The 144179-nt window shown below is 49.3% G+C and overlaps 1 long non-coding RNA gene across 2 annotated transcripts; it reads left to right on the top strand.

Annotated features, from left to right (window-relative positions):
* The first annotated feature begins 51954 nt into the window (after window positions 1–51954).
* On the top strand, window positions 51955–114433 carry LOC140411735 (uncharacterized). 2 transcript variants are annotated; one of them, XR_011940977.1, is made up of 3 exons: window positions 51955–52082; window positions 53475–53553; window positions 114163–114433. It is a non-coding gene; the product is annotated as an uncharacterized lncRNA (long non-coding RNA). The 2 variants fall into 2 exon arrangements; XR_011940976.1 differs by lacking the exon at window positions 51955–52082 and adding an exon at window positions 52885–52968.
* Window positions 114434–144179: the final 29746 nt, after the last annotated feature.

The following is a 144179-nucleotide window of genomic DNA, read 5'->3' as shown; positions in this document are numbered from 1 at the left end:
GCGATAGAAGCTCTGGCGATGGCACTGAGGACTTCTGGGGGATAGAGGGGAATTAAACGGGGGGGGGGGGGAGGAATATAGGGTGTCGCTTTATGAATTTGAACTGCTCCTGTATGTCACAGATCCGGTCTCCTCTATAGACAAGACTATGTGACTGCTGAATGGCTTTGGCTCCCTTTCAGGATGTAAGATAATTCTGGGGAAAAGTTAGTACTTTCCGGTTAATCCCCCCAGGGAGGGAAGTCAATCTGGGGGTATTACCCTTCCGCTGGCCCAGAGGTAGCTTCCAGTATCAAGGGTATCCAAGTGACATATCAGCACTAACCAACTTTCTCATGTATTAATGGGGCAGCCAACGTGGAGAACGTGTTGGGGTGGTACAGACAGTCGAACACCATGTGCGGGAAGATGGAGGCAAGATCATGCAAAGGGTCGAGCCTCTGGGCCCTAGCAATGGGACCGCTCCCACTCTCTCCAATGAGATATACCTCAAACCTGTTCCGTGGTTCCTCCGATGAAGACACACACAGAACACAGATGTGTTCAACCAGAACGATCATTTATTGTTAAACATGTGGAAAGATAATGAGCAGATCCATGTACAAACAAAGTTGCTCAAGTCTCTAGGGAGCTACTCTAAGTGCGACTGTCCTACTATCCATACTATCACCAACTGCCACACAATGCATGTCTGGTGCCACCCACTGGCAGGAGGTCATACCTGTGATTAATTACATTGATAAACGGCTTTATACATTTGTACAGTTATATACAGATATGCATGTACGCATATCACCACAAAACCCAGTGGTGATCTCCACCTTGAAGATATGGAGGCAGCTCAGACAGCATAACAATCTGAGTGCCATTTCATTACTGGCTCCTATAAATTTTTTTTTTTTTTTTTTTTAACAATACAGCGCAGTACAGGCCCTTCGGCCCACGATGTTGCACCGAAACAAAAGCCATCTAACCTACACTATGCCATTATCATCCATATGTTTATCCAATAAACTTTTAAATGCCCTCAATGTTGGCGAGTTCACTACTGTAGCAGGTAGGGCATTCCACGGCCTCACTACTCTTTGCGTAAAGAACCTACCTCTGACCTCTGTCCTATATCTATTACCCCTCAGTTTAATGGTAACCATTTGTTTCCGCCATTGGGTTTGGATTCAACTTTTAAGGCGTGGGAAGGGAAGGGGACTAGAGTGCATTAGAGACCCATTTATAGATGGACGATTCGCCAGTTGGGAGGAGTTTGCGGCATAATTCCAACTGTCAGGGTCACACCTATTTCGCTATTTTCAATTGTGCGACTTAGTCTGTGGAGCTTGCCCTGCATTTCCCTTAGCACCATAGCCTTCCCTGTTGGACAAAATCTTACAGTTAGCATGAATTGGGGTGGGGGGGAGAGTATATCAAACATCTGTGACGGACTATCTCATTGGAATCTTAGTCACTTGATTGGGTGAAGGTGAAGTGGGAGGAGGAGTTGGGTCCCATCTTAGTTGAGGATGTGTGGAACTATACTTTGAAGGGTAAATTGACCTCATCCTGCACACGGCTCAGCCTCATCCAACTCAAAGTGATTCATAGAGCTCCTGTAACCAAAAGTTCTTTGATGGAGTGGAGGACAGAGCGGTGTTTTCGTGCAACTGCCAACCATATGCACATGTTTTGGTCTTGTCCAAAGATGGTGAGCTTTTGGGTCTCCTTCTTTAACACCATGTCAGCTATTCTTAACATTGACATGGAGCCTTGTCCATTGGTGGTCATTTTCGAGGTGTCGGACTCACCGGGGCTGCGAACCAGGGTGAGGACGGATGCTTTCGTCTTCACTACACTGATAGACCGAAGGCGAGTTCTGCTGGGGTGGAAAGCGTGCGCTCTGTCTCGTGCCTCGGCCTAGTTGGGTGACCTGATGGACATTTTATATCTGGAAAATGTCAAGTACACCGTCAGGGGATCGATCGAGGGATTCTACCTGAGGTGGCAGCCATTTATCTCTCACTTCAAAGAGTTAATTACTATCAGCTGTTAGGGGGGGAGGGTAGGGTTTATGGGTGGGGTCAGGGGGGATTTGGATGTAGCTCTTGTTGGGCATTTTTCTAAATCTCTAATTTTTTGTGTTGTTATTGTTTTACTATGTTCAAATAATTTTCGCAGTTGTGTTGTTGTTCAGTTCAGGTTTGTTAAATATGGAACCTTCAATAAAATATTATTAAAAAAAATACTTAGGTGGTTGTCTTTGACTGGCGTAGATGCTCTGGGCCGAAGGGCCTTTTCTGTGCTGTAGACCTCTATGACTCTCTGAACACCAAGTGTTAAACGCTAAGGGGGGATTACATAACTAGGATTGCATTCACTGAAATTTGAAAGGAGTTATTTGATCAAAATTTCCAATCTTTTAAAGGGAACAGATAGAGGGTGGGATTCTCCGTTTCTGAGGCGAAGGGCTGAATTCTCCAATTTTGCGGCTATGTCTGGAGGAAACGTCTGCTCTTACAACCAAAACGTTGACGCCACCCCCACACTGATGCTCCGCTAGCAGCCGCAGGCTTTACCTGCAGATACGGACGCAGATTTGGCGGCTCTGTGGCCATGCATGGGCATGGCGGCGGTCTGTGGCGACCGTACTGTACAACATGGCGCATGGACCCGGTCTGCCAGATAGTGCCCCCCTGTAACCCCCCTCACCATCCCTGTACCACCACCCACCAGTCCCTCCAGACCCCGCTGAAGTCCCCCCTGCCAGCGGAACTGCTCCCCACGCCCCCCACCCCCGACTGTGCGGCGCTGGACAGAGTCCACAACTGCCACGTGAGGTTCGCGAAAGTTGAGAGGACACGTGTCCCACGCCGTCGGGAAGTCGGTCCATCGGGTGATTTCCTGAGTACTCCTTGAGTTCGCCATTTTTGAGGGGGGTGGAGCATCTGAAAAACAGCACCCCCCCCCAATTTCGGCGTAAAAACGGATTCTCTGGCCGATCACCGAATTCTATTTTGGCGTCGCCAATAGGAGAATCCTGCCCTAAGTGTTGGCGCCAAGGCAGAATGCCCGCACACACCATCCACACAGTATGACACTGGTTGTTCTGGAGCGTGCTCATACAGCTGATGGGTCGCCCTTGAGGGGACCCCGATACGACCCATGGCACTAAGTTCACAGTGGGCTGCTGCATGGCTGCCTTGCCGGCTGCGGCAATGGTGTTCCGCGGCCAGCAGCACAACTGTCAGCAAACTATGGCGATGTTGGACACCTTCTGTACTCCCTTCTCTCCATCAGCAGCTGCCATGCCGATTTTTAAAAGCAGAAGTGAACCTCGCCGTCGGGAACTCGGCCCATCGCAGGCAGAGAACCGCGGAGGCCCCGGAGAATACCTGGTCGGAGCCGCTAATGATATGCAAACGGTGTCTACTATATCTGCGTTCCAGAACGCATTGTTGCCGCTGTCGAGGTGGTGAAGCATTGCAAATAGGCATCAAATCGGCACCTGCTGTGATTTCGGCATTGGAGCCGATTCTTTGCCCAATCGCTGTTCCTGATTTGGTGTCGGCTGACGGAGAATCCCGCTCCGGGCAAATAGGGAGAAGCTACTTCTGCTAGTTGTGAAATCTAGGACTGGGACAAAAATAGAGACAAATCTTTCAGAGGTGAAATTATAAAACACTTCTACACACAAAGAAATTTGGAACTTTCTTCTGCCAAGGAGCAATTGATGTTTGATCAATTGTTAATTGAAAATCTGAGATAGATAGATTTTTGTTAATCAAAGGGATATGAAGGAAAGCCCATATATAGAGTGAGGTCACACATCTGATTGAATGCCAGAAGAGGCGAGAGAGGTTAAATGGCCTATTCCTGCTCTTATGCTGCCCTTTACTGCGGAAAGTGAAAGTTACCTTCCATCAATTTATGACATTTCTTGAGCGCTCCGACATTTGATCCTGTTAATATTATAGTGGAAGATTGGGAGAACACCAATGGCATTTCAGGACCCCGTTGCTCTCATTGGAACATGGGCGGCACGGTACACAGTGGTTAGCGTTGTGGCTTCACAGCGCCAGGGTCCCAGGTTCGATTTCCAGCTTGGGTCGCTGTCACTGTGCGGAGTCTGCACGTTCTCCCCGTGTCTGCGTGGGTTTCCTCCGAGTGCTCCGGTTTCCTCCCACAAGTCCTGAAAGACGTGCTGTTAGGTAATTTGGACATTCTGAATTCTCCCTCTGTGTACCTGAACAGGCGCTGGAATGTGGCGACATGGGGCTTTTCACAGTAACCTCATTGCAGTGTTAATGTAAGTCTACTTGTGACAATAAAGATTAATAAATAATAATAATAAAATAACTGGTCGGTTGAATTTCAGACATCCTTCTTATTTCATCGTTGTGAAGCACATTATTCACTGAGGCAGACAAGGCTGCAAGTGCATTGTGACACACCCTGTCCTCTCTCCTACTTAGAACATAGAACATACAGTGCAGAAGAAGACCATTCAGCCCATCGCGTCTGCACCGACCCACTTAAGCCCTCACTTCCACCCTATCCCCTTAACCCAATACCCCTGTTTTGGTCACTAAGGGCAATTTAGCATGGCCAATGCACGTTTTTGGACTGTGGGAGGAAACCGGAGCACCCGGAGGAAACCCACACAGACACAGGGAGAATGTGCAGACTCCGCACAGATAGTGACCCAGCGGGGAATCGAACCTGGAACCCTGGCACTTTGAAGCCACAGTGCTATCCACTTGTGCTACCGAGCTGCCCAAGATATTGTTGGTATGCTGCATTGCGAGGTTTTGCCTCTCATTGAGGCTTCTCAATTACAGTAAAAAGTCCAATTAGCATTTTTTTTTAAAAAAGGAAAGCTGATGTTACAGGTGGGACTCCAACGTTATCAAAATCACACCGATTAACACTATTGATTGATCGGAGGTGTCGTTGTGGAATTTTCTGTTTTGAGTTTTCAGCATTTTTGCTTCTTGCCCTCATTTTAGTGAAACTCTTTTGAAGACAGTCCTGGCAGTCACTTAACTAGACCTAACATTTAAAGTGCCACATGAGCTTTCTGCACATTTGAGTGTTGACTTTTAATAAGGAATCCATTGGTTGTCAGTAGTTTAAAATAGGCTGCCACATCTGTGGTTAAAGAGTGCGCATAACTGTTTGTGTAAGAGGCCCGAGCTGGGATAACAACAAAAAGCAAGGTTGAGGCCAAGCAACATTGGCTCAAAAATGCACATTGTAGCCATTCCCATTTATTCCTTTTGAAATGTTAAGTGCCTCTAAGAGCGCACATATTAGTCTCTTGAATAGTAAGTTACTTATTCTCGGGTCATCTGCAAAGACTTGGCTAAAAAACAACTTCCGACTTTAAGATGATGACAATCTCCACACCCTGCAAGGATTGGGAGTTAAATGTTGAATTTGCTGCCTTGATTCCGAAGTGCGATTGATTATTTACACCAAAAGTCACAATATTCCTGCCAAGGTCTGCTCCGTTCGTGAGAGGGAGGGCAGAGTTGTCGCAATGACCAGATGAAGAACACTCTTCGAGCCACGTCCTGGAACTGTTCCTAACCTGTTTTAATGGAGCTGACCTGCAGCTGCTCTGGCCCTTGCTGCTCTCACAGGTGTACTGACAGAGTGTCATCATTACTGACGGTAAAGGCCTCGGCCTGGGGGGGGGGGGGGGGGGCGGGGGGGGGGGGGGGGGGGGGTACCTTCAGTAGAGCAGAAACAAATGCACTGAAGTCAAAAACACTGGAGCAAAATTGTGAGAGGTGGACAATGGGGCAACTGGTCTCATTTATCTGGGTATAGCTGCACACCTCTGCTATTTATAAATCCACAACTTGATCTCTTTCTTTTCAAAGAACATAGAATCCCTACAGTGCAGAAGGAGGCCATTCGGCCGATCGAGTCTGCACCAACCCTCTGAAAGAGAATGTGTAAGCCCAATTCCCCATTGACGTAACCCCATCTGGGGGCAATTTAGCCTGGCCAATCCACCTAACCTGCACATCTTTGGACTGTGGGAGGAAACCGGAGCACCCGGAGGAAATCCACGCAAACGTGGGGAGAATGTCACCCAAGACCAGATTTGAAGCTGCGTCCCGGGCGCTGTGAGGCAGCAGTGCTAACCACTGTGCCACCCGTGCCGCCGTTATATTTATAACAGAAACAGGTTTGCAGTCAACTTTTGTAGTATTCAGACATTTTGAGTTGATTAGGGCCGGCTCATACTGTTAGACTGAAGAATAACTGTTTGCCCTGAGTTCACTGAAATCTCCTAAATCTGGGGCGGAATTCTCCGGAAACGGCGCGATGTCCGCCGACTGGTGCCCAAAACGGCGCAAATCAGACGGGCATTGCGCCGCCCCAAAGGTGCGGAATGCTCCGCATCTTTGGGGGCCGAGCCCCAACATTGAGGGGCTAGGTCGGCGCCGGACGGATTTCCGCCCCGCCAGCTGGCGGAAACGGCCTTTGGTTCCCCGCCAGCTGGCGCGGAAATGACATCTCCGGGCGGCGCATGCGCGGGAGCGTCAGCGGCCGCTGACAGCATTCCCACGCATGCGCAGTGGAGGGAGTCTCTTCTGCCTCCGCCATGGTGGAGACCGTGGCGGAGGCGGAAGGGAAAGAGTGCCCCCACGGCACAGGCCCGGTCGCGGATCGGTGGGCCCCGATCGCGGGCCAGGCCACCATGGGGGCACCCCCCAGGACCCCAGAGCCGCCCGCGCCGCCTTGTCCCGCCGATAAGGAAGGTGGTTTAATTTACGCCGGCGGGACAGGCATTTTAGCGGCGGGACTTTGGCCCATCCGGGCCGGAGAATCGAGCGGGGGGGCCCGCCAATCGGCGTGGCGCGATTCCCGCCCCCGCCGAATCTCTGGTGCCTGAGACTTCGGCAACCGGCGGGGGCGGGATTCACGCCAGCCCCCGGCGATTCTCCGACCCGGCGGGGGGTCGGAGAATCTCGCCCCTGATGTCCCCCATATCCTATTTAGATTTACTCTGAAGTATTTTCCTGTATTTACCTTTTCTCTATTGACATCTGCTTTGGAAGTAAGTCCTCAGCTCAACTCAGGCTTTTGCCTGCAACTTTGAAGTGAAGCAGGAGAGATCTACTTAAATCAAAAGAAAAGGGAACATCTCTACTAAGTATTGACTTCAAACAGAGTGCTACCCTATTTCTGAAGGGTACTTTGCGATACAATAAAATTACCAGATGTACTGGTGCAGCAGTCACAGCTGGAGGAAACCTACGGGCAACTTCACTTCATAAGAATGGTAAGAGACAAGACAAGCAGATCCAATTACACAAGATTGAAACTTCTCCTCAAAAGGTGCCTTGGAAATAAATCTTTAATTAATGGGAATAAAATGTTGCAAACAGATCATTGACAATATTCCACAAAGCCAATTGTCATCGAAAGACACCCCACAGGAAAACACTAGGCCTAATCCCAATAATATTTTCTGTTATAAATCATCAGACCCAGACATTACCAACTGTGCAAACAAATGATCCAGTTTGCTCACAGCCCATTAACCTTTTCACTGACATAGTCATAAACTGTGGCTTGAATGAAATATTTACAGGGATAGCAAATAACTACACCGAAATACATTGAGGGTTTCCTGTACCTCTCTTTGCCTCCCACACACTTATTTGTCTGTTGATTTTCATGTATCTTTGGCGCATTTTGAACAGAGTGCTCTTAAACTGATTGAACATAATTATTTAAAATTACAAATAAAAGCAGATACGATTATTTCAGTCTGGATTTTAGACATGACCAGACAATGGGCCAGTTATTGAGTACTTAGTAGAAGCTGCTGCACATATTAGACTCAGTATTTCACTAAGCCCTCAGTCTTCTGCCGAAAGGCTTCTGATTTAATGGACTCAAGACCATTCTCTTGTGAACTTCCCCCTCAGACATAAAGCAATTACCTTTGAACAATGACCTGTGGTTTGAAGTTGTGACACATTCAAAGAATACTTCATTGGAAGCCAGTGCTGGTGTTTTGTGTTACTTTCTTTAATGGACATCACAAAGTTCCAATGCTTTTGTGACTGTGAAAAACAGGATGATGACATTAAAAGTTCCAGAAACGGAAGACTGTTGTTAGGAATTGATGCGCGATCAATTACACTCAAGACGAAGTGATTTCATAACTGAAGGCTTTAATCTACCAGAACTTGTTCCCCAGCAGCTTCGGTACAGAAAGTGAAGGCTGCTGGGACGGCACCGTTTGTTATACTCCGCCTGTCAGGGCGGAGCTACGTAACAACAGCCAATGGTAAACTCCTGGGTTTAACCAATGGTCATCAGCCTCTTAGGTACCGCAATACCTGGTACTACCACATTCACCCCCTGTTAAAAAAGAGTCCGGTGGGGGTGATGGCCAGTGGTAACAGTCGCCTTTAACATGGTATGATCAAGTATGGAGGTTCCGTGCTGTCGAGGTTATTCACAAAGTGTTCGTTCCCAGTTAAAGTCACAGCGATGCAATCAGTCGATCGGGTGGCATGGTTGACCTTCTGGAGCGTCTGGGCTTCGGTGGTGATTCTGGTAGGGGTCCCGGTGGTTGCGACTCCGGGAGCATGGTTTCTGTCTCCCTGGCAGCTTCGTCACCCCTAGGCGGCGCTGTTGGGGCAAACGGTTGACATGGCGGGGGCGCCTGTAGGGGGCATCGGTGGGTGGGCGTGCCTAGGCAGGAGCGGCGGGAGTACTGACCCTCCAGTGAGGTGCTGTGGGGGGGGGGGGGTGGGGGTGGGGGTAATGGTTCGGGTGCGCGTGGGGTTCCGGCGGGCGCCAGGTCCCGAAGGGAGACTGTATCTTGCCGGCCGTCAGGGAACGCCACATAGGCGTACTGGGGGTTAGCGTGCAGCAGGCGTTCAAAGGGACAGGAAGCCTTTATCAGGTGCGCCCTCTCTGGCCGGTAGAAGTGCGGTTTGCATTCCGCGCAGATTGGCAGTCCCTGGTGACTGTCCTGACCTCCTCGATGGAGTAGGGCAGATTTCGGTACTTGATGAAGTAGAAGAAACGAGTGACCCCCGGGTGGCAGAGGTCCTCATGGAGGGCTCGGAGGCGGTCCACTTGTGCAGTGGCACAAGTGCCGCGGGACAGGGCATCAGGAGGCTCGTTTAGCTTCCCCGGACGGTACAAGATCTCGTAGTTGAAGGTGGAGAGTTCTATCCTCCACCGCAAGATCTTGTTGTTTTTTATCTTGCCCCGCTGTGCATTATCGAACATGAAGGCAACCGACCGTTGGTCCGTGAGGAGAGTGAATCTCCTGGCGGCCAGGTAATGCCTCCAATGTTTCACAGCTTCTACTATGGCTTGTGCCTCTTTTTCGACCGAGGAATGGCGAATTTCGGAAGCATGGAGGGTACGGGAGAAGAAAGCCACAGGCCTGCCCGCTTGGTTGAGGGTGGCCGCCAGAGCTACGTCGGACGCATCGCTCTCGACCTGGAAAGGGAGGGACTCATCGATGGCGCGCATCGTGGGCTTTGCAATGTCTGCTTTGATGTGGCTGAAGGCCTGGCGGGCCTCCGTCGACAGGGGGAAGGTTGTGGACTGGATTAGGGGTCGGGCTTTGTCTGCGTAGTTGGGGACCCACTGTGCGTAATAACTGAAAAACCCGAGGCAGCGCTTTAGGGCCTTGGGGCAGTGAGGGAGGGGGAACTCCATAAGGGGGCGCATGCGGTCAGGGTCGGGGCCTATAACTCAATTTCGCACTACGTAGCCTAGAATGGCTAGATGGTCGGTGCTAAACACGCATTTATCCTTATTGTATGTCAGGTTAAGGATTTTCGCGGTCTGGAGAAATTTGCGGAGGTTGGTGTCGTGGTCCTGCTGGTCATGGTCGCAGATGGTGACGTTATCCAGATATGGGAATGTTGCGCGTAAGCCGTACCGGTCAACCATTCGGTCCATCTCTCACTGGAAGACCGAGACCTCATTAGTGACACCAAAGGGAAATCTTAAAAATTGATAGAGCCGCCCATCTGCTTCGAAGGCAGTGTACTTGCGGTCACTATTACGGAGGGGTAGCTGGTGGTAGGCGGACTTGAGATCCACCGTGGCGAAGACCTTGTATTGTGCAATCCTGTTTAACAGGTCGGCTATACGGAGGAGAGGGTATGCGTCCAGCTGCGTAAACCTGTTGATGGTCTGGCTGTAGTCAATGACCATCCTATGTTTCTCCCCGGTCTTTACCACCGCTACTTGAGCCCTCCAGGGGCTGTTGCTCGCTTCGATGACCCCTTCCCTCAGCAGCCTTTGGACCTCGGACCTGATGAATGTCCTGTCCTGGGCACTGTACCGCCTGCCCTTGCTGGCGACAGGTTTGCAATCCGGGGTGAGGTTCGCAAACAGGGAAGGCGGGTCGACCTTAAAGGTTGCGAGGCCGCAGACAGTAAGGGGAGGTATAGACCTGCCGAATTTAATGGTCAGGCTTTGCAAATTGCATTGGAAGTCCAGCCCCAGGAGTGTAGCCGCACAGAGGTGCGGCAGGACATACAGGCGGAAATTGTCGAATTTCCTGCCTTGGACAGTGAGGTTCGCTAGGCAGAACCCCTTTATCTCCACCGAGTGTGACCCGGAGGCCAGGGAGATCCGTTGGTTTACGGGATGGGTGACAAGAGAACAGCGCCTTACCGTGTCGGGGTGAACAAAGCTTTCCGTGCTCCCAGAGTCAATCAGGCAAGACGTCTCGAGGCCGTTGATGAAGACCGTCGTTGTAGCTGTTGCGAATGTCCGGGGTCGACTTTGGTCCAGTGCCTCCGAGGCCAGATGAAGCAGTTGCGAGTTCTGATCGGGCAGCGTGTAGTCGGCCGTGCTGGGGGCCTGGGGCCCCATCCAAGATGGCGTCACCCATGGGTCGCACATGGTGTCCGGGGATGACCAAGATGGCGGCGGGGATGGACAAAATGGCGGCGCCCACCCGTCCAGCGTGGTGTCCGGGGGGCAAGATGGCCACGCCCATGGGTCGCACGTGGCCCTGGGATAGGGGGGTGGTGGTGAGCGCTGGCCGGGCGGGGCCTGAAGGAGGGGCTGCCGCGGCTGTCCGGAGTCGCTGGAGACCGTGGCCACGGTGCGGGCCTGGCAGACCCCCACAAAGTGGCCCTTCTTGCCGCACCCTTTGCAGGCGGCGGTGCGGGCCGGGCAGCGCGGGCGGGGATGATTCGCCTGCCCACAGAAGAAACAGCGGGGCCCGGTGGCGTTAGCGGGCCGTCTCATAGCGCAGGCCGGCGGGGTCAGGGGGAAGGTCTGTGGGGCTGCCGCTGCGGGGTGCCATGCAGCCCATGGGCCGCCACGCGGTCGGGCGCATAGGACTGCGCGTTTTTGTAGGCAACGTCCATGGACCCTGCCAGGGCCCGTGCCTCTCTAAGTCCCAGGGTATCCTTTTCTAGGAGTCTTCAGCGGATATCCGAGGAGCTCATACCTGCTACGAAGGCATCCCTGATTAAAAGTTCCGTGTGCTCGCTCCCCGAAACTTGCGGGCAGCCACAGGTTTGGCCCAGCACTAGTAGCGCCCGGTAGAAATCTTCCAACGATTCCCCGGGGCTTTGCCGTCTAGTTGCAAGCAGGTGACGTGCGTAGACCTGATTTACAGGGCGAATATAATGTCCTTTTAGCAGTTCGATCGCGGCATCATAGTCCTCCGCCTCCTCGATAAGGGGGTAGACCCCAGGGCTGACCCTTGAGCGCAGGAGGTGCATTTTCTGTCCTTCTGAGGGGGTGCCTCCGGCCGTCTCGAGGTAGCCCTTAAAGCACGCCAGCCAGTGTTTAAATATTGCAGCCGAGTTCTCCGCATGGGGGCTGAGTTGAAGGCACTCGGGTTTGATTCGGAGATCCATCCTTCCAGCTTAAGTCTAGTAGATTAAATTGATGCACGATCAATTACACTCAAGACGAAGTGATTTCATAACTGAAGGCTTTAATCTACTAGAACTTGTTCCCCAGCAGCTTCGGTACAGAAAGTGAAGGCTGCTGGGACAGCACCGTTTCTTTTACTCCGCCAATCAGGGCGAAGCTACGTAACAACAGCCAATGGTAAACTCCTGGGTTTAACCAAGGGTCATCAGCCTCTTAGGTACCGCAATACCTGGTACTACCACAGGATTAAATTAGCCAAGTGAATGCAACGCAGACGCTTTGACAACTGGCGGCTGGTTTTGGTCTTTATTGGGTTGCCAATCATTAGTTATTTTTAAATTGTTCTGGTTTTTATTCAGAGAAGTGCGGAGGAAAGGCGGAATGTCAGGAAACTACCACAATTCTTTTTCCGATATAAATGTTTACTCTCAATTTTCATGATAGCAAGTGTGCAAACGCAACAAAATTGATTTTAATTCTTTAATTGGAAGTAGGCATCGCTGGCTAGGCCAGAATTTATTGACATCCCCCATTGCTATTGAGAAGCTGCTTCCTGGACCATTGCGGTCCATGTGATGTAGTGACACACACACTGCCTAATGATATTGAATGCTCAGTAGATCTTGACTTTTCCAAAGTCTGTAATCTGGAGCAGTTTCCTTCATGACCCCTCTGGGTGACCTCTACAGCCTTCTGCTGTAACTCTTCACAAAAAAAAATATTTCTTCGCCCCTCTCTCTCTAAGCTCCACCAACCCCCTCAAACAAAGGTTCTCCCCCGAGGTGTCACAGCCTTCAGCCAATCTGTATAATTTGTTTATAAGAGTGTCAACCAGTTCTCCAGGTTGCTGGGCATGTTTATCAAATTTTGTTCGCTCTAAAATTTTGTTGCTTATTAGATTAAAATATGTATTGAACAATTTTAGAATTCATCAAATTTATCTGAGGATTTGTTTATTCCTTGCCCCGCAATAATATCATTGGCTATCAGACCTATTGAATAATGTAGTGTATTCACTTGTTCAGCTTTTGCATTTTATCTAATCTTTAAGCCATCATGCAGCTGGAGAATATTTCCTGTGAAAGTCCCTCTTTTGTGTTGGATCTGTCTTGATTGCTCTGGTATTTGTGATTTATTGCCCATGATTGCTTTAAAATTCAGGTGAGTGCAGCTTTAAATGTTGTGCATGTTTTAAAAATGGTGCCCCAGTCACCATTCTTTTCAAACAGTCTTCCCAAGCTTGTCACATTTCGACGGGCTGGTGGTCACAACCTCTTTGTCTTTAGTTTTGTAAGAAGTCTTACAACACCAGGTTAAAGTCCAACAGGTTTGTTTCAAACACTAGCTTTCGGAGCACTGCTCCTTCACCTGAGGAAGGAGCCGTGCTTCGAAAGCTAGTGATTCGAAACAAACCTGTTGGACTTTAACCTGGTGTTGTAAGACTTCTTCCTGTGCTCACCCCAGTCCAACGCCGGCATCTCCACATCTTTAGTTTTGTGCAGCGATTTACTCAAATCAATTATCCTGGGCCTACCCTGTGATATTGGAAGATTTTCATGCATTTTAAGGTCGATTTCTGGATTCAGCTGAGGTTTTCAAACCTTCTACTTCTTATTTTCTCACAATGAGCTCGGCTGCCCCGGGATTTGGCATTGATCCTGAACCTGGGCTGGTTCTGAGTTCAGTATGGTTGAACATTAAGGGGGGCATTTTCTTCCCCTGTTTTCGGTAGGAGGAAAAGCTGGTGGGGCCAAGAATCCAATGGGAGTCACAAAACAGGATTTACACCAACAGGATTGTCCAATGAGACATTCTCCACATCCCCCATGATGTAATGGGGTTCCCGCTAAGAAAGGTCAGGAACTCCATTTGCAGACATGTAAATATCATTTAGTGGGCCTCCCCCTTGCATCATCCTTGCATCATCCACCACCCCCCACCCCCCTCCCTGTGCCTGTTGGGAGATCAAAGAGACAATGCTGGAAAATCTCAGCAGATCTGGCAGCATCTATAGGGAGAGAAAAGAGCTAACATTTCAAGTCCAGATGACCCTTTGTCAAAGCCTGTTGTTGGGAGATCTTCTGTTGGGGGAGCTCAGGGTTGTGTGGTTTCCTGCGGGCTGGGTTGGGCTACACACCGCTTTGTCCACCTGAGCTGATGCACAGTCAGAAAATGAGAAAAATTCTGCCCTACATCTTTAATCATAACACAATGTATACATACATGCAGCTATGAGTTATGAGTTAATTCCATGCTTGCTTCTACACAGGTCTCTGGCTAGTCTACATCTGAATCTAGTCTCCGGTCATGGGTCTCTATACATCACACTGTAGGTGGTACTACTGCCCAATCCCACATTAACTCTTGCTATGCCAGATACCCAAACACTACAAATTCCACTTCAGTTATAAAGGTGGTTCAGTGTAAAGATTATTATAATCATGCTGTCGAGATAATATAAGATTCATGCAACTTGAATCCTAATAAATGACTGGGACACACAAATGTCACTGTGCAAACATATGAGTGTGTGGTGTTTAGGCTGGGCTGGGGGAGGGGGGCTTCATCGCTGAGGTTTGCTTTGGTGGTGTTGGAACTTCATTAGTAACCATAACAACTGATAGCTCCATGTGGTTTGTACGTGGGCTTCTGTTTTAAAATTCACATAAATATTAGAGTAAGTGTTTGAGGATTAGATTGGATTAGTGAATGTCTGCAACATGTTCCCTAACAACACTCCCCACATCACACCCCATCCTCAGAATCTCAGAAATCTTAATTCAGGTCTTTTCAACATATATTCAAAATTCACAAGATAATTACAGACAGGGGAGGCCATTCGACCTACTGACTTCACCCATCCTGAAGTACACCACAATGGCCTTGTTGCAGCAATCAATTATTTTTCTAATCTCTGCTAATCCAGCTAGAAGTCCATTCTGTATAGTAATCAGTCTGTGTGTGATGAATTTCCTGATACCTCCTGAATCTATCTTTAATTACCTTGAACTTGAGCCTCCATGTCCCATTTAGATTTACTTTGTAGGATTTGCAGGGTGGGAGGGGTGTGTAATGGTGGTTAATGTTGCTGGGCCAGTAATCGAGAGGCCCAGGTTAATAGTCTGGGCATGTGTTCAAAATCCCATTAAATTCAATTAATATACCTGGAATACGATGACCCACATAACTTTCATTGATTGTTTTTTTTTCTTTTTTTAAATTTAGAGTACCCAATTTATTTTTTCCAATTAAGGGGCAAATTAGTGTGGCCAATCCACCTACCCTAATCTAAATAGGACAGCTTTGGGTTGTGGGGGTGAAACCCACGCAAACACGGAGAGAATATGCAAACTCCACACAAACAGTGACCCAGGGCCGGGATCGAACCTGAGACCTTGGCGCCTTGAGGCAGCAGTGCTAACCACTGCAGCACCGTGCTACCCTAATTATCATTGATTGTTGTTTGGTTTGCTAATGTCCTTCAGGGAAGGGAATCTGCCATAATTAGCTGGTATGGCCTACAAGTGAGTCCAGATCCAAAGCAATGTGATTGACTCTTAACTGCCTCTGATAGGACCTAGCTAGCCATGTAATTCGAGGGCAATTAGGGATGGGCAACAAATGCTGGCCTTGCAACATCCCATGAAAGAAACAAAAAAGGCTGGGCAGGATTCTCCCATTCGGCGACAGAGTGTCCACGCCGTCGGAAACGTCGTCACGTTTTACGACGGCGTGAACGGGCCGCTGGGAGTACCGATTCTGGCCCTTATAGGGGGCCATCACGGCGCTGGAGCGGTTCACGCCTCGCCGCCCCGACGCTGGCCCGGGATTCTCTGCAGAGCTCTGGAAAGGCAGAGTCCCGCCAGCGCCGTCCACGCCTGATTTCAGCCGGCGGGACCTCTGCGCGCAGGGTCGGGGGGCGACCTCTGGGGGGGGGGGGCGACCCCGAGGGCACCAACCCACGCATGCGCGGTGGCCTCCCTCAACGTACCGGCCCCGACGCAACATGGCGCAGGAGTTCAGAGGCCAGCACTTACAAAATAGGCCCAGGGAGCGAGAGGCTGGCCCGCCGATTGGTGGGCCCCGATCGTGGACCAGGCTCCATCGGTGGCCCCCCCGGGGTCGGGCCTCCCCCCCCCCCCCCCCCAGAGGCCACCCCCCCGGCCCTGCGCGCAGAGTTCCCGCCGGCTGAAATCAGGTGTGGACGGCGCCGGCGGGACTCTACCTTTTCAGAGCGGCCGCTCGGCCCACCCGGGCAGGAGAATCGGCGGCCCAGCTGCCTAAAGCTGCCCGCAACCGGTGCCGCGCCAAATGCGCCAGCACCTATGGCGCCGATTCTCCGCTCTGCAGAGAATCCCGTGCCAGCGTCGGGGCGGCGAGGCGCGGCTGCGGGGATTCTCTGGCCCGGCGCGGGGCTGGGAGAATCCCGCCCGCTGTGTTTACTTTTTCAAAATTGATATCATATATACTTGTATTGTTTGAAAACGTCAGATTTTCAATGCTTTTGAATAAGTGAGACATTAAGGATCAGTATCAGTACTTTTCCCGGCACTGATCCCAGAGCTTGAATGCCTTCTCCACCTATCCATGTCTCAATTACTTTTTTATGTTTACGGATGTGGGCGTCACTGGGCAGGCCAGCATTTCTTGTCCATTGCTAATTACCTTGAGAAGGCGATATCATAGAATCATAGAATTTACAGTGCAGAAGGAGGCCATTTGGCCCATCGAGTCTGCACCGGCTCTTGGAAAGAGCACCCTACCCAAGGTCAACACCTCCACCCTATCCCCATAACCCAGTAACCCCACCCAACACTAAGGGCAATTTTGGACACTAAGGGCAATTTATCATGGCCAATCCACCTAACCTGCACATCTTTGGACTGTGGGAGGAAACCGGAGCACCCGGAGGAAACCCACGCACACACGGGGAGGATGTGCAGACGATGTGAGCTGCCTTCTTGAACCACTGCAGTCTCTGCTGTTAGGGAGGGAGTTCCAGAATGTTTTATTTAAAAATTTTTAAAAATAAATTTAGAGTACCCAATTCATTTTTTTCCAATTAAGGGGGCAATTTAGTGTGTTCAATCCACCTACCTTGCACATCCTTGGGTTGTGGGGGTGAAACCCACGCAAACACGGGGAGAATGTGCAAACTCCACACGGACAGTGACCCAGAGTCGGGATTGAACCTGGGACCTCGGCGCCGTGAGACTGCAGTGCTACCACTGCGCCACCGCGCTGCCCGGAGTTCCAGAATTTTGACCAAGCAACAGTGATGGAACGATTATATATTTCGAAGTCAGGATGCTGAGTGATTTGGAGGGGAACTTACAGGTGGTGATGTTCCATGGTATCTTCTGCGCTTGTCCTTCTAGAAGGTAACGGTACTGGATTTTGAAGGTTCTGTCTAAGGAGCCTTGGTATATTCATGCTCTGCATCTTGTAGATGGTACAAACTGCTGCCACTGTGAGTCGGTGGTGGAGGGAGTGAATGTTTGTAGATGGGATGTCAATCAAGCTGGCTACTTTGTCCTGGATGGTGTTGAATTTCTTGAGTGCTGTTGGAGGTGCACTCATCCAGGCAAGTGGGGAGCACTCCATCACACTTATGACTTGTGCCCTTTAGATGGCAGACAGGCTTTAGGGAACCAGGAGGTGAGTTACTCACCGCAGGATTCCCAACCTCTGACCTGCTCTGGTAGCCACAGTATTTATATGAATAGTCCAGTCCAATTTCTGATCAATGGTAACCCCCAGGATGTTGATTGTGGGGGATTCAGCCTTGATGTCAAGAGGTGATGATTAGATCCTCTCTTGTAGGAGATGGTAATTTCTTGGCAATTATGTGGTGTGAATGCAATTTGCCACTTGTCAGCCCAAGCCTGGATTTTCTCCAGGTCTTGCTGCATTTGGACATAGACTGCTTCAGTACCTAGGGAATCAGGAATGGTGCTGAACATTACGCAGTCAACAGCAAACATCCCCACTCCTGACCTTATGATGGAAGGAAGGCCATTGATGAAGCAGCTGAAGATGGTTGGGCCGAGGACATTACCTGTGTAACTCCTGCAGTGGGGTCCTGGAACTGAGATGATTGACCTCCAACCACCACAACCATCTTCCTTTGTGCCAGGTATGACTTCAACCAATGGAGAGGTTTCCCTGATTCCCATTGACTCCAGTTAAGCTATGGCGCCTTGATGCTATTCTCCGTCAAATGCTGCCTTGATGTCAAGGGCAGTCACTCTCACGTCAGGAGTTCAGCTTTTTTGTCCATGTTTGAACCAAAGCTGTAATGAGGTCAGGAACTAAGTGACCCGGGCAGAACCTAAACCGAGCATCCATGAGCAGGGTATTGCTGAATAAGACAAACAGGAGGAAGATCATCGTCCAATGTTGGGGGTTTACTACAGAAGGTATAGAAGTCTGCAGACCCGCACATCCAGACATAGCAACAGCTTCTTCCCGACAGCTATAAGACTCCTCGACGACTCCCCATCAGACTGATCTGTTCCCTGTAAGAACACTATTCACGATGCCCTATGAAATGAAATGAAAATCGCTTATTGTCACAAGTAGGCTTCAAAATAAGTTACTGTGAAAAGCCCCTAGACGCCACATTCCAGTACCTATTCGGGGAGGCTGGTACGGGAATTGAACCATGCTGCTGGGCTGCCTTGGTCTGTTTTAAAAGCCAGCGATTTAGCCGTGTGCTCAACCAGCCCCTATGCTGCTCTTACTCATGTATTTGCTTTGTTTGGCCCCTTGCAGCTCCTGTTAGACCGCTTGACAGCTCTGGAGCTGCAAATGGACTCACTTTGGAGCATCCACGATGCTGAGGAAATCGTGGATAGCACGTTTAGCGAGTTGGTCACACCGCAGATAAAGAGTACTGGGATAAGAAATGGGTGACCACCAGACAGAGGAAGAGTAGGAAGGCAGTGCAGGTATTCCCTAAGGTCATTTCCCTCCAAAACAGGTATACCATTTTGGATACTGTTGGGGGAAATGGCTTACCAGGGGAATGCAGCAATAGCCAGGTTCATGGCACTGTGGCTGGCTCTGCTACACAGGAGGGCAGAAAAAAGACTGGTAGAGCTATAGTGATAGGGCATTCGATTGTGAGAGGAGTAGACAGGCGTTTCTGCATACGCAAACGGGACTCCAGGAAGGTATGTTGCCTCCTGGGTGCAAGGGTCCTGGATGTCTCAGAGCGGCTGCAGGACATTCTAAAGGGTGAAGGTGAACCGCCAGCTGTCGTAATGCATATAGACACCAACGATATAGGTAAAAAACAGGATGAGGTCCAACATGCTGAATCTAGGGAGTTAGGAGATAAACTAAAAAGTAGGATCTCAAAGATCGTAATCTTGGGATTGCTACCAGTGCCATGTGCTAGTCAGAGTAGGAATGACAGGATAGACAGGATGAATGCGTGACTTGGGAGATGTTGCAGGAGTGAAGAATTCAGATTTTTGGGGCATTGGAACCGGTTCTGGGAGTAGGGAGACCATTGCAAATTGGACGGTCTACACCTGGGCAGGACTGGAACCAATGTCTTAAGGGGGTTGTTTGCTAGCGCTGTTGGGAGGATTTAAACTAATGTGGCAGGGGGGGGGTGGGAACCAATGCAGGAAGTCAGAGGCTAGTAAAGATGGGACAGAAACAAAAGCTAGTAAGGAGAAATGTGGAAGGCAGAGAAACAGATTGAACTACTTAGTATGGCAGGGCTGGGAACCAGAGCAGTAGGTCAGCAGGAGAAAAAACTGAGGGAGAGCTACAGACTAAGGCCAGTAAGATTAAGAGGAAGAGCAGGCAGGGAGTGGTTGTTCAATGCAACGGTGCTGATGGGCTGAAGTTCATTAGTTTCAATGTGAGTATTTCAGGTAAGACAGATGAACTTAGAGCTTGGATTAGTACATAGAATTATGATATTGTTGCTATTACAGAAACTTGGTTGAAAGAGGGACAGGATTGGCAACTAAACATTCCAGGATTTAGATGCTTCAGGCAGGATAGAGGGGGATGCAAAAGGGGTGGGAGAGTTGCGTTATTGGTTAAGGGGAATATCACAGCTGTTCTGAGGGAGAACATCTTGGAGGGTTCAGGCAGCGATGCAATCTGGGTAGAGCTCAGGAATAGAAAGGGTGCTGTCACAATGTTGGGGGTTTACTACAGACTTCCAGCAGAGGGCAGTAGAGCAGAGCTGCTGATTGGCTGTTGCAAGGGAAATTTGCATACCTCCGTTGTGGTCAACCTAACTTGAAGGTGTACCTGAGCTAGAGACCCTAGCTGTTCGAGTGAAGACAAGCATCCAGCAGAGGGCAGTAGAGCAGAGCTGTTGCAAGGGAAATTTGCATACCTCCGTTGTGGTCACCCTAACTTGAAGGTGGTTTGTGATGGAGCTGTTGTCAAGTGACATTTAAACCCGAAACACTTCTTCAGTGTTTCCCTCCCTACCCCCTCATCTAACAAAAAAAACCCGCTGTAAAGATCAAGAGGAAGGCTTGAGGCCAGGTAGAAGTAGAAAGAAGTTGAACCGTGACGCCACAGCCTGCAGGTAAGGGATTGGCTGGTGACTGGTAAGTAGTTTTTCTTTTATTTTTCCTCAGGTGTTATCGTGCAGGGTGCAGAGGTTGCTGAGTGAGTGCTTGCTGAGAAGCCATGATGTGGAGATGCCAGCGTTGGACTGGGGTGAGCACAGTACGAAGTCTTACAACACCAGGTTAAAGTCCAACAGGTTTGTTTCGATGTCACTAGCTTTCGGAGCGCTGCTCCTTCCTCAGGTGTCAAGGCTACTAACGACACCGCAAACTGCCGGCTCAAAGTGGAGAGGATCATGGCTACTTGCTGAGAAGGGGAGTGAATAACAGGTAAGCTCTTTCTTTGTTTTTCTTTTTTTTATCTCGAGGGGATGGCAGGGAAGGTAGTGCAATGTTCCTCCTGCAGAATGTTTGAGGTGAGGGACACCGACAGTGTCCCTGCTGATTTCATCTGTGGGAAGTGCACCCATCTCCAGCTCCTCAGAAACCACGTTAGGGAACTGGAGCTGGAGCTAGATGAACTTTGGATCATTCGGGAGGCAGAGGTGGTCATAGATAGGAGCTTCAGGGATGTAGTTACTCCGAAGAATTAAGATAGATGGGTGACGGTGAGAGGGGCTGAGAGGAAGCAGTCAGTACAGGGATCCCCTGTGGTAGTTCCCCTTAGTAACAAGTATACCGCTTTGGATACTGTTGGGGGGGGACTTACCAGGGGTAAGCCATGGGGTGCAGGTCTCTGGCACAGAGTCTGCCCCTGTTGCTCAGAAGAGAAGAGGGGAGAGAAGTAGAGCATTAGTCATTGGAGACTCCATAGTTAGGGGGATAAATAGGAGATTCTGTGGGAACGAGAGAGACTCGCAGTTGGTGTGTTGCCTCCCAGGTGCCAGGGTGCGTGATGTCTCGGATCGTGCTTTCGGGATCCTTAAGGGGGAGGGGGAGCAGCCCCAAGTCGTGGTCCACATAGGTACCAATGACATAGGTAGGAAAAGGGATAGGGATGTAAGGCAGGAATTCAGGGAGCTAGGGTGGAAACTTAGATTTAGGACAAACAGAGTTATTATCTCTGGGTTGTTACCCATGCCACGTGATAGGGAGATGAGGAATAGGGAAAGAGAGGCGTTGAACGCGTGGCTACAGGGATGGTGCAGGAGGGAGGGTTTCAGATTTCTGGATAATTGGGGCTCATTCTGGGGCCGGTGGGACCTCTACAAATGGGATGGTCTACACCTGGACCAGAGGGGTACCAATATCCTGGGGGGGAAATTTGCTAATGCGCTTCAGGAGGGTTTAAACTAGTTCAGCAGGGGCTTGGGATCCTGAATTGTAGCTCCAGTATACAGGAGGTTGAGAGTAGTGAGGTCATGAGTAAGGTTTTAAAGTTGCAGGAGTGTACCGGCAGGCAGGAAGGTGGTTTAAAGTGTGTCCTCTTCAATGCCAGGAGCATCCGGAATAAGGTGGGTGAACGTGCGGCATGGGTTGGTACCTGGGACTTCGATGTTGTGGCCATTTCGGAGACATGGATAGAGCAGGGACAGGAATGGTTGTTGCAGGTGCCGGGGTTTAGATATTTCAGTAAGCTCAGGGAAGGTGATAAAAGAGGGGGAGGGGTGGCATTGTTAGTCAAGGACAGTATTACGGTTGCAGAAAGGACGTTTGATAAGGACTCGTCGATTGAGGTAGTATGGGGTTAGAAACAGGAAAGGAGAGATCACCCTGTTAGGGGTTTTCTATTGGCCTCCGAAAAGTTCCAGAGATGTGGAGGAAAGGATTGCAAAGATGATTCTGGATAGGAGCGAAAGCAACAGGGTAGTTGTTATGGGGGACTTTAACTTTTCAAATATTGACTGGAAACGCTATAGTTTGGGTACTTTAGATGGGTCCGTTTTTGTCCAATGTGTGCAGGAGGGTTTCCTGACACAGTATGTAGATAGGCCAAAGAGAGGCGAGGCCGTATTGGATTTGGTACTGGGTAATGAACCAGGACAGGTGTTAGATTTGGAGGTAGGTGAGCACTTTGGTGATAGTGACCACAATTCGATTACGTTTACTTTAGTGATGGTAAGGGATAGGTATATACCGCAGGGCAAGAGTTATATCTGGGGGAAAGGCAATTATGATGCGATGAGGCAAGACTTAGGATGCATCAGATGGAGAAGAAAACTGCAGGGGATGGGCACAATGGAAATGTGGAGCTTGTTCAAGGAACATCTACTGCGAGTCCTTGATAAGTATGTACCTGTCAGGCAGGGAGGACGTGGTCGGGCAAGGGAACCGTGGTTTACTAAGGCAGTCGAAACACCTGTCAAGAGGAAGAAGGAGGCTTATGTAAAGATGAGACATGAAGGTTCAGTAAGGGCGCTCGAGGGTTACAAGTTAGCTAGGAAGGACCTAAAGAGAGAGCTACGAAGAGCCAGGAAGGGACATGAGAAGTCTTTGGCAGGTAGGATCAAGGATAACCCTAAAGTTTTCTATAGATATGTCAGGAATAAAAGAATGACTTGGGTAACAGTAGGGCCAGTCAAGGACAGTAGTGGGAAGTTGTGCTTGGATTCCGAGGAGATAGGAGAGGTGCTAAATGAATATTATTCGTCAGTATTCACACAGGAAAAAGACAATGTTGTCAAGGAGAATACTGAGATTCAGGCTACTAGACTAGAAGGGCTTGAGGTTCATAAGGAGGAGGTGTTAACAATTCTGGAAGGGGTGAAAATAGATAAGTCTCCTGGACCGGATGGGATTTATCCTAGGATTCTCTGGGAAGCTAGGGAGGAGTGCTGAGCCTATGGCTTTGATCTTTAAGTCATCTTTGTCAACAGGAATACTGCCAAAAGACTGGAGGATAGCAAATGTTGTCCCCTTGTTCAAGAAGGGGAGTAGAGACAACCTTGGTAACTATAGACCAGTGAGCCTTACTTCTGTTGTGGGCAAAATCTTGGAAAGGTTTATCAGAGGTAGGGTGTATAATCATCTGGAAAGGAATAATTTGATTAGACATAGTCAACACGATTTCGTGAAGGGTAGGTCGTGCCTCACAAACCTTATTGAGTTCTTTGAGAAGGTGACCAAATAGGTGGATGAGGGTAAAGCAGTTGATGTGGTGTATATGGATTTCAGTAAAGCATTTGATAAGGTTCCCCACGGTAGGCTACTGCAGAAAATACGGAAGCATGGGATTCAGGAAGATTTAGGAGTTTGGATCAGAAATTGGCTAGCTGGAAGAAGACAAAGGATGGTGGTTGATGGGAAGTGTTCAGACTGGAGTCCAGTTACTAGTGGTGTACCACAAGGATCTGTTTTGGGGCCACTGCTGTTTGTCATTTTTATAAATGACATGGAGGAGGGCGTAGAAGGATGGGTGAGTAAATTTGCAGATGACACTAAAGTCGGTGGAGTTGTGGACAGTGCGGAAGGATGTTACAAGTTACAGAGGGACATAGATAAACTGCAGCGCTGGGCTGAGAGGTGGCAAATGGAGTTTAATGCAGAAAAGTGTGAGGTGATTCATATTAGAAGGAATAACAGGAAGACAGAGTACTGGGCTAATGGTAAGATTCTTGGCAGTGTGGATGAGCAGAGAGATCTCGGTGTCCATGTACATAGATCCCTGAAAGTTGCCACTCAGGTTGAGAGGGTTGTTAAGAAGGCGTATGGTGTGTTAGGTTTTATTGGTAGAGGGATTGAGTTTCGGAGCCACGAGGTCATGTTGCAGCTGTACAAAGCTCTGGTGCGGCCGCATTTGGAGTATTGCGTGCAATTCTGTTCGCCGCATTATAGGAAGGATGTGGAAGCATTGGAAAGGGTGCAGAGGAGATTTACCAGAATGTTGCCTGGTATGGAGGGAAGATCTTATGAGGAAAGGCGGAGGGACTTGAGGCTGTTTTCGTTAGAGAGAAGAATGTTAAGAGGTGACTTAATTGAGGCATACAAGATGATCAGAGGCTTGGATAGGGTGGACAGTGAGAGCCTTTTTCCTCGGATGGTGATGTCTAGCACGAGGGGACATAGCTTTAAATTGAGGGGAGATAGATATAAGACCGATGTCAGAGGTAAGTTCTTTACTCAGAGAGTAGTAAGGGTGTGGAATGCCCTGCCTGCAACAGTCGTGGACTCGCCAACACTAAGGGTATTCAAATGGTCATTGGATAGACATATGGACGATAAGGGAATAGTGTAGATGGGCTTTTGAGTGGTTTCACAGGTCGGCGCAACATCGAGGGCCGAAGGGCCTGTACTGCGCTGTAATGTTCTATGTTCTATGTTCCTAACAGCCAGCGGGAGATAGAGGAGCAGCTATGCAGACAGATCTTGGAAAGATGCATAAACAATAGGGTTGTTGTGGTGTGCGATTTTAACTTTTGCTATATTGACTGGGCACATTTAGAGGCATGGATGGAGCAGAATTTGTAAGGAGCGTCCAGGAGGGTTTCTTGAAACAATATGTAAATAGCCCAACTCGAGAAGGGGCCATATTAGACCTGGTGCTGGGGAATGAGTCCGGCCAGCTGATCAAAGTTTCAGTGGCCTCATAGCTCCAGGATCCCAGGTTCGATTCTCCGCTGGATCACTGTCTGTGCGGAGTCTGCATGTTCCCCCTGTGTCTGCGTGTGTTTCCTTCGGGTGCTCCGGTTTCCTCCCACAGTCTAAAGATGTGCAGGTCAGGTGGTTTGGCCATGATAAATTGCCCTTAGTGTCCAAAAAAAAAAAGGTTAGGAGGGCTTATTGTGTTACGGGAATAGGGTGGAAGTGAGGGCTTAAGTTGGTCGGTGCCAACCCGATGGGCTGAATGGCCTCCTTCAGCCCTGTATGTTCTATGTTCTAAACTGCTTATGGTCAAGGACAAGAGTGGTCCTCAAGTGAAGGTGTTAGACTGGGGGAAGGCTAATTACAACCGCATTAATCTGGAGAGTGTTGACTGGGCGAGGTTGTTTGAGGGAAAATCAACATCCGGCATGTGGGAGGTCAGTTGATTAGAATTCAGGACCGGCATGTACCTGTGAGGACGAAAGGTAGGGGTGGCAAGTATAGGGAGCCCAGGATAACGAGGGATATTATGAACCTTGTCAAAAAGAAAAAGAAAGCATTCATAAGGTCTAAAAGGCTTAGGACAGATTAAGCCCTTGAAGAATATAAATAAAGTAGGAAGGAACTTAAGGTAGGAGTTAGGAAGGTTGAAAGGGGTCATGAAATGTCATTGGCAAACAGGATTAAAGAAAATCCTAAGGCGTTTTATACATATGTAAAGAGAAAGTGGGTAGCCAGAGAAAGGGTTGGTCTATTCAAGGATATTGGAGGGAATCTATGTATGGAACCAGAGGAAATGGCGAGATACTAAATGAATACTTTGCCTCAGTTTTCACCAAAAAGAAGGACTTGGTGGATGAGGAGTATTGGGTAGAGTGTGTAGATATTCTGAGTCATGTTGATATTAATAAAGAGGAGGTGTTGGGCATCTTAAAAAGCATTAAAGTAGATAAGTCCCCAGGGCGTGATGGGATCTAACCCCAGAATACTGAGGGAGGCAAGGGAGGAAATTGCTGGGGCCTTGACAGTAATCTTTGTATCCTCATTGGCTACAGGTGAAGTACCAGAGGACTGGAGAGTAGCCAATGTTGTTCCATTGTTTAAGAAGGGCAGCAGGGATAATCCAGGAAATTATAGACCGGTGAGCCTTAAGCCAATGGTAAGGAAAAGATTCTTAGAGATAGGATTTACACACTTTTGGAAACAAATGGACTTATGGTTTTGTGAAGGGGAGGTCGTGCCTCACTAATTTGATTGAGTTTTTCAAGGAAGTGACAAAGATAGATGAGGGAAAGGCATTATATGTTGCATACATGGAATTCCGTAAAGCCTTTGACAAGGTACCTCATGGTAGAGTGGTACAAAAGGTGAATTCACATGCGATCAGAGGAGAGCTGGCAAGTTGAATATGAATTGGCTTGGGCACAGAAGACAGAGGATAGCAGTAGAAGGATACTTTTCTGAATGGAACGCTGTAACTGGCAGCGTTCCACAGGGATCAGTTCTGGGACCTCTGCTGTTCGTCGTGTATATAAATGATTTGGAAGAAATTGTGATCTTCACATGTGCCTGTGTTCCACTAACGTTCTCCTGTCACCATGCCACCTGTGGTTGGATGCTAGAATTGGAATCTATATTTACAGGCACTAATATTCATATATAGTTTGTTATTATATTATATACACAGATGATAGTTCACATATCATCACATCCTTCTCTTTTTCAAAATGATTGTTAAATCATTGACATGCACATATAAACTATTTACAGATACATGAATTTTAAATGGGTCAAATTGTATGCATGTAAATTTTAAGTGTCCATCATTTTTAAAAGTCTGTATCAGGCTTGCACTGTTCACAGTTTTAATCGATCAGGCTTCTGAATGATTCTGCTGCTGAACTGCCTTTGTTCCCTGAAGTGGTCTTTTTCCTGTGTTTATTGTCTTGAAATATGTGTTGACATCTCGTTTTCTTTGCTTGATCTTTGAAGAACCATTGACTTTTTGCTTCTTGAAAGACCTGTCGTTGAAGCATGAAGAACTCTTGCTCTTTTCTGTTTTCTCTCTCAATACAGGCTTGGTATCTATATGCGCCTTGATCTATATTTTTCTTGAGCATGAATTGGTCTAGTTGTGAGACCTGACTTGCTAAGGCTGCATGGAGTTTGGTTAGGTTTGCCTGCAACCTCTGTACATCCTCAACTAATTGTATTATCTCACGGTCTTTTGCCGCCAGTTCAACTGCCCGATTAGGTTTCACTGCATCGGTTTTCTCCTGGTTTCTCTTGGTCTTCTTTTGATTAAAGTGCTCCAGATGCAGTTTTGGTTGTTCAAACCTTTCCGCTTGATTCCTCAGCTGTTGTTTCTGATGTTTCCTTTCCTTGGACTGACATTTCTGCCTCGCTTTCAACTTTCTCCCAGTGAAATCACTGTCAGGCTTCCCTGGTTTTCTTTTGAAAGCTTCTGCTGCTTTTCTGTTGAAACCTCTCGCAGGTTTTCTTTTTGGAAATTCTGGTTTGCTGGTTTTCCTTTGAAAATTCTCTTGTACTTGTCGACTTCCGGCATGGAAATTGTGTATTTATCCGTACCTTCTCAGTCCACCATCCGCTCAGTGGAATCTTTTTTGTTCCGTGTCTGTGGAAGACCAGCCAGTTGATCGGATTTATCGTTTGGAGACTGTGCTAAATTTGCATCTGTGGTCGCCTTGTGCGCTAATTGTATACAGTCTGCGCCATCTACTCACTGCACAAGCTGTAATTTCTCATCGCAGCTTTTCCTGTTGTCCTCCGAGGCAAACTGGAAAGTGTTATATAAGTTAATTGCCTGTGGACAGTTACAGTCACCAGTCGGGCTATTTTCCTCTGGTCTGAGGTCTCCTGGAGATCATGGGCCTCCGCGTAAAAAGTAAATTGCTGTTTCAAAGCATCCCAGTTGGCATCTATGTTACCAGTCATGAGGAGTGGGCCGGGTGTCCTGAGTGTCTCCATCTCGCTTCACCTGGTCATCTCGAGTTTCGCAGCCGATCTCTTTCCTGTCGAGTCTCTGATTATCCTTTTCGATTTTTCTTGCTGTAACTAGTTTTTCCTAACTGCACTTGTTTGACACCCACTCTGTGGTACCATGTAATGTTCTCTGTATGCATGGATGGCAATGTCTTTGTAGTTGAAGTGATCAGAGAGCAGACGGCTTTGTTTGAGAACAAAGCTATTTATTAACTAACTAAACACGATAAACGTTTCTACGATGTGAACAATAAGTACAGTTAGATACTATGGCTAAATACAAATAACTATGATTAACTAATGTTAATTACTATTGACTAAGGAGCTACTCGATATGTGACCGGACTCTATACCTGCTATCCACATTCTGGCTCAAACGTGGTTGTGCTCCAGTAACATTCTCCTGTCACCACGCCACCTGTGGTCAGATGCTAGAATTGTAATCTATACATACAGGCACTAATGTTCATGTACAGTTTGGTTATTATGTTATACACAGATGATAGTTCACATATCATCACAGCGTTTTACAAATTGTGTCCCCTGACTAACTACATTTAACTGCATGTGAGCCATGTCTATTGTCTAACTTTCTGATCTTGGTGTTTCTCCAGATTGCACATCAGCAGTGGAGGTTGCCTGCTATTTGCCTTGCCCTCTGTAATGATATGTATAATGTAGCCATGATGTGAAGATGCCGGCATTGGACTGGGGTGAGCACAGTAAGAAGTCTTACAACACCAGGTTAAAGTCCAACAGGTTTGTTTCGATGTCACTAGCTTTCGGAGCGCTGCTCCTTCCTCAGGTGAATGAAGAGGTCTGTTCCAGAAACACATATATAGACAAATTCAAAGATGCCAAACAATGCTTGGAATGCGAGCATTAGCAGGTGATTAAATCTTTACAGATCCAGAGATGGGGTAACCCCAGGTTAAAGAGGTGTGAATTGTACCAAGCCAGGACAGTTGGTAGGATTTCGCAGGCCAGATGGTGGGGGATAAATGTAATGCGACATGAATCCCAGGTCCCGGTTGAGGCCGCACTCATGTGTGCGGAACTTGGCTATAAGTTTCTGCTCGGCGATTCTGCGTTGTCGCGGGTCCTGAAGGCCGCCTTGGAGAACGCTTACCCGGAGATCAGAGGCTGAATGCCCTTGACTGCTGAAGTGTTCCCCGACTGGAAGGGAACATTCCTGCCTGGTGATTGTTACCACCACAATCACCAGGCAGGAATGTTCCCTTCCAGTCGGGGAACACTTCAGCAGTCAAGGGCATTCAGCCTCTGATCTCCGGGTAAGCGTTCTCCAAGGCGGCCTTCAGGACGCGCGACAACGCAGAATCGCCGAACAGAAACTTATAGCCAAGTTCCACACACATGAGTGCGGCCTCAACCGGGACCTGGGATTCATGTTGCATTACATTCATCCCCCACCATCTGGCCTGCGAAATCCTACCAACTGTCCTGGCTTGGTACAATTCACACCTCTTTAGCCTGGGGTTACCCCATCTCTGGATCTGTAAAGATTTAATCACCTGCTAATGGTCGCATTCCAAGCATTGTTTGGCATCTTTGAATTTGTCTATATATGTGTTTCTGGAACAGACCTCTTCATTCACCTGAGGAAGGAGCAGCGCTCCGAAAGCTAGTGACATCGAAACAAACCTGTTGGACTTTAACCTGGTGTTGTAAGACTTCTTAATGTATAATATAAGGAGTGTAAAGGATTAACAAGATGATGTTCATGTATCTCATCACTAGATGGCACCACTGAGTAGTCTTATAAAAGGCTGCATCTCTAAGCATTCTGGGAGAAGGTTAAGGAGAAGGATAGTGAGAGGTTGAGACAGAGTGTTAGTTGTATCAGAAAGATATTATAGAATACTGTAGCATAGATTTAATACTGATGTTTTAATAGCCATTACTTAGCAGAGTGTGCGAACCATTTAAAGTAGTGTGAAATAAACTTGTTTTGTTTTAAATACATAGCTTGATGCTCTTTGTCAGCACTACAGCTTTTAGCTATCTTGGAGAACTATACAAGGAACATCACACCCTCTGCACTGTGATGCCCTCAGCGGAAATCCTGTGGAGGGCCTGGACCTGGATGGGCCCAGCCGACCTTTGGGCATCACAGGTGATGAAGTGTCACCCTGATCTGCCCGCTGCCCAGCAGATGCGCTTGTGTCAGGATGGACGGATTCAGAAGGGCTGAGTGATCCAACACCTCCTTCAGGGAGGCCTCTAGATGGGCCACATTCCTTCCTTCTCCTTCAGGGTGCTTGCCGGCCCCCAGGTTACTCAATGGAATGGGGGCACAGCCAGAGTGAACTCCAGAGGCCTCAACATCATATCGCACTGTCAGTCCTGGAGGCCTGTCCTCGTCTGAACCATAGTGCGATGCCCTTCAGCCATGGTGCTCTGTGACTGGCACATGTCCCTCAGCAAGTGAGCCATGTTCCTCATTGCCTCGGTCATGTTCGTTTATGACTGGTTAAGATAATTCTATGGTCTTGATGCTCTTAGCCATGACTCTTTGTGAATGGGCTAAGCTCTGGAGCGCTGCAGCAATTTCCATCTGCGCCCAGGACATGACCATCTGTTACTGGGCTCTCCCGTCCTGCGCCTCAGCCATGAACAGCACCATGTGACCCAGGCCTGACACATGGCTCTGACCTCTTGCCCCAGACCTTCCACCGCAGACACCTTTCACCACCCTTGGTGCCACACATTGTCAGCACCATCTCCTACCCCAGAAAGTAAGTGGACTCTTCCAATTGTACTTGCAGGCGCTGGAATGATGCTGACACCCCTTCCTGTAAATTCAGGCTCTGAATCTGCCTCTGCATCGGTGATGGGATCATCTTTTCCAGAGGCGCGACATCTGTCCTGGGGGCAGCTGTTCCCTGAGATTCGGCCGCCCTTCAACTAGCCACTCCCTCGGGTGTCCCTGCCTCCACCTAATGTGCTGCAGCATGTGTATGGTGCTCACCAGAGAGTGATTCAGGAACCTGACCGCTAGCATTTCCCACCAAGGTGATTGTCACTGTGCTGGTGGATGATGCTGGTGAAAGAAGTACTGAGGAGTCAGTGTCTATCCCCATGGTCTGCTCTATGATATTCTGAGGGGCTAGAGGGGGGGCTGCTACCATGGATGGTCTGGCCTTGTTTGATGAAGATCCTGGAAGACAAAGGACATGGGGTCAACTCTTGGGAAAGACAGGGCTGTGGGGGAGGAAGGCCTAATTTCAGATAGGATATCTGGATAGAGTTGCATTGGACTCTCACTTCTTCAGTGAATGCCAAACTCCAGTAGCACGAGTGGATAACACTGTGGCTTCACAGCGCCAGGGTCCCAGGTATGATTCTCCGCTGGATCACTGTCTGTGCGGAGTCAGCACGTTCTCCCCATGTCTGCATGGATTTCCTCCGGGTGTTCCGGTTTCCTCCCACTGTCCAAAGACGTGCAGGTTAGGTGGTTTGGCCAGGATAACTTGCCCTTAGTGATCAAAAGGTTAGGCGGGGTTATTGGCTAATTCGATTACGGGGATAAGGTGGAAGTGAGGACTTAAGTGGGTAGGTGCAGACTCGATGGGCCGAATGGCCTCCTTCTGCATTGTATGTTCTATGAATCTACATCAGCCACAGCTCGTTCCTTGGCATCTCCCTCAAGTTCCATGGCCCTTTCTTTAAAGGGGGGGTGGACACCTATGTTGGGCATGCCCCCACCCATCCTCTGCTTTATCCTTGGGGTCAAGTGAGACGCTGGCATGCCAGTTGTATGGGGAGGGTTATAGCTGGTAGCATATGTGGGCAAGGCACTTGGCCAAAGAGGGGGGGATCCTGGAGGGTGGTTTCTGAGCGACATGCTGATAGGTGAAATGTTATTGACATATAAAGGTTTGGGGTAAGATGTCAGGTGTCAAGAATGGGAGTCATTCCAGGGACAGGTGGTTACTCAGATGAGCTGCTCGAAGGAGGACATACATTGTCTTCCTGAATTGCATGCCAGTCCTCTTGGTGAGGCTGCCAGCACTCACTGCCTTTGTCATTCCAACCCAGGCTTTATTCACTGCAGCTGGCTGGTGTCTCTCCCCACCCTGGGGAAGGAGATGTCCCTCCTCTCCTCAACTCCTCTCCTCAACGGTATCCAATATCCTGTGGATATCCACATCAAGGAAGCGTGGACCAGGTGTTTTAGCCATCTTCCTGGTTGGTATGAGTGTCTGGGATGAGTGGAGCGCTTAAAAGCTGCTCCAGCTTGACAAGCTAACAATGGGATTCCCGACTCCAGTGAATGGTTCGCCAGGGGAACTGGGGCTCAGGTGGGATGCACAGGGGCAGCATGCTGGCTAATTTGCATGGATGGAAGAATGCCTCCCCACCGTTCATAGCACCAACGTAAACATTTTCCAATTCTCCTCTGGCGGAATGACTTAGGACTGTTGGGATTCTCTGTTGTGCTGGGGATTTCCCAACGGAGTGGGGCTGCCCACAATGGGAAACCCCATTGGCCGGTTGGTGAGACAGAAAATCCCGCGTGCGTGCCTCATCAGAAATATGGTGCGGGGGTGGCATGTGGCGCAGTGGTTAGCACTGGGACTGCGGTGCTGAGGACCCGGGTCCGAATCCCGGCCCTGGGTCACTGTCCGTGTGGAGTTTGCGCATTCTCCCCATGTCTGCGTGGGTTTCACCCCCACAACCCAAAGATGTGTAGGTTAGGTGGATTGGCCACGCTAAATTGCCCCTTAATTGGAAAAAAAATTATAATAGGGTGCTCTAAATTTATTTTAAAAAGAAATCTGGTGCAGTGGGACGGAGAATCCCGCCCTTCGTCTCTGAAAAGAAGAATCCTATCCTCTGTAACCATGTGCAGCTGTTCCTGTGAGGCAGCATTAAATGCAGCCTATCATTAGATATTATTTCCCAAAGCCACCTTTCCCCAAATCATGTAATATGATGGCTGAGACTACACAACAACAGATGCAAGCCCAGACAAATTTTGGGAATAGAAATTGGGCAATTCATCTCCAATTACCTCCATGGCAATGAAAACTTGGCCGAGGATTACTCAGGCCCTCAATCCCCTTTGATACCCCCCTCTTTTAAGGAATGTACATGGACACTGGTCCAGCCCTTGCTGAAGCAATTCCCGTGAACCGGTATCAACCGCATGAGCCTGTTCCAGCTTCACTATTCTTGGGGGGGAAAAAAGCCTCCTGACATCTAACCCATCTTATACAACACAAAACACTGTTCCCCATTAACCTATAGAGTTGGAACAAATTGTTAGCTTGAACACAATCTATTTCCTTCATCATCAATTGTTAGGGTTTAATTTGAGGTTATGTCTAAAAGTCTGAAGGAATTTAGCTTGTTCGCTCCTGTGACTAAATATATATATTGTTTTGTAAAGAGCGTACTGGTTGCAGAAGGACCCCGTTTCCATGCTGAGGTTACTGACCTCAGCCTGGGCTTTCAGTGAGGGTGCCCTCGCTCCTGGTCCAAGGAGAATAAATATCAACGCTGGCATTCCTGCTCCTGATCACAATCCAGTGACCACCGCAGCAGAGTAAGTGTGACAATAGATCAGGACTGGCCTCAAGAGTCCTGTTAGTGGTCAATTAATTTGCAGAGCAAGGCAATGGGAAAGTTTCTTCAAAGGGCCAGCACAGGCAAAATGGGCTGAATAGCCTGCCACTGCCATGTATAATTTTAAGATTCTATGATTATAATCTTCAATTCAATGTCAATGATCTACACTTACCACGCAGCTCTTTTATCTTTCTTGATAACTAAGACCCTTAAAACTGAATTTCCAAAACCTCAATATCGTGCCACCAGGGTGAAGAGAAGCAAGCTAGACCTTACAAAGTGAGGCCAAACCAACGTCTTGCACAAGTCAAAATAAGCATGCCTTGCTTTATAATTAATTGTCCAATGCATGCTCTCCCACACTCTAGTTATTGCTTCACCTTTAGAAGTCCATGCACTAGAATGCCCAGATCTTTCTTTTTGCATCCTCTTTAATGTTGCTTCCCGAAGGATGTGCGCATATTGAGCATTGACGTGCTCACATACGTAACACTTCACTTTACCAAAGTAACCATCATTCACTCGTCATGAGCCCAACCTCTCAGCACATCAAGATCGACCTGATCTACCTGACGCAGCGGAGCACCTGCCACTTCCTCGCTCAGATCCTAGCATTGTCTGCAAACTCAGCTATGAGTTGTACCTGCACATTCTGAATTGAACACTGGAGGGACTAAATGAGAGTAAAGATTCTGCAGCAATTGAACTCCAAGATCTTCATTCACATTGGTCTGTTGTATGGAAAAAGAATATTCCACATATCTGAAATAAAAGTATCCATTAAATTACCCCCACCCACTTGACTGTTTATCGGAGCTAACAGTGATCTGGTAAATTCATCCTCACAGCAGTGTGCCAAAGCGGATATGATTCCACCTCTCATTCATTTCGGTAGCAAGCAAAACTCCTTTGGATTATATTTCCAGCTGTTCGCAACAGCTGTTTATTGCACATGAACTCCCAAAAGTTCCATTCGTTGAAACAAGCCACAACCTCCTTTCGCTGTGATTTATAGTCTGTGATAAAAGGTGGAAGGATTTAACAGCATACATTTCTTTCTGTAAGTTCTGTAATTTGTGGTTCTGTCCTCCTCCGGACTAACTAATCCAGTTTGATCCAATCATTGGGAAACATGAACTATTGCCTAATCTTGCAAACCTGAGCTGGTGTGTGTGGTGATTTTATTTAATTTGTGTTCTGAAGTTGGTGGGGCCTCACAAACAGCGGCGAGGACAGAAGTCTGTCTTTAATGGAAGTTGAAAGTCCCATTGGAGCCTCTCTGCTTTCTGCACCGGAGTGTGCAGTTACCACATGTTTACATAGCTGGGGTTTCTGACATGACAGATTTAGGAAACCTCTTCAATCCAATTTCGGCATTCATTCTATTAATAAATGTGGGAGGGGGCTGACGTTCAACATCGCACACATACTGGGTGGGGCAGTCGGGCAGACCAATGCCAGCCTGATTCCCAGGCACGTGAGAAGTGTTTACGCCAGGACTGAATTGGTGGACTTCTGCAACAGCAAAATTGGTGCTGCTCCCGGACCCATGCATCAACTGTTAATAGGCTAGCATCGGCGCCACGTGGAATCCGATCGATTCCAATGAAAAACGGTGTATGAATCGCCGGGTTCGGGACTGACAATTGAGAGGCTGACAAGCTGCAGCCACATATAAGCTCTCCACTCCCACACACACGAGCCAACAAGATGGCAGCACGGAGAGCGGCACCCCGTTTACAGATGCGGAGCTGGAAGCCAAGGAGCAGAGGCTGGCTACCCTGTACCCCAGGGTGGGAAGGATGTTGCCACCCACCGCCGTACACCGGGCCTGGGCGCAGGTGGCAGAGGTGGTGAGCGCTGTGGGCCCCACCGCCAGGACCGGACATCAGTGCTAGAAAAACTGCATGACCTCCTCAGGGTGGCCCAGGTGAGTAGGCAGCACTGTGCCCCTGGTACCAACCCCCGTCCCACACACTCAGAACCCCACTCCCCATCCAGAGGGCGACTGAAGCCCCACCCTGCAGCACATGCCAGCACCCATGCCAGCCGCCACCAGCTAACACTGGGCGCTTTCTGTTTCTCCATCCCCCCTTACCCAGGAGAAGGCGGCTCACAACCACTGGGAGAGGGGACAGACTGGAGGGGCACCGCCGGACCTGCGGCCGCTCACTGCAGCAGGGCCACGGCACTGGACCTGGTTGGGGCTGGAGAGAAGGCAGTCGCCAGGGCGGCGGTCGGCATCGGCTGAGCAAGTGAGACCCCGCTGAGTTGTGGTTCCTTATGGCACGTGTGCCACCACCCCACATACCCCCCTCCACCATCCCTCCACTACCACCCCTCCACTACCACCCCCACATACCCCCCTCCACCACCTCCACCCCCCCCCACACCACCCCTCCACTACCACCCCCACATACCCTCCTCCACCACCTCCACCCCCCCACACCACCCCTCCACTACCACGTCCACCCATACCCCCCTCCATTACCACCCCCACATACCCCCCTCCACCCCCCCCACACCACCCCTCCACTACCACCCCCACATACACCCCTCCACCACCTCCACCCCCCCACACCACCCCTCCACTACCACATGTCCACCCATACCCCCCCTGCCACCACCAATCCCACCCCCTTCACCACCACCCACGCGACCGCAAATAACGATCCAATTATGTGTCATGTCTTGCAGGATCTCCTGCCGATGATGCAGGCCCCTATGGTGTCCCCCGCCCCTGCACCAATCACAACCCCAACCCCAAGTCGGGTGGCACGGGTGCACAGTGGTTAGTACTGTTGCTTCGCAGCACCTGGGACCCGTGTTCGATTCCTGGCTTGGGTCACTGTCTGTGCGGAGTCTGCACGTTCTCCGTCTCTGTGTGGGTTTTCTCCGGGCGCTCCGGTTTCCTCCGACAAGTCCCGAAAGACGTGCTGTTAGGTCAATTGGACATCCTGAATTCTCACTCAGTGTACCCGAACAGGCACCGCAGTGTGGAGACTTGGGGATTTTCATAGTAACTTCATTGCAGTGTTAATGTAAGCCTTCTTGTGACACTAATAAAGATTATTATTATTATTATTATTAAGTGGACAGTGCGAGAAAGAGGACACGGACAGTGATGGGAGCCCTCGAGCCGCAGCCCGAGACACCCCAGAGCACCAGTCCAGGGACGACACTGACTTCCCTTCACAGCTGTCTCCAACACCCTCCACCATCCCAGAGACACTCGCCTTTGTTGAGCACGTTAGTGAAGAGGCTCCTGGGACACTATCTGGTGCGTACCACGCACTCTGGTGCGGCCGCATTTAGAGTATTGCGTGCAATTCTGGTCACCGCATTATAGGAAGGATGTGGAAGCATTGGAAAGGGTGCAGAGGAGATTTACCAGAATGTTGCTTGGTTTGGAGGGAAGATCTTATGAGGAAAGGCTGAGGGACTTGAGGCTGTTTTCGTTAGAGAGAAGAATGTTAAGAGGTGACTTAATTGAGGCATACAAGATGATCAGAGGATTGGATAGGGTGGACAGTGAGAGCTTTTTTCCTCGGATGGTGATGTCTAGCATGAGGGGACATAGCTTTAAATTGAGGGGAGATAGATATAAGAGACTTCAGAGGTAGGTTCTTTACTCAGAGAGTAGTAAGGGTGTGGAATGCCCTGCCTGCAACAGTGGTGGACTCGCCAACACTAAGGGTATTCAAATGGTCATTGGATAGACATATGGACGATGAGGGAATAGTGTAAATGGGCTTTAGAGTGGTTTCACAGGTCGGCGCAACATCGAGGGCTGAAGGGCCTGTACTGCGCTGTTATGTTCTATCTATGTGCTGCTGTACAACAGGTGTCGGTAGGATCCGCCGAGGGGACGGATGCTCGGAAGGCAGCCCGACCCCACAAACTAGCTGTCGTCCAGACAGGTCTCAGGCTTCTGGAAAAGGCATTCTCATCGATAGTAGAGATGCAGTCAGCAACCACCCAGCGGCTGCAGGTGCCTTGGGGATGAAGGTATCAGCCAACGCTCAAGATGCGCCCTCCTGTCCAGGGCGCACCTGATGGTCAGAAGGCAGAACAAGGTGGCACCAAGTCACCTGGGACACCCAAGCAGCAGCCAGGTCCTTACAGGCTCGGTTGTCCCAGAAGACGACCGCCAAAGGCGACCCAGGTCGCAGGGCGGGAATCACAGCAGGCCGCCTCCACTCCTGATGTACTGTCTGGGGATCCACCTAGACATAGCATTAGGGCCCATAAGGCCAGAAGAAAGGTAGACACGAAGAGGCAGCTGGATATAGCACTTGGGGAGAATGGGATCAAAGGCTATGGGAAGAAAGCAGACTTAGGCTGTTGAGTTGGATGATCAGCCATGATCGTGATGAATGGCGGAGCAGGCTCGAAGGGCCAAAAGGCCTCCTCCTGCTCCTATCTTCTATGTATCTATGAGACCCACTACAATGTCGCCCATGCCGCGCCCCACCAGAATGGTAGACACTAGTTAGGTTGGCACGGGTGCAGCGCACAATATAGCGAAAGGAACTGGGCATGGACCTGTATATATATATGTTCACCTTTGCACAATAAACACATGTTCACAACATTTCAACCAGCCTCTGTGCTCTGTCAGACGGGTGTGAAGGATGGGCTGGGCTGCCTGCAGAGGGGGTGTTGGAGGTGGGAAGGTGGGGTGTGGGCTGTAGGCTTGGGCCAGGGGCCCCAGTTCAGCCAGTGTCACCACTCCAATGCTTCACCCCCATCCCTCTCCACCCCATACCCCCCCCCCCACCTCCCACCGCCTCCCCTCTCCCCCCACCTCCACCTCCGAAGGGCAATGTGACCATGTGATGGAATGCCCAGCTCGCATGCAGGGATCACTCAGGTGGACGGTGGAAAGTGCTACCGTGGGCAGGAATCAGAAGTTGTCAAATGGTGCAAAGCACCAGAGCTCATCCCGTGGAATCTGGTCACCATCCTCCCTCTCATGGACCAGACCCGCTGTTACTGACAACCCAGGGCCCATTCCCAATAGTGAGGCAGGTGAGAATCACAGAGGGGGTAGCCAGGGGTGTGGGGGTGGGGGGGGGGGGGGGGGGGGTGCAGGGGGGTGTTCATGCGAGGGTGCTGTCAGCTGGGGGTTGGTGTGGGGGTGGGATGGGATGTCCGTGCCCCTGGCCAGCCCCCCCTAAGCGGTGAACCTGGAGGCGATTTGAGCGTCCCGCACGCATCAGACCTGGTGCACACGTGCGGTCTCCTGTGCCTGCCCAGGCCTCAACGACTACCATCCAGTGGCCTTGACATCTATCATTATGAAGTGCTTCGAGAGGTTGGTTATGAGACACATCAACTCCAGACTCCCAGAATGCTTTGATCCACTGCAATTCGCACACCGCCACAACCGATCCACTGCACATTATTTCCCTGGCCCTACACTGGAACATCTCGACAACAAGGACTCCTACGTCAGACTCCTATTCATTGACTACAGCCCCGTCTTCAACACCATAATCCCAGCCAAACTCATATCCAAACTCCAAAACCTAGGACTTGTCTCGTCCCTCTGGAACTGTATCCCGATTTCCTGACCCGTAGACCACAATCAGTAAGGATAATCAACAACATGTCCTCCACGGTAGACGTCAATACTACCCTGCAAAGTTGCGTACTTAGCCCCCTACTATACTCCTTATACACACACACGACCATGTGGCAAAATCCAGCTCCAACTCCATCCACATGTTTGCTGATAACACGACCGTAGTGGGTCGGATCTCAAACAATGATGAGTCAGAGTACAGGGAGGAGATAGAGAACCTGGTAGTGTGGTGTAATGACAACAATCTCTCCAGCAATGTCAGCGAAACTAAGGAGCTGGTCATTGACTTCAGGATGCAAAGTATTTGATTTATTTATTGTCACATGTACCGAAGTACAGTGAAAAGTATCATACACAGCCTTGTCTGCATTAATGGTGCCGAGATGGAGATGGTTGACAGCTTCACATTTCTAGGACAAAAGCAAATTAATGCGGATCTGGGGCGTCATTCTCCGGCCCCCCGCCGGGTCGGAGAATGGCCGTTGGCCGCCGTGAATCCCACCCCCGCCCCGCCGGAGTCTCCGGTACTGGATATTTGGCGGGGGCGGGAATCGCGCCGCGCCGGTTGGCGGGTCCCCCCGCTCAATTCTCCAGCCCGGATGGGCCAAAGTCCCGCCAAGAAATTGCCTGTCCTGCCGGCGTAAATTAAAGTAGGTATTTACCGGCGGGACCAGGCGGCACGGGCGGGCTCCAGGGTCCTTGGGGGGGGCGCAGGGCGATCTGACCCCGGGGGGTGCCCCCACGGTGGCCTGGCCCGCGATTGGGGCCCACCGATCCGCGGGCGGGCCTGTGCCGTGGGGGGCACTCTTTCCCTTCCGCCTCCGCAACGGCCTCCACCATGGCGGAGGCGGAAGTGGCTCTCCTCACTGCGCATGCGCGGGAAACTGTCAGCGGCCGCTGACGCTCCCGCGCATGCGCCGCCCGGAGATGTCATTTCCGCGCCAGCTGGCTGGGCAACAAATGCCATTTACGCCAGCTGGCGGGGCGGAAATCCCTCCGGCGTCGGCCTAGCCCCTCAATGTTGGGGCTCGGCCCCCAAAGATGCGGAGCATTCCGCACCTTTGGGGAGACGTGATGCCCGTCTGATTGGCGCCGTTTTGGGCGCCAGTCGGCGGACATCGCGCCGTTCTGGGAGAATTTCGCCCCTGGAATCTGAAAACAAAAGAGAAAATGCTGGAAAATCTCAGCAATCAAAGCTTTGACAAAGGGTCATCTGGACTCAAAAGATTAGCTCTTTTCTCTCCCTACAGATGCTGCCAGTTCTGGGTGACCGTCACCTTGTCGGCCACTGGGAGTGAATATCTTCCCCCATAGCCCTGCAGTGCCAGGTGAGACATCTCCTGGCAGATATGTTGCACTGTCCCTCTGCTCAGCCAGAGTCTTTGATGGCATGCCTGGTCCGGCAGTTCCACAAATGACAGGCGTTGCCAGTACATACGAGGACTGATGCGGTGCCTCCTACCCATCTCCTCCTCGGCCTATTGGACGGCCGGCTCCCCATCCTCACCGACTGACACCTGTTCCTCTGGGGCAGGCTCCACTGCTGCATAGTCCTCCCCGAGCAGCGCCAGTTCATACAGCTTCAGTGCATCTCCCATAGCGATTAGGATGAAGGCCACCATTCCTTGTTGAATTCCGAGGTCCGGTGTCTGCAGGGGGTGAAAGTCAGACATATTAGCAGGGTGTATATCCCCGTGCCCAACCAGGTCCACCGAGCTACATGGTGGCCTCGGTCTACACTGCAGACCCTGTCTCCACATTTCCCCTCTCCCCCGTCCACATTGCCACACCCACTCCCTGGCATTCTGTCCTCCACACCCCTGGCCTCATTGTTGCCCGGCACCGTGGGGTCTTCTGGCCCTGGGGTCCGTCCCCGCCTGCCAAGGGAACCGGTGGCTACCCTGCCAGCGTACGTTCTGTGGCCCCCAACCAATGCCCTCCTGAAGGGGCTACTGCGGGCATTGGCCTTGGGTGGGCCGCGTGCTGCCCCGCTGGTGGATAGCAGCCGGTTGGGGGGGTAGCTGGGTAGGGTACTGGGGGGGGGGGGGGGTGGATGCACCCATACAACTGGTGGCACTTTGCACAACCACGGGCCATGGTGGGCGGTCAGTGGGGTGCACAGCCATTTGGCTAACCTGCAGGCCACGGCAATGGTGGTCCATGCCTGGACACCTCGGTCCCACGGGGGGGTCACCCCGACACCACGGCCCATCCCCTGGTAACTTGCCGCTGCCTCTGACGGCCCCCCACACCCCGCCCGGGGCCTGGCAGACACACGCCCAGCCAGCCCTGCCAGTGGCAGTACCGGCAGCCCACGGTCGTGCCGCTGCATCTCCTACCGCCTCTCGCACCCTCATCGGTCACGGCACCTATTTTCTGATTTTTAAACCCACAAGTGAAACTTTTGGCGGAGGTGGAGCATCACGGAGGCTCTGGAAAATACCGGGCCAGACCCGATCTTGATAGCGGGCAGTGTACATAGTAGAACACATTGGCCACACCGTCAAGGCAACAGAGCATGGCATTCTAGTGGGCTCCCCTGCCAGCCACGATTTTGGCCTCATGACCGGTCACCGCCCATTCGCCTTTCCCGGTTCCGCCGTTGGCTGATGCAGAATCCCGCCCAAAGTGCTTTAGAGTCCGGGCCTCTGAATTGCAATCATGCAATGGACTCAATTAGTGCTGACTGGCAGCTCACCAATCCGGGTGTGCGATTTGCTACTTTTATTATTTTTTTAAACGTATTTTATTCAAACTTGTATCAAAGTAGGTTAGATAAACACCCCGGGAAACATTATTCCCAACAATCAACTATACAGTTTGTATAGATTTTTCTCCTTTTTCACCCCCCCCTCCGGCTTCTCTGAAACCCCAAATATCGCCACCCAATGGTCCGGGTCCACTCCCTCCTCCACTATCCTGGCTAAGACCGCGAACACCCCCGCCCAGAATCTTCCCAATTTTTCACGCCCCAAAACATGTGCGCATGATTCGCTGGCCCCCGCCCACATCTCTCACATTCACCTGCTACCCCCTGAAAGAACCCACTCATTCACACCCGAGTCATATGCACCCTGTGCACCACCTTAACTGTATCAGGCTCATTCTTGCACAAGAGGAGGTCCCGTTTACACTTCGCAGTGCCTCACTCCATACTCCCCAATTGATCTCCATTCCCAACTCCGCTTCCCATTTCTCTTTCATCTTCACCACCCGCTCGCCTCCCTGCTCCCCCAGCCACTTGTATATATCCCCAGTTCTTCCCTCCCCTTCCACATCTGGAAGCAGCAGTCGCTCCAGCTGGGTGTATCCGGGCAATCTAGGGAACCCCTTCCAGACCTTTCGTGCACAGTCCCTAACCTGTAGATACCTGCACTCATTACCCCTCGGCAGCTCTACACTCTCCCTTAGCTCCTCCAGACTGGCGAACTCTTCCTCCAAATACAAATCCCTCACCTTGAGCAGCCCCACTTCACTCCACCTCCTGTATACACTATCCATCCCCCTCGGCTCAAACCCATGATTCTCGCACAACGGCGTTAGCACCGACATTCCTTCCACCCTAAAATGCCTCCTTAGCTGATTCCATATTTTCACCGTGGACTGCACTACCGGGCTCCCTGAATACCTACTCGGAGCCATTGGCAATGCTGCCATCACCATAGCCTTCAAACTAGACCCCTTACAAGATTCCTCCTCCATCCTAACCCACTCTACCCCTTCTTCCCACCACCGCCGCACCTTGTCCACATTCGCCGCCCAATAATAATGAAGCAAGTTTGGCAACGCCAACCCCTCCTGCTGCGCCTGCCTCTGTAGCAGGGTCCTCCCCACACTCGGCACCTTCCCCGCCCATACAAAGTTAGAGATGACTGTGCCCACTTTCCGAAAACAGGCCTTTGGTATAAAGATTGGGAGAGCCTGAAAGATAAACAAGAACCTCGGCAGAATATTCATTTTCACCACTTGGACCCTCCCCACCAGCGTTAAGTTCAGTGTATCCCACCTCTTAAGATCCTCCCTGGCCTCCTCCACCAGCTTCGGTAAGTTGCACTTATGGGGCCCCGTCCATTCCGTCGCTACCTGAATCCCCAAGTACCTAAACCTATCCCTCGCTACCGTAAATGACATCCCCCCTAAATTAGCCCGCTGTGCCAGCTCATTCACCGGGAATACCTCGCTTTTCCCTACGTTCAGCTTGTATCCCGAGAACCCCCCAAACCTCCCCAACAGGCCCATAATCCTTCCCATACTCTCCAACGGATCTGAAACATACAGCAGGTGGTCATCGGCAGAGAGCGACACCCGATGCTCCCTCTGTCCCCTCATTATCTCCCGCCACTCTGCCGGCTCCCTGAGAGCCATCGCCAATGGCTCTATGGCCTGCGCAAACAGCAGCAACGACAGCGGGCACCCCTGCCTCGTACCCCTGTGTAAGTCAAAGCTTCGTGAGCTCATATCATTCGCCCTCACCCTCGCTCTTGGCGCCACATACAGCAACCGCACCCATGCCACAAATCTCGGCCCAAACCCAAACCTTCCCAAAACTTCGAACAAGTACCGCCACTCCACCCGATCAAATGCTTTCTCCGCGTCCATGGACACCATTACCCCCTGTACCAGAGCTCTCGACGGATTCATCACCACATTCAACAGCCGTCTTATATTACTCGCGAGCTGCCTGCCCTTCACTAAGCCAGTTTGATCTTCTGCAACCACCCCCGGGACACAATCCTCCATCCTCTCCGCCAACAACTTCGCCAATACTTTCACATCCGTGTTCAATAGTGATATGGGTCTATACGACCCACATTCCACCGGATCCTTCCTTTTTGGGGGATTAGTGTGATTACTGCCTGCTTCATCGTCTCCGGCAACTCCCCCTTCTCCAGTGCTTCATTAAACACCCCCAACAGATGTGGTGCCAGGGCCGCTGCAAATTCCTTATACAATTCTGCCCAGGGGCCTTCCCCGACTTCATGCTACTTTTATCTTTAACGACCCGTCGGTCCCATTTCCCACCATTGGCTGTTCGTATTCACTTGCCATTCTTATAATGAAAGAATTGTCTGTGGTTTCAATTCTAAACACGAGCCAACGCTGATCAGGACCTCCACTGAAATTGACAAACTGTACCTCGGGTGAAGTGTAACATTATTTGTGTAACCCTCCACCCTTTCCTACTCTCGATCTATTCCTTTCCTTTCCTTCCTTCTTGCTTCAGTTTCATTGGGGAATTGGGAATTTATAGGAAACAAAAGGAATTTTCCAATAGGGAGAACCAAACAGTATCAAGCGTGACTTTGGAGACCTTGCTCAGTTTCATGGCGTTGCCAATATTACCCATTTCTGGGAAGATTTCTTCATAACTCTCACACTGGGGACAGTCCACAATCCAGCAGATGTCAGCTGCTGCTCAAAGTTTGGAAAATTCTGTTTTTGTTGTGCACTTTCCGTTAGTTCGGCTTGGGCTCAGTGGCGAGCGCACTCGCCTCCTGAGTGACAGAATGCCGCGGGTTCAAGCCGTGCTCCAGAGAATTGAGGAAAGCTGACATTTAGTACAGTACGCAGGGATTCAGAGATGCCGGGTGGGATTCTCCGTCCCGCCGTTCCTGTTTCTGGTGCGTTGCGCTCCTGCCGGCAGCGGGATTCTTCGTCCCGGCAGCTGGCCAATGGGTTTTCCCATTGTGGGCATCCCCACACCGTCGGGAAATCCATGGGTGTGAGTGCGCTGCCGGGGAAATGGAGGATCCCGCTGACAGAGAATCCAGTTTGCCCTTTTTCAGTGAGATATTAAACTGAGGCTCTCTCAAATGGATGACTGAGATCCGGCAGGTCCTCAAATGACAGGTGTTGCCAGTACATACGAGGCCTGATGTGATGCCTCCTTCCCATCTCCTCCTCGGCCTGTTGGGCGCCCGGTTCTCCACCTCACCGGCTGACTCCTGTTCCTCTGGGGCAGGCTCCACTGCTGCAGGGTCCCCCTTGAGCAGCTCCAGCTCATACAGCCTCAGCGCTTCCCCCAGGGCTGCGGCGACTAGGATGAAGGCCCCCATTCCTGGTTCAATTCCGAGGTCCATTGTCTTCAGGGGGTGAAAGTCAGACATTTTGACTGTTGCGTAACCCTGTGCCCAACCAGGTCCATTGGGCTACACGGTGGCCCCGGTCTGCACTGCAGCCATTGCCCCCGCATGTCCCCCTCTCCCCTCTCCACATCTCCAAACCCAGCTCCGGCCATTCCCCTGGCATTCTGTCCTCCGCACACCTGGCACCATGGGGTTCTGCTGCCAGGGGCACAGTGGTTAGCACTACCCTGCCAGCGGTAATCTCTGTGGCCCCCGTACGGTGCCCTCCTACAAGGGCTACTGTGGCATTGCCCTTGGGTGAGCCGTGTGCTGTCCCACCGATGGATGGCAGCTGGTTTGGGGGGGAGTTGGTTAGGGTGGCAGGGATGGGGTGGGGGGGTGGTGGTGGTGCACCCAGACAGCTGGCGTCACTCTGCACAACCACAGGCCATGGTGGGCGGTCAGTGGGAAGCAGGATGTCTTCCGCGGCAATTGCGGTCCCTGCCTGGACCTCTTGGTCCATTGGGGGGGGGGGGGTCACCCCAACACCACCGCCCATCCCCTGGTCACCCCCCCCCATTGCTCCCACCCTCCGCCCTGGACCTGGCAGATGCTCCCCCCACTAGCCAGCCCTGCCAGTGGCAGTACCGGCTGCACACGGTCGTGCCTTTGCACCTCCTACCTCCTCTCGCTAGTGAAACTCGCCCTTGGTAATTCTTGGGATTCTTCGTCCCGGCAGCTGGCCAATGGGTTTTCCCATTGTGGGCATCCCCACACCGTCGGGAAATCCATGGGTGTGAGTGCGCTGCCGGGGAAATGGAGGATCCCGCTGACAAATCCAGTTTGCCCTTTTTCAGTGAGATATTAAACTAAGGCTCTCTCAAATGGATGTCAGCGATCCCACCACGTGATTTGTAGAAGAGTAGCAGGGGTTCTACCCAGTATCACGATCTATTCCTCAATCGACATCAAGAAAACCTGGATGATCTGATAACCGTCTCAATTCTGTTTGTGAAAAGCTGGCTGTTCTGTCATATTAAGTTGCACATTAACTGTCTGATTGTATATCACACCTTGCATCTGTGGAGGGAAATTAACTTTAGCCTCATACTGCAACAAATGGATTGAACTCATCTGAGTACCAAAGTTTCAAAGAACAAAGAACAATACAGCACAGGAACAATCCCTTCAGCCCTCCAAAGTCTGTACTGGTCATGATACCAACCTTGGCCAAAACCCTCAGCACTTCCTTGTGCCGTATCCCTCTATACCCATGTGTTTGTCAAGATGCCTTTTGAATGCCATTAGTGTATCTGCTTCCACAACCTCCCCTGGCAACTCGTTCCAGGCACTCACCACCCTCTATGTAAAAAACCTGCCTCGCACATCTCCTCTAAACTTTTCCCCACAGACATTAAACCTATGCCCCCTGATGACTGACCCCTCCATCCTGGGAAAGAGCACCTGCCCATCCACTTTATCCATACCCCTCATAATCTTGTAGACCTATAGAATTTACAGTGCAGCAGGAGTCCTATCGCCCCATTGAGTTTACACCGGCCTTTGGAAAGAGCACCCTATTTAACACCCTATCCCCGTAACCCAGCAACCCCAGCTAACCTTTTGTTTTTGGGCAATGTATCGTGGCCAATCCACCTAACCTGCACATCTTTGGACTGTGGGAGGAAACCGGAGCACCCGGAGGAAACCCACGCAGACACGGGGAGAATCATAGAATCATAGAATTTACAGTGCAGAAGGAGGCCATTCGGCCCATCGAGTCTGCACCAGCTCTGGGAAAGAGCACCTCACCCAAGGTCAACACCTCCACCCTATCCCCACAACCCAGCAACCCCACCCAACACTAAGGGCAATTTTGGACACTAAGGGCAATTTATCATGGCCAATCCACCTAACCTGCACATCTTTGGACTGTGGGAGGAAACCGGAGCACCCGGAGGAAACCCACGCACACACGGGGAGGATGTGCCGACTCCGCACAGACAGTGACCCAAGCCGGAATTGAACCTGGGGCCCTGGAGCTGTGAAGCAATTGTGCTAACCACTGTGCTACCGTGCTGCCCCTAAGCTATTCACCCTTTTCTCTTTGCTTTCATTCTGTCATGAGAAGCTAATTAAAAACACAAAAGCAAAAACACATTGCTCAGCTGGGTTCAGCCACAGCAAGGATATTTGGCAGCATTTTCCTGGGGTAGATGGGAATGTGTGTGTGAGTCTCTCTCCCCTCCCCCCATCCCTCTCTCACAAACACGCACACAGATGCTTGAGCTACTTTTTTTTAAACGATGTATTGGCTGTCACTTCACAGTGGCTTTTTCGAACACTGATTTAAAGGGATATCATCTCCATGAAAAATGGAAAACATTTTTAAAATTTTTAAAAATTTTTTAAACGTTTTCTCAATTAAGGACCAATTAGTGTGGCCAATCTACCTGCCTGCCCACCTTTGCGTTTGTGGGAGTGAGACTCATGCAGACACGGGGAGAAAGTGCAGACTCCACATGGACAGTGACCTGGGGCCGGGATCGAACCCAGGTCCTCGGCGCCATGAGGCAGCAGTGCTAACCACTGTGCCACCATCGCTGCCCCCCAAAAAAGGATACCTTTAATCTAATTTGGAAGCTGGAAAGCCACAGGGTCAGATGGGATGCAAGTTTTGCACTTGTCTAAGATTACACTCACTGCCTGCAATGCAGACTAAAATTGCAGCGTTGGAAGTGTCAAGTGGACAATATACCCAATACTTTCAGATTCCCAATGGGCATGCTAAATTAAAATTGCCTCCAAAGTGTCTGACAATCATTTTGTTTGGTTTTATAACATTCCAGTGTAATGGAGTGAAGAGAATGGTGCACATATATGTGGGCTTTATTCTAACTTGAGTCCCTTATGTTTTATTGTCGACTATCTTATATTCCTGGTCTCTAATTTTGGGTTCCTCCACATCTAATTTCACCCTTTGTTTCTCACTTACACAATTTGCCCAAGTTATTTAGGTATATTCTGAGTTGCTCTTCTGACAGGGGCAGCACGGTAGCACAGTGGTTAGCACAGTTGTTTCACAGCTCCAGGGCCCCAGATTCGGTTCCCGGCTTGGGTCACTGTCTGTGCGGAGTCTGCACGTTCTCCCCGTGTGTGCGAGGGTTTCCTCCGGGTGCTCTGGTTTCCTCCCACAGTCCAAAGATGTGCAGGTTAGGTGGATTGGCCATGCTAAATTGCCCTGAGTGTCCAAAAAAAGGTTGGTGAGTTACGGGGATGGGATGGGGGCATGGGCTTGGGTAGGGTGCTCTTTCCAAGGGACAGTGCAGACTGGATGGGCCGAATGGCCTCCTTCTGCACTGTAAATTCATCCAGTTTTGTATCAGATTGCAAATCTGACCACTTTGCAGTGAGTTTTTGAATCCGGGTCATTCATGAACGACCATTAATTTTGCCTTTGTTTTATATTTCTGCTTGACCAATTCAGAGTAAAATAATGCGTTATGTTGGACTTCAGAGAACAATTGCTCTTGCAATGATTTGTATTTCTGCTTTGCTCACCAACATCAAGCATTACTGTGGTGTCAGAGAACTTTTTCCCACTCTGCTGGGCCCATTGTCTGCCTGCGAACACCATTGCCTTGAACTCACAAGAATGCAAAAAACACCCACGGAACTTCACAGGACCATTATAAAACAGGAATTCACCACCAAGCCACAAATGGAGATAATGAGGCAGATGACCAAATGCTTAAAATCAAAGTGGCAGACTTTAGCATCTTAAAAGAGAGAAAAAGTGTTAGAAAAATTTAGAATGGGAATTCTAGGGTTTCGGGATTGGCAGATGAAGGCTGCACCATGACCATAGGCTGGTGGTGATTTAACCTGAGGATCACCACACCTCAGGCGAGGGGCAAGGTTGAGAAGACGGGGTGTTCATGAATAACCTCAGCTGGTACGGGAATTGAACCCATGCCGCTGGCCTTGCTCTGCATCATGAACCAGCTGCCTAGCCCACTGAGTTAAACCAGCCCCCGGAGATCATATATTATAATGAGAATATTTTAACGTAATGTATGGAAGTCCTAAGGCTAGACCAGTGGGCTCTGTCCACGTCTGGGGGTTTGGGGAAGTATTTCCTTCCAACCAGTTTGCCCAGCATTTGGGCCACGTATTTCGTAGTGTTCTTGCCCTCGGTTCCCTCTGGTAGTCTCACAATGCAGAGGTTCTGGCGGCGCGATCAATTTTCCTGGTTCTTGACCTTCCTGCTAAGTGTACCTTGCATCGCCACCAACCTTGCCATCTCCGTCTCCAGCGAGGCGATTTGATTGCTCTGGTCGGTCGCTGCTTCGCCAGCTCTGTCGCTTCCTGCATTTCTAGCCACCTTTCCGCTTTTTCTACTGCCGCTTGGAGGATGACCAACGCCTCCGCTACTGCCACTTTCACCGTTGTCATCATTTCCAATTTGATGGCATCCTTGAACTCTTGAAGTTCCTGCGTTAGGAATGCCCTCCATTCGTTCATTTGGAGATAGCCCTGCATATGATCCAGCGGCCCAGCCAACTCAGGTGTGGCTGGGACCTCGTCGCCCGTGTGTTTGCAGCCATCTCGTTCCTTCTTTCCCGGCTCTTACTGCTTATGCCGTCTCTTCAGCCCGAGGGTTTCTAGGACTGAGCATGTCTTCTTCGTCATGGCAGTGTTGGAGGAGGGTGAAGGGTTTTTCCCGGATTTAGCGGACTATTCCGGCTTAAAGGTGACTAATTTGGAGTTTCCAGGAGGAGAGCCACCTTTCGTGCATCCACTCAGCACATCCCCATCACCGGAAGTCCCGCTTTAGTCACATCTGTCATTTATTGTGGCGCTGTGGTGAGTCTGACCACAGTTCATCTGTCAATTCACATGTGCTTGATACTTACCTTGAATATTAAGAGTATAAGATAGTTATTGTAAATTTTTGTTCTGTCTGAATCCATATGTGTTTGTAAAGTGAGAGCAGGGTTGGAGGAATAGTGTATATTTGAATCATTTTCTTGTGTTCGAATTGCGTCTTTTCAACCCTTTTGTCTGCTGCAATAGAGTTCATTTTTCGTGGTTAATGCATGTTTTATTCTTTGCGTTAAAGTTTCATATACAGACTCTTGTGAATTTGTTCAGTGACATTTCTCCATGGTTTCAATAATATGTTATGATCCATCAAGCCAGGTTTCACTCTGGCATCTGCCTTTGGCAGTATTAACATTTACTGGGATTGTAACAAGAGGGAAGGCAGGAAACATCTGAGGGGTTGGGCTAGAAATTTGGGTGGCAGAGCTTTCGAGAGGGGAGAAATGAGAGGAGACAAAGTGACAGAAGCGAGGGGATCCAGGAGGGATAATGAGAAGGGGAAGAAATGGAACAGAATAAAAAGTGGAAACACATATGATGGATTTAGGTCTGGAGCGACAGCCAAACTGAGCAGGTGAGCATCATGAATGTGTGACACAGTGAGCTGCAACTGACGTGAGCAGCAACCTAAGCAATATGTCCCCAATTAACCATAGCTGCGGTTGAAGAAAAGGTAAATCCATAAATTTGGCAGGGAAACGAAAGGAAGAGTGGGAGGTACTTTATGTGCTGTGAAAACCTGAGCAAAGGCCAAATTAGCTGCAAACTATGATGGATAACAAAGGAGCAGAGAAAAATGTTCAACCAATATTGTTTAATTTGTTCTGGAACAGTCTGCTGAGGAAACCTATTAATAAGGAATTGCAGGGACCCATTGAAATGGTTTCTATTGTAGCCCAATTTTCTTTAGCTTAAAAATTGTGTGACTTTTTTCTTTGCTATGAGAGAAAGTCTAGGGTATCAATCAAATGTCTGAACAAACATACATGGATTGTGTGGAGGGGAGAAGCTTTTTGACAGATATTTTGAAAGATACTGTTTGAGTGCATCAATTCCTGACATCTGACTTGGTCATCAAAATATCTATCAATATGTATTACTTTAACTCTAAATTAAATTATAAATTGTTACTGCTTAAATATTTTATTATATTCCAATGAACATTTCATAATTCATGAGGAAAGTTTTATTCTAAAGCTTGCACCTTTTCTTGTAACTGTGATTTTCAACTATGTGGGAGACACTTGCAAATCTTGTCATATGCCTAGAGACCCCCTGGATTAATGTCACAGGTCTGCGGACAGTAGAGAGTGTGAAGGACAATTCTTTTAAATACATCCAGCAGTAATATGTGAAACATTCATTCTGTACCATTATCTATTGTCTTATCTATCTATATAAATACTTGTGTAGCACTATATTAGAAAAATACAGGTACATGTGGAAAAAGGATGAAGTCTTGTGACAAATGTTTTGTTCTGAGCTCCCTGAAGATGAACTGCACAGTTTTGTGGAGCTGACAGCCAAGTGAAATACGGCATTAATTCACATTTAATGATCTGCTTATTAGGTTTGTACCAGACATTGTCTTGGGCAAACTTGAGTCAATTTGATTTTCAATGACTCCAGAAAGTAAAGAATTGGTTCCAAATTTAAAAAAACGTCATCCTTAGATCCAACTTTTTTTCCAGCCTCTTAATGCTTTAATTTATGTTAATGGAACACATCTAATTATCTTTGTGGTCTAATGCCTGTGGATCCCAGACATTTGTTTCCATGGGGATATAGAGGGGCCTCTCAGATTTGCTAGGCAAGTGTTTGCATGGCAGGTTCCAAGGAAGCTCTTCCTGCTATTCTGGGGAAGTGTCTTTCCCCTAGCCTGGGGTTTCAGACCACCTGAATTTAAAATGGATCAAATCCAAATTGCTCCTAATTCTCCAGCGCGTTATTTACATTCACCTCTGTCTCAGAACAGAACAGCAGGAACGCTGGAACGTGAGTCAATGTTGTCCCCAGCCTAATTTAAACCTGTTTCTTTTTGAAACAAACTTCTTGAGGTAGGAGATTTAGCCTGAACAAAGAACAAGGTAACTAATTCAAATCAGCTGTGGTATCAACTCAGCTTCCATCTTTAGTCCCATTTGTGCTACTCGTGCTGAGCCCTTGAGCTGTGAATTATAGCCAGCACTTTATTAAAATCATGTGCCGCTGCTGGAATTAATAAATCACAAGCAGATAACCCCTTAATATCATTACACCATCGTAATTGAACTGAAATATCAAACTAATTTATTGTCTAGGGCATGTTTATAAATCTATACAGGCGCACCCTGTTTTAAGTAGGCTCCAATAGTGCAGTTTTGTTCTTATATAGTTCACATATACTGTTGATTGATTCATTGTGCATACTGTTTACTCGATTATAAAGTAGTGTAAGAGTCATTCTTGCTTATTCCCTGTTTAATCCCTTATTTCCTCTTTTATGTTTGCTGTTACATTTTTGATCCATGGATGTTTGCTGGACCTGTGCCTTTAAGGCAAAGCAGCCTGTACCTTTAATGAAAACAGAAGTATCCCACAGGCTGTGCTGTTTTAGACTGGCTGACAGCCTTGATGATCCGGTTTGATTGATTTGGTTGGTGGCTAAAGAATTGGCACAAAGGGCTGTGCTTTACCTGGTAACGGGTGGCGATTAGATCTTATCCCATTGAAATGGTCCAGAGACTTAAGGAGCTTTCAGTTTTGTTTTGGCAACAGGGAGGTGAGAGTTCCAGCTAAATCCTCTCCATAAGGCCACCGTGAGGGCTGACTCTCTCTCCAGCAAGACTGGGTGACATTCTCTTAGGACTGCAAAGGTTTGAAGTCAAACCATGAGCTAAAAGTAAGGTTTGATGTGAAATAAAGTGTCCATAGAGCAAAATATAGGCCTGGATCTGAACCTTGAGCTGAAGGTCCAGTTTAAATGTCTCTCCAGAAAGCCTGCCGCCTGTAAATGTTGTACTGAATGAATAACCCAGCAAGGAAGACCAATACCAGCTGTAAACCAGACACTTGAATCAACAAGGAAAGCGTGCTAAGGAACCACCATTTGATGCAAAAACTCTTATCTTTTGACCTTCATCCTTATTATCTTAACCCCTCCCCCCCCCACTCTGTGTTTATCTGTTTTATGTGTGTGGGGTGAGGGTTAAAGAGGATAGTAGATTAGCTTGTCGTTATCCAGTTGTGTTTACTGCATATTTCATCATTATTCTTGTTATAAATAAACAGTAATTGAGTTTGCATTTACAAACCTGGTGACTGTAATTATTGGGCAGCCAAGAGCCAAAGACTGTGAGAATTTTTATAAGAATTATTGATTAATTCACTTGTGTTGTGACTCCACAGACTGCTCAAGAAGATGCGCAACTATAAGGATTCGAATGAGTCTTCCATCTCCCAGTAACTCCTTCCCAACTCAGTTATGGTGAGTGTTAATTGTTTTTTTGTTGTGTTATGTTTATTTTTGGCTTATATATGAGGCATTTTTTATGTTTATATTACATCCTGAGGCTGAATAACTTGATTTGGAAAAACGTCTCCTGGTATTACATACATCCAAAGGGGGAATCCTGCTACAGTGTAAGTAGTTTTGATTTAAGTCATTGTTCATAGAATCACTACATTGCAGAAGGAGGCCATTCGGCCGTGCGTCTGTCCCGAACTGCCAAAAGTGCACATACTGAGGTCCACTCTCCATAAACTGTACAGCTTTGGACACTAAGGGGCAATTTAGCATGGCCAATCCACCTAACTGCACATGTTTGGACCATGGGAGGAAACCAGAGCACACAGAGGAATCCCACACAGACACAGGGAGAAAGTGCAAGCTTGACACCATGACGGGAATGTATCTGTACTTGAAATGGGGTATTCCTCTCTAGTCATAGATCTATACATAAATACACAATATATATGTATTCACAAAAATATCTCCTTTGAATTCAGTCCGTGTACAAAGAACAAAGAACAAAGAAAAATACAGCACAGGAACAGGCCCTTCGGCCCTCCAAGCCTGTGCCGACCATGCTACCCGACTAAACTACAATCTTCTACACTTCCTGGGTCCGTATCCCTCTATTCCCATCCTATTCATGTATTTGTCAAGATGCCCCTCAAATGCCACTATCGTCCCTGCTTCCACCACCTCCTCTGGCAGCGAGTTCCAGGCACCCACTACCCTCTGTGTAAAAAACTTGCCTCGTACATCTACTCTAAACCTTGCACCTCGCACCTTAAACCTAGTAATTGACCCCTCTGCCCTGGGGAAAAGCCTCTGACTATCCACTCTGTCTATGCCTCTCATAATTTTGTAGACCTCTATCAGGTCGCCCCTCAACCTCCGTGGTTCCAGTGAGAGCAAACCGAGTTTATTCAACCGCTCCTCATAGCTAATGCCCTCCATACCAGGCAACATTCTGGTAAATCTCTTCTGCACCCTCTCTAAAGCCTCCACATCCTTCTGGTAGTGTGGCGCCCAGAATTGAACACTATACTCCAAGTGTGGCCTAACTAAGGTTCTATTTGGCTGCAACATGACTTGCCAATTCTTATACTCAATGCCCCGGCCAATGAAGGCAAGCATGCCGTATGCCTTCTTGACTACCTTCTCCACCTTTGTTGCCCCTTTCAGTGACCTGTGGAACTGTACACCTAGATCTCTCTGACTTTCAATACTCTTGAGGGTTCTACCATTCACTGTATATTCCCTACCTGCATTAGACCTTCCAAAATGCATTACCTCACATTTGTCCGGATTAAACTCCATCTGCCATCTCTCCACCCAAGTCTCCAAACAATCTAAACCTTGCTGTATCCTCTGACAGTCCTCATCGCTATCCGCAATTCCACCAACCTTTGTGTCGTCTGCAAACTTACTAATCAGACCATTTACATTTTCCTCCAAATCATTTATATATACTGCAAACAGCATAGGTCCCAGCACTGATCCCTGCGGAACACCACTAGTCACAGCCCTCCAATTAGAAAAGCATCCTTCCATTGCTACTCTCTGCCATCTATGACCTAGCCAGTTCTGTATCCACCTTGCCAGCTCACCCCTGATCCCATGTGACTTCACCTTTTGTACTAGTCTACAATGAGGGACCTTGTCAAAGGCCTTACTGAAGTCCATATGGACAACATCCACTGCCCTACCTGCATCAATCATCTTTGTGACCTCTTCGAAAAACTTTATCAAGTTAGTGAGACACGACCTCCCCTTCTACAAAACCATGCTGCCTCTCACTAATACGTCCATTTGCTTCCAAATGGGAGTAGATCCTGTCTCGAAGAATTCTGTCCAGTAATTTCCCGACCACTGAAGTAAGGCTCACCGGCCTGTAGTTCCCTGGATTATTCTTGTTACCCTTCTTAAACAGAGGAACAACATTGGCTATCCTCCAGTCCTCCAGGACATCACCTGAAGACAGTGAGGAGCTAAAGATTCCTGTCAAGGCCTCAGCAATTTCCTCTCTAGCCTCCTTCAGTATTCTGGGGTAGATCCCATCAGGCCCTGGGGACTTATCTACCTTATTATTTTTCTAGACGCCCAACATCTCGTCTTTTTGGATCTCAATGTGACCCAGGCTATCTACACACCCTTCTCCAGACTCAACATCCACCAATTCCTTCTCTTTGGTGAATACTGATGCAAAGTATTCATTTAGTACCTCGCCCATTTCCTCTGGCTCCACACATAGATTCCCTTGCCTATCCTTCAGTGGGCCAACCCTTTCCCTGGCTACCCTCTTGCTTTTTATGTACGTGTAAAAAGCCTTGGGATTTTCCTTAACCCTATTTGCCAATGGCTTTTCGTGACCCCTTCTAGCCCTCCTGACTCCTTGCTTAAGTTCCTTCCTACTTTCCTTATATTCCACACAGGCTTCGTCTGTTCCCAGCCTTTTACCCCTGACAAATGCCTCAAAGAACAACAAAGAACAAAGAACAAAGAAATGTACAGCACAGGAACAGGCCCTTCGGCCCTCCAAGCCCGTGCCGACCATACTGCCCGACTAAACTACAATCTTCTACACTTCCTGGGTCCGTATCCTTCTATTCCCATCCTATTCATATATTTGTCAAGATGCCCCTTAAATGTCCCTGTTGTCCCTGCTTCCACTACCTCCTCCGGTAGCGAGTTCCAGGCACCCACTACCCTCTGCGTAAAAAACTTGCCTCGTACATCTACTCTAAACCTTGCCCCTCTCACCTTAAACCTATGCCCCCTAGTAATTGACCCCTCTACCCTGGGGAAAAGCCTCTGACTATCCACTCTGTCTATGCCCCTCATAATTTTGTATACCTCTATCAGGTCGCCCCTCAACCTCCTTCGTTCCAGAGAGAACAAACCGAGTTTATTCAATCGCTCCTCATAGCTTATGCCCTCCATACCAGGCAACATTCTGGTAAATCTCTTCTGCACCCTCTCTAAAGCCTCCACATCCTTCTGGTAGTGTGGCGACCAGAATTGAACACTATACTCCAAGTGTGGCCTAACTAAGGTTCTATACAGCTGCAACATGACTTGCCAATTCTTATACTCAATGCCCCGGCCAATGAAGGCAAGCATGCCGTATGCCTTCTTGACTACCTTCTCCACCTGTGTTGCCCCTTTCAATGACCTGTGGACCTGTACTCCTAGATCTCTTTGACTTTCAATACTCTTGAGGGTTCTACCATTCACTGTATATTCCCTACCTGCATTAGCCCTTCCAAAATGCATTACCTCACATTTGTCCGGATTAAACTCCATCTGCCATCTCTCCGCCCAAGTCTCCAGACAATCTAAATCCTGCTGTATCCTCAGACAGTCCTCATCGCTATCCGCAATTCCACCAACCTTTGTGTCGTCTGCAAACTTACTAATCAGACCAGTTACATTTTCCTCCAAATCATTTATATATACTACAAAGAGCAAAGGTCCCAGCACTGATCCCTGTGGAACACCACTGGTCACAGCCCTCCAATTAGAAAAGCATCCCTCCATTGCTACCCTCTGCCTTCTATGGCCTAGCCAGTTCTGTATCCACCTTGCCAGTTCACCCCTGATCCCGTGTGACTTCACCTTTTGTACTAGTCTACCATGAGGGACCTTGTCAAAGGCCTTACTGAAGTCCATATAGACAACATCTACTGCCCTACCTGCATCAATCATCTTAGTGACCTCCTCGAAAAACTCTATCAAGTTAGTGAGACACGACCTCCCCTTCACAAAACCGTGCTGCCTCTCACTAATATGTCCATTTGCTTCCAAATGGGAGTAGATCCTGTCTCGAAGAATTCTCTCCAGTAATTTCCCTACCACTGAAGTAAGGCTCACCGGCCTGTAGTTCCCGGGATTATCCTTGCTACCCTTCTTAAACAGAGGAACAACATTGGCTATTCTCCAGTCCTCCGGGACATCCCCTGAAGACAGCGAGGATCCAAAGATTTCTGTCAAGGCCTCAGCAATTTCCTCTCCAGCCTCCTTCAGTATTCTGGGGTAGATCCCATCAGGCCCTGGGGACTTATCTACCTTAATATTTTTTAAGACACCCAACACCTCGTCTTTTTGGATCACAATGTGACCCAGGCTATCTACACCCCCTTCTCCAGACTCAACATCTACCAATTCCTTCTCTTTGGTGAATACTGATGCAAAGTATTCATTTAGTACCTCGCCCATTTCCTCTGGCTCCACACATACATTCCCTTGCCTATCCTTCAGTGGGCCAACCCTTTCCCTGGCTACCCTCTTGCTTTTTATGTACGTGTAAAAAGCCTTGGGATTTTCCTTAACCCTATTTGCCAATGACTTTTCATGACCCCTTCTAGCCCTCCTGACTCCTTGCTTAAGTTCCTTCCTACTTTCCTTATATGCCACACAGGCTTCGTCTGTTCCCAGCCTTTTAGCCCTGACAAATGCCTCCTTTTTCTTTTTGACGAGGCCTACAATATCACTCGTCATCCAAGGTTCCCGAAAATTGCCGTATTTATCTTTCTTCCTCACAGGAACATGCCTGTCCTGTATTCCTTTCAACTGACACTTGAAAGCCTCCCACATGTCAGATGTTGATTTGCCCTCAAACATCCGCCCCCAATCTATGTTCTTCAGTTCCCGCCTAATATTGTCATAATTAGCCTTCCCCCAATTTAGCACATTCATCCTCGGACCACTCTTATCCTTGTCCACCAGTACTTTAAAACTTACTGAATTGTGGTCACTGTTACCGAAATGCTCCCCTACTGAAACATCTACCACCTGGCCGGGCTCATTCCCCAATACCAGGTCCAGTACTGCCCCTTCCCTAGTTGGACTGTTTACATATTGTTTTAAGAAGCCCTCCTGGATGCTCCTTACAAACTCCGCCCCGTCTAAGCCCCTGGCACTAAGTGAGTCCCAGTCAATATTGGGGAAGTTGAAGTCTCCCATCACCACAACCCTGTTGTTTTTACTCTTTTCCAAAATCTGTCTACCTATCTGCTCCTCCATCTCCCGCTGGCTGTTGGGAGGCCTGTAGTATACCCCCAACATTGTGACTGCACCCTTCTTATTCCTGATCTCTACCCATATAGCCTCACTGCCCTCTGAGGTGTCCTCTCGCAGTATAGCTGTGATATTCTCCCGAACAAGTAGCGCAACTCCGCCTCCCCTTTTACATCCCCCTCTATCCCGCCTGAAACATCTAAATCCTGGAACGTTTAGCTGCCAATCCTGCCCTTCCCTCAACCAGGTCTCTGTAATGGCAATAACATCATAGTTCCAAGTAGTAATCCAAGCTCTAAGTTCATCTGCCTTACCCGTAATGCTCCTTGCATTAAAACATATGCACTTCAGGCCACCAGACCCGCTGTGTTCAGCAACTTTTCCCCGTTTGCTCTGCCTCAGAGCCACACTGTCCCTATTCCCTAGTTCTCCCTCAATGCTCTCACCTTCTGACCTATTGCTCCCGTACCCACCCCCCTGCCATACTAGTTTAAACCCTCCCGTGTGACACTAGCAAACCTCGCGGCCAGGATATTTATGCCTCTCCGGTTTAGATGCAACCCGTCCATTTTATACAGGTCACACCTGCCCCGGAAGAGCTCCCAGTGGTCCAGAAAACGGAAACCCTCCCTCCTACACCAGCTGTTTAGCCACGTGTTTGTCTGCTCTATCTTCCTATTTCTAGCCTCACTGGCACGTGGCACAGGGAGTAATCCCGAGATTACAACCCTCGAGGTCCTGTCTTTTAACTTTCTGCCTAGCTCCCTGAACTCCTGCTGCAGGACCTCATGCCCCTTCCTGCCTATGTCGTTAGTACCAATATGTACAACGACCTCTGCCTGTTTGCCCTCCCCCTTCAGGATTCCCTCTACCCGTTCGGAGACATCCTGGACCCTGGCACCAGGGAGGCAACATACCATCCTGGAGTCTCTTTCACGTCCACAGAAGCGCCTATCTGTGCCCCTGACTATAGAGTCCCCTATTACTATTACTCTTCTGCGCTTTGACCCTCCCTTCTGAACATCAGAGCCAGCCGTGGTGCCACTGCTCTGGCTGCTGCTGTTTTCCCCTGATAGGCTATCCCCCCCGACAGTATCCAAAGGGGTATATCTGTTCGAGAGGGGGACAACCACAGGGGATTCCTGCACTGACTGCCTGCCCTTTCTGGTGGTCACCCATTTCTCTGCCTGCACCTTGGGTGTGACCACATTTACATAACTGCGATCGATGACGCTTTCCGCCACCTGCATGCTCCTAAGTGCATCCAATTGCTGCTCCAACCGAACCATGCGGTCTGTGAGGAGCTCCAGTTGGGTGCACTTTCTGCAGATGAAGCCACCCGGGACGCTGGAAGCCTCCCGGACCTGCCACATCTCACAGTCAGAGCACAGCACCCCTCTAACTGACATTGCGTCAATTAATTAAAATTTGTCTCTTTTTTTTTAAATACTTTTTTTTTTAAATTGCAAAGTTACTGTCAACTATCTGTTTCCTAGCACTAGATTTCTAATAGAAATGCGATAGCTAACTATAATACTCTCCGATCTCTGGCTTAGATATCCTCTAAATTATAATTAAGTTATTATGTTTAATTAGTTCCCAAATACTCAAATTTTTTTAAAATTTAGGTTAGAATCCCAACCAGCCACTCAGGTCACAGCTTTTCTGTGATGTCGCTTCAATTTCCCCCCGACCCACACAATTTGAAAAAAGGTATAAAAGTAAAAATCACTTACTTGCCTTCTGAGTGTCTGAGATGTTCTCAGGTTCTCTCGCTGACAGAGACTGCTCCTCCACCACCGATCCTTGACCTGCACAATGCTAATAACATAATAATATAATATGGCACTTACCTTACACCAATGGGTCTTATTATTAGGTTAGAGGAGGAGGGCGGGTGGGAGACACTACACGTGTAGTGTCTCGGGTTTGCTCTCCACCAGAATTTATTGGTTGGGGGGGGGGGGGACTTGCCAGAGGTAGAACTTCCGGTTCCCGCCTTATATAAAAACAAGTAAAACTGAAAAGAAGAACAGACACGGGACCAGGCAAGGCTTTTTAAACTAACTTAAATTCACTACTCACCTCCAAGAAGGCCCCTGCTCACCGCTGCCGCCGAAATCCAAAGGGCTGCTCCTGTAAAGGTAAGGTTTTTAAACTAACTACTCACCTCCCAGAAGGCCCCTGCGCACTGCTGCCGCCGAAATCCAAAGGGCTGCTCCTGTAAAGGTAAGTGGTTTTAAATTCACTACTCACCTCCAAGAAGGCCCCTGCTCACCGCTGCCGCCGAAATCCAAAGGGCTGCTCCTGTAAAGGTAAGAGCTTTTAAACTAACTACTCACCTCCCAGAAGGCCCCTGCGCACCGCTGCCGCCGAAATCCAAAGGGCTGCTCCTGTAAAGGTAAGAGCTTTTAAACTAACTACTCACCTCCCAGAAGGCCCCTGCGCACCGCTGCCGCCGAAATCCAAAGGGCTGCTCCTGTAAAGGTAAGGTTTTTAAACTAACTACTCACCTCCCAGAAGGCCCCTGCGCACTGCTGCCGCCGAAATCCAAAGGGCTGCTCCTGTAAAGGTAAGTGGTTTTAAATTCACTACTCACCTCCAAGAAGGCCCCTGCTCACCGCTGCCGCCGAAATCCAAAGGGCTGCTCCTGTAAAGGTAAGAGCTTTTAAACTAACTACTCACCTCCCAGAAGGCCCCTGCGCACCGCTGCCGCCGAAATCCAAAGGGCTGCTCCTGTAAAGGTAAGTGGTTTTAAATTCACTACTCACCTCCAAGAAGGCCCCTGCGCACTGCTGCCGCCGAAATCCAAAGGGCTGCTCCTGTAAAGGTAAGAGCTTTTAAACTAACTACTCACCTCCCAGAAGGCCCCTGCGCACCGCTGCCGCCGAAATCCAAAGGGCTGCTCCTGTAAAGGTAAGAGCTTTTAAACTAACTACTCACCTCCCAGAAGGCCCCTGCGCACCGCTGCCGCCGAAATCCAAATGGCTGCTCCTGTAAAGGTAAGGTTTTTAAACTAACTACTCACCTCCCAGAAGGCCCCTGCGCACTGCTGCCGCCGAAATCCAAAGGGCTGCTCCTGTAAAGTTAAGTGGTTTTAAATTCACTACTCACCTCCCAGAAGGCCCCTGCTCACCGCTGCCGCCGAAATCCAAAGGGCTGCTCCTGTAAAGGTAAGAGCTTTTAAACTAACTACTCACCTCCCAGAAGGCCCCTGCGCACCGCTGCCGCCGAAATCCAAAGGGCTGCTCCTGTAAAGGTAAGTGGTTTTAAATTCACTACTCACCTCCAAGAAGGCCCCTGCGCACTGCTGCCGCCGAAATCCAAAGGGCTGCTCCTGTAAAGGTAAGAGCTTTTAAACTAACTACTCACCTCCCAGAAGGCCCCTGCGCACCGCTGCCGCCGAAATCCAAAGGGCTGCTCCTGTAAAGGTAAGAGCTTTTAAACTAACTACTCACCTCCCAGAAGGCCCCTGCGCACCGCTGCCGCCGAAATCCAAAGGGCTGCTCCTGTAAAGGTAAGGATTTTAAACTAACTACTCACCTCCCAGAAGGCCCCTGCGCACTGCTGCCGCCGAAATCCAAAGGGCTGCTCCTGTAAAGGTAAGTGGTTTTAAATTCACTACTCACCTCCCAGAAGGCCCCTGCGCACCGCTGCCGCCGAAATCCAAAGGGCTGCTCCTGTAAAGGTAAGTGGTTTTAAATTCACTACTCACCTCCAAGAAGGCCCCTGCGCACTGCTGCCGCCGAAATCCAAAGGGCTGCTCCTGTAAAGGTAAGAGCTTTTAAACTAACTACTCACCTCCCAGAAGGCCCCTGCGCACCGCTGCCGCCGAATTCCAAAGGGCTGCTCCTGTAAAGGTAAGAGCTTTTAAACTAACTACTCACCTCCCAGAAGGGCCTCCTTTTTCTTTTTGACGAGGCCTACAATATCTCTCGTTATCCAAGGTTCCTGAAAATTGCCGTATTTGTCTTTCTTCCTCACAGGAACATGCCGGTCCTGAATTCCTTTCAGCTGACACTTGAAAGCCTCCCACATGTCAGATGTTGATTTACCCTCAAACATCCGCCCCCAATCTATGTTCTTCAGTTCCCGCCTAATATTGTTATAATTAGCCTTCCCCCAATTTAGCACATTCACCCTAGGACCACTCTTATCCTTGTCCACCAGCACTTTAAAACTTACTGAATTGTGGTCACTGTTCCCGAAATGCTCCCGTACTGAAACCTCTACCACTTGGCCGGGCTCATTCCCCAATACCAGGTCCCGTACAGCCCCTTCCCTAATTGGACTGTCTACATATTGTTTTAAGAAGCCCTCCTGGATGCTCCTTACAAACTCTGCCCCATCTAAGCCCCTGGCACTAAGTGAGTCCCAGTCAATATTGGGGAAGTTGAAGTCTCCCATCACAACAACCCTGTTGTTTTTACTCTTTTCCAAAATCTGTCTACCTATCTGCTCCTCTATCTCCCGCTGGCTGTTGGGAGGCCTGTAGTAAACCCCCAACATTGTGACTGCACCCTTCTTATTCCTGATCTCTACCCATATAGCCTCACTGCCCTCTGAGGTGTCCTCCTGTAGTACAGCTGTGATATTCTCCCTAACCAGTAGCGCAACTCTGCCACCCCTTTTACATCCCCCTCTATCCCTCCTGAAACATCTAAATCCTGGAACATTTAGCTGCCAATCCTGCCCTTCCCTCAACCAGGTCTCTGTAATGGCAACAACATCATAGTTCCAAGTACTAATCCAAGCTCTAAGTTCATCTGTCTTACCCTTAATACTTCTTGCATTAAAACATATGCACTTCAGGCCACCAGACCTGCTGTGTTCAACAACTTCTCCCTGTCTGCTCTGCCTCAGAGCCATACTGGCCCTATTCCCTAGTTCTCCCTCAATGCTCTCACCTTCTGACCTATTGCTCCCGTACCCACCCCCCTGCCATACTAGTTTAAACCCTCCCGTGTGACACTAGCAAACCTCGCGGCCAGGATATTTATGCCTCTCCAGTTTAGATGCAACCTGTCCTTTTTATATAGGTCACACCTGCCCCGGAAGAGCTCCCAGTGGTCCAGATAACGGAAACCCTTCCGCCTACACCAGCTGTTTAGCCATGTGTTTAGCTGCTCTATCTTCCTATTTCTAGCCTCACTGGCACGTGGCACAGGGAGTAATCCCGAGATTACAACCCGAGAGGTCCTGTCTTTTAACTTTCTGCCTAGCTCCCTGAACTCCAGCTGCAGGACCTCATGCCCCTTCCTGCCTATGTCGTTAGTACCAATATGTACAATGACCTCTGCCTCTTTGCCCTCCCCCTTCAGGATGCCCGCTCCCCGTTTGGAGACATCCTGGATCCTGGCACCAGGGAGGCAACATACCATCCTGGAGTCTCTTTCACGTCCACAGAAGCGCCTATCTGTGCCCCTGACTAGAGAGTCCCCCTATGACTATTGCTCTTCTGCGCTTTAACCCTCCCTTCTGAACATCAGAGCCAGCCGTGGTGCCATTGCTCTGGCTGCTGCTGTTTTCCCCTGATAGGCTATCCCCCCCGACAGTATCCAAAGGGGTATACCTGTCCGAGAGGGGGACAACCCCAGGGGATTCCTGCACTGACTGCCTGCCCTTTCTGGTGGTCACCCATTTCTCTGCCTGCACCTTGGGTGTGACCACATTTATATAACTGCTATCTATGACACTTTCTGCCACCTACATGCTCCTAAGTGCACCCAACTGCTGCTCCAACCGAACCATGCAGTCTGTGAGGAGCTCCAGTTGGGTGCACTTTCTGCAGATGAAGTCATCCGGGACAATGGAAGCCTCCCGGACCTGCCACATCTCACAGTCAGAGCACTGCACCCCTCTAATTGACATTGCGTCAATTAATTAGTAAATTAAATTTAAAAGTTTTTTTAAAAGTTACTGTTAACTATATGTTTCCTAGCACTAGATTTCTACTATACATGTGAAAGCTAAATACAGTACTCTCCGGAATCTGGCTTAGATACCCCTCTATATTATAATTAAGTAATTATGTTTAATTAGTTTACCAATGCTTAATTTTTTTAATTTAGTGTAGATTCCCAACCAGCCAATCAGGTCACAGCTTTTCTGTGATGTCACTTCAGTCCCCCCCACACACACACACAATTTGAAAAGGTAATACAAGTAAAAATGAGTAAAAATCACTTACTTACCTTCCAAGGGTCTCAGATGCTCTCTGGTTCTCTCCCTGCAGATTAAAAGTTACAGGCCAGAAAAAAAAGAGAACAAAACGGTAGGGAAAAAGCACCTTCTCCCACTCTGCACCGAATTACCCAGAATACCCAGAATCTATAATTGCAGATTAACTACAGAAACATTCCTTCTGGAAGTTGTCATTATATTGTTTATATCTGCTCTAATGGATACATAAAAACACAAACATGCAAATCAGCTAGTTTAAGGCACTGGGTTGGACTGGACACAAATTCCTTTGGAGGGGATTGACAAATGGAGCACACACACAAACACACCTTGCTGGAATGGCTCTGCCAAATACTGATTCAAACAAATACTCTTTTTCAGGGTGATATTTTTTGACAATGTCATGTCATCTTAAAAATGTGATTAGTGCTAACACTCATGCCTCTGAGGCAGAAAGCTGTGAGTTCAAGCCCCATGTAAGATATTGGCTTGAATCCTCCGTTCAGGGTTTAATTCCCTGTTGCTGATCTTAATCAGCCAAAGACCAGCAAATCTGGGCGATTAGTTTCAGAATCCAGGCTGGCACTTTAATGCAGAACTGAGGCAGACCTGCACTGTCACATGTGCCAGCTTACATTAATGTGGAGCCCTGTCTGACATCCCATCAATGGATTCATGGAACAATTGTATTCATATTGTGAACTGTGAGAAGGATAGTAACAGAGTTCAAAAGGATATGCACAGGCTGGTGGAATGGGGTAGCACAGTGGTTAGCACTGTATCTTCACAGCACCAGGGACCCGGGTTCGATTCCCGGCTTGGGCCACTGTCTGTGCGGAGTCTGCACATTCTCCCCGTGTCTGCACAGGTTTCTTCCGGGTGCTCCGGTTTCCTCCCACAGGTCCCGAAATACGTGCTGTTAGATAAATTGGACATTCTGAATTCTCCCTCTGTATACCTGAACAGGCACCGGAGTATGGCGACCATGGGACAGCCACAGTAACTTCATTGCAGTGTTAATGTAAGCCTACTTGTACGCTAATAAAGATTGTTATTATTATTATCATTACAATTGGAAATTAAAATGCAGAGGGGAGTGGGCCTCGGTAGGGTACTTTTTAAGAGGGTTGGTGCAGACTTGATGGGCCAAATGGCCTCCTTCTGCACTGTAGGAATCCCATTCTATGGAATTGATTCATTTTGGTAGGGAGCATGAGGGGGAGACAACATAAAATAAAAGATACAAATCTAAAGTGGGTGCAGGAGCAGAGAGATCTGGGTTCACAAATCATTGAAAGTGGCAGCGCAGGTTGAGAGCATGGTTAATAAATTATATGGTGTTCTGGGTTTCATAAGAGGGGCATAAAGTATAAAAGCATAATGATAAACCTGTGTAAAATACAGGTTCGGCATCAACTGGGGTATTGGCACCAGACACTAAGAAGGCTGTGAAGGTATTAGAGTGGTGCAGATAAGATTCACAAGAATGTTCCAGGAGTGAGGAACTTCATAGAATCATAGAGGTCCACAGCACGGAAAAGGAACTTCAGCCCATCGCGTCTGTACTGGTCAAAACCAATTATCTAACTATTCTAATCCCATTGTCCAGCTCTTGGCTGTTGTCCACCCTGGACAAGTGCGCAGTCAATTCCAGCCCCACCTGCCCCAGAATCACAACACAAGTGAATTAACCAATAGTTCTTATAAAAATTCCCCAAGTCTTTGGCTCTTGGCTGCCCAATAACTACAGTCACCAGGTTTGTAATTTGAAACACAATTACTGTTCATTTATATCAAGAACTATCATGAAATATGCAGTAAATGTGACTGGTTAATGACAATCAAATACCTAATACCCATTGCCCCACAAAATAATAAGGATGAAGGTCGAAAGATCTTTGCTTCAAATGGTGGTTCTTCAGCAAGCTTTCCTCACAGCATGGTTACTGATTAATGTCTGATTTGCAACTGCAATGGTCTTCTTTGCAGAATCATTCATTCAGGACCCCCGCAGGCTAGGACAGTTAGTACTCATCGGCAGCAGGCTTTCTGGAGATGCACTTTCGGTCATGTCAAACTAAGCCAAAGTGTGACATTCACATTCAGACCCAAATATTTCTGCAGAGACACTTTATTCCACATCAAACCTTGCCTTCAGCTCCTTTTTTGACTTCAGGCCTCTGCAGCCTCAAGAGAATGGCACCCAGTCCTGCTGGAGAGAGTGGCAATCCCCAGAGTAGCATTCTGAAGAGGATTACTTCAATCTTTTTGGAGAGAGTTAGTTAGCTCCCTTCTTCCAGGCTGCCCATATTACTCATCAATCAGCTTCTTCCAGGACAGCACAGTAGCATAGTGGTTAGCACAATTGCTTCACAGCTTCAGGGTTTCAGGTTCGATTCCGGGCTTGGGTCACTGTCTGTGAGGAGTCTGCACGTCCTCCCCGTGTGTATGTGAGTTTCCTCCGGGTGCTCCGGTTTCATCCCACAGTCCAAAGATGTGCGGGTTAGGTGGATTGGCCATGATAGATTGCCCTTAGTGTCCAAAATTGCATTTAGTGTTGGGTGGGGTTACTGGGTTATGGGGATAGGGTGGAGGTGTATGCTTGGGTAGGGTGCTATTTCCAAGAGCCAGTGCAGACCCGATGGGCCGAATGGCCTCCTTCTGCACTGTAAATTCTTTGATTCTATGATTCCACTGCTCTGAAGTAAGAAAAAAGTAGAAATAAAAGCAATTCCTCCCCTTCACCGAACTCCCCACTCACCAAAGTCATATCAACTCACTCTGCTTGTAATCTACACACCAGATTGTAGCCCCCATAACCTTATCTTTTAACACTATCTCTGATTTAATTTGGTTCGTGTCAGCCTGGTGAAAACAAGCCCTAACTTTCACACCCTGCAGTAGAGACACTGGTGAAAATCTTCATCGGTAATTTTTTTTCAATTCTTACCTTTTATTTGCTTTTCCACTTTTGCATAGATTTATTGTGCTGTACCTTTTTTAAATGTTGTAATCTTCATCCCTCTTTTCAGCTTTAGCATTCTTGATAGTTCCTCCAGCCCCACTGTTATTTTTCAATTTCTGAGTTTCTTTGCAGTTTTTAAATACTTTTTTAATGATTTTCTTTTTGAAATGAAATGAAATGAAAATGAAAATGAAATGAAAATCGCTTATTGTCACAAGTGGGCTTCAATGAAGTTACTGTGAAAAGCCCCTAGACACCACATTCCGGCGCCTATTCGGGGAGGCTCTTACAGGAATTTGCTCCAATTTTTAGGTCACCTTTTCTCTTTTAACATTTCCCATTGGGTGAACCTCTGCTATCCGCTATCAATTCATATCCCACACTCCCAACTGTGTGTGGAGTCCATTTCATTTAATTATTTAAATGTGCCTCCCTTAAGGAAAGATATCCTGGCATTGAAGGCAGTCCAGAGAAGGTTCACTAGGTCGATCCTGGCTATGTATGATTATCATTTGAGGAGAGGCTGAGTAGATTGGGCCTGTACTCATTGGAGTACAGTCAAGAATAAGATGACATCTTATTGAGACATATCGGTTTCTCAGGGGGCTTGACAGGGTGGATGCTGATAGGATGTTTCCTATTGTGGGAGAGTTTAGGGCCAGAGGGCATAATCAAAGAATAAGGGGTTGTCCATTTAAGACATAAAGTCTTGTTAAAAATGGAGTAAATTATGGTAGTCATGTCAGGAGAACCCACAACCGTGATATGCTCCTCCTGTGCTATGTGAATAAACATGGAAGCTCCAGTTGTCCTTGGTGGCCGCGTGTGCAGGAAGTGTGTCTGACTGCAGCTACTCCGACCGGCATTTCGGTGCTCGAGCTGAGGGTGGATTCACTGCGGAGCATCCGCGATGCTGAGCAAGTTGAGATGGTCACATCGCAGATGAAGATCGAACACACAGAAAGGGCAATGGTTACTATCAGGCAGAGTAGAGGGAGACAGGTAAAAAGCAATAGTAGCCAACTTCATGGCACCGTGGGTGGGTCTGATGCTCAAGAGGGGAGGAGGAAAAATGTCAGGGCTATAGTGGTAGGGGATTCAATTGGAAGGGGAATGGACAGGCATTTCTGAGGCCGCAAAAGAAATTTGGGCGGCACAGTGGTTAGTACTGTTGCCTTGGTGCCAGAGACCGGGTTCAATTCTGGCCTTGGGTGACTGTCTGTGTAGAGTTTGTATGTTCTCCTCAAGTCTTCATGGTTTTTTTCCGGGTGCTCCAGTTTTTCCTACAGTCCAAAGATGTGCAGGTTAGGTGGATTGGCCATGATAAAATTGCCCCCAACAAAATTGTCTAGGAATGTGCAGGTAAGGTGGCGTTATGGGGTTAAGCAGGTAAGTGGGCCTAGGTGGGGTGCTCTTTCAGAGGGTCGGTGCAGACTCGATGGGCCAAATGGCCTCCTTCTGCACTGCAGGGATCCTATGTTTCTACATATGTTGCCTGGTGCAGGATCAAGAATAGCTGTAGGACATTCTGAAGGGAGAGCAAACATACAGATATCGTGGGACATCTTGATACCAACGATATAGGCAGAAAATGGGATGATGTCCTGCAAGCAGAATTTAAGGAGCTAGGAAGTAGTTCATAAAACAGGAACCTGGGCGGGATTCTCCGACCCCCCGCCGGGTCGGAGAATCGCCGGGGGCTGGCGTGAATCCCGCCCCCACCGGTTGCCGAATTCTCCGGCACCGGATATTCGGCGGGGGTGGGAATCGCGCCGCGCCGGTTGGCGGGCCCCCCCCTGCGATTCTCCGGCCCGGATGGGCCGAAGTCCTGCTGCTGGAATACCTGTCCCGCCATCGTGGATTAAACCACCTCTCTTACCGGCGGGACAAGGCGGCGCGGGCGGGCTCCGGGGTCCTGGGGGGGGGGGGGGGGCGATCTGGCCCTGTTTGACCCCCCCACGGTGGCCTGGCCCACGATCGGGGCCCACCGATCCGCGGGCGGGCCTGTGCCATGGGGGCACTCTTTTCCTTCCGCCTTCGCCACGGTCTCCACCATGGCGGAGGCAGAAGAGACCCCCTCCACAGCTCATGCGCGGGGATGCCGTGAGCGGCCGCTGACGCTCCCGCGCATGCGCCACCCGCAAAGTAATTTCCGCGCCAGCTGGCGGGGTGGAAATCAGTCCGGCGCGGGCCTAGCCCCTCAAGGTTAGGGCTCGGCCGCTCAAGATGTGGAGGATTCTGCACCTTTGGGGCGGCGCGATGCCCGACTGATTCATGCCGTTTATGCCGCCGGTCGGCGGACATCGCGCCGATTGCGGAGAATTCCGCCCCAGAAGTTAGTAAGCATGGGATTACTTCCAGTGCCACTCGCTAGTGAGTAGAGAAACAAGAGTTTAATCCAGATGAATGAGTGACTGGAGAGATAGTGCAGGAGGGAGGGCTTTAGATTTCTGGCAAGTTGCGACAGTTTTGGGGGATGGTGGGACTTGTACAAGGTGGACAGGTTGCACCTGAACATAAATGGGACCAGTGTCCTTGCAGAGAGGTTTGCTAATTGATGCACTATCGATTAAGATGAGATGAGAGTAGAGAGTAATCGAGGCTTTATTACACAGAGATGTGTGGCCTCCTACAGCTGCTGCCGAAATGGCTGCCATTCGGAGAGCACACACATTTATACTCCGCCTACTGGGTGGAGCCAGCAGGCAGGGATCTACCCCGTACCTGTAGTACAGGGGCCTTACCGTAATACCCTCGTATGCAGTGCAGTATATACAATATAATACAACAGTGGTGACTACCACACTAGTGCTGTTGGGGAGAGCTTAAATTAACTTGGCAGGCGCATGGGATTTTGAGAGGAAGTTCAGCAGAGGGAGATCCACAGCCAAAATTAGAAGAGACAGCAAGTGAGTCAGGAAGGCGTAGAAGTTATAGGCCAGTCAAGTCACAAAAGAGTTTGGCAAGATTGGATGGTATTTATTTTAATGCAAGGAGCCTGATGAATCAGGCAGATGAGTTGCGGGCACAAATTAAAACATGGGGTTATGATGTCATTCTCGTTGAGACATGGTTGGAAGAGGGGCAGGATTCGATATTCCAGGATATAGGATCTTCAGGCAAAACAGGGAAGGAGGTAAAAGAGGAAGGGGTGTGCAATTTTGATCAGGGAGTCAATTATAGCAGGAAAGAGGGGCAACACCTGAAGGCTCTTCAAATGAAGCCATATGAGTAGAATTTTAAACTAAAAAGGAAAAATCACACTGTTGGGAGTGTCCTATAGGCCCATTAACAGTCCAAGAGAAATAGAAGAGCAGATTGGTGGCCAAATTTTAGAGAAGTATAAATGTAAAAGGGTAGTGATAGTGGGGCATTTCAACTTTCCTAACATATACTAGATTAGTCATAGAGTGAAAGGTTTGAGGGAGCAGAATTCTTAAAATACATCCAGGAGAACTTTTTAAGCTAGTGCGTAGAAGGTCCTGGATTTCATAGCGGCATGGTAGCACAATGATTAGCACTGTTGCTTCACAGCACCAGGGTCCCAGGTTCGATTCCCGCTTGGGTTACTGTCTGTGTGGTGTCTACACGTTCTCTTCGTGTCTGCGTGGGTTTCCTCCGGGTGCTCTGGTTTCCTCCCTCAAGTTCCGAAAGACATGCTGTGAGGTAATTTGGATGTTCTGAATTCTCCCTCATTGTACCCGAACAGGCGCCGGAGTGTGACGAAGAGGGGACTTTCACAGTAACTTAATTGCAATATTAACATAAGCCTCCTTGTGACAATAAAGATTATTATTATATTGAGTTAACGAAGCTGGGCAAGTGGTTGGCGTATCAGTTGGGGAGCCTTTTGCAGACAGTGATCATAACTCCGTTAGATTCAAGATTGCTATGGAAAATGACACGGATGGGCTTGAAATCAAAGTTCTAAATTGGTGAAAGGTTGATTTTAATAAGACCAGGGCCGGGATTCTCCGAAAATGGGGCTATGTTCCCACGCCCGCCGGAAAACGGGCGCGAATCACTCTAGACTTTTTTTCAAAAAGTGCGGAGTGATTCTCCGGTTTTAGGAGGGATAGCAGGGCCCCGGCGTGTGCCGCACAGCTCCAGCTGCCGATATGAAGCCCTGCACTTCCGGCCACGGGTCCAGGCATGCGCGCGGCGGCCATTTGCGCGCCGGCCCCCGTGCAACATGGCGGTGCCACACAGTGGGCCAGCGTGGAAGAATATAGGTCCCCCCCCTGATCGCGCTTGCCTGCCGATCGATAGCCCCCGATCACGGGTGTATCCGTCGTGGAGGACCCCCCCCCGCTGGAGTCTGATGCCACCACCCCCACCACCAGGACGGCCAGCGCGGCCGCGAGTCCGAGCTCCCAACGGGTGGAACCATGTTGGAACCACGGCGGCGGAACTCGGCGGGAATTCGGCCGTTCGATCGTGGAGAATCACCGCGCGGGCCTCTTTCAACGGCCACCGACCGGCGCCGTGTTGACCGCACATGCGCAGCAATTCTCCGGTCCGCCGAGAATCGTGTCCCGGCGCTGTGGGTCTGAGACCCCAGTCTCCGCCCCCGCGCCGAGTGCAATTTTGGCGTGGAGGCTCGGAGAATCCCAACCCAAATTTGGCCAGATGGACTGCGAGCGGACACTTTTAGGTAAATCTGTGACAGAACAGTGGGAGACACTCAAGAAGGAAATAGGGAGAGTGCAGGGCCAACATGTTCCAATAAAGAAAAAGGTGGGAGCAACAAATCCACTGAACACTGGATATCGAGGAATATACAGCATTGGATCAGGAGAAAAAAGGAGGCTTATGGCAGGTATCGAGGGTTCAAAACAGCAGAAGCTCTAGAAACAATAGAATGTGCAAGAGGGAAAATAAAAGGGAAATTTTAGTGGAGCAAAAAGGGGACATTAAGGATACTGACAGGTAAAATAAAAGAAAATCCTAAGTTGTTTTTCAAGTTAAGATAAAAGGGTAAAAGGATAACTAGGGAAAGCGTAGGGTCCATTAAGGGCCACAGTGGTAATTTGTGGAGCCAGAGGCAAGGTTCTAAATTAATACTTTGTGTCAGGGTTCACCGGTGAGAGGGATGATGTGGGCATCAAAATCAGGGAGAAAAATTCTGATAAAATTAAAGAGATTAACACAGAAAGATAGGAGGTACTGAGTGGTTTGGCAGGTTTAACTGTTGATAAATTTCCAGGGCCAGGTGAAATGTGTTGAGTGAGGTAAGGGAAGAAATAGCAGGGGTGCTGGCAATCATTTTTAATTCCTCTCTGGCCGCATGAGAGGTGCGGGAGGACTGGAGGATAATCAATGTGGTACCATTATTCAAGAAAGGAGGAAAGGATAAATCAGGAAAATACAGGCCAGTCAGTGGTGGGGAAATTATTGGAAGCAGTTCTTTTTTGAAAAACTTTTTTTTTTAAATTTTAGAGTAACCAATTCATATTTGTTTTCCAATCAAGGGGCAATTTAGCGTGGCCAATTCACCTATCCTGCACATCTTTTGGGTTTTGGGGGCGAAACCCAAGCTAACAGGGGGAGGATGTGCAAACTCCACACGGACAGTGACCCAGAGCCGGAATCAAACCTGGGACCTTGGCGCCGTGAGGCAACATGGCTAACCCACTGCGCCACCGTGCTGCCCATTGGAAGCAGTTCTGAGAGTCAGAATTCATCTGCATTTGGAGAGGTAGAGATTAATCAAAAATAGTCAGCAAGGTTTTGTTAAGGGGAGGTCATGTCTGACCAACTTGATTGAATTTTTTGGCGAGGTGACCATGTGTGTAGATGAGGGCAATGCATTTGAATTAGTCTACTTGAACTTCAGGGCTTTTGATAAGGTCCCACACGGGAGACTGATAGCAAAGGTAAACGCCAATGGGATCCAAGGAAATTTGGCAAATTGGATCCAAACTTGGCTGAGTAGCAGGAAGCAGAGGGTGATGGTCGAGAGGTGTTTCTCTGACTGGAAGCCTGTGTCCAGTAGGTTCCCGCAGGGATCAGTGTCGCGGGCCTTGCAGTTTTTGGTTCATGTAAATAATTTAGTCATGAATGTAGGAGGGTTGATCAGAAAGTTTGCAGATGATACGAAAATTGGTAGGATAGTAAATAGTGAGGAGGACAACCTTAGATTACAGGAGGATATAGACGGGCTGGTCAGGTGGGCTGATCAGTGGAAAATGGAATTCAATCCAGATATGTGTGAGGTGATGCAGGACAAACAAGGCAAGGGAATACATGATAAACGGCAGGACTCTGGGAAGCATCGAGGATCAGAGGGATTTTGGTGTGCATGTACACCGGTCCCTTAAAGAAGCAGGGCAGGTGGATACAGTGGTTCCGAAGGCATATGGTACACTTGCCGTTATTAACGGAGGCATAGGGTTTAAGAGCAGGGAGCTTATGCTGGAACTGTATATACCATTGATTAGGCCACAGCTAGAGTATTGTGTGCAGTTCTGGAATCCACATTACACGAGGGATGTGATAGCTCTGGTAAGGGTGCAGAGGAGATTTACCAGGATGTTGCCTGGGCTGAAGAGGTTTAGTTATGAAGAGAGATTGGATAGATTGAGGTTGTTTTCCCTGGAGCAGAGGGCATCACTGGCCAGACCACCATTTACTGCCCGCCCCTAACTGCGCTTGAGAAGGTGGCGGTGATCAAACTGATTTCTTGAATCGCTGCAGTCCACGTGCTGTAGGTCCACCCACTGTGCTGTGAGGAAGGGAATTAGATTTCATAGCTGTTTGAGGGTGAATTGTTCGGTCATTTCAGAGGACAGGTAAGAGTCAATCATATTATTGTGGGTCTGGGGTCACATGCAAGTCAGACTAGGTGAGGACAACAGATTTTCTAAAGGAGATTAGCGAACGAGGTGGCTTTTTATGGTCACCATTACTGAGGATAGCTTTACATTCCAGATTGAATTTAAATTCCACCAGCTGCCTGTCGTGTTAGGTACACTGGTCTAACACTGGCTGCAACTGGATGCAGTTTAGATCAGAAAGATACTCCAGACCTTGAAGTTAGTTCAATCAGGTTTATTGAACTAATAGTACAGTTAGCACAGTTCTCTGTGAGTGCGACTCTCTGCTAACTTAAGTGTGGTTACTCTGTCTGACTGAACCAGACTACCTCTGAGCCACGTGGTGGGGGTGTGAGATTGTAACAATACCCTTGACTGACTCTCTAGATGTTCATCAGTGGAGAGAGGCGGAGTGTGAGTGCCTCGTGTCTTTTATAGTCAGATCCCACCCCTGAGTGTCCTGCCTGCTTATTGGTCATGTCCCGTTCTCTGTGTCCATTAGCTGCTTGTCTGTATATCATTGTGTGTGTCTGCATACCATGACATCTCCCATTTTTTAAATGTTTGGATGACATATGTGAACGTATTTACAAGAATAGGCCAATATTAACATATATACATGCAGTGGATGTGAACATATGTACATGTGAAAACAGCTGTCTAATGCGAGAACACAGAACACAGCAAACAGAACAAATGTTCATAAGTCCAATCTCTGTGGCTTGCGTCTGATCCTGGTCGACCGCCGGAGAGGTGATGGTGGGGACGACAGCGCCTTGATGGGCGGGATTGAAGTCTGACTGGTGACCTCGTGAGTCGGGGTATCAGGAGGTGGCAAAACAACAGAAGGAAACGGAGAAGAATGTGGTTGCGGGCAGGCAACGTTGCGCAGTGCCCGTCTGTTTCGTCGCACAATAGAACCATCAGCCAGACGCACAACATAGGAGCGGGGGGCAGCCTGTCAAACAACGACAGCTGGAGCTGACCAGCCTCCATCAGGGATCTTCACCCGAATAGTGTCTGACGGGGATAACACGGGCAAATCGGTGGCATGAGCATCATAGCCCTGTTTTTGCCAGTCTTGGAGTTGCTGCACCTTCTGCAGCACCGGGAGGTGATCCAGGTTGGGCACGTGTATGACTGGAAGTGTCGTTCGCAGGTCCCTGTTCATCAGGAGTTGAGCCGGTGACATGCCAGTGGACAGTGGGGTCACCCTGTACGCAAGCAGCGCAAGGTGAATGTCAGACGCAGAATCCGCGGCCTTGCCGATGAGCTGCTTCACTATGTGCACCCCTTTCTCAACTTTTCCGTTTGACTGCGGATAGTGTGGGCTGGAAGTGACGTGTTTGAACTGATACGACTGGGCAAACAGACCATTCATGGCTGCTGAAGCACGGGCCATTGTCACTCATGACAGTGAGTGGGATACCATGTCTGGAGAGCGTCTCCTTACAGGCCTTGATGACGTTCCGAGATGTGAGGTCTGAGAGCTTCACGGCTTCAGGGTAATTGGAAAAGTAATCAATGATTAATACGTAATCACAACCATTTGCATGAAAGAGGTCGATGCCAACCTTGGACCACGGAAAGGTTTCGACTTCATGCTGCTGAAGTGTCTCCTTACTCTGCGCTGGCTGGAAGCGTTGACAGGTCGCACAGTTAAGGACCACGCTCGCGATGTCCTGGCTGATCCCGGGCCAGTAGACAGCCTGCCTGGCTCTGCGTCTGCACTTTTCCACACCCAGGTGTCCCTCATGGATTTGACGGAGCACCAAGCTCTGGAGACGGTGTGGAATTACAATCCGGTCCAGTTTTAGGAGGATACCATCAATCACCGTCAGGTCATCCTTTACATTGAAAAATTGAGGGCACTGCATTTTTTGCCAGCCATTGGCGAGGTGGTACATAACACGCTGCAAGAGGGAGTCTTTGGCTGTTTCCTCGCAGATACGAACCCCCTTCTCATCAGATGCCGGGAGGGTGCTAGCACACAGCTGCACCTGTGATTCAATCTGTGACTCAATTTGTCAGGTGATATTCAGTGGTTCACTAGGCACGGTGATGGAGCGGGACAGTGTATCGGCAATGATGAGCTCCTTGCCAGGAGTGTAGACCAGGTTAAAGTCGTACGTTCTGAATTTGAGGAGGATGAGTTGCAACCGAGGCGTCATGTCATTAAGGTCCTTGTGGATAATGTGGACCAGGGGCCTGTGATCCGTCTCGACTGTGAATGTCGGCAGGCCGTAGACATAGTCGTGAAACTTGAGAATGCCAGTGAGAAGGCGCAGGCATTCCTTCTCGATTTGCGCATACGTTTGTTCGGTGGGCATCATTGCCCTTGATGTGTAGGCAACCGGTGCCCAGGATGAAGTGTCATCGCGTTGCAGCAGGACCGCACCGATGCCACCCTGGCTTGCATCTGTCGAGATTTTCGTTTCCCTGTCGGTCGAAAAATGCCAATACGGGTGCAGTGGTGAGCTTGGCTTTCAGGTCCAACCACTCTGCCTGATGGGCCGCCTTCTACTCAAAGGCAGTGGACTTCTTCACTAGGTTTCGTAGGGCCGTGGTGTGTGAGGCCATGTTTGGGATGAACTTGCCCAGAAAATTGACCATGCCCAGGAAGCGTAATACCGCCTTCTTGTCTTCCGGGACCTTCATGGCTGCGATGACCTTGACCTTGTCTGTGTCGGGGCGCACGCCCTGCTGGGAGATCTGGTCTCCTAGGAACTTGAGTGTCGACATGCCAAAGCAACATTTGGCGCTGTTCAGCTGCAGGCCATTGGCATGGACACGGCGGAATATCTGCTGGAGACGGGAAACATGCTCCTCAGAGGTCGTGGACCATATGATGACATCGTCCACGTACACACGAACCCCTTTGATGCCCTCCATCATCTACTCTATGATGTGATGAAATATCTCCGATGCCGAGACGATGCCGAACGGCATACGGTTATAGCAGAACCTGCCAAACGGTGTGTTGAAGGTGCAGAGCCTTCGGCTGGCCTCATCCAGCTGGATTTGCCAGAATCCATGTGACGCATCTAACTTTGTGAAAAACCGTGCATGTGCCATCTCACTGGTGAGTTCCTCCCGCTTCGGGATGGGGTAGTGTTCACGCATTATATTCTGGTTGTGATCCTTGGGATCAATGCAGATGCGCAGGTCTCCAGAGGGTTTTTTAACCACGACCATCGAGCTGACCCAGTCAGTCGGTTCGGTTACCCTGGAAATGATTCCCTGCTGCTGCAGCTCCTTGAGCTGTTCCTTCAGGCGCTCCTTCAGCGGAGCCGGGACGTGGCGTGGTGCATGGACCACTGGCTTGGCATCAGGTCGCAGTAGGATCTTGTACCGATATGGCAAAGTGCCCATCCCGTCAAACACATCTGGATACTGAGCGAGGATGTCGTCAATGCCAGCTTGAAGATCCACATTGGAAGATGTCGTTGAATAAACCCGCTGCACCAGGTTTAGCTTTTTGCAGGCATGCGCACCTAGTAGGGCTGCCCTGTCCGGCTTGACAATTTCAAACCTTCGCTGTGCATGAGTACTCCGGTTGGAGACGAGTAGATGGCAGGACCCTAGTGCCGTGATGGCATTACCATTATAGTCCAGGAGCTGGCAGGCTGCTGGAAGGACCTTGAGGAGCTTTTTGATGCGTCTGAAGTCTGCCTGTGAGAGGAGGTTGGCAGAAGCACCTGTGTCCAGCTTGAATTGGATGGAGCAGCGGTTGACCTGCATCACCGCACACCATTCGTCCTCCGAATCCACAGCGAGGATGGACTGAATGCGAGATGAGTTAGGTGTGGCATGTTCACGTGTGGTAATGATGCCCACTCGGTAGGTGGACTCCAGGCATCGTCCTCTGGATCCGTTGTACTGCCAGGATCAGAATCCTTTAATCGTCGTTGCACATTCTGGACGTGCCGTCGTCGGAATTGGGAGCGCTGTCCCCTGACTGGTGGTGCAGACCTGCACAAGGCTGCAGTGTCCAGGCTTCCCACAGTTTAAACATCGCCTGCCTCTTGCAGGGCAGTGTCCCTTTAAGTGGGCGTTGCCACAGTTCGGGCTCATCATGATGGCGGCGTCGTGACGCGGTGTACGTCGTCGCACATGCGCAGTGCGGTCGGCAGACGTCTGCATCTGTGCAGTGTGGGTGTCGGCCGCTTTGTTATCCCGTTCGCATCGCGCATGCGTGGGGCTCCGAGAAAAGCGCGCGAGATGGCCGCTGTCTTCAATGCTGAGGCGCTGCATCGGGGAGATGGCCTGCACACTTACTACTTCCTCGTGGGAGGCATGTTTCTCATTTTCAGCCGATTTGTATTGGGAATACCGATTCTTTGCGTGCTCATGCACTGTGCATGTTTCAATCGCGACTGGCAGGGTCATATGCTTGATTTTTAAGAGCCGCTCTCTCAGAGGATCAGAGTGAACTCCAAACACGATTTGGTCTCTGATCATGGAATCAGTAATATCACCAAAGTTGCAGGACAGCGCTAGCAGGCGGAGGCTAGTTAAGAAGACATTGAAAGCTTCATCTTTACCTTGAAGACGTTGTTTGAATATGTAGCGCTCGAAGATTTCATTGGTGTCCACTCCACAGTGACTATCGAACTTGTCCAGGATGGTCTGAAACTTTGTCTTGTCCTGGCCTTCGGTGAAGTTAAACGAGTTGAAGAGTTTGATGGCTTGATCACCCGCTGTCGAGAGGAGAAGCGCGATCTTCCTTGCATCAGACGCACCCTCGAGGTCTGAAGCTTCGATGTACAGCAGAAACTTTTGCTTGAATATCCGCCAGTTGGCACTGAGATTGCCGGAGCTCCTGAGCTGGTGAGGAGCCTGAATCTTCTCCATGATGCCGGGATATATTTGCTGGTCGTCACGGAACGGACTGAGGTAAGCCACCTTAACTTAGTAGTCTCCTGGTATCATTTCGTGTTACGTACACTGGTCTAACACTGGTTGCAACTGGATGCAGCTTCGATCAGAAAGATACTCCAGACCTTGAAGTTAGTTCAATCAGGTTTTTTGAACCAGTAGCACAGTTAGCACAGTTCTCTGTGAGTGCGACTCTCTGCTAACTTAAGTGTGATTACTCTGTCTGACTGAACCAGACTAGCTCTTAGCCACGTGGTGGAGGTGTGAGATTGTAACAGCACCCTTGACTGACTCTCTAGATGTACATCAGTGGAAAGAGGCGGAGTGTGAGTGCCTCGTGTCTTTTATAGTCAGATCCCACCCCTGATTGTCCTGCCTGCTTATTGGTCATGTCCTGTTCTGTGTGTCCATTAGCTGCTTGTCTGTATAGCATTATGTGTGTGTCCGCATATCATGACGCTGCCATGGTGGGTTTTGAGCCCGTGTCCCCTGAGCATGAACCTGGTGCCTGGATTACCAGTCTAGTGACATTACCACTAAATGACTGCTTCCCCCTACTGAGATGGGGGCAATAGATTGGAGGTAAAATTAGTCCGTGTCTATAACTGGCACACCACACCCGCTGTCTGTTTTTTTTCTCTTTGATCTGTATTCCCCAGGCAGTACGAACCAAAAGCTACCCCAATATTCCCAGTTGGAACTGTAGCTAAAGAGGTGGGGCTGGTGGGGGGGGGGGGGTTCAGCCTTCTGAGGAAAGAATAGAATTATAGCCGCAGAAAATATCATTTTTATTGATGACAATGTGGTGAGGGAATCTGTCTGTGTTTTGTTAAATATTAATAAAGGTCTTATTATTATAAAGGGAGGATATTATGGGGTATTTTCTGACTTGAAACTTGCGGCAGGAACCTCACATGCTGGCAGAGAAAATTGGAATTTCGGTAACACAGTGTGCAGGATTTTCCAAACATTTGGTTTCAAGGCTAGAAGCTTGTAACTGCGCACACTCGGAATTTCAATCTGTGGTGCCGACGGTCCTGATCTCCCAACAGAATCATAAGCCTTGAAAATTACACCACACAAAATCATCAAATAGCGACAAAGAATCCCAGGATGAGATCTGTAGGTTTTCTAGCTATTACAGAATTGTAATCATGGGAACTTTATGGTTTTAACAGTATTCTGGGAGGCCAATGTCTGTGGTCAAAATGGGAGGGATCCTTGGAAAGCATCTGAGGCCAATTCCTCAATCAGCATGTTGCACATTGAACAAGAAAGGGTACAGAGGGGCTGGTTTAGCACAGTGGGCTAAATAGCTGGTTTTTAAAGCAGACCAAGGCAGGCCAGCAGCGCAAGTTCAATTCCCGTACGAGCCTCCCCGAACAGGCGCCGGAATGTGGCGACTAGGGGCTTTTCACAGTAACTGCTTTTGAAGCTCCAGGACCAATCCTGCTCCGTAGGCACGTCCGCCTCCATAAAGCAGACCCGTTGGTGGAAAGGGTGCAATTGCTCCATGCCAACCCCCAGTATGCCTACATGGCACACCCCCAATGGCAGGTTCCACACACACACACCTCTCCGGCCCGGCGCCACCCTCTCCTCGCCTGGCGCTCCCAGCAGCAACCCCCCACAGGACCATCCGTCCTTCCCCTGCCCACACCCGAGGATGAAGACGATTTTGGCATGCTCCCGGAGTCACCTAACACTCGGGCCAGCATCGACATCGCCGCCACCACTACGCCGCTCCCAGCCGAACATCAAGGCACTGGACCGGTTAAATCTCTAACTGGCACGGACTTCAAAAGACATTTTTTTTCTGATCAAATACTGCAAATATAAATTCATTGCTGTATATTGTTCTCCACCACCCCCGCAGGACTCGAGTTTAACAGGGGGTGAATGTGGTAAACCACTGTTGCACCTGTCCTCTGCTATTTGTGATTTTTATCAATGACTTGGAGGAGGGGGCTGAAGGGTGGGTCAGTAAATTTGCTGATGGCACCAAGATTGGTGGAGGGCTGTTTTAGGCTGCAAAGAGACATTGATAGGATGCAGAGCTGTGCCGAAAAATGGCAGATGGAGTTTAACCCTGATAAGTGCGAGGTGATTAAATTTGGTAGAAGAAATTTGAATGCGGATTACAGGGTCAACGGCAGGGTTCTGAGGAATGTGGAGGAACAGAGAGATCTTGGGGTTCATGTCCACAGATCTCTGAAGGTCGCCACTCAAGTGGATAAAGCCGTGAAGAAGGCTTATAGTGTGTTAGCGTTTATTAACAGGGGGCTTGAGTTTAAGAGCCGCGGGGTTATGCTGCAACTATACATGACCCTGGTGAGATCACATTTGGAGAATTGTGTGCAGTTCTGGTCACCTCATTATAGGAAGGATGTGGAAGCATTGGAAAGGGTGCAAAGGAGATTTACCAGCATGCTGCCTGGTTTGCAGGATAGATCTTATGAGGAAAGATTGAGGGAGCTAGGGCTTTTCTCTTTGGACAGTACGAAGTCTTACAACACCAGGTTAAAGTTCAACAGGTTTGTTTCGATGTCACTAGCTTTCGGAGCGCTGCTCCTTCCTCAGGTGAATGAAGAGGTGTGTTCCAGAATCATATATATAGACAAATTCAAAGATGCCAAACAATGCTTGGAATGCGACCATTAGCAGGTGATTAAATCTTTACAGATCCAGAGATGGGGTAACCCCAGGTTAAAGAGGTGTGAATTGTGTCAAGCCAGGACAGTTGGTAGGATTTCGCAGGCCAGATGGTGGGGGATGAATGTAATGCGACATGAATCCCAGATCCCGGTTGACGCCGCACTCATGTGTGCGGAACTTGGCTATAAGTTTCTGCTCGGCGATTCTGCGTTGTCGCGCGTCCTGAAGGCCGCCTTGGAGAACGCTTACCCGGAGATCAGAGGCTGAATGCCATTGACTGCTGAAGTGTTCTCCAACTGGAAGGGAACATTCCTGCCTGGTGATTGTCGTGCGATGTCATTCAGCCTCTGATCTCCGGATAAGCGTTCTCCAAGGCGGCCTTCAGGATGCGCGACAACGCAGAATCGCCGAGCAGAAACTTATAGCCAGGTTCCGCACACCTGAGTGCGGCCTCAATCGGGACCTGGAATTCATGTCGCATTACATTCATCCCCCACCATCTGGCCTGCAAAATCCTACCAACTGTCCTGACTTGACACAATTCACACCTCTTTAACCTGGGGTTACCCCATCTCTGGATCTGTAAAGATTTAATCACCTGCTAATGGTCGCATTCCAAGCATTGTTTGGCATCTTTGAATTTGTCTATATATATGATTCTGGAACATACCTCTTCATTCACCTGAGGAAGGAGCAGCGCTCCGAAAGCTAGTGACATCGAAACAAACCTGTTGGACTTTAACCTGGTGTTGTAAGACTTCGTACTGTGCTAACCCCAGTCCAACGCCGGCATCTCCACATCATTTTCTCTTTGGACCAGAGGATGATGAGAGGCGACTTAATAGAAGTTTATAAGATAGTGAGGGGGATAGATAAAGTGGACGTTCAGAGACTATTTCCTCGGGTGGATGTAGCTGTTACAAGGGGGCATATCTATAAGATTCAGGGTGGGAGATATAGGAGGGATGTCCGAGGTAGGTTCTTTACTCAGAGAGTGGTTAGGGTGTGGAATGGACTGCCTGCTGTGATAGTGGAGTCGGACACTTTAGGAACTTTCAAGTGGTTATTGGATAGGCACATGGAGCACACCAGAATGACAGGGAGTGGGATAGCTTGATCTTGGTTTCGGACAATGCTCGGCACAACATCGAGGGCCGAAGGGCCTGTTCTGTGCTGTACTGTTCTGTGTTCTATGTTCTATAAGCCTACTTGTGACAATAAGCGATTTTCATATTCATTTTTCATTTTCCAAATTCGAAACACATGGGTGAGAGTTCTTATTGACAACGCAAAGTTAGAAAACAACTTGCTAGTAATCCAAAACAGTCTGCAAAATTAATGGGGGCTAATCAAGGATAACCGGCACAAACATATAAGTGGAATCTCATTAATGTTGGCCCAGATTCTCTGCCACCCGCTGCTGGTAGCGGGGTCCCCAATGTGGCGGAGAATCAAAATAATCGGGATCGGTGTCAGTTGACGCAGATCCGAATGCGATGCAAACCAGATGAATAAATCAAGGCTGCAGCTGTTTTGTGGAAGCTGCCAATCAAAGCCCACTACTAGAAATGAATGAATAGTTAGCAGCTGATGGATCTGAGGCATTTAGACACAGGTCACGGGCTGTTCCAGGAATGAACACGTGGTGCTTCCAGGTATTGCAGCTGTAATTTTGTTCACTGCCCCTGTCTGGGCTGCTCTCTAGCTTCCCGACAGGGATCTCTTTTCTGGTGGCGTACTCTGTGGGGGGTGGGGGTGGGGGGGATCCTGTGGGGGGGTCCCTTTTGTTAGGGCGCCTCTGTGGGAGGTTATTTTAGTTAGGGGGTACTTGAGGGATCACCTGATTAAAGGAGTCGCTGGGGGTGTGTGGGTTGGGTCACCCCCGTACTTGGGGGAAGGGGTGGTAACCCAGCAATCTGGAGGCTGGGGCTGCTGTGCAGTGTGGCGGTGAGGAGGGGGGGGGGGGGCTGAGTTGAGGTGCGGGGCGTGGGGGGGGAGTAGCCAGCTGCAGGACTTCATTATTGGGCTGCCTGCTTGAAATGGTGGCCTGATAGCGGGATTTTCTCGCGAATCCCTCATATTCCTCGCCATGCATGAATTTGCGTTGCAAGAGATACTGAATTGCTTCCCAATTTGGGCTCCCAGGGGAACATAAATTGGTAGCAATCCTGTTCCGGAGGGAGAACAGAGGGCTGGATTCTCCATTTCTGTGGCTGTGCCGGCTGAAACGGAGAATTTGTGGGCGTTTTACGACCACAAAATCGGTGGCGAACCCTCACCAATTCTGGGCCAGGTGAGGGGCTAGCAGCGGGGCCGGGTGAAACTCCCTGCTCCCCACTAAAGACGGCCGGAGAATGGCTGGGTCCCTCACCGCGCATACAAAAGGCGACGACCTGCATTTGCGGCGTACAACATGGTGCCGGACCCGACTCGCCATCCATGACTCCGCAGGATTCCCCCTGGACATTCCCTCACCACGCCCAATTCCAGTCCCCCCAGCTCTCACGGAAGGCCCCCCCCAGCCAGTGGCACGGATCCCGGCCGAGTGTGGCGGCGCTGGACACAGTCCGCAGTTGCTGTGCTGGGTTCCCGACCGCTCAGATCACACGTCAACCGTGCGGTTGGGAACGGGGCCCGTCGGGGATGGAGAATTACTGGAGGGCCTGCCCATGATGCGTCAACGGCGTTGCAAAGGCGTGCAGCGCACGACGCGGTGACGCCACTTCGGAGGAGGCGGAGACTCGCAAACCAGGGTCAAACCGGTGCCGGCTCGGAACGGATTCTCCGCCTGATCGCCGATTTACGATATTGCCATCGGGCAACGGAGAATCCCGCCCAAGGTGTCCCAAACGGCGAATCCCGGCCGTTATCATCTTCTTCTCTTCAAGGTAAACACACCAACCATAGCAAGAATTGGTGAAACAATAATGTGTCTTCTTTATTTGAAGGTAAGACTATTTTTACATAATGTTCACTGGGAGACTATGAGGCACATGTCAGACCTCTACCCTGCACTTCAACTTAACTTTGAGATCCGGGTGCCCTTTAAAAAAGGTGCCCTGACCTCTGAGGAGCCGATCCTGTCGGTATCTTTAGGTCCCTACTCCAAAAAAGCTAGAATTTCCCCAAGTGGGCTGGATTCTCCAATCTCCTAGCCCCATGTTTCTCGATGGCACGTTGTGCGCTGGCAGTGGGAATAGAGAATCCCAATGGTCGGAGAATTCTGATAGCAGTCCCGCCAGATAGTCCAGTTTTTTCACATGAAATGACACTTAGGGCAGGATTCTTTGTTTAGGGGATGTGGTGAATGTATTACTGCTACCATTCACCATTGTATTGCATTACATTGTATTGTATTATGTTGATGCCCTTGTGGGCTCCGCCTATGGCTCCGCCCCCTCAGGGGAGGTATATAGATCTGCAGCCTGTAGGCGGCACTTAGTACACAGCAGTCGCAGGCAGGCACAGACCTAGCTGATTAAAACCACTGTTCACTTCAACTCTTCGTCTCGTGTGAATTGTTCGCATCAGGAGACTTAATGTCTCCCCCTGGAGTAGAATTGCTCCTGGGGTAGAATCTGCGCTGTTGTTGGGAGCAGTGCCCAGGAGCAATTCACTCTCCCTTGTCATTCAAATTTATGCATGGCGGACTTCCGGTTGCGGCTATGCCTAGGTAGGTCGCACGGTTGGCAGCTCCCGCCGATAATGGACTTTTGGGCCCTTTTAAGGAGCTCCAGCGGCATTTGGATGACGATTCCCGTGTGGGAAGGAAACAGTGAGGGTCCCCCAGCACTGTATGGAGTCGACCAGGAGTGGAGCGGTCAAAAGAGTGGTTTTAGAGAAGAGAGGAGAACGGGTGCGAAAAAACAAGATGGCGGCGGGCGGGGATCAGGCAGCGTGGGCCCAGTGGTCCCGGGAAAGGCAGGAGTTTTTAAGAAGCTGCTTTGCTGACTTGAAGGCGGAGATGTTGGCCCCTATGAAGGCGTTGATTGAAAGGCTGCTGGAGACCCAGAAGATGCAGGGGACGGCGATCAAGGAGGTGCAGCAAAAGGCCTCTGATAATGAGGACGAGATTCTGGGCCTGGCAGTCAGAGTGGAAGCGCAAGAGGCGCTGCACAAAAAATGGCACGAGAAGCTGGAGGACCTGGAGAATAGGTTGAGGAGGCAGAACCTGCGGATTCTGGGTCTCCCTGAAGGTGTGGAGGGGTCGGATGCTGTGTGACCACGATGCTGAGTACGCTGATGGGCGCGGGGGCCTTCGCGAGGGCCCTGGAGCTGGATGGGGTGCACAAATTCCTGGCAAGGAGGCCGAGGGCGAATGAGCCGCCGAGGGCTATGGTGGTAAGGTTCCACCGCTTCTCCGGACAGGGAGTGTGTCCTGCGATGGGCGAAGAAGGAGCGGAGCAGCAGGTGGGAGAACACCAAAATCCGGAGTTATCAGGACTGGAGTGCAGAGCTGGCCAAGAAGTGTGCAGGATTCAATTGGGCCAAGGCGGTGCTCCACGGGAAGGGGGCGAAGTTTGAGCTGCTTGTGGTAGTATGTATTAGGGGTCATGTGGGACTGGAAGCCCTAATGTCATTGGCTGACAGATCCCGGGTCCTGGTTGGCCGTTGACCTCTAGCTCCGCCCTGAAGGCGGAGTATAAGAAGCCGGAGTCCTCCCCCGCAGGCCATTCTACTATCGAGCTGCGGGGGAACAGACACGCTTAATAAAGCCTCATCAACTTCACTCTATTCGTCTCACGGAGTCTTTGTGCGCTACAATTTATTAAGCGTGTCTGTTCCCCCGCAGCTCGATAGTAGAATGGCCTGCGGGGGAGGACTCCGGCTTCTTATACTCCGCCTTCAGGGCGGAGCTAGAGGTCAACGGCCAACCAGGACCCGGTATCTGTCAGCCAATGACATTACGGCTTCCAGTCCCACATGACCCCTAATACATACTACCACATTCACCCCTTGTCAAAAATGAACCCGGCGGGGTGATGCTTCGCATGGTGGTAAGGGTTTACAGGGCTGGTCCTGGGAGGAAAACATTCACATGGCAATACAGTATGTACAATTTTGTCCTGTTCTCCCGAAACCTTCTGTAAGTAGTTGAAACAGGACAAAATTGTACATACTGTATTGCCATGTGAATGTTTTCCTCCCAGGACCAGCCCTGTAAACCCTTACCACCATGCGAAGCATCACCCCGCCGGGTTCATTTTTGACAAGGGGTGAATGTGGTAGTATGTATTGGGGGTCATGTGGGACTGGAAGCCCTAATGTCATTGGTTGACAGATCCCGGGTCCTGGTTGGCCGTTGACCTCTAGCTCCGCCCTGAAGGCGGAGTATAAGAAGCCGGAGTCCTCCCCCGCAGGCCATTCTACTATCGAGCTGCGGGGGAACAGACACGCTTAATAAAGCCTCATCGACTTCACTCTATTCGTCTCACGGAGTCTTTGTGCGCTACACTGCTACAGCCGGCAAGGCTGTGGGTCACATACCAGGGCCGACACCATTATTTTGATACGCTGGATGAGTTGGACTCAAGTTAATGGATTGCAGTACGTTATGGGGGTTGTTGGTGAGGGGGATGGGGCGGTGTTTGGGTGGGGTTTTCCCCATGTTTTCCTGTATCTTTGTGGACCCGTGGACCAGGGCCCTCGGGGGTTTGGGTGAGGTCACAGTTGAGAGGAGCTGCGTCACAGGGGGTGGGGTCGGCCCAAGCAGGGAGCGCGGTTTTTCCCGCGAAATGGTGGGGGCGGTACCTGAAGCGGGGTACGGTAGTATGTTCGATGTCCGCATTGGTTCATACGGGGTGTAGGGGGGGGGGAGACTTTCTCTACCCCACTTAGGTGGGGGGAGCTGGAGATTTGGATGGGGAATCCACAGGGGGATTGGAGGTAGAGGCGGGAGTGGCCGGGGTCAGCATGAGTCAGCTGACTTACGGGAGTGCAATGGGAGGGGGCAGGGGGGTTAAGCAGTTGCTTGGCCGGGGGAGGGGGTTTTGGGGGGGGACTGGGTTACTGCTGTGCTGACTGAGGGGGAATTGATGGTAAGAGGGAGAGTCGGGGCGGGGAGCCTCCGCCTGGGGGGCTGGAGTGTGCGGGAGGCGCGGGCACGTGGCTGGCCTAAAAAAGGAGATGGCGAGTTGGCAGGGGAGGGGGGGAGGCGGGTAGCCCCCCGATCCGGCTGATCACGTGGAACATGAGAGGCCTGAACGGGCCGGTCAAGAGGGCCCGGGTGTTCTTGCACTTAAACGGGCTAAAGACAGGCGTAGCCATGATACAGGAAACACACCTGAAGATCGCGGATCAAACCTGGTTGAAGAAGGGACGGGTGGGACAGGTTTTTCACTCCGGGCTGGATGCGAAGAACAGGGGGGTCGCAATCTTGGTGAGTAAGCTGGTGACTTTCGATGCGGTGGGTATTGTGGCAGATTAAGGAGGGGTCGTTATGTTATGGTGAGTGGCAGGCTGCAGGGGGCCCGGGTGGTGCTAGTGAATGTGTATGCTCCGAACTGGGATGAGGCAGGATTCATGAAGCGGATGCTGACCCGGATTCCGGATCTGGAGTCATGCAGTTTGGTAATGGGGGGGGGGGGGGGACTTTAATACGGCCCTGAACCCGACATTGGATCGGTCGAGGTCGAGGTCGGGGAAGAGGCCGGCAGCGGCCAAGGTCCTAAGGGGGTTCATGGACTAGATGGGGGGAGTGGATCCGTGGAGATTTGTCAGGCCAAGGGCGAAGGAGTTTTCCTTCTTCTCCCAGGTACACAAGGTGTACTCGCAGATAGATTTTTTCGTGGTAAGCAGGGCGCTAATTCTGAGAGTGGAGGGGGTGGAGTACTCGGCCATTGCGATCTCGGACCATGCCCTGCACTGGGTGGAGCTGGGGGTGGGGGAGGAGAGAGGCCAACGCCCGGACGTGGGACTGCTGGCGGACGAGGTCTGTGGGTGGGTCCGGAGGTGCATCCAAAGATATGTGGAGGCCAATGATAATGGGGAGGTTTTGGTGAGTGTGGTCTGGGAGGTGCTGAAGGCAGTGGTCAGGGAGGAGCTAATCTCAATCAGGGCCCACAGGGAGAAGAGGGAGAGGATGGAGAGGGAGAGGTTGGTGGGGGAGATACTGAGGGTGGATAGGAGGTATGCGGAGTCCCCCGAGGAGGGGTTGTTGAAGGAGCGCCGGAGCCTTCAAATGGAGTTTGACTTGCTAATCACGGGGAACATAGAACATAGAACATTACAGCGCAGTATAGGCCCTTCGGCCCTCGATGTTGTGCCGACCTGTGAAACCACTCTAAAGCCCATCTACACTATTCCCTTATCGTCCATATGTCTATCCAATGACCATTTGAATGCCCTTAGTGTTGGCGAGTCCACTACTGTTGCAGGCAGGGCATTCCACACCCTTACTACTCTCTGTGTAAAGAACCTACCTCTGACATCTGTCTTATATCTATCTCCCCTCAATTTAAAGCTATGTCCCCTTGTGCTAGACATCAACATCCGAGGAAAAAGGCTCTCACTGTCCACCCTATCCAATCCTCTGATCATCTTGTATGCCTCAATTAAGTCACCTCTTAACCTTCTTCTCTCTAACGAAAACAGCCTCAAGTCCCTCAGCCGTTCCTCATAAGATCGTCCCTCCATACCAGGCAACATTCTGGTAAATCTCCTCTGCACCCTTTCCAATGCTTCCACATCCTTCCTATAATACGGTGACCAGAATTGCACGCAATACTCCAAATGCGTCCGCACCACAGTTTTGTACAGCTGCAACATGACCTCATGGCTCCGAAACTCAATCCCTCTACCAATAAAAGCTAACACACCGTATGCCTTCTTAACAACCCTCTCAACCTGGGTGGCAACTTTCAGAGATCTATGTATATGGACACCGAGATCTCTCTGCTCATCCACACTGCCAAGAATCTTACCATTAGCCCAGTACTCTGTCTTCCTGTTATTCCTTCTAATATGAATCACCTCACACTTTTCTGCATTAAACTCCATTTGCCACCTCTCAGCCCAGCGCTGCAGTTTATCTATGTCCCTCTGTAACTTGTAACATCCTTCCGCACTGTTCACAACTCCACCGACTTTAGTGTCATCTGCAAATTTACTCACCCACCCGTCTACGCCCTCCTCCAGGTCATTTATAAAAATGTCAAACAGCAGTGGCCCCAAAACAGATCCTTGTGGTACACCACTAGTAACTGGACTCCAGTCTGAACACTTCCCATCAACCACCATCCTTTGTCTTCTTCCAGCTAGCCAATTTCTGATCCAAACTCCTAAATCTCCCTGAATCCCATGTTTCCATATTTTCTGCAGTAGCCTACCGTGGGGAACCTTATCAAACGCTTTACTGAAATCTATATACACCACATCAACTGCTTTACCCTCATCCACCTGTTTGGTCACCTTCTCAAAGAACTCAATAAGGTTTGTGAGGCACGACCTACCCTTCACAAAACCGTGTTGACTATGTCTGATCAAATTATTCCTTTCCAGATGATTATACACCCTATCTCTTATAAACGTTTCCAAGATTTTGCCCACAACAGAAGTAAGGCTCACTGGTCTATAGTTACCAGGGTTGTCTCTACTCCCCTTCTTGAACAAGGGGACAACATTTGCTATCCTCCAGTCTTCTGGCACTATTCCTGTAGCCAAAGATGACTTAAAGATCAAAGCCAACGGCTCAGCAATCTCCTCCCTAGCTTCCCAGAGAATCCTAGGATAAATCCCATCCGGCCCAGGGGATTTATCTATTTTCACACTTTCCAGAATTGTTAACACCTCCTCCTTATGAACCTCAAGCCCTTCTAGTCTAGTAGCCTGAATCTCAGTACTCTCTTCAAAACATTGTCTTTTTTCTGTGTGAATACTGACGAAAAATATTTATTTAGCACCTCTCCTATCTCCTCGGACTCCAAGCACAACTTCCCACTACTGTCCTTGACTGGCCCTACTCTTACCCTAGTCATTCGTTTATTCCTGACATATCTATAGAAAGCTTTAGGGTTATCCTTGATCCTACCTGCCAAAGACTTCTCATGTCCCCTCCTGGCTCTTCTTAGTTCTCTCTTTAGGTCCTCCCTAGCTAACTTGTAACTCTCCTTCCTCGCCCATCGCAGGACACACTCCCTGTTCGGAGAAGTGCTGGAACCTTACCACCATAGCCCGCGGTGGCTCATTCACCCTCAACCTCCTTGCCAGGAATCTGTGCACCCCATCCAGCTCCAGGGCCCTCGGGAAGGCCCCCTCGCCCATCAGCGTACTCAGCATCGTGGTCACATACGCCCCAGCATCTGACCCCTCCACGCCTTCAGGGAGACCCAGAGTCCGCAGGTTCTGCCTCCTCGACCTATTCTCCAGGTCCTCCAGCTTCTCCTGCCATTTTTTGTGCAGCGCCTCGTGCGCTTCCACTCTGACCGCCAGGCCCAGAATCTCATCCTCATTATCAGAGGCCTTTTGCTGCACCTCCTTGATCGCCGTCCCCTGCATCTTCTGGGTCTCCACCAGCCTTTCAATCGACGCCTTCATAGGGGCCAGCATCTCCGACTTTAAATCAGCAAAGCAGCTTCTAAAAAACTCCTGCTGCTCCCGGGACCACTGGGCCCACGCTGCCTGATCCCCGCCCGCCGCCATCTTGTTTTTTCGCACCCGTTCTCCTCTCTTCTCTAAAGCCACTTTTTTGACCGCTCCACTCCTGGTCGACTCCATACAGTGCTGGGGGACCCTCACTGTTTCCTTTCGACACCGGGAATCATCATCCAAGTGCTGCTGGAGCTCCTTAAAATGGCCCAAAAGTCCATTATCGGCAGATGCTGCCGACCATGGACCTACATAGGCATAGCCGCAACCGGAAGTCCGCCATGCATAAATTTGAATGACAAGGAGAGTGAATTGCTCCTGGGCGCTGCTCCCAGCACCAGCCCCCCGGCTGCGCTCCCAAAACAGTCTCTTAACCCGCGGGGTCCTGTTTGCCCACACAAATCCCGTAATATTCCTATTTACCCGCTTAAAAAAGGACTTGGGGATGAGAATGGGCAGGCACTGGAAGATGAACAAGAACCTATGGAGGACCGTCATCTTTACGGACTGCACCCTGCCCGCCAGGGAGAGTGGCAGCATGTCCCACCTCCTAAAGTCCCCCTCCATCTGATCCACCAGCCGCGCTAAATTGAGCTTGTGCAAGACCCCCCAGCTCTTGGCCACCTGGATGCCCAAGTACCGAAAGCTCCTCTCCACCATCTTGAGCGGTAGCTCTCCCAACCTCTTTTCCTGGCCCCTCGCATGCACCACAAAAAGCTCGCCTTTTTCCCACATTTAGCTTGTGTACCGAGAAGTAGGTTGAGTTCATTTTATTTGTAAGCGGCAAATGCCCCACCTTGTTTTGTTTTGTTTGTTGAATTGTTAATCTGTTAGACGGTTAAGTTGTTTTTGTTGGCATATTGTTTTGTTCTCTTTGCATTATATTTTCTTTTGTAGTGGTTTATAAAAATTATTGAAAAATTTTGAATAAAAACATTTTTAAAAAATGAAAAGAATTAGGCATGGCAGAGAGCTCCTGGGATTCCATTTCGAATCCCACCATCGGGCCACCATTTTGAGCAGGCAGCCCAGCGGCTGGCCCCTCCTCCCCCCCACAATGCAATTCTGTACCCCCCACCCCTCCGGAAACTGGAAAGAGCTGAAGACAACCACCGAATGAAGCTGTGAAGAAACCAACAGCTAAAAGACCAGTAAACGCCAAGACTGGTGCGACGAGAATGACCACACCATCCAAGACCTCATCGACAAGAAGAGGAAATCACTCCGTGCCTGGTAAACTGACATAACCAACAATAGAAAGAGGAGAGCTCATCAATCAGCCAAGGTGGAGATATAAAGAAGAATTAGAGAAATCAAGAACCAATGGTGGACTGAGAAAATTACGGAGCTGACTAGCACGACACCCTGGTCTTCTTCAGAGTCACGAAGGCAATATATGGACCCAAAACACTAGGCTGAAAACTGATGTGGAGTAAGGATGAAAACCTCTGAGAGACAGAGAAAACATTGGCCTTCAATGGAGAGAACACTTCAAAGAACTCTTAAACCGTGGGATGGGTTTGAGGAAATCCTCCAACTCCCCATCAAAGATGATGTCAGACTTCCACCAAGCATGGATGAATTCAAAGCTGCCATTAAACACATGAAGAATGGAATAAGCTGAAGGAGTGGACTGGGTCCAAGCAGAGATTTTTAAACTTAGAGGAGTACAGATCACCTGCCAGAGTGGTGGTGAGTGCCTGGAACGCGTTGCCAGGGGAGGTTGTGGAAGCAGATACATTGACGGCATTCAAAAGGCATCTTGACAAACACATAGATAGGATGGGTATAGAGGGATACGGTACAAGGAAGTGCTGAGGATTTTGGCCAAGGTTGGTATCATGACCGGTACAGGCTAGGAGGGCTGAAGGTCCTGTTCCTGTGCTGTATTGTTCTTTGTCCTATGTCATCTCCATCAGCGGTTGCTGAAAATCTGGGACAAAAAATAAGTTCCTGTCGACCTCAGGGATGTCATCATCGCCACAATCTTAAAGAAAGGAGATAAAACGGACTGTGGGAACTAACGATGAATCTCTCTACTCTCCATCACCAGAAAGATCATCATCCGAATCCTCGCTAGCCGCCTCCTCACAGTCTCTGAAAAAATCCTTCCGGAAAGCCAGTGTGTGGCTTCCGAGCAAACCGTGGAACAGCGGACATGATTTTCACTGCTCAGCAATTTCAAGAGAAATGCAAGTAGCACATTACCCACTCTACATGGCCTTCCTCGATCTGACCAAGGCTCTTGGCTCAGTCAATTGGGAAGTGCTATGGAAGACCCTGTCAAAAGCCAGCTGTCCATAGAAATTCATTCACACGCTCCAACTCCTCGATGACAAGATGTCAGCAACAGTCCTCGCCGATGGGAATAAATCAGAAATCTTTGACGTAAAGGCTGGCATCTTGCAGTGATGTATTCTTGTCCCCACCCTTCATCACCACCAACCTTCACTTTGTCAAGAGCATGCTTCACAGTGCAATGGAAATCATCTACAGGATAGACGGATAACTTTTCAACCTCAACCGGTTGAAATCCAAGAAGAAAATTACACTGACATCGCTCGTGGAACTTCAATGCGGATGTTATCGCCATCTCTGCTTTCTCAGAAGAGAATCTCCAAGCCATCCTGACACCTTCATGGAAGTGTACCAAAGAATCGGTCTCGGGTTCAACCTCAAGAAGACTCAATTCCTTCACCAAACCTCCCCAGGGAAAGATCCGGTCTCTCCCTCCATCAAGATCAACAAAGAAACCCGATCAAACATGGAACATTTGCCACATCTGGGGAGCCACCTCATCTCTAAGGCTGACATTGATGAGGAGATCCAACATCGTATCCAATCCGCGAGCGCCTCCTTCAGAAGCCTAATGATGAGAGTTTTTGCCGACTGCTTTGATATTTGTGCTGACACCAAGATCCCCGTGTACCACGTGGTCGTCCTCCCAACTCTTCTATACAGCTCAGAAACTTGGATTTGGTACGGTGCCATCTCAAGGCTCCTGGAGAGGTACTATTAATGCTGCCTGAGATGGATTCTCACCATCAGCTAGGAGGGCAGGTGTACTAACATCAGGATCCTTGAAGGAGCCAAGAGCACTAGCATGAAGGCCATGATCATCTGAAACCAATTCCGCTGGGCCGGCCAAGTGCTTAGGATGTCAGAGTCCCATCTTCCAAAGCAAAGCCTCTTTGCCCAGCTCAAGGAAAGCTTCCTCCAGAACAAGAACCAGCAGTGCCTCTACCAGACAAAGAGGATGAGGCTCACAGAGGCATTGTGCGTAGGCAGCTTGTTTAACCCAGTGTTTCTTCCAGGAATGCCTACCCTGAAGAAGTACTGCTCTTCTCCCTAACAGGAATTCCGTTTGTCTGTTTCGCCCTATCCACCTTTGTTGCTTTCTATTTCCCTCCTGGCGTTTGACAAGGTGTTTACCAAAACTCATTTTCACTGCCATATTTCCTTCTTCAGTAATTGTCTCCGTCTCCGACTTACCCCATGTGGATTCCAACTCAAGACCCACCCCTCATGTTTTGAATGCACCCAGAATTACAGGTCATACAAGGTTCCTCAAACTGCTGTTTTCGCCGCACCCTGAGATCCACGCTCAGTCCCATCGCCGCCATGTGCACATCTTTGATATCTCTCTCCAGCCTCGCCGACTCACCCCATCTCAAAGCTGTCCCTGTCCCCATTTTCATTTCATTCTTTGTCTCATCTGACGCTTTAACAAGAAACGTTTTCTCTTCCTTTCAGGTGTTAAGGAACGGAAACTCCAGCAACTCATTGTTGCCCACAAACATCCAGGAGCCTCCACCCCTTCCCATCCCTCAGACCCCATCCCTCCTGAACCCAGCCGTGTATTCACCATAACCTCTCCTCTCTGAGGCTGAACGTGCTGTTCTCAGCAAAGGACTCAGCTTCATAGCCCTACCTCATGAACTCTTCTTCAGACGCCTTCGTCTCCGTGCTCACTACATAGGGCTCACTTCTTAGATCACTTAGGATGAAGGGGAACAAAGGCTATAGGGGGAAAGCTGGATTGGTTATTGAGTTGGATGATCAGCCATGAATGGCAGAACAGGCTCGAAGGACCAAATGGCCTCCTCCTGCTCCTATTTTCGATGTTGCTTCAGGCTCTTTAGCTTTGTTCAAAAGATCCTTTCACGCCTCAGTAGTCTCCCTCCACCTGGATCACTCCCACCAGCCGCTCACCTGCTCTTGATCTTTTCATTGACACCTTTCGGTGTGACATCAATCATCTCAATTTCTCTGCTCCTCTCACCCACTCTAATCTGCCACCTTCTGAACTGTTGCACTCTGCTCTCTCAGGTCCAACCCTGAGTGCCAACTCTCAGACGTTTCCTCCTACTTCCCCCTGACCAGACCACACCACTGAGCTTCAAGCCATTGTTTCCAGGACTATCACTGACCTCATATCCTCTGGAGATGTTAACTCCACAGCTTCCAACCTCGGAGTCTCTCAACCCTGGACAGCCCGCTTGTACCTCCTCCCCCAAATCCACAAACAGGACTGCCCCGGTCAGCCCATCGTGTCAGCCTATCCCTGCCCCACTGAACTCATTTTTCCTATCTTGGAACTTTGACAAAGAGTCATCAAGACTTGAAACGTTAGCTCCCTTCACTCTCCACAGATACTGTCCGACCTGCTGATATTATCCAGTATTTTCTGTTTTGTTTCTGCAGAAATCATATGTCTTCACTCCTGTGAATCAGTGCCACCAAGGCTCCACATGTCCAGAGATCTGGTTACTCACATTTGCCACATTCTCCACCAGTTGGGGCCAAGGGGACTGGAATGGCATTCATTGCCAGTGGCTGTGAAAGTAATGGCCGCTCTGAAATTCTACGCCAGTTGTTCCTTCCAGGGTTCCACTGGGACCTCTGTGGAATCTCTCAACTGTCCATGCACAAATGTATTAATGAGGTTACAGACACGCTTTTTACCAAGGCCCATAATTATGTCAATATCAACAGAGATCAAGCAAGCAGGACGCCCAAATACTTCTGCTGGATGATGATCTTCCTCCTGTTTGTCACTGGAGGGGGTTCTTCGGCGACCCACAGTACAGTCAAGGTGACTGAGTTGACTTCTCCCAGAATCCTCTTCTGCCGCCTCTGTTGGAATTAGAATCAGTGACCTCGGCGAGTGCTCAGGTGAGGGGATGCACGGCGTTGCATGCCAGGGAACCTTGTCCGTGCAAAAAACACAACTGCAGAGTGTGAGGCACTCAAGGTTGGACATTTGAGCCAGGACAATAATGTGGCTGAGAGGGGCAGAGCGTCGCCACCTTGAGGTGGCAAGGTGCCCGCACTTATTACTGAGCTTAGCAGATGTACACTCCGAAAGTTGAAAATGTGGCTGGCTGACAGCAATGCTGAGTATGGGCTCAGAGCATGAAAACCCTGCTGAGAGTCAGAGAGCACATGGATTTGCACAATATATGACCCTTTTCCAAACATGAATTCATCTCCTTTTACACTGCACCTTCACCTTTCAAGAATGCAGTCAAGTTAGAAGAATATTTCTACATCAATCTTACACAGCCAAGAATAAAGATGACCTGACCCTGTAAAGCATGTGAATGACGTTTGTCCCACAAGCATATTTAACATTAAGGTGGAAGCAACACTGATATAGAGAATTATCTGGAAAAAGGCCACAAGCTGTGATATGGAACCACACTATACAGACCAGAGGCCCAAGTTAACAACATCGGTGATGTGTGTAGGGAGGGACCAAGATATCACATCTGATTGAGAGCAACACAGCTCATCATAAGAAGGAAGTATGCACAAGAGGAGATGTGAAATGAGTATGATTCTATTTACATTTGTGTACATTACATACAAGTTGTAAACACATGTGCCACTGTTGTGCTCCTAAATCTTTATAACTTTCCTAACCCCACTGATGTTTCCCCATCACCCAGAGGTGAGGCGGAGACAACCTGCTGACTGCTAAACCCTGTTGTTTGTGATGACCTTGCTGGGCATCCTCTGGAGACCCGAGACCTGGAGGGCCCCGGCCTGCTTTGGGTGTCCTGCTGTGAGGCAGTTGCACCTTCCTCGGCCTATGGAGCTGGAGGTTTTGGGGCAGCTTGAAGTGTCCTGGTGTCACCTGGCTGGATGGTCCTGTGGTGTCACTCTGCTGGCCCTCCTCCCCACTGGTGCCTGGGGCACCCTAACTAACTCCTCAAGGAGAAGGGACAGCAAGGTGTCCTGCCCACCTCTTTCATAGACACTGATGGATGCCATCAAGCGGTTTAGCAATGGAGTGCAGCTCCTGCACAAGTGCAGGACAGTTGTCCTGGACAAAGGTCTCTATGGCGGCCACCATCCAAGCAATATTGACCTTAGTGTGTCGGCATGCCGATGCTATCACCTCAGACTGAAGGCGGATGGAGACCTCCATCATGTGTTACAATGTGAGGAGTGCAGCTGACATCCCTTCCTGATGTTCCCATGATTATCGCTGCAGCTCCAACAACTGATTTAGGAACTAGCCCAGAGGTTCATCATCTACCTCAGACTCAGCAGCTTCCTGGCATCCAGCATTCCTCTGAGTGCCAGAGACCTCGGGTGTCCCTGCCTCTGCCTGCTATGGGCCAGTTTGTATGCTGTGCTCACCGGATCATGACCCCGATCCTTCTCTAGAACTAAGTCCCACTGAGGTGTATCTATCTGTGCTGGTGGAGGGTATGCGTGAGCGCTGTGATGGGTCTTCTGCTGTGGTGTCCTCTGGTTCCTCAACTGAGGTGTCATCAGGGCTGGAGCTGAGGGCCTCGTTTGTGGATGCCATCAGGAGCTTTCCAGAGCTGCCTATTAAAGAAACAAGAGATTATTAGTGAATGGTAGGCGATTCTAAAATAGGACAAAATACTCACGATTTGGTCGTCTGAGCTGGTACAGGATCCTAACTTGGATGTGCACCGTCCACCTCACCGTCGATGCAGCCACAGTCGACATCCCCTCAGGCCAGGTCTCCGGCTCCGTTTTCAAACTCCGTGAGGACCTTGAGATTCAGGCACTCCACCCCTGGTCTGGGACCTCTATCTTTGATTGTGTGTGAGCATGTCCTGCATAAAGGCAGATAGAGAGAATGTGAGGAAGACTCATGCCAGGGCAGATGGGAATTGCTTGTGTGGATGGAGAGTGGAGCCATGGACAGGATGAGGGCACAACCCCCAAGGAGGTGAAACCAGATGGAGATGTGAGGGTGTGTGAGAGAGTGAGTAGTGATGTCCCTTGAGGGCAGTGAGTGAGATGCCAATGAATGTGCGATGGGTTTGTCAGTTGATAGCGCTGAGATGGTGGACTTACGCTGGTGGCATAGTTGAGATCATTCGTCCTCTCCCTGCACTGCATGGTGGCTGACCTTTTCTGCACAGTTGGCTCCAACCACCACCTCCCAAGCTGGATTAGTGACCTTGCTGGTCCTCCTATGGCCAGAGCGGGGTAGAGAACATTGTGGCGGGCCTTGACTGTGTCCAACAGGCACACTAGTGAGGCATCATTGAATTTGGGGGCAGCTGCTTCTTGGGTTTTGGGGACATCTGTAGCTGCCCTGGACTGGAGAGATTAACAAAGTTAATGCTTAAATGTGGCGCCTGGAACGAGGAAGTGATGAGCTTATGCGAGGCGGTCAAATCAGCGGCCGCTTGCCAACAGCCAGGCATGTTTCCCATGTGTGCATAACTAATGTGGTGGAAAGTGGACAATACAGTGTGAAAATCTGCCATTACAGCCAGTGGGCTTTACACACCTGCTCCCTGAACGATGGTGGGGGAGATCCTACGCTCGGTTTTTAAAATGATACATACAAGACTTGTTCCAGAAGCTAAGGCATGTGGTATTATAGACAATGGGCACAATTTAATGGCCTCGTCGCGCCCGACTTGGTGATGCCACGAGACCGTTGAAATCCGTGAGAGGTCTCTCACGCGATTCGCGATGCTGACACCTTGCGAGATTTAATCAGATCTCGTGAGACTTTGCGATCTGGATCTCATCCAGCAGCTTGGCACTCCCCCGGGCATTGCCAGGGTGCCCAGATGGCACTGCCAGGGTGCTAGGCCGGCAGTGCCAATGTTCCTCGGGTGTCTTGCCCTTAAGAGGTCGGGTGAGGGGAGACAGGCTTGAGGACTCCTTTAGGGGTTAGTTGGGTGCAGTGAAGGGATCGGGAGGCCACGGTGGAGTGGCTGAGGGGAGTTGAAAGATTGGGGAAGTATTTAAAAATTGGCGCACTGATCTGTAAATATTCTTCCTGAACTGGCGAGCAGAGTTCGTCAGTGCAGGAAATTAGGTAAGTGCGGCCTCAGTGAGGCGTTCGTCGCTGAGGCCCAAAAAAATGGTTAAGTCCCATCAAATAGGTGCGGTGCCGTGAAACATCCCGCTAAAGACGTTCAAAATAGGACTCTGTGTTTGACCCATTAAACCGTGCCCAATATAACTACAGAGAAATTACAGCACAGAAGGAGGCTTTCAGTGAATTGGACTTTTTCCATTAATATCCCGACCCTTTAATATCATGGGCTGGACTACCCTCCCATTGATAGAGCAGTGGACGAGCGAAATCAATGTTTGTCCAAGTGACTCCATTGCAAATCTCCCATAATTTCCTCGTGGAGCTTTCTTTAAGTGTGCGCAACTTGAAGCAACTGATTCACTTCCAAGTGCTTCACAATGAACTGGCAAATCTTTAGACAAGGGGTGGGATTGCCCCCTGAGTCATGTTTTGCGGTGGCTCAGGCGGCCTGCCATTGGCCGGAGCTGCTATCTCCCGTTCCGCTGCTGTCAACAAATTTTCCTATTGTTCACATCCTCGCCAACAGGGAACCCATGGTGGGAGGGGGGTGGGCGGCGTGCGGTCGGGGACCGGGAGATCCCACCGGCGGGAATGACCGGAAAATTTTGGCCAAGATTTTAGGGAAGGTGGAGTTTTTATTTATCAATGGATTGTGGCAGTCGCTGAAAAGAACCCAGTCCCTTCACCGAAACAAGTGGTTTCCACCTCATCAAATCTCATATTTTGTGAAAAGAAATTACATATCAACTGCCTCATCAAAATCCATATGTACAACACCCCCTGGATTCCCTTGCTCTATTCGCTCTTTGATCTCCTAAAAAAAAATCAATTATGTAAAGAGAAGCTGCTCCATATAATTCCATACTGATTCTTCAAGATTGACCCCTGCTAATACCCACACTTCCTGTCCCCAGGGAACAGAGACTAAAGCAAGTCCACAGTTTGCTCGAGTGGTCCATTAATTGTCTTTTCCAGGTATAAGTCTTCGACTGATATTGAGCTCTTATTGTTCCAAATGCACCCACATTATGCTTCTTTCTGATATATGTCTCTCTCCTGCAGTATGGCCAAATCTCCCCAGGTTTCCCACTTCACTAGTGGCCCTGAGGCTCATGGGATGATAGTCTTGGAGGAACCTCCTGTTGAACCTTGTTCCCCCCTTTCCATATTGGTTGAAATTGACACTCACTGAAGCTGGCCATGAAAACTTTGGTTACACACTAAGAACGGTTGGGTCCTGGAAAACCACTTCCACTCTTAGTCACAAATGAAGACTTTTTAAAATGGGAGAAGTTTCTACCCGTTTATGAAAGTCCTTACTATGCTCCAGAGAACATCATTACAGCGCCAACCAAACTTACTTTGCAATTTCAGCATTTTCTGTTTGTTTCATTATAGTGCATCTGTTTGCTTCAGTTTTCTGGGTGAACATTGCCGGCTCAGCTCTTCAACCACACACACACGCAGAATTTTTTTTACTGTACAAGGTCCCACTTTTATCAATTTTCAGTTGTAAAACATATAAACACATTAAGAAACTTATTTTGGCAGGAGAGACATCACCATAATAACCTACACATGTTTAAAATGCACACATCAGCTTTAATGTAGGCTTTGCTATATGATTCACACAGCAAAATGCATATTTCACCGACTGCAAAATTAAAGAAAAAACATTTTAATAAACTGCCATTAAAGCAATGATAGTGGGGCATTTTCTTCCTTCAAGTTTACACACAGAATCCACAGCACAGACGGAGGCCATTCAGCCTATTCTGCCTGTGCTTCCAATGGAGGGGACGGTATAAAAAGGCTGTTGACTCAGACCCAACTATTTCCCACCCTGTGGGTTAGATAAAAACTATCTCATGTGGCTGCATAACCAAATGTATCTGTCTCTGGATTAGGTCTTGGTGCATACACTATTAATGTGCATCTTCGGAAAGACATTTGCATTATATTTTAACTGGAATCATAGAATCCCTACAGTGCAGAAGGAGGCCATTTGGCCCATTGAGTCTGCACCGACCCTCTGAAAGAGCACTCTACCTAGGCCCAATCCCCCACTCTATCACCATAACCACACCTAACCTTTGGACGTTAAGCGGAAATTTAGCATGGACAATCCACCTAACCTGCACATCTTTGAACTGTGGGAGGAAACCTGAGCATCCGGAGACATGGGGAGAATATGCAAACTCCACACAGATAGTCAACCGAGGTCAGGATCGGATGCCGGTCCCTGGTGCTGTGAGGCAGCAGAGCTAACCACTGTGCCACCCTGCCACCCTGTGTATATTTAGTGCACATCTCTGCAGTCACCTCAACACCTTTTAACCTATAACCACCTCCACCCCTTATTATTTATAGGTTACAGGAGTTCCTTTGGTCTTTGCCTTTTTGTTAATTGTTTTAAGGATTCTGTGCTTTCGCCTTCCCCTCACCAACTTTTACCAGTGGTTTATTGGGATCATTCCAAATGAAACCATTTGAGGACAGATCAGCAGTGATTGCTTACAAACTTTTAAAAACATCTATAGAGCTCTGTGATGAAGGCACTTTTGCAGAAGTGATACCATCACAGCACAGCGTCACTAACAAACGCACTGAACCATGTGAAGTAGAGATTGGAGAGCACCTCTAGTTTGGGAACATATCATAAGATAAGCATGATTTCAAATTCCATGATTAAAAATCAATTCAGTCAAAATTTAGGGTGAAAATTCATTCAGGTCTAGAATTTAATCGTTTCAATGTTTGGTTATTCTTTTCGCAGGCATACATTCGGGCCGTTGTTTTGAAGTTACGAAGGCAATTGATGCATTGCTGTGTGAGGAAGTTTTTTTTCATGGTGGCTCTTGGTAGTTAACATCAAGTCAGTTGAATAGATAGAGCGTAGATGTGGGGTGCAGATACAATCAGACCACTTTCGTGTTTGTTTGATATCATTTACAGCAGGGAAGGGAGATTCTGTTTCAAGGTGAAAGTCTTCCAACCACAGTCAGTTAAGCTTACAAAAAACAACCTTATCGAATACAGAATGGGCAAAACCGTGATGTTGGATCAGGCCTCACTGAGTCTCGTTTGTGCAGACTTCCATCCTGGATTTGCACTCGCTCTTAGCCTTAAAGCCAGGACTATTAAATTCTGAAAAACACGCAAATGGTTTGCCAAGGAATGTTATGCTTGGATAAGGGTTTCTCATAGTTTCATATAAAAATAATCAATTTATGATACTTGCAACTCAGCATTTTCCGAAGTTCATTCCTCAGCTGTTATCTAAATGAATCCGGTGCAAACCTTTCCATTAAAAAAACCTGCCTGCAAATTCCAATTGTGAAGAGGGCAAAGCTCCTCATACATTAAAAACCCAATTTAAAAAATAATGTGTTCATGGGATGTGGGCATCGCTATCAAGGCCAAACATTACTGAGTGTCCCTAATTGCTCTTGAGAAGGTGGTGGTGAGCCACCCTCTTGAACTGTCGCAGTACTTGTGGCGCAGATATAAACGCAGTGATGTTAAGGGAGGAACTCCAGGATTTTTACCCATTGACTACAATGTAAAGGATTTTCATGAAGATCAATTAGTGCAGATCCTGATGCTTTCAGCATGTTCAGTGGTAGCGCTCTCATATCTAGTCAGAGGTTTGTGGGCTTATGTCCCATTCCAGAGCCTTGAGCACATAATCTAGGCTAACACTCCAGCACTGAGGGAACATTGCACTGTTGGAGGTGTTGATTTCATAGGAACAGGAGTAGGACATTCAGCCCCTTGAGCCTGCCCCGCCATTCAATGAGATCATGGCTGATCTGTGACCTAACTCTATATACAAAGAACAATACAGCTCAGGGCTGATTCATCAGCTCAGTGCCAATAGAATATGGACTCTGTTCCTTCTCATTTTCTTACTGGTTTCAGTCTCAATGCTGTATGAGTCTTAGCTTACCGGACAACATTTGCTGGGCTCCAGGTTTTCACTGGATCCTGCATGTGTACAGTTTGCCCTTTCACCAGCTCAGGCAAGGATTTAGCAAACGGATTGAAGTGTTGACCTCCTTCTACCTGGGAATCGGTGAGTCTTACTTCCTTCTGGTCACTTGGAGGGAATATCTTGATTGGCAGATTTGTCTTATACTTTCCATTCAATGTAAGCCTACTTGTGACACTGATAAAGATTATTATTATGTCAGTCTTGAGAGATGTAGATTAGAGTGAGAATAAGGCACGGTTTGGATCTTTCTTTGTCTCTCAGCATTTTGTGAGTCTTCGCTTTACTGTCTGGTAGTGCCTTTCTGATCTGAGTTGTCAAATCTCAGTTCCCCCGAATGCCATTAGTACAATATTGCTGGGTTTCACAGTGCCTTTCCTTGGTCACCCGTTTATTTTCGCATTTGCAGGAAAGGTCTTCTGGTGCAGTCTGAGCGGGATGATGTTACTCTCTGCTCCAGTATCAAGTTTCAGCTTCAGATTTATGGGCCGCTCCGAGTCCAGAATTGGCAATATTTGGGCTGTCGGAGGATAGAGGGGGAAAAGGGGAGGTAGGGAGGCCTTCTCCTTCCTGGTGGCCCGGAGGCAGATCTTGCTGAGATGGAGGGACTCGGAGCCCCCAAAGCCAGGAGTGTGGGTCAGCGATATGGTAGGGTTTCTCAGTCTGGAGAAAATCAAGTTCGCTCTGAGAGGATCAATACAGGGATTCACCCGGAGTTGGCAGCCGTTCATCGATTTCTTTAACAAAAACTGAACGTCAGCAGTAAGGGGGGAAAGGGAAAAGGGGGAGGGGGAGGAGGAAAATAGGAGGCATGGTGATGTTAAATAAGGGCAGGGAACTTAGTATACAGGTAATTGGGGACAGGGCGGGAGAAGTGGGGCAACGTGGTTTATTGTTTGTTGTTCTTTGAGGGGGTATTTTGCGCCATTGTTTTAGAAATGTCAACATGTTAAATTATGAAAATTACAAATGCTTCAATGAAATATTTTCTAAACAAAAGATTTATGGGCCAGGATTCTCCGACCCTGCGCCAGGTCGGAGAATCCTTGGGGGGAGACGCGAATCCCGCCCCGCCACCCCGACGCCGGCTGCCCTATTTTCCGGCGCCGTTTTTGGTGGGCCGGCGGGATTCCTGCCAATCCGGTCGGGGGCCATTGACAGCGGCCCCGCCGGCAATTCTCCAGGCCCCGGTGGGCCGAGTGGCCGTACCGCCAGCGTGAATTACTCACCGCACGCACGGCTGGACCTGGCAGGTAAATGTGCAGGGGCGGTCCGGACAGTGGCCTGGCCCGCATCGGGGCCTACCGATCTGACGGCTGGCTTGTTCCGTGGGGGGCCTTCTTTCCTCCACCCCGGGCCCCATCATATTGCCCGGGGGCTGGCGCGGAGAAGGGAACCCCCGAGCATACGTGGAAATACGCCAGCCGGTCCGCGCATGCGCGAGATCATGCCGGCCCGTCCGCGCATACTCGAACACGCGCCAGCTGGAGGGGCGCCAACCCCTCCGGCATCAACCTAGCCCCCCAAAAATTGGAGAATTCCTCACTTTCGGGGGCTGTTGACGCCGGAGTGGTTGGCGCCGGTTTTCCCGCCGGAGTAGGGACATAGCCCCATTTTTGGAGAATCCCGCCCACGGTTCAGGTTTTAGTCCCTCTTCCTGATCTGAATGGTTATGTAAATTTATTTTCAATGGGGACTGTCACATTCAGGCATTTTCATGCAATTGTTTGGTTCCTATGGTTCTAGTGCTGCATCACAGTGCCAGGGTCCCAGGTTTGATTTCGACCTCGGGTGACTGTTGTCATGATATTCAAACACACACATCATGATAGACACACCAACAGACAAATCAGAACACACAACACCACAACCAATCACACACAAAGACAGGAACCATATAAAAGCACGAACACGACACCTGGTGGACAGTAGGTCTGGGGACAAGGACACGGACACGACCTGTTTTAACAGCACAAACAGGGAATCCCCACGTGCAGAGTATCAAGACAAAACTGTACATAGAAAGTTTAAATAAAATAGCGTTGTACCATATACAACTGTGTTGGCTCATCTGTGTGTCAGAACGCCCAACACCACATGGTACAGGAGTGGATCGATACCTGCCAACTAACCTGCCATTCTGGACATGGACCGCACCGACAAACCGCAGCCGTTGCAAGTTGCGGGGAACCTTGGTACCAATTGGAAGCTCTTCAGGCAGCGATTTGACCTGTACATCCGAGTCAACGAGAAACAGAGTGCCTCGGATGAAACGAAGATTGCACTGCTCCTCTTCTACGCAGGGCAGCACGCCCTCGACGTCTTCAACTCACTGGTGTTCGAAGAAGGGGAAAACCAATCCAAGTATGACACGGTCATCCTCAAACTGGACCAGCACTTTAATGTTGAAGTGAATGAAAGTTTTGAAAGATACCTCTTTCGGCAACGCCTGCAAGGTAAGGAGGAGCTTTTTCAACCCTTTTTGATGCACCTCCGAATTCTAGCGCAGTCGTGCGGTTACGGCAGCACCACAGAGTCCAGAGTCAGGGACCAGATTGTTTTTGGCGTTGCCTCCAGTGGCCTACGCCAGCAGCTTCTTAAAATAAAAGGCCTCACCTTAGCGTCTGCTGTGGAAGCCTGTGTCCTCCACGAGAATGCAACCAGCCGTTTTGCCTGATTTCAGGCGTCCGAATTGGCACGGAGGGGGTCCCCTGCCGTCGAATCGGCAAGCCAGGCCGCCCACGACGCCGAACGCATCCAGGCCGTTGATTACTTCCCGACCCGTGGCCCCGACGAGAGCGGCCGCTTCCCGCGCTTTTCGCGGTCTCCCGCGCTGGTGCGCGCCAAAAATAACGGCCACATCGAGGGACGCACTGCGCAGGTGCGCCCACCGCAAGATCGCACTGTGCATGCGCAGTGGCGCAACGAACGCCGTGACGTCATGACGTGCGGCAATTGTGGAGCTGTACACTTAAAAGGGCAATGTCCTGCTAAAAACCGACAGTGCCTCAGATGTGGCAAGATGGGCCACTATGCTGCCCACTGTCGTGCGGCTCAACCCATGGATTCTGCACATCCCCGACAATCTCGCAGACAAGTCAGGACCGTCCAGCCCACACATCAAGACTTCCAGTTAAGTGATGCAGATGACCAGGATGCCTTCCGCGTTTCCGTCATCGATGTCAACAAGGTCAATGCCATCAATCCAGCCGATGAGTGGTGTGCCACCCTGACGGTCAACCCAAACTCGTCGCAAGCCCATTAGACTGGACTTATAACACCGTTCATATGTTCAAAAAGTTACACACTTTTTAACCTGTTGTTGTTTATCGTTCCAGATATCGTCTGACTGGACCACTGATCAAATTTTTTTTCTCGTTCGCATTCATGTTCTGTTATGGTACAACCTTGTTGATGTGACGCACCCGACATCGCCCCATGTAAATAGTTACGTCATATGCACATGCTGTACACAACACACACTCACTCTTAGATGCACTCACGGCACGATTATATTTATTACCACGTAGGCACATATCTTTGTAAAAAGGGGGGATGTCATGATATTCAAACACACACATCATGATGGACACACCAACAGACAAATCAGAACACACAACACCACAACCAATCACACACAAAGACAGGAACCATATAAAAGCACGAACACGACACCTGGTGGACAGTAGGTCTGGGGACAAGGACACGGACACGACCTGTTTTAACATCACAAACAGGGAATCCCCACGTGCAGAGTATCAAGACAAAACTGTACATAGAAAGTTTAAATAAAATAGCGTTGTACCATATACAACTGTGTTGGCTCATCTGTGTGTCAGAACGCCCAACACCACACCTGTCTGTGTGTAGTTTGCACTTTCTCCCCATGTCTGCGTTGGTTTTCTCCAGATGCTCCGCTGCCCATTAGTGTCCAAAGGTCAGGTGTGGTTAAGGGGATAGGGCAGGGGTGTGGGCCTAGATAGGGTGCTCTTTCAGAATGTTAGTGCAGACTTGATGGGCCGAATGGCCTCCTTCTGCACTGTAGGGATCCTATGATTTCTCTCCTGTCCACAAAAGGATAATAACCCTTTCCTCTTCACTAATGCCTTTTAGAATTATTATTATAATTATTATTATTAGAAAGCTACTGAATGTCAGTTTGCACTTTTGTTGAAACTACTCAGCCTCCTAATTTGTCATGGGCTGGAGCTATGTGTTTGTTGCTGTACAGATTTGGAAACCCAACCGCCTATCGGCGCCATTGGTGCTGGAGCCTGTTTTCTTCTGGTGGGCTCATCGGCTCCATGTCAACAGCTGGGCAACTGCTTACTGCTGGCTTGCTGGTCATTTAGGTTGGGGTGCCAGGGCGGCACGATAGCACAGTGGTTAGCACAGTTTCTTCACAGCTCCAGGGTCCCAGTTTGATTCTTGGCTTGGATCACTGTCTGTATGGATTCTGCACATTCTCCCCGTGTCCTGCGTGGGTTTCTTTCCACAGTCCAAAGATGTGCAGGTTGGGTGGATTGGCCATGATAAATTGCCCTTCGATTCGCTGAGGTTACGGGGAAAGGGTGGAGGTGTGGGCTTAAGCGGGGTGCTCTTTCCCAGAGCCGGTGCAGACTCGATGGACCAAATGGCCTCCTTCTGCACTGTTGATTCTATTCTACGATAACAGCATGAAATTGTAGCCTGGTATCAAGATCACCTTCTCCTCTCAGATGGACTCGTTCCTCACTTTGCTGTATTCTTGCCCAGGAGTGGAAATCAAAGTAGTGGTCTTAAAATGCAGTCTCAATCACAGAAAGTGATCCAGTTTGTTTTGAGACAACAGCAATAAAATCGGGAATGTTTCATTTCACCGTTAATGGCGCAAAATGCTGTACTGCGCTGTAAAGAGCAATACCATACTGCAGAAGGAGATGTCAGGGCACATGACCATAAACCTGGTTCAGGGGTAGGGTTTTAAAGGGTGTCTTGAATGATGAAAGAGCAGTAGAGAGGTGGAAAGTGTTAGGAAGGAAGTTACAGAGTTCAGGGCCTAGTCAGCCAAAGGCAAGGGTACGAATGGTGCAACAGTTACTCAGGTATATTGGAGGCTGTGGGGCTGGAGGAGATTGTAGATAGGGAGGGGAAAAGCCATGGAGGGATTTGAAAACAACAGTGAGAACTTTAAAGTTGCAAGTTTGCTTAAACGCAAGCTAACATAGGTCAGCAAGTGCAGGGGTGATATGTGAACTGAACTTGGTCTGAGTTAAGACAAGGGCAGCAGAGTTCTGCATCGCCTCAAGTAGAGAGAGGTTAAAATGTGAGAGACAAGCCAGTCTGGGCCAGCCTCAGATAGTTGTCAGCGGGAGGAATGGAGCCGGAGGCGAGGGAATGGAATTAATGATGGGGACTGAAGACAATGGTGTTTTCAGTCTTTTAGTTGGAGTAAATTTCTGTTTATCCAGCACTGGATGCCGGATAAGCAGTCTGATAATTTAGAGACAATGGAGGAATCGAGAGAGGTGGCGTTGCCAAGGGAACCATATGGATGAGAAACAGGAGGGGGTGAATGTTAGATGCTCAGGGTACACCAGGGTAAGAGTGTGGGAGCAGAAATCCCACTATGAATTTCTGTGGGAGTTCTGCTTATTTTCTGTCTTACCTTCAGTGATAGATTGCTTAAAGCCCTGGTTAAATAGGAGCAATGGCCATTTTCAGCTACATTGAGCTACGTCTTTGAAGTTCCCACCAAACCTTTACCAGTGTTGGCAGAACTCCACGGAGTCTGTTTTGTAAGGTCAGGTGTCAAAAGGGAGGAAGCCAAACCCACATGAAATAAATAGATAGAGAGGGGAGGGGCAGGGGTGCTATTGTGGTGAAAGGGTGAAAATAGGTGCTAAATGGGTGCTGTGCCTGTAAGACAGGCTTGTTTGAAATACTGCCCTGGCTGCTGATCACCACAATCTGAAGTTCCCCGGAGGAGCTAAAACAGAGATATTTGCTGATTTAACACATGAGCACTGATCAGACTCAATTTCTGGGGATGTGTGCGTCTGCCTCCAGTGGAATGCACTGGCTGCCTTACAGCTGCCGTCAGCTTTCAGGATTGCTGAGGGACAAAATGAGGTGTCCACGCAGGTTCTCGGACGCCTCACTGGACGTCCTGATGGAGGATGTCGGGCGGAAGAAAGATACCCTGGGCGCGGTTCTCCACTCCCACGCCGGTTGGGAGAATCGCCTGGGCCGCCAAACTTTCCGGGGACACCGGTCCCACGCCCTCCCGCGATTCTCCCAAGCAGCGGGAATGGCCCGGTCGAGTTTCGCGGGCCGCAGGCCGGGGAATCGCCGGAGACACCCAATATAGCGATTCTCCGGCACCACCGCTATTCTGAGGCCCAGATGGGCCGAGCGGCCAGGCCAAAATGGCGTGTTCCCCCCCGGCGCAGTCCACACCTGGTCGCTGCAGTCGTGGGCGGTGCGTGAACGCTGGGGGGGCGGCCTGTGGGGGGGCAAGGGGGGATCCTGCACCGGGCTTCACCTGCAATGTGGGGTGGCCCGTGATCGGTGCCCACCGATCGTCGGGCCGTCCTCTCTGAAGGAGGACCTCCTTCCTTCCGCGGCCCCGCAAGATCCGTCCCCCATCTTCTTGCGGGGTGGATTTGGACAGGACGGCAACCACGCATGCACGGGTTGGCGCCGGCCAATCCGTGCATGCGCGGATGACGTCCGTTATGCGGTGCCGGCCGTGTCATCTATGCGGCGCCGCTTTTACGCGGGCGACAAGGCCTGGCGCGGGTAGATGACGCGGCCCCGATACTGGCCCATTGTCAGGGCCTGAATCGGTCGGGACCGGGGCCGTTCCGCGCCGCCGTGAACCTCAACGGCGTTCACGACAGCCCGGCCACTTCGCCGTGGGAGTGGAGAATCCCGTCCCCTGCATCTGGAAATGGGAAAGAGCCCACCTCGCCCTCCTGAATCTCTCTCACCTGTTGATGCTGCTCTCCCTGGACTCAAGTCCACCTCCCATTCCTCCGGTGGACCAAGAGGGACCCCCTAACAAGATGACGATGCCCAAGAACTACCTTTCGTAAATATTTCTTTAGTATTGGTGCAACTTGTGCTAAACATGGGCTAAAACCAATGGTTCTGCTGAAGACTGTCCCGGCCCCACCAGAGCTGGATGACATTGGAAATCTCTGAGGAAAATCTCTCCCTTGGGTTCTCATTTGTGTAAACTTTTGATCGGCAGCTCCTTTTGACTTTCCAGGACACTCACTAATACAATATTCACTTCCTTTTCCCGAGTCAAACCTTAAAGAATATTTCTCAAACCAAAATGGAGTAGCCTTTCTGAAGCCATCAGAGAGATGGATAAGCCAGAGCGACTCATTAAGTCAGCAAAGAAAACACAACCTAAAGAGTATCTATTGCTTTAGGACACTGCATTCTGTCCAGTTTATTTAGTACAGCACCTGTAAGGGTTGTGTTTTATTTAATCAACTTGGCAGGAAGAGGGCAATACTGAAGCCTTGAACTCGTAAAGGTTTACAGTGCATCCTTGCTTTGTTACGTTGCTGATTAGTAAAGCAACTTTGATCATTTGCGGCATTAAGCCACAAGCTTATGATGTGCTTGTTCAGCAACTTCTAAAGTCAAAGAAAATCACATGAGCGTGAGTGACAAAACTAATTGAGTGAAATACAGGAACAATTCCTTGGGCTTGCTACATGTTGCCTGAAGGCTGGGTGGGCAAAGGGAACATTAGAAACTCTCATCGCATTTGTGCACTTGAGTGCCATAAACTAAAGGCCCCTGGATCGAGAGCGGAAAGATGGAATTACATTGGAAAGCTCTTTTCCAACCAGTATGGAAAAGATGTGCTGGAATGTCCTAAATCTCTCTTTGTTTCTATCTCTGGGGGTGTCTGAAATGCTAAAACAGAAAACAAAATTATCTAGGGTAAAAAAATCCAAAAATGCAACACTGACCTGACCAGAGGATGGTCAATGCTGACGGTGACAAAAGGATAGGAACATTTCTATTCTAATCACTGGTATCCCTAACCCCAAGAAAAGTATAATTTGCAAGAAATTATTTCCAACATTTCCCTCTGTGGTGAAACCACTGTGTTGTATTGTGCTGCCACAGTATTACGTGTTGTACAGTATTGCCACTATATTACATGTTGTACGGTTTTGGCTCTGCCCGTGGCTCCTCCTCCTAGGGCCTGGGTATATAAGCTGCCGACCTCTCATACTGCCTCATTCTGGGGCACGCTGCCAGCTCTGTTGTAAGCCAATAAAAGCCAGTGTTAATTCACTCTGCGTTTTCCGTCGTAATTGATGGCATATCAATTTCATTGACTTACATTAAATTAAAGAGCTATTTAACATGGATCCAGCCTCAAACAGGACCTCCTGCAGATAGACCCCCAATCAGCCGACGCCGATGTCATCGTCGCACACTGGCTTCGCTGTCTAGAATCTTTCATCAATTCTGCTGCCATCGCCGTCTCCGAGGAACACAAGCTGCGAGTCCTCATCTCCCGGGTGAGCCCGCAAATTTTTCTCATCTTCCAGGACACGGACTCATTTCATGAAGCCATTAATCTCTTGAAAGGACGGTATGTGAAACGGGTTAACGGACTGTTCGCCATGCGGCACCAGCGCCCTGGAGAGTCGCTGGCAGAATTTCTGCGCGTTTTGCGGATGCTCGGCAGGGCCTGCACCTGCGAGGCGGTGTCGGCTGCTAAGCACACCAAACTCCTGATCCGGGACGCCTATGTTGCCGGCATTGACTCACACTACGTTCGCCAGCACCTGCTAGAGAGGGAGACACTCGACCTCCGGGAAACGTTGCAGCTTGCTGAATCGCTGGAGGTGGCCTTCCGTAACATGGGTGCCTATGCCTCCGATCACATGGCACCCTCGTGGACGTCAGGGGCACCGCCATTTTTGAAGTCCGCCGCCGCATCTCCAAAGCCATTTATGAAGTCCAACGCCGCATCTCTGGGTCTCGACTTCCAGTGCAACCTCCAGAGTATCACCCTGAAGTTCGATGGACACCTGCCCCCACTCGGTCTCCCCACTTACATCCATAGTGATCGGGGTTCCTCCTTCATGAGTGATGAGCTGCGTCAGTTCCTGCTTAGCAAGGGCATCACCTCAAGCAGGACTACCAGCCTGGGGGAGCGGACAGGTGGAGAGGGAGAACGCGACGGTCTGAAAGGCCATCCTTCTTGCTCTTTGGTCTAGAGGTCTCCTTACCAGGGACTCGGTATATCAGGCAAGTTTATATTAAACTGAGACTAGCCGTCTCGTTCTAATATGCAGATTTATCAAATACAAATCCGACCCACAATGGTGGGTGGGATTCAGATCATGACATCTCGCGAGATTGTATCAGATCTCGCAAGGCGTGGCTAGCCAGGCAGATCCTGGAAGAGGCCTCTCCTGGCATCTACCGGCTGCGTCGCGCAGCCAATCGAGCGCAACGCGGCCGGTACATCATGCCCATAGTATTTGGAATCAGTGCTTGCCCTTAATTTTTACCTTCAAATCCAATTAGGGAATTTGTTCTCTAAAGGTCAAATGAAAGCTTCACTTTGACAGTTTATGGCATAATTTGATTCAGTTGGCACACTGTCGCCTGATGACATGCTGCTAAATATATGAAACCTAGAGTTTCAAAAGATAGAGGTGCTAAAGGTCAGCCTCTGGCAAATAATTCATCTTCGAAAACTTTTACTATAATGCCATTCAGGATATACCAGTCTGTGAAATATTAAACGTTTAACATGCATTAATGTCTTAAAGTGGCACGAGGCAATAGACTCTGACCGTGAGCATGCAAAGTGTTGAAAATATGATGAGCACAATTTAAGCTCAAAAATACACTCGAGAACAAGCAGGATAGTGAGGAAGAACAGAGCAATTCTTGCTTTATAAAATGAAATTTTATAGTCCATCATGCCAAAATATTACAAGTATTTGTAAATAACAACCCCTCATTACAACACTTACAAACTTTATGAGATAATCTCACTGAGTGAGGAACTGCCTTAAACACCTATTTTACAACAGGACCAAAGAAATCTGCATTAATGCTCTCTCTGGGTTCAATCAGAAAATAATTTTGGCATGATTAAAATTCAAGGATTTGATGTAATTCCTGATTATATTTTCAGGTGCATCAAGGGAAAGATTTCAACCTAACCCGCCCGTCGCTCCTTCCATTCTGGGCTCTTGCCACTGCACCATTGAGGATCGTGCCTTCAGCTGCTGTGACCTTAAGTTCTGGAATTCCCTTCTAAACGTCTCCATCAACTTTTTAAAAAATCTATCGCTCCTCCTTTAAGATGCTCCTGATCAGCTACCTCTTTTACTAAGCTCTGTGGTCACTTGACCACCTGTCCTGCTGTCACATTTTGTAGCTTTGTGTCAAATTCTGCTTTATAACGCTGCCTTGAGATGTTTTAATTCATTAAAGGTGTTATCTAAATGTAGGTTGTTGTAGTACTTCTTTTTTTGTCCTCCATTGAATTCACACGTGATCCCATGGCTTTGTTGCCTGGTGTCTTCGGTTCCCACTACCTTCCTAAGACGGCTGTTTTTGCACATCCCAAAGCACTTCATAAATTACTTCTCAAGCACAGTCACATTGGCAGCAGCCAAACTGAACACAGAAGACCCACAAATGATCAAACGCTTTGCTGGGTTTTATTGTTAGTCGTGTAGATTGAAGAAGTAATGTTGGCAAAAGAAAACACCGAGGCGAACTTGCTGTTCCTCGGGTCACGTTGCAGGTGTCTGTTACATTCATTCAATTAGACAGATAAGGGCCCATAACTTCCTCAGAGTGGCAATCTCTGTCGGATTTGCACTTTGGATGAACTTGCCCTCGCCCCTGTCTTGCCCAACTTTCCTCATCCAGGCTGGGTGAGATAGGAGCAACAATGCACCCCCCCTCCCCCCCCGCGAGAGGACAGACAAACCCTCTTTATAGGGGACTAGCTGCCATAAAGAAAGAGGAGGTTTAAATGGAATAGGTAAGTTTCAAAGTTTGATGACCAAGGAGGTCAGCAGATTTTTGTCCTCCATTGAATTCACACCTGATCCCACGCTTTCTTGACCGGTGTCTTCGGTTCCCATTAGGAAGGAGAAGATTTATTTTACTTGTAACAATAAGCTGCCCACGGCAGTAACTTTCTACAATCACAGTTCCCGTTGGGACAACCAACTCCCTGGGCCCTGTTCGGGCCGGCTTTTATGCTCGGTTCTAACGAGCTCCAGCTGGGTGGGCCTCTGCCCCCTACCTCGGAAGCCTATACTCCACGAGCTCCTTGGAGAGATCAATAATGGTTTCCCCTTGGGCCTTGTGCAGGTTATGACACAACAGTGAGTGGTTCAAGCAAGTGGGGGAGATCGGGAGGTGGGAGAGGGAAAAGTGGGAAGGGTGATGGAAGACCAGGGGGAAGAGATCGGGTGAGGGGTAAACCAGGAGGGGGTGGGGAAGACCCAATGGGAAGGGGTGAGGTGGAACAGGCAGGAGCGGGTGAGGTGGACTAGACAGAGGGAGGGGGTTCGGGCGAGATGGAACGGAGGGGGGAGGGGGCGCTGTGGTCCGGGAAGGGGATGGAGGTGATTGGACCAGAGGTGGTACAGGGTGTGGAATAGGGTGGAGGGGTCGGACCGGAGATCGGGGGGGGGGGGGGGGGGGGGGGTAGGGTTGGTTCGGGGGGGGGGGGGGTTGAGGATGGTGTGGTGGGCTGCCAAGGGGGGGGATCATGTGTATGGTCCTGTGTGAGGTTGTATCTGGGTGTTTAGTTACTCTGGCATTAAGAGTGATTTATGTTCCTTCTAACTCTTTCAGGGTAAAACTGGCAGAATCATCCAAAGTTACCGATTTAAATCACTTCTGTCGGATGGTTCACAGATCAGTGTAATTGTCCAGAGGAAGTTAGAGGGTAATTGCTGGGTCAACCCTTATGTGGGAACTTACTAGAGGGATTACCTAGTGCATCAATGGGGTGCCCCCTGGATGTGATGCCGGGGATCCAGGATGTTGTGGGCCATAACTCAGTTTGTTGTTTAATGGAAAGTAGCACTTTCAACAATACATCATTTCCCCACGAAGTCAGTGGAGCATCAGTGTGTGTTTTTGTAAAATTATTATTCAAAAAGCAAGAAGGAAAAAGCCCAAGTAATTAAAGGTTAGTCAGCCTATTCTCGGTTGCGAGGAAATTATTGGAAAAGTTCTGAGGGGCAGTATAAATTGTTGTTTGGAAAGACAGGGATTGATCAAGGACGATCAGCATAGGGCAGCATGGTGGTGCAGTGGTTAGCACTGCTGCCTCACGGCGCTGAGGATGCGGGTTCGATCCTGGCCCGGGTCACTGTCTGTGTGGAGTTTGCACATTCTCCCAACGTCTATGGGTCTCACCCCCACAACCTAAAGATGTGCAGGGTAGGTGGATTGACCACTCTAAATTGCCCCTTAATTGGGAAAAATAGAATTAGGTATTCTAAATTTATTTAAAAATAGGACAGTGAGCATGGATATTCCAAGAGAAGTTCATGCCTGACTAATTTATTTTTTGAGGCGGGTCAATGAGAGTAGTGGATTCATGTCGTAGGCTACATTAATTTTAGCAAGGCGTTTGACAAGGGCTACCATAGCAGGCTGGTCAGCTCAAGGGCAAGTAGCAAGTTGGATCTCCAATTAGCTCAGTAGGGGGGCTTCATTCAGGGCTGGGGGGTATGTCCCTATGTTTATCGTCAAAAAATTGGCGGTGTGCCAACCCTACTTGGCAGCGTGCCAACCCTACTTGGAGACATGCCAACCCTACGTCATCAATATGAGCCGGAAGTGACGTATCGTGGGAGCTGGATGTGATATAATGTGGGAATTGTACATTGGACCGGTTATGATGTCTAGTCAACACCGGATATGACGCTTAGTCACGCCTTCCTCAATAATTGGCAGGGTGGTGGTGGTGAGAGATAGGTCCTGGTCTCCTCCTTATCTGATGGCGGGCTGGCAGATGCTTATCTGATGGCGGGCTGGCAACCACACAATTTCAATGACCTACATATGTGGACCAATCAGGGCCATGCCACATAAAACCTCCCACTTATCTAATTTATTGTTTGAGTACAGAGTTAATATTCAATTAACCAAATACCCGTTATCTTTTGTTGAAGTTCATGGTTAAATATTTAAGCCAATGACGCACATACTAACCTACATATGTCAACCAATCACAATGTCAGCAAATAGCCCTCCTACGTATATCATATAAATGAGCACGGTTTTCCCTCCATAATTCAAAATGCTTGGTGCGGGACTGTTCATAGCATTAACTACTGCTGCAATTCAACTCACCATCACTATAATTGTAGCTATTACGACTTCTGTGAAGAAAAGAAGGCTTCGCAAATCCATCAAAAGCAAGGAATAAAGAAGATAATCTAGCAGTAAGTAATGTCTTCACAAGGAAGAGCCGTTGTAGTTCAAATAGGTTCCATTGACTTTGTTACAAAAATAATGAATGATATGCAGAAAAATTCCTGCTGGAGTAAGTGCTTGGAACATTGTGTTGGTATAATTACTGAACCCGAAATGCAGGTTAACGGTCCAGTATTGCAGTTTGCTCACGGAAAGATGCTTCAATGGTTATACTCGCAAGCTACAAGAAGCATCTTTACATCGGGATGGATTTTGCAGACTGAAATGTCTACTAATGGTGTTCATTGTCACTTGATCTGCGATCAAATGGACAGTAATACTACTAAAAGAGTGATGAAATTGTTTGAAATGTTCAGCAATTCTGATCAAGGCACCCAACTAAAGAATAAAACTTTGAAGTGTCTTGAATACAAACATCCAAATGGACGAATGTATCAAAGGAACATTAACGTAATGTCATTTGTGACTAATTACTTGCAAAAGAAAGTCCCTGGGACTATTGCAGTTAATGGAACAAACAAGACGTATTATGCTATCAGAGCGAATAAGATATCAACTATTGAGCAAATGATTGACAACGGATTCTGGAAACAGACCATGAATGATGACTTGTAAAACACCCCATATGATGATGGCACCATAGCGGTTGGAAGGGGGCACTGCTTTGGCGGTCCAGGTTCGAGGTCTGAGTCGACCATGGGCATCATTGGCCTGTACCAGCATTTATTGACCAGCCCTAATTGTCCTTGAGAGGGTATTTAAGAGTCAACCACATAACTGTGAGTCTGGAGTCACATGTAGGCTGGACCAGGTAAGGACGGTCGATTTCCTTCTCTAAAGGACATTCGTGAACCAGATGGGTATTTACCACAATTGACAATGGTTTCATGGTCATCATTAGACTTTCAATTCCAGTCTTTCATTAGATTTAAATTTTACCATCTGCCATGGTGGGATTTGAACCCAGAGCATTACCCAGGGTTTTCTATTACTAGTCCATGGACATAGCACTATGCCACCACCTCAATTTGCCCGCATGCTTTAGGAAGGACACAAAGGCATTGGAGAGAATGCAGAAATGATTTTGTGGAATGTTTCTGAGGATGAGGGACTTCAATTGGTGAAATTGGATCTGTTCTCTTCAGAGAGTGCAATATTGAGAGATTTATGGAGGTGCTCAAAATCAGGAGGGATCTGCTCACCAATTTAAGGTGACTGGCAAAAAAAGCGCAGGAAACAGGAGGAAAAAGTATTTTTGTAGTGAGAGGTTAGGATCACGAATGCACATCCTGAGAGTGTGGTGGAAGCAGATTCAATCGTGACTTCCAGGAGTGAATTGGTTAATTATCTTGTTAGATCTTACAATGTGTAACGAGTATTGTAAGTCTCACAAGAGGCCAACTACTTCGTTGCGACATCGAGTCGGGCACGATGAGGTCGAAAAATCAAGCCCCATATGTGTGATTTGGAGGAGAATTTACAATTTGTGGTATTCCCATGTATCTGCTGCCCATGCCCTTCTAAGTGGTAGAGGTCACTGTAAAGTTCTTGTTGGATGGCCTTACCTATTACAAGAACACTTGTGGTTAAAGCTACAAAACAATTTATTATGTTTAACTGTAGGTAAACTATATACAAGAGAACAGATGAAACAAGAGTAAAATCATGCAACAGCAGCTTCCTTCTTTGACTTCCTCCAGTCTGAGGGGTCAGCTGAATTTAACATTCACTTATATACTAGTGAGATGCCTCGTGGTCAGTTAGTGAATCACAACACAACTAGGATATCACTACATCCCCTTTCCTTTGCAAGAATAGATTAATATACATTATCAGTATATTTAAATGTGATATCATGAGCATATGAGTCTACCAGTGTGAATTAAAAAATTTTTTTTCAAATTAAAACTGGTTTAGCAATTATACATAAATATGTATATATAGATAAATTTAATCTTGCTGCTCAGAACTTGTAGATTCAATGTTCTCCATGACATTCTCATGCTCAGGAGCTGCTGAACTATCTGACACTGCAGCTGACGTTGATTCTGACATAGATTCATCATCCATCACGTTGTTGTGAAAGTCTTCTCTGGTTTTCTAGGGTGCGTGATGATTTCTTCTAAAAAACAACCCTTCCTCTGTCTGTACACTGTAGGAACGAGTACAATAGCTTTTTTTGACCAATTGCCTAAATCTTCCACTCTTCCAATGTCATCACTATTCAGAAGTGGTAAAATTCTCGATACTCTATCATATTACTGCTTTTGTTTCTCTTTAATGTTTTGAATTTCCTAAAGTACTACTGCATTCTCCTCCTCCTTTGCCAAGTATGGAAGTGTGGTACGCAACCTTCTATTCATGAGTAACTCTGCTGGCCATCTACCATGTGATTGTGGTGTGACTATAGTGTTCAAACAAAGTAATAATAATAATATTATAATAATCGCTTATTGTCACAAGTAGGCTTCAATGAAGTTATTGTGAAAAGCCCCTAGCCGCCACATTCCGGTGCCTGTCCGGGGAGGCCGGTACAGGAATTGAACCCGTGCTGCTGGTCTTGTTCTGCATTACAAGCCAGCTGTTTAACCCACTGTGCTAAACCAGCCCCTCAAATAATAATCGCTTATTGTCACAAGTAGGCTTTAATCAAGTTACTGTGAAAAGCCCCCCCCACCTTTAATGATACTGAGTTCAGATCTTATATTGTAGAACTCCATACATTGACCTCTGGGCCAATGTCAGTTGATGTTCCTCATAACATAGAAATGTAGAAGATAAGAGCAGGAGGAGGCCTTTTGGCCCTTTGAGCTTGCTCCGCCATTCATTCAAATCCTGCTTTCTCCCCATAGCCTTTGATCCCATTCTCCCCAAGTGCTATATCTAGCCACCTCTTGAATATATTCAATGTTTTAGCATCAACTATTTCCTGTGGTAATGAATTCCACAGGCTCACCACCCTTTGGGTGAAGAAATGTCTCCTCATCTCTGTCCCAAATGGTTTGCCCTGAATCCTCAGACTGTGACCCCTGGTTCTGGGCCTATCATTGGTAACATCTTCCCTGCATCTACCCTGTCTAGTTCTGTTAGAATTTTATAAGTCTCTATGAGATCCACCCTCATTCTTCTGAACTCCAGCGAGAACCATCCTAGCCTAGTTAATTTCTCCTCATATGACAGTCCTGCCATCCCTGGAATTAGTCTGGTAAACCTTCGCTGCACTCCCTCGAGAGCAAGAACATCCTTCCTCAGAGGAGACCAAAACTACACACAATACCCCAGGTGTGGCCTCACCAAGGCCCTGTATAATTGCAGCAACACATCCCTGCTTCTACACTCGAAACCTCTCGCATGAAGGACAACATACCATTAGACTTATTTCTCGCTTGCTGCACCTGCATGCTCACCTTCAGCAACTGGTGCACAAGGACATCCAGGTCCCGCTTACCACTCCCCTCTCCCAATTTACAGCCATTCAGGTAGTAATCTGCTTTCATGTTTTTGCTTCCAAAGTGAATAATCTCACACTTATCAAAATTGTACTGCAACTGCCATTGATTTGCCCACTCGCCCGAGCTGTCCAGATTATGCTGTTGGACCCCTGCATCCTCGTCACAGTTCACCCTCCACCCAACTTGCTATCATCTGCAAACTTTGAGATGTTACATTTTGTTCCCTCATCCAAATCATTAATATATATTGTGAATAGCTGGGGTTCCAGCACCGATTCCTGTGGTACCCCACTGGTTACTGCCTGCCAATTTGAAAAGAACCCATTAATTCCTACTCTTTGTTTCCTCTCTGCCAACCAGTTTTCTATCCACCTCAATACATTTCCCCCAATCCCATGCGCTTTAATTTTGCACAATAATCTCTTTTGCGGGACTTTGTCAAACGCCTTCTGAAAGTCCAAATATACCACATCGACTGGCTCCCCCTTGTCAACTGCATTCGTTACACCTTCAAAAAATTCCAACAGATTTGACAAGCATGATTTTCCCTTCATAAATCCATGCTGACTCTGACTGATCCTGCCACTGCTTTCTAAATGTTCCGCTAAAAAGTCCTTGATAATGGATTCAAGAATTGTCACCACTACTGATGTTAGGCTTACTGGTCTATATTTCCCAATATTCTTTTTACCTTCCTTTTTGAATACTGGAGTAACGTGAGCTACCCTCCAATCTGCAGGGACAATTCCAGAGTCTATAGAATCCTCTTACATAGATAAATAGAAGATAGGGGCAGCAGGAGGCCTTTTGGCCCTTCGAGCCTGCTCCGCCATTCATCACAATCATAGCTAATCATCCAACTCAATCGCCTAATCCTGCTTTCTCTCTTGAAGTCTTTGATCCTTCCTGGTCTCTCTCTTCTTGGATCTCGCGTAGTTTTGCATCTGATACTGGTAGTCGTGTGGAAATGAGATGGACATGCAGATGTACATCCTCAGTAATCTCACCACCAATATTTTGCATCAGCGCTCTTGATAATGCACCTGTTAACAAGAAATATTTGCCTGGCATGTAGATGAGATTGAAGTCATAGCGTTGTAACTTCATCATCAACCTCTGAATGCGTGGGGACATCTGATTGAGATTTTTTTGATGTTGTTAACCAAAGGACGATGATCTGTCTCACTGTGAAAGTTGGAAGCCCATAAACATAGTCATGGAATTTCTCCAAGTCTACAGCTAAACCCAGGCATTGTTTTTCGATTTGAGCATGACTCTGCTCTGTTGTCATCATGGATCTTGATGCATGCACGACTGGTTTCCAATCGTCATGCTCGAGTTGCAGAAGAACTGCTCCCAGACCATCTTTGGAAGGGTCTGTTGACACTTTAATCTGCTTCGATGGGTCAAAAAATAATAATAATAGCTTATTGTCACAAGTAGGCTTCAATGAAGTTACTGTGAAAAGCCCCTAGTCACCACATTCTGGAAGGCTGGTACAGGAATTGAACCCACACTGCTGGCCTTGTTCTGCATTACAAGTCAGCTGTTTAGCCCACTGTGCCAAGCCAGCCCCAGAACTGTGAGAACTGGCGTGGTGGTTAGTGAAGTCTTGAGCTTCTTCCACTCTTGCTCATGTTGCTCAGTCCAAATGAAATTCGTTGTCTTGTGTAGCACGAGATCACGTTGATGTGTTGTTTTTGCTGACAGATTTGGAATGAATTTCCCCAAAAATTGATCATACCCATCACTCTTAAGATGGATTTCTTGTTGTGTGGTTTTGGCATGTTGAGAGTTGTTTGGATTTTGTCCTTGTCAGATTCAATGCCATGCGATGAGAGTTTGTCACCGAGGAATGTGGCTTCAGTTCCTGTAAATTGGCACTTTTGCTTGTTGAGCTTCAGCCCATTTCTCCTCACGCTCGTTAGAACATTAAACAACCTCGTGTTGTGCTCTTCTATGGTTGAGCCCCAAACAATGATATCATCCACATTCACACACACAATTTTTGTTTGTTAAAAATATGTTTATTAAGAATTTTTAACAGAATTTTCAACCATATAAACAACCTCCCCCCCCTCACCAGTAGAAAAAACTCGCATAGCAAGACATAAACATGGCAAATCAATATGATACAGAACTTTGTACATTGGATTCCTCCCGTACACATCAGTTTTCCGGATCGTTTATGTATTTTCTTGCTCAGATGCCGCCCCGAAGAACCCCCTTCCCTATCCCTCCCTCTCCGCCCCCCCCCCCGAAAGAGATATCACCCCCCCCTGCCCCCGCCCTGGGTTGCTGCTGCTGTCGACCGAACTCCATCTAACGCTCCGCGAGATGGTCTAGGAACGGTTGCCACCGCCTGGAGAACCCCTGCACAGACCCTCTCAAGGCAAACTTTATCCTTTCCAACTTGAGAAACCCTGCCATATCATTTATCCAGGCTTCCACACTGGGGGGCTTCGCATCCTTCCACACTAACAAGATCCTTCGCCGGGCTACCAGGGACGCAAAGGCCAGAATGCCGGCCTCTTTCGCCTCCTACACTCCCGGCCCGTCCGCTACTCCAAATAGTACTAGCCCCCAACTTGGTTGACCTGGACTTTCACCACCTTAGATACTGTTCTCGCAACTCCCCTCCAGAAACCATCCAGTGCCGGGCATGACCAAAACATATGGACATGGTTCGCCGGGCTTCCTGAGCACCTCCCACATCTGTCCTCCACCCCAAAGAATCTACTCAGCCTCGCCCCCATCATATGCGCTCTGTGAACAACCCTAAATTGTACCAGGCTAAGCCTGGCACACGAGGAAGAGGAATTAACCCTACTTAGGGCATCAGCCCATAGACCCTCCTCAGTCTCCTCCCCCAGCTCCTCTTCCCATTTACCCTTCAGCTCCTCTACCAGAGCCTCCCCCTCTTCTTTCATCTCCTGGTATATCGCCGGCACCTTGCCCTCTCCAACCCATACGCCCAAAATCACCCTGTCTTGAATCCCCTGTGCCGGGAGTAGCCACACGCACACTTTTGATGCCTTTGATTATGTGCTCCTTGGCACACTGAAAAATGTCTGATGCCGAAATTATGCCAAACGGCATTCTCAGAAAGCAGTACCATCCAAATGGCGTATTCAAAGTGCGGTACTTTGTACTTTGTTCCTCTAGTTTGAGTTGCCAGAAACCATGAGATGCGTCAAATTTCATAAAGCGTTGTGTACCAGCCATCTCAGATGTGATTTCCTCACACTTTGGTATTTGGTAATGTTCTTTTTTGATATTCTTGTTGGGACCTTTAGGATCCATGCATATGTGAATATCGCCACTCTTTTTCTTTACACAAACCATGGTCAGTAGATTCTTCTATTTTTTTGATTACCTTTAATTTTGTCATTCTGTCTACCTCCTTTTTGAGGTGATGCCGAAGAGATGCAGGTACTCTTCTGGGTGTCTGTCTCATAGGTTTTGCATCCTTTTGAGTTGTAACTTATAGGTGAATGGTAGTGTACCAAAATCTGAATATATCGCTGAATTTTATGACGATGTTCTCAGAATCGTTGGAGTGTTGATCCAATTATTTGTGGATACTACATACCAACTATATACCCACTGCACTAGACCTAATTCTTCACAGGACTGATCACCTAATAATGATTCCAAGCCCTCGGATACAATACAGAATGGGATGGAATAAACTGTGTTCTTCACCACCACACTCAGGTCACAAGTACCATAACATTTCATGCTTGAACCATTATAATTTTCAGAGATCTTTTGTGATTTCTTCTAATCGGCTGAATTTTTGATTTTTTAAGTCAGTCATGTTGATTAAATTGGCTTTGGCACCAGTATCTAACTTCAATTGGACCACTATACCATTCACTTCAAGTGGTAGCAGCCATTTGTCCTCATCAACCTCATTTATTTTAAATGGAGTATCATTTTGCATTTTTTTAAGCGCTGGAGAATCTTTTTGATGTCTACAAAAAATTATTCATCTGTGTTATTACTCCAACAAACAATGATGTTTCATCAGTGGAGACTGTGTCTTCCACTGTGCTGATTGGCCTGCGGTTGAGCTTAGAGTAACAATTGGCCATGGGCAGCGGCGTATCTTTCCTCTGCTGGGATTTGTGGCTTCCACACAGGTATCATGAGCCAGATCTCCTGTGGATATCCCCTGTCACCCAGGAGTCACCCCTGCTGTTGCTGAAGGGGAGCATAGAATTGTGGCACCTGAGGATGAGTGAGGATGAAAGAGTCATGAGGGATCACTGGAAAGTGAGCACACGCCTGAAGGATTGATTTGCCGTGATCTCAGACTCGCTGCGCATTATGAGAGTGAAACCCTCTCTGTTATGAATGTTGCTCGTTATTCACAGGGAACCCTCAGCACCTCATGTGTGCAATCAATTGTCCCTTGTATTTGTGGAAAATAAGCTATGGAGCTGAATCCAAAAGCTCTCACTGCCTAGCTCTCAGGCTCAGTGGTGAATCATATCAAATTATTGTCCCTTTTGAATGTGGCATTGGTGACCTCCTTGATGAATCTGTGTGTGGCAGACTAAGATAGCAAAACACTTTCCATGGGGTCCGGGGGTTACCTGCTGGCATTGAAGTTCAAGACCACAGTGACCTTTAATGCTACTGGTATAGGATTGCCTCCCATTCCCCAGGGCTACATGTCTCCCTGCAGGAACTGACATAGGTCAGTGACGGACTGCCATGATATCCTCATCCGTCTTTGACAGTGCCTCTGTGACATTTATAGGTACTGACTCCTGTAAGGATCCTTCCTGTTTATTCCCTTTCTGTCTTTCATTTTGCTGTTGCACTTTTGACCTGTGGATGATTGATGGACATCTCATTTTAAGACAAGCAGTCTGTCAGAAGCCTGCACCTTTGATTCAAGCAGAAGCCTGTGCTGGTTTAAACTGAGGGTTGTAGACTGGCCGGCATCAATGACAGAGATTGGCTGGGACTTGGTTTGATTGATTTGGCTGACGTCCAATGAATTTTCCCGAAAGTTAGTGCTCTGCCCGATAATGGGTGGTGATTGGATCTTATCTCAGTGGGTCCCGGGGTTCCAATGTGGTTTCAGTTTTGATTCTAGCAGCCTGGTGAAGAGATCTAACTAACTCTCTCCAAAAAAGATCCAACTAATTCGCTCTAGAGGGTCTCTGGGTGCCATTCTCTTGAGACTGCAGAGGCCTGAAGTCAAACCAATGAGCTGAAAGCAAAGTTTGATGAGAAATAAAGTGTCTCTCCAGAAAGATAGAAGCCTGAATGCGGACCTTGAGATGAAGGCCCAGTTGGATGAGAAATGGGTATTGTTCCAGAAAGCCTGTTGCCTGTGAATACTGCAATTTCTAAACCACAGGGACCCTGAATTCTACAAAGAAGACCCTTACGGCGGCAACCCAAAGACTCTCATCTGCAAGCTGGCTGTGAAGGAAGTGTACTAAAAGAGCCACCATCGGAAACAAGACTCCTAACTTGTGACTTTCACCCTTATTATATTTCCCCCCTTCCCATCTCTGTGTTTGTCTGTCTTATATGTATGGGTAGAGGGGAGGACAGTTAAAGTGGGTAGTAGGAGGGCAGCATGGTGGCGCAGTGGGTTAGTCATGCTGCCTCACGGCGCCGAGGTCCCAGGTTCGATCCCGGCTCTGGGTCACTGTCCGTGTGGAGTTTGCACATTCTCCCCGTATTTGCGTGGGTTCCGCCCCCACAACCCAAAGATGTGCAGGCTAGGTGGATTGACAATGCTAAAATGCCCCTTAATTGGAAAAACTGAATTGGGTACTCTAAATTTATTTTAAAGATAAATGGGTAGTAGGTATTAGCCTGTCATTATCTAGTTGTATTTACCCCATATTTCAAAACAGTTCTTGGTATACATAAACAGTGATCATGTTTAAACTTACAAACCTGGTGACTGTAATTATTGGGCAGCCAAGGGCCAAAGGCTTTGGGAATTTTTATAAGAATTATTGGTTAATTCACTTGCATTGTGACTCTGCGGCACGTGGGGCTGGAATTGACCACACACTAGTCCAGGCTGTTGTAACACACTCCACATGCACCATTGTCGGTGTTGCATTGAAATGAAATGAATGAAAATCGCTTATTGTCACAAGTAGGCTTCAAATGAAGTTACTGTGAAAAGCCCCTAGTTGCCACATTCCGGCGCCTGTTCGGGGAGGCACCCTGAGCTGGCTCATCCTCTGCTGCCGCCCGGTGTTGTCCTTATAGTCATTGCTGTACCTGGCTCTGACTAAATAGGTGGGTTCCTTTCCTCATCTGTCAGAGCTTCCAAAAACACTGAGTACAAAGCGTTATATGCTGTGCATTGTGCAGGCAGCAATGTCACATACAGTCCGTCACAGAAAACGACCTTCTGAGGGACACTGGTGAATTGGACAGCAACTCAAACAGGGAAGTTGACCAACTGAATACAACGCTAAGTCCTATAGTGAATTGTGGACAGAAGGCTGGCAAAGATCCAGTCAGCACACTTTGCCTGACCCTCCTTCCTGGCTTGAGGACTGCAGATCACTGGGGAGTCTACTGCTGTGCATTGACCACACCCTGGACTTCACCCATTCCACCATGACTAACGCCCTCCTTGACCTAGTCTCTAGCCACCTATTCCTGCTGTCGCAGCCATGTCCCTGGTCAGTATCACTCTGGCACTGGAGCTGCAAGCCATCACCCTGCACCCGCCCTTGGTCAACTTTGACCTTCCCTCTATCATCCTCAACCCTCCCTCCATCAGCCCAGTCTTATGTTCAGTGACATTTGAGCCACCAACCTTGGACAAATGTCTATCAACCTAGAGCTGTGCCCATCACCATTGAGATGTCCCCCAGCACCCTAAACATGCTCGATCTGCCATCTATTATCTTTGATCCTCCTTCTGTTAGCCTTGATCTGCTTTCAGTTAGTCTTGACTCTCCCGGCCACTCCATTGACCTATTTTAAATTCCCCTTGACCTCCTCTTTCTAATGTTTGAGCTGCCTTCGATAGAGATTAACCTTCCCTCTTTCCTCCAGCTTCCTCTCTCTGTCCCCATGGCCAATCTTAGACCCGCCACTATGTGACCTCCCTCCATCAGACAGCCATGCCTCAACATCCCTCCCTCAGAGAGACAAGAACGGGATATGGCGCTCGACTCATCGATCAGCAGTTCCAATGCGCCACAGCAAAAAACATCTTCGGAGCCTTCAACACGTCATTTATGAAGACGAACATCTTGCCAAGGCCATCCCTGCACCCTCACTACTTGCCTTCAAACAACCGCGCAGCCTCAGACAGACCAAACTACCCAGCCTTCAGGAGAACAGTGACCACGACCCCACACAACCCTGCCATGGCAACCTCTGCAAGACGTGCCAGATCATCGACATGGATACCACCATTACATGTGAGAACATCACCCACCAGGTATGCGGTACATACTCGTACGATTCGGCCAATGTTGTCTACCTCATACGCAGCAGGAAAGGATGTCCCAAGGCATGGTACATTGGCAAGACCATGCAGACGCTGCGACAACTGACATCTCGCGACAATCACCAGGCAGGAATGTTCCCTTCCAGTCGGCGAACACTTCAGCAGTGAAGGGCATTCAGCCTCTGATCTTCAGGTAAGCGTTCTCCAAGGCGGCCTTCAGGATGCAAGATAACGCAGGGTCACCAAGCAGAAACTGATAGCTAAGTTCCGCACACATGAGTACTGCCTCAACCGGGACCTTGGATTTATGTCTCACTACATTCACCCCCCCACCATCTGGCCTGGGCTTGCAAAATCCTACCAACTGTCCTGGCTTGAGACAATTCACACCTCTTTAACCTGTGATTATCCCGCTCTTCAGTTGCTCCATTTGGACCTGTAAAGACTTAATTACCTGCAATGACTCGCATTCAAAGTATCATCTTGCATCATTGACTTTGTCTATATATATGTTTCTGGAACCCACCTCTTCATTCACCTGAGGAAGGAGCAGTGCTCCGAAAGCTAGTGATTCAAAACAAACCTGTTGGACTTTAACCTGGTGTTTTCAGACTTCTTACTGTGCTCCCTCCCTCCAATAGCCATGTCCTCACCTCCCTCCTTCAGAAAGCCATTCCTCAACCTCCCTCCCTCAGACACCAATGCCTCAACCTCCCTCCCTCAGACAGCTGTGCCCTGATCTCCCTCCCTCGGACAGCCATACCATGCCAATCACCAGAGCTCAGCCTCCACTCCCCTGGTCCAACAAAGATCCCCATACAAACAAAGCAGATTTTATACACTCCAAATCCACCAACAAGACTACCTCACCCTCTGCACGCCACCTTTACCAGTTGTGAATGTGAAGGCACATTTTTCTCATTTGCTGCAAAGGTACAATTTAATCTGGTGACCATATGTTTTAATAAGTATGCATGACGTGCGAATGCATTAAAAATAGATTCCCACTACTTGCTGTCAAGAATCACGATCTACCTTTAATCATTCACCAACTTAATTGACAACTTTTATCCCACCTTCGGGAAGCTGCACAGTTAACCGTCCCTGCCCGGTTCCTTTTCCACTCTCGGGAGCTTCACTAGATTCTGCCCATTGTTTCAGCCTGTTTTGACCCGACTGAACTGATTTCTTCCTATCTTGGCTCCATTTTGTTCTCCACTTGCTCGCTCTCGCGCCACCTACATCTGCGACGCTTCAGATGTCCTCCATGATTTTAACAATTACCAATTTCTTGGCCCTGTCTTCTCGTCAGTATGGACATCACTATGGACATCCAAACTCTATCCACCTCTATCCCCCAGCAGGTCAGAATGTGGGCTCGCTGTTTCTTCCCTGAATGAAGGTCTTCAAAAAATTTGAACAATGGTTTAATGAAGCAATTTCATGTTGCTAGCATCCAGTAGCAACATGAGTGGTGTTATCCATTAACATTGCTGTCAATCCAAAAAGATGTTCTGCCAACCACGATAATTGAGAAAAGTTGTGTATGAATGTTTGTGACAGTACGATATCAGATACATAGGCCATATGTTACAATTTGCTGATTGAATCAAACAGCATTTTTTTGCAATAGTTTGTAATAGGCAGAGTGTGTCAACCAACCCGCATTTACAAAACCCAAAAACAAAATGTCTACTGTTGAATGTGATTCTGTGATTGGTCAACACATGCTAAAGAATCCTGAGTGTAAGCTCAGTAAGCTGTACTGCAACAATTTTAATGTAATCAGTCAAACTTGTAATGCTGCTCATTTATGCCGCTAGAAACAATGTACATTCATACACAAGGTCCAATTCTCTGCAAAAATATGTGCAAACCTTGAGCCTTGTTTGAATTAACCTGGAGATTGGCCAGCTGACAGTTCTCTGCTGCTTTCTTCATAGCAATGCCTTGGCCAATCAGAGTCAATTTGCCAACCAATCATCACTCTTATCTTCTTTCCTCTAGCTTGTTGTGATGGTTGGAAATTTGGTATCCTCGTCTTTGTCCTGATCAGTTCAAGATGAAAAGCTTTGTCAACATATTCATCAATATTCAAATTCTGTACAGGGAAGTTACTAAAGGGCAATGAAATCAGGAGGTGTCAACCTGGTGAAACTACAACACAGGATTACTTATGTGGCAAACAGCATAAACAGCAAGTGACAAAGCTAAGCGATTCTACAACAAAAGCATCAGATTTAAGCTCTGCAGTCCTGCCAAATTCAGGCATGAATGGTGGGGGACAATTAAACAACCCACTGGAGGAAAAGGCTCCACAAATATTCCCATTCTCAATGATGGAGGAGCCCAGCACATATGTGCAAAAGACAAGGCTGAGGTATTTGCATGCCATCTTCAGCCAGACGTGCCGAGTGGATGATCCATCTCGGTCTCCTTCAGAGGTCCCGTGCACCACAGATGTCCATCTTCAGCCGATATGATTCACTCCATGTGATATCAAGAAACGGCTGAAGGCACTGGACACTGCAAAGGCTATGGGCCTTGACAATATTCTGGCAATAGTACTGAAGACTTGTGCTCCAGAACTTGCCGCACCCCTCGCCAAGCTGTTTCAATACAGCTAAAAAACGGGCATCTACCCGACAATGTGGAAAATTGCCCAGGTGTGCCCTGTACAGAAAAAACAGAACAAATCCAATCCAGCCAATTACCGCTCTATCAGTCTACTCTCCATCACCAGCAAAGTGATGGAAGGAGTTGGCAAGAATGCTATCACGCAGCACTTACTCAGCAATAAGGTGCTCATGGATGCTCCGTTTGGGTTCCGCCAGAGTCATTCAGTTCCTGACCGCATTGCAGCCTTGGATCAAACATGGACAAAAGAGCTGAACGCCAGAGGTGAGGTGAGAGTGACTGCCCTTGACGTCAAGGCAGCATTTGACCGAGTTCCTTGATTTCTCGAGGAATTAAGGGCTATGGAGAGAGAGCGGGTAAATGGAGTTGAAATCAGCCATGATTGAATGGTGGAGTGGACTTGATGGGCCGAATGGCCTTACTTCCGCTCCTAGGTCTTATGGTCTTATCAAGGAGCCCTAGCTAAACTGGAATCAATGGGAATCGGGGGGAGGGGGGGGGGGACACTCTCCACTGGCACAAAGGAAGATGGTTGTGGTGGCTGGAGGTCAATCATCCCAGCTACAGGACATCACTGTAGGAGTTCCTCAGGGTAGTGTCCTAGGCCTAACCATCTTTAACTGCAACATCAATACCTTCCTTCCATCATAATGTCAGAAGACATTCAATGCATTGCCATCGCTGAATCCCCCAGAATCAACATCCTGGCAGTTACCATTGATCAGAAACTGAACTGGACTAGCCACATTAATACTGTGGCTACCAGGGCAGGTCAAAGGCTAGGAATCCTACGGCGAGTAACTCTCCTCCTGACCCCCCAAAGCCTGTCCAAGGCACAAGTTAGGGGTGTAATGGAATACTCCCCATTTACCTGAATGAGTGCAGCTCCAACACTCAAGAAACTCGACACCATCCAGCACAAAGCAGCCCGCTTAATTGTTACTCCTTCCACAAATATTCAATCCCTCCACCACCGACAAACAGTGGCAGCTGTGTGTACCATCTACAAGATGCACTGCAGGAACTCGCCAAGGTTCCTTAGGCAGCACCTTCCAAATCCACGACCACTACCATCTAGAAGAACAAGAGCAGCAGAGGCCTGGGAACCCCACCACCTGGAGGTTCCCCTCCAAGTCACTCACCAACCTGACTTGGAAATATATCACTCTTCCTTCACTGTTGCTGGGGCAACATCCTGGAACTCCCTCCCTAACAGCACAGTGGGTGTAACTACCCCCCAGCGATTGCAGCGGTTCAAGAAGACGACTCACCACCACCTTCTGAAGGGCAAATGGGGATGGGCAATAATGTAGGCCTCACCAGCGACGCTCACATCCCATAAATGAATTTTAAAAGAAGAAATCAGTGAGTGGAGATAGAGAACAAAATAGCTGAGGCCAGGGAGTCGCTCAGTGCAGAGGCTGAGGGAAGAATGGTGTGAAAAGAGCTTGGCGAAATATCTGAGTCAAGTTATTGGGGAATGGGTAATAAAGAAAGAACTTTGTTCTGGAGGAGTGAGACAAGTAGGACATGGTGAGCTGCCCAAAGGAGAAGAAGGTATTAGGGGAGTAGAGGGAGAGAGCAAGGTGTGATTTGATGAGGGCCATGTTGCAATTTGAGCAGGACAGATGGTAGGATGCCTAGTCAGGGAAGGAACGATTCAAAGCAGCAATGTCAATGTCAGCAAGGCTGAGGCTCTCTAGCAGGTACTTCTGTCAGTTTCATTATCTGGGGGAAAATATATACAATCAGAAATTTCTGGGATATGTCATATTAAAGAAAACCATAGTTGCTGCAGAGACTGTGATAATGAGAATGAAGATAATGGAGACAGCCAAAGTAAATATTTTTAATCTTGCGGGTTCCAAATAGAAAGGACTAAAAATCAGTGCCAAGCAAGTAATGGATACAAGTGAATCATATATCGGAGACAGACATCCTGAAAGCTGCTCAAGATGAGCCATATGGCAATATCACCACACACTCACTGAGTGAAGTCACTTTCTAATATAACTGGGGAACATTTCCCATCAGTACAGTGAATATCAGTTCAATCACAATTTGCAGGTCCAAGATCGTGAAAGGGGCAAAATAAATTTATGTCTTTCTTTTAGATACAGGAGTGGGGTGAGAGCAAGTTGCTCAGAATGCACATAGCGGCCGTGTAGCTTTATTAGAACAAAAACAAAGAACAATACAGCACAGAAACAGACCCTTCGGCCCTCCAAGTGGTGTCACAGGTCAGCTACAGCAGCTCAGTCTTTTAATTTGGAGTCAGCTCTAAGTTAGTAACTGACTCTGGGGTCTCAAACTCAAAATACATTTTTCACCCACCACTTTTTCAAAATCTGAAAGTTGCCCTCTCATTTGCCAGTACTTCCCTGCAAATAACGCACATGGGCTTTGCATCCTTATTTGCGTTGGCACAATTGACAAAACCGTACTTCAAGAAATCAGCTTTATACTGCATTGTTCCTGAGCTAAGTTTCTTCTTTGTAGGCTGATAACCAGACGCCCTGGAGCTCTGTACAGAGCTAACACCAGCACTGCTCTGTCTTGCCCTGGATCCTCCTGAGCAGCTCGCTCTAAAAGATTCTTGTGAGATCTTGCCCCGTGGGTATATTACTTATTTGTGTCTCTGGTCATTTCTTACATTTACGAAAGCGATCCGTCTTCGCAATCCTCTTGCCAGCAGTTGGAAAAGGAAGCAACCCCACTCCGCGATTTGAACCAGAAGCACATACAAGTTGATTGATGTCAAATGTACACGCAGGGCGCGTGATCTTCGCTCTGCTGCTGCTTCTGGTCGGAAGACTCCACACACCCTCATTTATTTTCACTTAAATGGTGGAAGCAGCCGCCATTCTCAATGTAAAAAACAGTTGTGGCCGCTAGACACCTCTCCCACGACTGTGGCCACTGTAGGAATGGCGTGACTGATTTTCCCATGACCTTCCCGATACCAGCCTGCAACCCACACATGGATCGAGACCTGCACTTCGAAAAACTTTGATTTAAGCAACCTTTAATACACATTAGTGGCAGAATTCTCGATTCCTGAGGCCATGTGTTGACGCCGGGGCATGATTCATGGACTTCCATGACAGCAAAACTGCGCCTAACCTGGACCGATTCAGCGACTGTGGAGGGGCTAGCACCGGCGCCATGTGGAACACAGTTGATTCCAATGAGAAATGGTACAGGATTCGCCGGGTCCGGGATTGACACTCAGGAGGCTGACAAGCTGCAGCCGCGTATACACACTTCATTCCCCACACACATCATCCCAACCAACAAAATGGCAGCAAGACAAGTGGCCCCATGATTTACAGACATCGAGTGCGAGACCCTGCTAGATGCCGTGGAGGAGAGCTGGGCGAACCTGTACCCTGGTCTGGGAAGGAGGCTGCCAGCCGCCGCCATTCGCTGTGCCTGGGTGCAGGTGGCAGAAGCGGTCAGCGCCACCATCAACACCTTCCCGACTGGGCTGCAGTGCTGGAAGAAACTACATAGCCTCCTTAGGGCAGGGTGAATAGGCACCACTGTGCCCCTGGCACCAACCCCCCTCCCACACACCAGTAACCCCCCCCCCACCAGGAGGGTGGCCGAACCCCCATCCTGCACCGCATGCCAGCACCCAAACTGGCCACCATGGCTGCGTGCCCTGGACACTGAAGCCACCAGCTACCTAGCCCTGGGACTGCATGCATCGGACTGTTAGGCCCCAGATAACGTGGCACGATGCAGGGTACAGTATAGCATTAAAGGTTAGGGCATGTAGTTGTATATATTTGTTCACATTAAATGCCTGTTCACACTGTTACAATCTGCCTCGGTGCCCTGTTAGAAAGGTGTGAGGGGCGGGCCTCTCAGGGCTGGCCAGAGGGGTTGCGGGGGTAGAGGGGGGTAATGGTTAGACTGGGTGGACTGGGTCCCCCCCCCCCACTGTCCCCATTCCGAACCCCCAAGGATCCGATGGGATGGAATGGCCAGCTTGCTTGCAGGGATCACCCAGGTAGATGGTGGGAAGGGTTACCGTGAGCAGGAGTCCGATGTTGACGAACGATGCGGAGCACCAGAGCTCATTGCATAGCGGGGTCATCATCATCCTCCATCCCATGGACCAGATCCGCTGTTACTGCCAACCCAGTGTCACACCCCCGTGGAGACAGGCATGTATCATGGAGGGGGATGCAGGTCAGGGGTGGGGAGGAGGGGTGGGGGTTGGGTATGCAGTGGCTGTGGCCAGTCCCCCCCCAAGTCGGTGAACCTAGAGACGATCAGACCATATCATGCGCGCTGGCCCTGGCTCACACGTTGTGCGGCCTCCCGTGTGCCATGTCCTGCCTATCCTCACCCTCCCCTGCATCCTCCACGTTGGATGAAGCTTGGCACTCATCCTCCCCCTTAATCACGTCACCCCTCTGCTGCGCAATGATTTGGAGGCCGCAGCAGGCCGCAGTGATGCGGACGACTCTCCCACTGTCAAACTGGAGGGCCCCTCCAGAGTGATCTTGGCACCTGAACCGCATCTTCAGGATGTCAAAGCACCGCTCGATCATGCCCCTGGTCGCTGCATAAGCATTGTTGTAGCGGGTCTCTGCTTCTGTCTGTGGCCTTCGGATAGATGTCATCAGCAACATCTGTAGTGGATAACCCCGTCGCCCAGGAGCCAACTCCTTAGTCGGGGTGGGGGTTGCCGCTTCAAAGAGGCCGGGAATCGTCAAAAGTGCCAGGATGAAAGCATTGAGCACGCTGACCGGGTATCGGGCGTAGACATGCATGATACGCACCTGATGGATTGGATTGGATTGGATTGGATTTGTTTATTGTCACGTGTACCGAGGTACAGTGAAAAGTATTTTTCTGCGAGCAGCTCAACAGATCATTAAGTACATGAGAAGAAAAGGGAAATAAAAGAAAATACATAATAGGGCAACACAACATACACCATGGTCACATATCAGTTGCACATTCATCGAGTGGAGCCCCTTTTGGATTGTGTAGAATGGCCTGCCATCTGCAGGTGCTCGTAGGAGGACATGCCATCGATCACCCTCTGGACCCAGGCATCCTGGTTGTCTCGGTCCACATTGAAATAGATGTATTGTGCCAATCGGGCAGAAAGGGCCTCTGTGACGGCGCAGATGCAGCTGAGCACTGAGCTCTGTGAGATCCCAGACGGGTCCCCAGTCGACGTCTTGAAGAACCCCGTGGGGTAAAAGTTCAGGACGACCGTCACGTTGATGGCCACCGGGAGCGAGTGTCCTCCCCCATTCTCCCGTGGTACCAGGTGCGCCGTGATCTGGCAGATATGTTGCACTGACCCCCTGCTCAGCCGGAGCCTTTAACGGCATCCTTCGTCCGGCAGGCGCTGCTGACACACGCAAGGCCTCCTTTGCACCATTTCCTCTCCTCCTCCTGATTGACCTTTGGGCGAACGGCTCTCATCCTGAGTGGCTGCCTTGTGTTCCACTGCTGCAGGCTCTGCTGCTGCAGCTTCCTCCTCCTTGAGCAGCTCCGGCTCGTACACCCAAAGTGCACCCCCAGGGCTGCGGCGATTAGGAAGAAGGCCACCACTGCTGGTTGTATTCCAATATCTATTCTCTGCATGGGGTGATAGGCCGACATGTTAGTTTGGTGCTTACCCCCGTGCCCAACTAGGTCCAACGGGCTTCATGGTGCCCCCATTCATATCCTGGGCCCCATCAGAGGCTGGACCAATGGGGGTCTCTGGCCCTGGCGTCCGTCCCTGCTGCCAGGGGTACCTCGGGAATTCGCCCCAGTTGAGGCGGGAAATCGTGGAGGCCCCAGCGAATACCGGGTCAGGCCCGTTAATGCTATGCCAAGGCTGTTTATTGTACTTGCGGAGTGGACCGCATTGGCGCCGCAGTTGAGGCGATGAAGAATTGCGATTTGGCATGACATCGGCCCCCGCCACATTATCGGCATCCAAACCAATTCTCCGCCCAATCGCATTTTCCGATTTCGGCTTTGGCCGATGGAGGATCCCGCCCTAGAAATATTAGCAGCCTTTCTGGATGAAAATGTTCCTTGAGATTGCACCACTCACCCTTTCAACATCCACTAGCAATCCCCCTTATGTGATGGCTAATATAGGCTGGAAGTTTGCCCACATTTTATAAGTGAAGCTGATCCCCACAATATCAAGTCAGGCAGATATTACAAACACCCTGAGCAAATAACATGCGATTAAAACGCAGAGCAGAACACTTTGTCTGTGTTTTGTAAGGGCCACGAAGAATCCAGCACGAGTTTTAAGGATACAAAGTAATAACATTTATTTACTATAACATATATACATAACAGTAGCAGTAACTTCCCTTGCTGCACACTCCTTCCTGCTGGTTCCTGAACTGGCCAGCTTATTTATACTAGGAGTTTACTAGTGGTTTCTCCGCCCTCCTCATTGGGGAAGCTCATACTCCCACAGGATTGTGGGATAGTCATTAGTCCCCAGCCAATGGTAAGTAGGCAGGTTATAACACTGTGGTTATCTGAATCTGCTCCATATTGTCCTCCAAGCGAAAGCAAATAGGAGGGGGGATTTTCCTGGGTCTGTACCCAGAATCAAAAGGTTAGAGTGAATACTTGAATATCAGATCGGTGGCAATTCATGCATTTAAAAGAACCCACCCAATTTTTCATCATTCATTTCAAGATATAATAAATAAGGCAGGGTCCTTTGAAGCCATAAGGGGATATAAGGGATTGACTATGGCAAGGAGATCCAGAACACTTGGTATAGTCCCAGGAAAATCTCTTCTCGTAGCTCCTTGGTAATTCAATGCCAGAGTGGCCCACGCCATTAACAAAGTTGGCTGTCTTTCATACTTCTGAAATCTGAGCCACACAATATTGCAGATTACTTAATCTAAAAGAGCATATGTCTGCATATTTCATATCATGAGCACTAGCGAGAGAGAAATGAGAGCCAAATAATTTAGTACTGCATTTGTGAAAACAGCCAATGCTTTGAAAGATGACAGTATCCCGTGTCCGAAGTTCATGGGTGGGATTCTCCGTCAGCCGACGCCGAAATCGGAAAAGGCGATTGGGCGGACAATCGATTCCGCGCCAAAATCGCGGCAGGTGCTGATTTGGGGCCAAATCGCAATACTCCAGCAACTCGACAGCGGCGTCAATGCACCTACAGTTTGCATTTCATTAGTGGAGTACCGACCCAGTACTCCCTGGGGCCTCCGCGATGCTCCGCCTCTGATGGACCGAGTTCCTGACAGCGTGGTTCACTTGTGCTTTTAAAAATTGTGAAATCGGCGTGGCGGCTGCCGAGGGAGAGAGGAGGGGTAGGGAAAGTGTCCAACATCACCATAGTTTGCCGACAGTTGTGCTGCTGGCTGGGGGGACGTCTGCCAGGGCCAGGGGAGTAGTGGGGGGTGGCCAGGTGGTGGGCTGTGGGGTCGGGGTGGATGGGCACGGAACACCATTGCCGCAGCCTGCAAGGCAGTCATGCAGCTGCGCACACCACTGACAGACCACTGTGAACTTAGTGCCATGGGTTGTATATGTCTCCCCCTAGGGTACCCTCTGGCCCCAACCGACCCATCAGCGGGACGGGCACACTCCCTCCAGTGCAACCAGTGCCATCTTGTTGGCTGGGATGGTGTGTGTGTGGGGAGTGTAATGTGTAAGTGCAGCAGCAGCTTATCAGCCTCCTGAGTCAATCATGGACCCGGCCATTCCCGCACCATTTTTCATTGGAATCTGTTGTGTACCACGCGGCACTGGTCCTAGCCCCTCAACAGAAGCCGAATTGGTCCAGGGGCGGGGCCGTTTTTTCTGTCATAAAAGTCCACAGATTCTGTGTTGGCTTCAACACATAGGGCGGAATTCTCCGTTTGCCGACGCCAAAATCCCGTTCTTCGATTGGCCGGAGAATCAGTTTTCCGCCGAAATTGGGGGGCGGCACTGTTTTTCGGATGCTCACCCCCTCAAAAACTGCGTAATCGCTGAGTACACCGTACGCTATTTGGACAGCCGCAGGTTGTCACTTGAGGCTCTCCCCCGCTGCCCCGCCCCCGATGGACTGAATTCCCAATGGCATCGGTCGCGTGTGCTCACTGTTTTCAGGGACCGCTCGTGGCGGCTGCTGAATGGGTCCAGCACCGCCACAGTCGGGGGGAGGGGGAAGCCGTTCTGCTGGCCGGGTGAGCTTCAGCGGGGGCTGGGGGGACTGGTGGGGGGTGGTCCGGAGGTGGCGAGGGGGAATTCCAGGGGGGCACTGTCTGGCAGGCCGGTTCTCCTGCCCACGATGGGCCGAAGTCCCGCTGCTTGAATGCCTGTCCCGCCAGCGTGGATTAAACCACCTTTTGAACGGTGGGACAAGGCGGCGTGGGCGGGCTCCGGGGTCCTGGGGGGGGGGGGGCGCGGGGCGATCTGGCCCCGGGGAGTGCCCCCACGGTGGCCTGGCCCACGATCAGGGCCCACCGATCCGCGGGTGGGCCAGTGCCGTGGGGGCACTCTTTTTCTTCCGCCTTCACCATGGGCTTCACTATGGCGGAGGCGGAAGAGACCCCCTCCCCTGCGCTTGCGCGGGGATGACGTCAGCAGCCGCTGACGCTCCCGCGCATGCGCGGACCCGCGTCACCCGGCAAAGTCCTTTCGGCCCCGGCTGTCGTGGCGCCAAAGGCCTTTCATGCCAGCCGGTGGAGCGGGCCTATCCCCTCAAGGTGAGGGCTTGGCCCCTAAAGGTGCGGAGTCTTCCGCACCTTTGGGGCGGCTCGACGCCAGAGTGGTTCCCGCCACTCCATTACGCCGGAACCCCCGCCCCGCCGGGTAGGGGAGAATCCCGCCCCAGCTTTTTCATTGTAAATCTAGACACTTCCTCCGGATATAGCCTCAAAATAGGAGAATCCAGCCCTTAGTCTCAGAAGCAGAGAATCCCGCCCCATATCTGGCAGAAATTCTTTTAGATAGCCTCAACCTTCCTCTGCGGTTCATATTAAATTTTATAAATCCAATTAAATAGAAGGATAGTGCAGTACATAATAATATCAGTGACTAATTAAAAATCTGCATGAAGCACTTCTTTTAAATATGTGGCATATCTGTGTGGTAGTATGTATTGGGGGTCATGTGGGACTGGAAGCCCTAATGTCATTGGCTGACAGATCCCGGGTCCTGGTTGGCCGTTGACCTCTAGCTCCGCCCTGAAGGCGGAGTATAAGAAGCCGGAGTCCTCCCCCGCAGGCCAGTCTACTATTGAGCTGCGGGGGAACAGACACGCTTAATAAAGCCTCATCGACTTCACTCTATTCGTCTGACGGAGTCTTTGTGCGCTACAATTTATTAAGCGTGCCTAAAAAGGACTATGGAGCTCAGGATCATTCCGGAATGCCTGAGGATCAGCCCCCACGCAGTGAACGCGGCAGCAGCCTTCAAGCACTGGCAGACCTGTTTCGAGGCCTACCTCAGAACGGCCACCGGCAGGGTCACAGAAGACCAAAAACTACAGGTCCTGCACTCAAGGGTGAGCACGGAGATCTTCTCCCTCATCGAAGACTCGGAGGATTTCCAGACGGCGTTCGCAGCACTGAAAAGTCTCTATGTCCGCCCAGTTAACCAAATCTACGCTCGCTACCAGCTCGCGACGAGACGGCAAGGTCCCGGAGAATCGATGGACGAATTCTACGCCGCGCTGCTGATTTTGGGACGAGCCTGCAGCTGCCCTTCGGTGAACGCAAATGAACACACGGACATGTTAATGCGCGATGCTTTTGTGGCAGGTATGAATTCCTCCCAAATCCGCCAAAGACTTCTAGAAAGAGAGTCGCTAGGACTCTCAGAGGCCCGGGCCCTAGCAGCCTCCCTAGACGTGGCCGCGCGTAATACCCGCGCCTACGGCCCCGACCGCGCGGCAGCCCATTGGGCCCCATACGTACCCGTCGCGACAAACCCACCCCCCCCCCGGACACCCCACAGGCTTGCGCGGTCCAAACGCCGAGTCGCACCGGGGGCGCCCGCTGTTATTTCTGCGGCCAGGCGAAACACCCCCGGCAGCGCTGCCCGGCCCGCGCAACTATCTGCAAGAGCTGCGGGAAAAAGGGCCATTACGCGGTTGTGTGCCGGTCCCGCGAGGTCGCCGCTGTCCAGGGAGAACAGGGAGCTCTGCAAGCCGTTTACGCGCCCCAACCCCCCCAGCACGCCATGTACGACCCGCAGGCGCAGCCGCTCTGGGTCCCGACCACCGCGGTCCCGGGAGAACAGGGAGCCCTGCACGCCGCTTACGCTCCCCAACCCCCCTCCCCGTACCCCATGTATGACCCGCCGGCGCTACCGCTTTGAGTCCCGGCCACCACTCTCCACGGAGAAAAGGGAGTTTTGCGCGTCCCTAACGCCCCCCCCCAACCCCCACCCCGCGCCCCACGTCTGACCCGCCGGCGCCACCAACTTGGGTCCCGACCACCGCTGTCCCCGGTGAGGGAGCTCCGCGCGGTCCTAGCGCTCCCCAGCCCCCTCAGCGCCCCATGTGCGACCCGCAGACGCCGCCATTTTGGGTCCCGGCCACCACGAGGGGAGGAAGGGCGCCGCCATCTTTGACCGCCCCAGACCTGTACGACGCATGGGGGCAGCCATTTTGTCCACTCCGTCGCCATCTTGTGACCCACCAGCCACGTGCGATGTATGGGGGCGGCCATTTTGTCCATCTCCGACGCCATCTTGGACGGCAACAACGGACCCCACTCCACTACTACAACCACGTCTCGCTTCAATTACGCTCGATCAAGCTCGGCCCCGCACACTCCAGACGACGACGACAACGGTTCTAATAAACGGCCACGAGACGCCATGCCTAGTCGACTCCGGGAGCACGGAAAGCTTTATCCACCCCGACACGGTAAGACGCTGTTCCTTGACCACCTATCCCAGCGCACAAAAGATTTCCCTAGCTGCAGGATCCCACTCCGTACAGATCCAAGGATTCTGCATAGTTACCCGAATGGTGCAGGGGAGGGAGTTCAAAAACTACAAACTAAACATCCTTCCCCAACTCTGTGCCCCCACCTTGCTGGGATTAGATTTTCAATGCAATCTACAGAGCCTTACGTTCAAATTCGGCGGCCCAATACCCCCACTCACTATCTGCGGCCTCGCAACCCTCAAGGTGCAACCCCCGCCCTTGTTTGCGAACCTCACCCCGGATTGCAAACCGCCGCCACTAGGAGCAGACGGTACAGCGCCCAGGACCGGACATTCATTCGGTCCGAAGTCCAGCGGCTACTAAAGGAGGGCATAATCCAGGCCAGCAATAGTCCCTGGAGAGCACAGGTGGTAGTAGTGAAGACAGGGGAGAAACAAAGGATGGTCATAGACTATAGCCAGACCATCAACAGGTACACACAACTAAACGCGTACCCTCTCCCCCGCGTATCCGACATGGTCAATCGGATTGCCCAATATAAAGTCTTCTCCACCGTGGACCTCAAGTCCGCCTACCATCAGCTCCCCATCCGCCCAAGTGACCGCAAGTACACAGCCTTCGAGGCAGACGGGCGATTATACCATTTCCTAAGGGTCCCTTTTGGCGTCACAAACGGGGTCTCGGTCTTCCAACGGGAGATGGACCGAATGGTTGATCAACATGGGTTGCGGGCCACGTTCCCGTATCTCGACAATGTAACCATCTGCGGCCACGACCAGCAGGACCACGACGCCAACCTCCAAAAATTCCTCCAGACCGCCAAAGCCTTGAACCTCACGTACAACGAGGACAAGTGCGTTTTTAGCACCAATCGGCTAGCCATTCTGGGCTACGTAGTGCGCAATGGGATAATAGGCCCTGACCCCGAACGTATGCGCGCCCTCATGGAATTTCCCCTCCCGCACTGCCCAAAAGCCCTGAAACGCTGCCTGGGGTTCTTTTCGTACTAAGCCCAGTGGGTCCCCCAGTACGCAGACAAGGCCCGCCCCCTAATACAGACCATGACCTTCCCTCTGTCGACAGAGGCTTGCCAGGCCTTCAGCCGCATCAAAGTGGATATCGCAAAGGCCACGATGCGCGCCATCGACGAGTCCCTCCCCTTCCAGGTCGAGAGCGACGCCTCCGATGTAGCTCTAGCGGCCACCCTTAACCAAGCGGGCAGACCCGTGGCCTTTTTCTCCCGGACCCTCCACGCCTCAGAAATCCGCCACTCCTCAGTGGAAAATGAAGCCCAAGCCATAGTGGAAGCTGTGCGACATTGGAGGCATTACCTGGCCGGCAGGAGATTCACTCTCCTCACGGACCAACGGTCGGTAGCCTTCATGTTCGATAATGCACAGCGGGGCAAAATCAAAAACGACAAGATCTTAAGGTGGAGGATCGAGCTTTCCACCTTCAACTATGAGATTTTGTATCGTCCCGGAAAGCTGAACGAGCCGTCCGATGCCCTATCCCGCGGCACATGAGCCAACGCACAAATTAACCGCCTCCAAACCCTCCACGAGGACCTCTGCCACCCGGGGGTCACTCGGTTTTTCCATTTCATCAAGTCCCGCAATCTCCCATACTCTTTAGAGGAGGTCCGTACAGTCACAAGGGACTGCCACATCTGCGCGGAATGCAAACCGCATTTTTTCAGGCCGGATGGAGCACACCTGAGTAAGGCTTCCCGCCCCTTTGAACGCCTCAGTCTCGATTTCAAAGGGCCCCTCCCCTCCACCGACCGCAACGCATATTTTCTTAATGTGGTGGACGAATACTCCCGCTTCCCTTTTGCCATTCCCTGCTCTGACATGACCGCGGCCATAGTCATTAAAGCCCTGAACAGCATCTTCACACTGTTCGGTTACCCCGCATACGTCCACAGCGACAGGGGGTCCTCTTTCATGAGTGACGAGCTGCGCCAGTTCCTGCTCAGTAAGGGCATAGCCTCAAGCAGGACGACCAGCTACAACCCCCGGGGGAACGGGCAAGTAGAGAGGGAGAACGGCACGGTCTGGAAGGCCGTCCTACTGGCCCTACGGTCCAGGGACCTCCCAGTTTCACGGTGGCAGGAGGTCCTCCCGGACGCTCTCCACTCCATCCGGTCGTTATTATGTACGAGCACTAATCAAACGCCTCATGAGCGTCTCCTTGTCTTCCCTAGGAGGTCCTCCTCTGGAACGTCGCTGCCGACCTGGCTGGCGGCCCCAGGACCCATCCTGCTCCAAAAGCATGTGCGGGCACATAAG

This window comes from Scyliorhinus torazame, chromosome 4, assembly GCF_047496885.1.
Source record: "Scyliorhinus torazame isolate Kashiwa2021f chromosome 4, sScyTor2.1, whole genome shotgun sequence".
NCBI lineage: Eukaryota > Metazoa > Chordata > Chondrichthyes > Carcharhiniformes > Scyliorhinidae > Scyliorhinus > Scyliorhinus torazame.
The sequence above is the reverse complement of the archived record's forward strand: the minus strand, read 5'-3'. Positions and strand labels throughout refer to the sequence as shown.